Source organism: Chrysemys picta, chromosome 1 (assembly GCF_011386835.1).
Source record: "Chrysemys picta bellii isolate R12L10 chromosome 1, ASM1138683v2, whole genome shotgun sequence".
NCBI classification, from domain to species: domain Eukaryota; kingdom Metazoa; phylum Chordata; order Testudines; family Emydidae; genus Chrysemys; species Chrysemys picta.
In genome coordinates, this window is record NC_088791.1 from 232,186,520 (window position 1) to 232,308,415 (window position 121,896).

Genomic DNA, 121,896 nt, shown 5'->3' on the forward strand with positions numbered 1-121,896 from the left:
TGAGATAGATTTAGACACACTCTTCATCTCTATCTTTCGTATTTTAGGAGATATCCTACAGTTTTCACTTAGATTTGAACCCCGCTTTTACCAACAATGTCAGCCTTTTTGTTCTGTCATCTACCATGACTCTTTCCTGTTATTCTTTGTTTTCCATTTGGGTCACTTGTCATTCACCTGATTGCCCAAACACTGAGTTAATGGAGGCATCAAGGACCCAGAATTAACAGTCTTCATAGCTGGAAGGTATGTTACAAATGATCATTTGTGAACTGGATAGGTTGAAACCAAAGTGGGTAATAAAGAAATCCATTAACATACCAATACACAAATCTTCCATCCTTCTCCTCAATGTGCCCAGGAATGGTTACACTGGTCTACAATTTTTGAGACGTCGTCTGCTTCAGAGATAAAATGTGCTATTTATTATGTATTTTGATGTGCTGAATTCAAATGACAATTAAAACAACTGATTGGCTACTGTTTCTAAGATATTTAAGTTTTTACATTTTATGTCTATGTATATTGTGTAGATAGTAGAGTTTTAATCATAAATTGTAAACCTAGGTCTTTTCATGTGTTTATGGTTGCTTTACATGATAATATTTCACCTGTCCTGTTTATGGAACACTTTAAAAATCAGCAAAAGGGTTATATAAATAAAATGTATTATGATACAAAAGGCAAAAAACTATTCTGTACAAAGTTTAGTCCTATTCAGTGTCTACTCGGTGCTTCTTAGCTTGTCTCTTGTATTCATTAAATGGATCATCTCTTGTCACTGTCCAGCAATAGTCTGCGAGCATTGATGGGCTCCATTTGCCCTGATAGCATTTCTCCATTGTTGCAATGTCCTGGTGAAATCGCTCTCCATGCTCGTCGCTCACTGCTCCGCAGTTTGGTGGAAAAAAATCTAGATGAGAGTGCAAAAAATGTATCTTTAGTGACATGTTGCAACCAAGGCTTTTGTATGCCTTGAGGAGGTTTTCCACCAACAACCTGTAGTTGTCTGCCTTCTTGTTTCCGAGAAAATTTATTGCCACTAACTGGAAGGCTTTCCATGCCGTCTTTTCCTTGCCACGCAGTGCATGGTCAAATGCATCATCTCGAAGAAGTTCATGAATCTGAGGACCAACAAAGACACCTTCCTTTATCTTAGCTTCACTTCACCTTGGAAATTTTCCACTGAGGTACTGGAAAGCTGCTTGTGTTTTGTCAATGGCCTTGACAAAGTTCTTCATCAGACCCAGCTTGATGTGTAAGGGTGGTAACAAAATCTTCCTTGATTCAGTAAGTGGTGGATGCTGAACACCTTTCCTCCCAGGCTCCAATGACTGTCGGAGTGGCCAATCTTTCTTGATGTAGTGGGAATCTCTTGCACGACTATCCCATTCGCAGAGAAAACAGCAGTACTTTGTGTATCCAGTCTTCAGACCAAGCAAGAGAGCAACAACCTTCAAATCGCCACAAAGCTGCCACTGATGTTGGTCATAGTTTATGCACCTCAAAAGTTGTTTCATTTTGTCATAGGTTTCCTTCATATGGACTGCATGACCAACTGGAATTGATGGCAAAACATTGCCATTATGCAGTAAAACAGCTTTAAGACTCGTCTTCATGAATTAATGAACAGTCTCCACTCATCTGGATCGTGAATGATGTTGAGGGCTGCCATCACACCATCGATGTTGTTGCAGGCTACAAGATCACCTTCCATGAAGAAGAATGGGACAAGATCCTTTTGACGGTCACGGAACATGGAAACCCTAACATCACCTGTCAGGAGATTCCACTGCTGTAGTCTGGAGCCCAACAGCTCTGCCTTACTCTTGGGTAGTTCCAAATCCCTGACAAGGTCATTCAGTTCACCTCGTGTTATGAGGTGTGGTTCAGAGGAGGAGGATGGGAAAAAATGTGGGTCCTGTGACATTGATGGTTCAGGACCAGAAGTTTCATCCTCTTCCTCTTCCTCGTCTGACTCAAGTGAGAATGATTCTGGTGCATCAGGAACCGGCAGTCCTTCTCCGTGGGGTACTGGGCATATAGCTGATGGAATGTTTGGATAATGCACAGTCCACTTTTTCTTCTTTGACACACCTTTCCCAACTGGAGGCACCATGCAGAAGTAACAATTGCTGGTATGATCTGTTGGCTGTCTCCAAATCATTGGCACTGCAAAAGGCATAGATTTCCTTTTCCTGTTCAACCACTGGCCAAGATTTGTTGCACAAGTGTTGCAGCATATGTGTGGGGCCCACCTCTTGTCCTGATCTCCAATTTTGCAGCCAAAATAAAGGTGATAGGCTTTCTTAACCATAGTGGTCATACTGCGCTTTTGTGATGCAAAAGTCACTTCACCACAAACATAGCAGAAGTTATCTGCACTGTTCACACAAGTACGAGGCATCTCTGCTCACTTTGGCTAAACAGAAATGTGTCCCTTTGCAAAATCAAACACTGACAAATAAGAGAGCACGACACTGTATGATTTCTAGAGCTGATATAGGGCAATTTGTTCAGCAGAGTGATGTAAGCTTCGTTATGATTGCATCATCCATGACTTCTAGGAATAACATGATGCAATTCATATCATGTATGACGCAATACCAGCTTCAGATTGCATCATTCATTGTTTTGCCTAAAAAGCAAGCACTGTACAAACCCAGTCATAGATTTATTCATAGTCAAAGATGTATTTTAGTCATTTCTGGTTTAAATTGAGATCCCTTCCCTTTATAACTCATTTATCCTCCGCCATTCCCAAGTCAAGGGTCGTATATACTGACCCAATAGCATATCTTGAAAACTAGAGCCAATCAACAATTTTAAGCATCATTTTCGTTCTCAGTGACCCAGAATTAGTAAAGTTTGACTACATTTATTTCAGAAGCATTTTGGCTGTAGAGCAGTGTTATAGGAGGTGCTCTTGGGAAGACGGTAGTTACGCTGACTCTGCCATCCACATAAAAATAAATATTAAATTAACCAGACTAGATTAGACCAGAAAATAATCAGACACATAAAAACACACGTACTTTTACTAACACCACAGCACAGTTCATTGGGGAAAGCACAAGACTGAGAGTCAGGACACCTGGGTTCTATTTCCAGCTCTGCCCCTGACTTACTATGTGACCATTGTCAAATCACTTAACCTTCCTGTGCCACGTTGTGCCCATTTGTGAAAAGGAGGCAGTGATACTTACCCACTCTTGGAAAGTGATTTGATATCCACAGATAGACACTGCTGTATAAGCGTCACATATTTCTATTTATTTTAACTTAAACTCACCTTTAAGCAATGTACCTGAAACACCAGAAAAGCTTAGGAATTAGTGCAAAGGCTCTGGATTTTTATCCTGTTACAGGAAGGGAGATGTCACCATTTCAAAACTAGCTCAGTCTGTCTGGTCACACTTGGGTGCTCACTTCAGTTCTTGTCTCCGAACAGGTCTAAAAGTTAAACTGTAGGATAATCTCTATATAGCCTTTAAAACAAAAATCCAACACACTGGACAGAGAAGATGGGGGAAAACTTAAATTTGCAACAATCCTACTCTCCCTGATGACCCCAGTTGGCAATCGTTATTGTTGATTGATGGTGGCTGCTGTGTCCCTAGGTAAGGTGAGTCCTTTTTAATTTAAACCATAGCTTAAAACTATAAAACCTAAACTTTATAAACAATTCCCTTTCTCTCACTTTCTCTTTTCCTGCTATTCTAACAGCCTCCTAGCACTGGGCCATATGTCAGGGGCCTTACACAGAGCCTGATTGTTCCTCTTCTCCTCCCACACCCTCCCTCATTCACATAGAAGGGGACGTCAGCTATCTCCACAGAACCAGTGTTCCCTTATCGGGGCCTAAGAGTGAGTCCAGGATCCATGTATGTGGAGGGGAAAGAACTGTCCTCTCTTTACTTCAGCTCCAATTGTGAGGCCACTATCTGTAAGATTCCATGTGCCTGATGGAGCCCTGCTGTCTTTCAGACAACCCAGAAGGTGAAACTCCTTCCCAGTTTCTCTTCTGATTATTAAAAAACCTGGACACAGATTTTCCCAAAAGACCATATAAAGCTGGTGAGGACTGGTGCACTGGGCCATTATACTTCAAAAAGACAGAGACTGTGGAACTTGGAACTACAATCCTTCTGATTTCCAAATAATTGCCTTGATTCTGATCTCACAGGTTTTACACTGCTGTAACTCCATTGACTTCAGTGGAGCTACTTCTGATTTTATGCCAATGTAAGTGACATCAGAATCAGCCCTAAACGCCGGGCTAGATAGCACCTCTCACCTAATTAGTTTGACAACTCTTTGAAAGCCATCTCATTTAACCATTCATAAGGCCTCACAATCTTCAATAAGGAAGATGCTTAGGTTTTCCTTAAACAGATGCACCCTCTCTGCCAAACATTTAGTCCAATTAAGTCCCAATTTTATATTATTTTTCAGCCACATGTTACAACAAACAACAGACTAGAAACTCACATATGGTTCTTGATACAAGAATAATGAAACTCAAAGAAAGAAAGAATTGAATTTCCTGTGGCTCTTATAAAAATATAAAATGTGTAATATTTTAATGGGCTAATATCAGTACACATGGCTTATTACGTGGTCCCTGCTGAATACAAGGTTGCACATTAATGGAAAAGTTCTGCTGATGTAAACAAAGCGTTAGAACATTGCTCTAAACAACTGGGAATTTATTACTCAACCAAAGTCATGTAGAGTGGTGATACAAGTCACATGCCTGGATACAAGGAGAAAATGTGTTGGTGTTAATGTGAATAGCCTTGTAATGGCCAGTTTCCAATGGAGTTAAAGGGCCTGATTCTGATCTCAATGGTGTAAATGAGAAGTAATTCCATTGATGGCATTGGGGTTACATTAGTGTAAAACATGTTTAGGTGAGATCCAAATCAGGCCACAGTGTAGCTGCAGCAATCATTACCATGAAATAATGTGCAAACATATATAGTAACTCTGCAATTAAAGGGACACTCTCAAAGGTATTTCACTATTTTTAAATGAAGTATATTTAGCATCCCTGTTCAATTTCTGTCCATACTTTTCCTTTTTTTCTTTTGCTCTAAAATGCATGAATTTGGTAAGTAAGCATCTGGGTGATGGTTTAAAGACCCTTATAAACAAAACCCTGAGAATGTGTGTAACCCACTGGTGAGTGTGTATTATAGGGCCCCTCTGTGTTTGAGCCACAAAGGCTCTGAGTCTGTTATAACATCTGTGGATCTTTAGCTCAAGCTGTAAAGGCTCATGCTTTTAGCTATTGAGATCCTCAGTTCAACCCCCAGTGTCGGCCAAGATGGAAGCTCTCACGCGTGTATCTGGGGCCTGATAGAAAGACTCCCACTGACTCAGGGGGCATCGGATCATGCTCACTGAGCACAGCTTTCAAGCCTGGGCTGCTGCCACCAAGCCATGAAGGACAAAGAAAAGTTCAGGTGTCAAGTACTTCTCTCCTGTGGTAGCAGGGTGAGGGAAGAATAGCTGGGCCAGAATCCTCCCCATATCCTCTACACCATTTTCATAGGTTGGGCAAAAAAGATGCAAAAACTCATGATATACTATCGGACCTTCCACAAAAAATCTTGTGTGTGGGAAGTGTACTACTGCAATTCTCTAGCCCATCCTCTCTCCCCACAGCCAATGCTAGTGCAAATAGTTCCCCAGAAAATGGTGCTGAAGTCAGTGACAGTTTTGCCTAGGTAAAAGACTAAGTTAAGCCATCAGGATTTGGTCCATTGAGGGGAGAAGTCATTCGCAGTGTATGGGATGTAGACGGAAAACTACTGTGGTGGGTGTGAAACTGGATCAGGAAAGATTATAACCTGGGTATCTGGCAACTAGAAGCCACAATGAGTTACAAGGAGGAAGAGATCATTTCAAAATTAATATAAGGTTCTACACTGGAGAATTAATCGGATCTATATTACCAAGTCAGGTAAAATAGTAGTAGTTATACACTAATTAATATGGAATCACAAAGGAAATCCTATTTCGTTAGATAGATGAAGCATTCTTGTATTACACTTTCCATTTTTATTGTTCACTTTATAAAATGACTTGCAGGAGGTCAAATTAAGAGACCAAATGAACATTTTAAAAATTAAAATAAATGCCACACCACAGTGGTTCTAACTACACTATTCTTTATCATCATGGCATCAAGGCTTGTTTTAACTTTGGTGTTAGAAATTAACTACTGTTATTTCCACAGAGGCCCATTTTTCCTGAATGTAGATCATTCAGTAAAGTCAGGCAGAAGAAACAAAAGCATTACTCATTTCTTAAAAAGGTGTAAGCCGAACGGGAAGAAAGCAAGCAGAAAATTCAATGGGTCCATGGTGCTAAATCAGTTCCACTTTCTCCCAGAGTGAGCCATATGAAGGAAGCCTCACAAATCTCAACTTGTGTTTATGACAGAAACCAACAGCGTCTTTGGCTTTCACTGACTCTCCCAAGTCAATAAATCACACTTGAAAACCAGCTATACAATTTTAGAGGCCTCCCTTTAATTACCAATAATTCGGAATGATGCAACATGACCGCCGTCCATGCAAAAACACACACATAGAGTTATACACGATTAAACACATGCACACTTTACCAGAATCAGATCCAAGCCATAATATTTTGTTTTCGTGTTTTTTATACCACAGGCATTGCGTTGCTAATACAGTTTCCATTTGGTTCTTTGCGATTGGTAATTTACATTATCCTCAACTAACATTAAAGTCTAGTGCTCCAGTTATTTTAGATCTATTTTCTGAGGCATTTCTATTTTATTTTTGAAATGGTGTTTACATGTCAAATACGTGTCAAGTCTGAGGGCATTAGGAGTTGAATAGCTTGGAGTAACTAGTGGAGTCACATCTGGAAAACAGCATTTGTTGGAATCGGAATACTAAATTGATATAATCATTATGCCAAACAGGAAAGATTTCTGTGTGGAAATTCATAGCTTTCAAATAATAGTCTTTAGATCTACAGTCTTCAGAAATAGAAGTGCCAGGATGCAGTTGAGCAGTGCTATTTCAATTGCAGTAATATTCAAAAGAAATACAAAACTGCTCTTCTCGTTCTCTTTTTTCATAATAAGCTTTAATTTGAAATGCTTTGATGAACAAATATAATAGATTTTCCACATCAGTCGGAATGGGGGGAGAACATGAGGATAAAACACAAATTCAGATTGACCCTGCCTCCTACAAAGAGCTTAAATGTGAGCCATGTTTCTCGCATCCATTTTGCTCATCCAAGCAACTCACCTGCTCCATACCTTTACTCTGATGGCTACTTTCCTTCTCAGTCCCTTTTACAAACACCCCTTTCCACTGGTGACTGTCTCCTCCTCCAACACTTTCCCCACACATATTTCTCTTGATGAGTGATCCTTCTCTTCCTCCTTCACACTGCTTCTCCTCAAAACCTCCTTTCTTCTACTGGGAAATTACCCTTCCTTTTCCTCATATCCTTTTTGTTCCTTGGAATCTTCCCATACTCTTAACTGAGCTATTGTGAGCTCCACAAAAGGAAGAGGCACACAAGTGAACAACTTTGCAGAGGTTTCTCTTTCCTGCCCCAAATGGACACTCTTCAGTGAAGGGGATTGTTAGGCTGTTGCCTGCCTAGATAAGCTGGTCTGATAACTGGCTACATTAAAGTGCACAATGGGAAGGGGAATGACAGACAGATAATCAGGTTGAGGGATTGTGAAGGAGTAGTCAGCTATTCAGGTTATGTCTACATGGGGAGATTAAAAACAACAGCTTGCCCAGATCAACTGACTGGCTCACAGGGTTTGGGCTTTGGGGCTGAAAAATTGCTGTGTAGATATTCAGGCTTGGGCTTCGATTCAGTACCTATTATTCTTCCTTTTACATTAATATGGAATCAGTGCCTTTCACTTGAGAGGCAAAGCAGGTATCCTAACCATTTTCAGTCATTAGAAATCTCATGGCAACTTTTGCAAGAGTAGAAGTGTTAGCTTTGGTGTTCTGACTGAATTGTGGCAGGGTGTATTCTGACTACTTTTTGCTATTTTGTGTTTACCTCAGAGAAGGGTGTATTTCATTAATTAATGAGCAAAGTAGTCCCGATGTAGATGTTTTGATTAAATTAGTGATTGATCAGTTTATAAACTTGTAAAGATTTTGAGATCTCTGGATGCTTGGTCACAGTTATTATTTAGTGTGAAATGATTTTGTGAGGAAAGAGAAATCTTATTGAGGTAAGTGCAGTGGAGTCATTGAGCAAATATCTAGTCATGGTTCAAAGGCCATGGGGAACATAAATAGCATTTCATGTAGAGATCTGAAAATAGTCACATTATATTTTGTACTAGTCCAGCCGGTCCAATCCAGAGAGTTGCAAAGGAGCAAGAAAGAGAATAAGATTTTGACTCAATACATTTCCAGTTTTGTTTACTACACGTTGTTCAGGATAGAGGAGAATACAATAGTTAGAAAACAAAGAGAAACAACATACTGGGGCCAATAATCATTGGAGACAGACCACATAGGACATATTCTGATGCTATACCATCTCATCAGCCACATTCTAGTTTTGCATAGCACAAATACACAAGACAAGTAGAAAGAAAGAAAACCAAGTATGATTTGGATCCAGGTTCCATTTTATTTGAAACAGCCAAAATTAAGAGTGGGTATTTTCAATGGAAGCTACCCATTTCTTTGGATGGACTGATCCTGCTTCCACTGTAGTCAATGGCAAGTCTCCCATCAAGTTAAAAGGAAGATGAGACCGTATCCTCTGCAGCCTCGAATATTGGGGGCTCTGGCTAGACCAGCAGGGGAAAGAAGGCTGTGGCTTCTTTCAGGATCTCCCACATGTTTCCCCTTTCCCCTCCTTGTGCAATTTTAGCTTCCTTATCAGTTTGGGAAGGAGGAGGCATCATCCTTGTTGATTGGCTAGTCTGAAGGGCACATCGGAAGCCTGTTGGCTCCCATGCACCCAACAGGAAGGCATATATGCCTTTTCTCTGTGGCTGGGGTTCCATCATGGACCAGGTGTGGAGGGATGTATGTAGATCTTATGGAAAGGAGGATGACCTGCACTATACAAGTTATTGCTGGATAGTTCCCAGATGAGTTAATAAAGTTGCAACTTAGTTAAACCATTTCCCTTGCATCTTGTCTTTCCTCCTGTATGTCTGGGAGAAAGCAACATTGTCCTTTGTATAAGGAGAGCCTCTGTGGCACACCAAGCCTAAATTCTGTAGCAACGACTCAGCAAGGCAACAGTGAATTCTGCAGCAATTCTATGTTAGTGTTGATTGATTACAGTTCCTAAACTGCTTAAAATTATGTCATTTGCAGCCAGTCACCACACCAACTGAGTGCCATGCTCTCAGCCCCCTGGCATGCCCTCTCTCAGACACACCTACATTTTTAACAGTAATTAATTGTTGGAACAATGTATCAAGGGTCATAGGAGATTCTCCATTTTTAAATCAAGATGGGATGTTTTTCTAGAAGACATGCTCTAGGAATTATTTTGGGGAAGTTCTATGTCAGTTTTGCAAGAGCCAAGGATTTTCCTGCTTTCCAGCTGCTTTGCACTGCTGAGATTCTGCTACTATTCTCTAAGCACTACAACACCCCCTAGTGCACAGTAACTCAGACATTCCCCATTCAAGCCACACTCTCAGAAAAACCACAGTAAATAGGCCTCATTCTTTTTTCTTTTTTTCACAAGACCATGTGCTGCCCAGTTGTTAAGCAAATATTTGTAATGTTCTCTATTGTTAATTTTTTTGGACAAGCCTCTTGATTCACTGGCTGACTCACTCACTGCACTCTGTGGCGTCCTGTGATACAAAAGTTCGTCAAAATCTCCAGGAACCTCAGTGGAGAATACCATTGGGTGTTGAGGAACAAGAGAGATTACCCTGATCAGCTAGTCACTCAGCAGCTCAGTAATGCAGACTTGGGCTGCAGACTTGCAGCTAGGGGGAGGGATAGCTCAGTGGTTTGAGCATTAGCCTGCTAAGCCCAGGATTGTGAGCTCAGTCCTTGAGGGGGCCACATAGGGATCTGGGGCAAAATCCAGTACTTGGTCCTGCCTAGTAGAGGCAGGGGGCTGGACTCAATGACCTTTCAAGGTCCCTTCCAGTTCTATGAGATAGGTTTATCTCTATATATCTGTGTTTTGAATGTTACTACATATTCAGAGCTGGTTAAGACTCTTAGAAATATTTTTTTCAAAAAGCATGTGTTTTGAAGTAGAATCAGTGACTAAGTTGTGCAAATAACTTGTACCAAACCCCAAACCATGCAAAAGCCTCATGGATTTGATAAAAAAAAACACAACCCTTTAAAATTCATGCAAAGCCCTATGCTGATTATGCTGCATCTCCATCCTCTGCAAAACATTCCTTTCCCTTACCAAGCTCCTGTTACCTTCATCTTCAGGTGAGAGTCAGCAGCCTACAATACCCAAGGATGAAGAACTAGGCCCTTTCACACACACCTCAGAATCATAACGGACATCTGACTGACGGTTGCAACCTATCCAGGTTTTTCCCATGATCATCCTTTTTTTAAGGTAGCTGTCCCAGGAAATCTGTAAGGGATCTTAGTGCACACTGCCAGCTGTTCATTTTCATGGGCTCTAATTCATCCTGGCTGTCCTGGTTTTTTGTACCTCAGAGGTGGCAACCCTACATGACTTCTTTGCAGAGCCATAGAGCTCTCTGGGAGCCCAGCAAGGAAGCCAGTTGCCCCTTTAATTACATGGAAAGGTAGTCCTTTGGGGCTGGGTGCCAATCTACTCTTCAGTTTAGCAGTATCAGGGCAGCAAAGACCACAGCTTCCCACTGAACCCAGGCATAGGAAAAGTCAGAGAAACAGGCTCTCTTCCTGGGGCACTTTTTCTGAGCAATGAAACTCGACATCTGCACACAGAGAAAATCTGCAGAGCCCATGGGATTAAGGTCCTCCTGCTGATTTTGCTGTCTTTTCCAAAATCTTTGTTTTCATTTTAAAAACAATAACGTTTATAGCTTCTTTTAATGCCTTCACTCTGTCAACCAGCTGAGTCTGTGGCCAAACAGACTGAAATAATAGTTCTATTCATTTAAAAGGATGTTAGCTTTGAAGTTTAATTATCAGGGATAGTGACTCTCCACATTCATAGAAATGCAGACTGAAGTGTGGAATCCAATTGGCTGAATGTCATTTTTAGTCCATGTCAGTGCAATAAGGAATTTATGTTGTGTGCCTGGAGACTCTGCTTGTTCCCTCATAGAATCCCAACACCCAGTCTGGTCCCTATAGCCATTGTTAATTCCACGGCACTTTCCCCAACTGTGGTCTTTGGGAAAGAAGAACAAGATTTTTTTTTCAACCTTATTGCTGGCTGTGCCACCGCTTGTAGCATCTGTGTATTTAGATGTTCAGCTATTGCAGCTTTTGCACTGACATCCGCTGCCATGCCAAAAATCCTGAGATTGTGTAAGCAATCATGAGAGTCCTAGAAAACTCCCAAAAGACTGATGGGCCATTATCAACTGCTCTGCACCTTGTGCAGTCATTTAGACCTGTGAAAAAATGGATGGAGAACACTGTCCTTCTGATTTAGTAACATTTTACCCTCACTTTGTATTTATGTAAAGACTATCCATGGGATAGGACAACAGTGAAACAGTCCATGTTTTCAAGCCAAAAATCTGAAGTGAGTGAGGTTTGCTTAGGATCAGTCCTGGTTTTCAGGATTTGGGGCTTAATGAATATTTGTAAATGTAATTTTAAAATGTTACTGCACTTGCTCACATTTTCAAATTCTCTAAATTTTGTGAAATTCAAACCAATCTTTTTGAACTAGGCAAAGACCCTAGTCCTAACTGATGACTATGCCAGTGCCCAGGTTAAAGTTTCAAACGTTATCCATATTTGTTACCACATGATTCTCAAAATTTGTTTAGATTTTTTTGGTTTGTTTTGTAGAAAAAAGTGATTTTTTCCCAGTCCTGCATAATTCAAAAAAGACAAGGAATTTTGCTCTAATTTTCCAAAAACAAGAAATCATCCATCAAACACATACAAGTCACTAGACTTGCCAATAAAATCAACTGGCAAAAAAAACACCACCCCACAATTTAAAAAAAAGATATAAGCAGAAGATTTGTAAAAGCCAGTTTTACATAACTGAACAATCCACTTCATCAAATGTATAAAAAATAAATTTATATTTTTACAGAATTGTTTTTAATTGGCCTTGAATTTTATGTACCATAAGTATCATTCTCATGACACAGTTTGAGGAATACAGTAGATAGACAAACAGATGGTGGAGAGAGAGAAATTTAGGACAAATGTGTTTGATAGCTGCACAGTGAGTATTGCTGGGCATTATGGTACACTGATTTCCCCACTGATAGAACAATAAGATCATATACAATAAACTGCACACATGTCATTCTAATAAATAATTTCCCAGCTCTTCCCCACCCACCCATATTAAAAAGCCAGGTACAAAAATAAACATTTCCTATCAGAAAGTCTCACTTTTGACAGATAAATCCCCTTAAGCTTATAAAAAAAAGTTAGAATGTAATAATTAGGGTGAGTTATCCAATATGCAAAGCAGATCCCATGGATTGCTCTGGAGTTGCTGAAGGTTTATTCAGCAGGTTCATCCAACAGCAGTGGATTTCCTAATGAAAACAAAACAAAAAAAAACCCGTGGAGAGGGGGGTGTAACAAATAGAAAGAATAGATTCTGCCCTTTCAGTGAACATCTAGCTGACATGTAGCTTGCTAAAAAAAAATGTAAATAACTTTAAAAAAGGCTAAGCAGAAACGTACATCAAGTGCCGTTATTTTATCACCATCTTTAATCACACACTGCTGCTCAGAATGGCTTGGTATGTTTGTTGTTAGAGAAGAGATTCCTATACCATTATTAGTACCTCTGAACAAATGTGGTGAGAAAAAAAGAGAGAGACAGAGAAATGTAGCAGTGGTTAAAGCATAGTTTAATAACTCCAATCTCAGTCACTTTTTCATATGTATTGTATGTGCAAGTCCATAGTACAGCATAATGTGTCATAATTTGGCCTCCAATTCTGACAGCACTGCTTGACTTGGGCATTAAATCATTGCCCCGAGGAATTCACATTCTGGCAATTCCTGATGGTAGGACTGTCATCTCCTCCCACACATTACCTATCACTTTTGACATGATTGAATCAAAATTAGTCAGTACATTTAGATGTAAATTAGAGACATCCAAGAATAATAATGAGCACAAAAATATAGCTCTGTGTAATTGACACGGCAACAGCTTAGTACAGTCTTCCACAGTGTCCTGGAAATTATTAATATCATGATAACAAAAGTATTGTATCAAAAAAGTGAAAAAGTTTTTTTTTTTTGAGGGGCATATTTAACTAAGCCTTAAATCCCAAAGAAGCCTATAAATGTTAGCTCATCCTACACTTATATTAACCAAATGGTCCCAAACAGAAAGAGACATAACTGGCCATTTGTAAAGTACGCAACAGTGCGAGCATCTTGCCTTTCTTCGTAAATCATAGTTCTAGCTTTTCCATTTTTTTATTCGATTCATTTATACACAGGATTCCCCAACAAGCAACAGGGAAGCACTGCCCTGTTGCCAGTCCCAGGAAGTCACTGCCAGATCATTTCTGATATAGCAAAGATCATTTTAATAAGGTGTGTTTTCCAAGAAGGGGGAGAGTTCCTGATGTATATGGGTTTCACAGCACAGTGTCCAAGAGTGACACGAGAAGTTGGGTTCTAACGTTATTTCCATTACAAGTCTCTCTTTGTGAAAGGTCTATATTTAAGGCTGGATTATTTATTTTCACACAAGCCAGGGATTTCAAAGGCTTTGTGAAACTGCATATCTGCCACCAAGAACAAGAAATCTCAGTGAGAAGCATGAAATTCACATTTTCCACCAGTTTTTCTACCAGTCACCCATGCTCAGAAGCCTAAGAAATGGGATATAAGTGTAAAATAGTAACATTGGGGAAAGCAGAAGGCAAATGGGGGTGGGAGGGTTGGCTGAAGCACAATGGCCTGTTCTTACACTCTAGCAGATCAAGCTTGCAGCCCCAGTCTCTCAGGGCTTGTCTATGTGGTGCTTTAGTCCGTACCAGAGGGGTGTAAATTTTAGTCTGCATTAGTATGTTGCACACTAGCTGGCTTGTGTGGACCCTGCTCGTGTGCACTAAAAATTCCCTCGTGCACATTTTGTGACGTTGCAGTCTATATAATTTTATAAAAATATGCTAATGAATGACTATAATGTAACTGGAATATGCTTCATGCAAAAGGTCTCTTGTAAGGTACCATTACAAAGCTTATAATCTACTGAGTGTGATCTTCCTATTTGTATAAATGTACCACTCTTGTATCTGAAACTAGAAATATGAAATATAACTCTGAGGGCCTATTGTAATTATGCAAAGTGTGGGCCATCAATGGTGGTTTGGAATCTTGATGACTCCCATTAACCAGGACAATTGTCTGCAGATGGGTGTGTTTTACCTGTAAGTCTTCCTGTATACGTGTGTGGTGGCAAGTGGGCAATGAAGTCTTGCAGTGACATGTGATCGTGTCACCTGAACTGGAATCCATCTTTAACCTGGTGTCTTTCCATTGAGAAGGAGGAGGTGGGAACCCGCCTTCTGCAAAAGATATATAAAGGGGTGGAACAGAACAAAGGGAGGAGAGGAGCCATCATGAGGAATCCCCTAGCTACCACCTGAGCTGGAACAAGAGCTGTACTAGGGGAAAGAATTGTGCCCAGGCCTGGAAGGTTTCCAGTCTTAGGAAAAAACTTACTGAAGCATCTCTGCGGGTGAAATTTTCTGTATTCAGTTTGATTAGACATAGATTTGCGCGTCTTATTTTATTTTGCTTGGTGACTTACTTTGTTATATCTGTTATTACTTGGAACCACTTAAATCCTACTTTCTGTATTTAATAAAATCACTTTTTACTTATTAATTGACCCAGAGTATGTATTAATACCTGGGGGAGCAAACAGCCGCACATATCTCTCTATCAGTGTTATAGAGGGCGAACAATTTATGAGTTTACCCTGCATAAGCTTTATACGGGGTAAAATGGATTTATTTGGACCCCACTGGGAGTTGGGCATCTGAGTGTTAAAGGAACACTTCTGTTAGCTGCTTTCAGGTAAACCTGCAGCTTTGGGGCAAGTAATTCAGACCCTGGGTCTTTGTTGGAGCAGACGGGAGTGTCTGGCTAAGCAAGACAGGGTGCTGGAGTCCTGAGCTGGCAGGGAAAGCAGGGGTAGAAGTAGTCTTGGCACGTTGGGTGGCAGCTCCCAAGGGGGTTTCTGTGATCCAACCTGTCACACATTTATGTAATCCTGTTTCAAACAGTACTATGTTAACATGCACAAGGAAACTTTTAGTGTACACCAGCAGGGTCCACATAGGCAAGTTAGCATGTGCAACGCTGGTGCAGACTAATGCATTGTGTAGACAATCCCTACAAGCAGAAAAGAAAATACTGGAGCAGAAGAGGAAGAAGACCTCATGTGCTCCTGAAGAAATAATGCTGAGAAGGACCAAGTTCCCTTTATAATGAGCATCTGTGTTTTCCCTCCTCCCCAGGTAGTTTCAATAGTCTAGTCTGTGAGACAGGCTCCTGCATCAACTTCTTGAAAGGAATTCTACAGAAATGGGGGGAAAGAATAAATACCCAGTATATGGAAAACTGTATTTAAATTGTAGAGCTATCACTTTAAATGCTATGGTTTTCCAGTCCTGCTTGCAGGTTAGGCGGCTCTGTAGGAAAGCATGCAAGTGTGTCAGACATACAGCCTACAGTACGGTGGGGCAAGCTGTGTCTTTCACTTTTAGGGAGAAGCCTGTTTTGTCTCTCTGTCTTTCTCTCTTTGGTTTCTTGTGTGTTATCAATCTGAATTCTAAGAAATAAAGTAGTGTTATACTACAACCTTATAGCAAGGTTATATTTATGGTTTTGGTTTATGGTTTTGGACCTAACTTCACACTGTGTGTGCTGAAAAACATAACACCCAAGAATTTAGGGGAAAGAAGACCCTGATGCTAGACAAAACAGTCATATTAATCAATTTTAGCATTTTCTCGGGTGGGGAAGGAGGAGAGAAGTTCTTGATTTCTTTTTCATTTCCACCATTTCTGAATGGTTTAGGCCCCATTCAGGGTAATAGAGTTGCTACCTGGTCAGTTTTCACCTGGCTTGGCCAGTTTTTATACTACCTTGTCAGTTGAAAGATTTAATGTGCCGGGAGGGGGAGCACTTTGGACACATTGGAGTGCTCTACAGTCCCCCCCACCCCCACCCCATCTGGACTGTAGCACCATTTTAGAATAAGGTAGGAAAATAATAAAATAACTTAAAATACACATATTGTAGGTTGTTTTGATTGATGTGTGTGTGTAAAATGGTTCTCCTTTTTATATAATTTCATAAGTTCTCTATATTTTAGTAATAATTAGCTTTAGTTGGCACTGGGGCTCTTTTTAATGATGCGGGAGTGGACAGTGTCTGGATTTTCTGCATCTCAGAGGTGGCGACCCTACAGGGCAAGCAGGCTCTGTCTTCTTTGCCCTAGAAAATGACTGACTTTAAAGCCAGAGTTATTGTACATGCAGTATTGAGTGAAACAAATGCAAATCCTACATGAGGAAACATTTGTGCCAAATTTCAGGCTTTTATTTCAGCAATAAAAAATAACAACACTCTATATTTCTGGTGGTGTTATAGTCTGCACCGTGTGCAATATTTCAGTTACCATAGAAGAAATGCTATATGTGATCACCACCTAGAAGCTCTGACACATATTGAGAGAAAGGGAAAGCTTGAGTTTGCTGTAACCTGCTCTGCAGAAAAACAGGTGACTGAAAAGAATTGTTTAGGACAAAAACAATTCAACAAGAAAAGTAGCTCCTTTTGCTATGGTGGGAGCATCTGTATCTGATAACGTGGCACTCAGTGATCTGGATAACCCAACTCTGTATTACTACCTTGAAGCAAACCTAAAATCTCCTGAGGTCATGCCAACATCTCAATGGTTGCATACTGAGTATCTCCCTAAAGTCTTTGATTACCATGTTGCCGGGGGGGAAAAAAGAAATTAGCTGGAACAATTTCTGTGTCAGTTGTCTGGGAAGAAAGAGCCAGTGCCCAAGATTGCTATGTCCTCAATGTACTTGCCATACCTTTGCTCAACAAAGATGTTAATATGCTGAACAACCAAGTGAAGTAACTGTCAAGGCTATTTTATTGGAATGTTTTCTGGAAGCCACAAATTATAAAACCATTTCTGAAGCAATATTGAAAACACTACAAAAGTTTGATGTTCCCTGTATAAAGTGTTAGTGGCCAGCAATATTGTGTATATGCGTAAGAGCCGGTAAAAATGCCTCAAATGCATGCAGTTTGACTTTCAAAGGTGGTAAGTATCTGAAGCTCCTATTGAACACAATGTGATCTTCAAGTGCTCGGCACCTCAGAAAAATCAGATTAATATTGTTTAAAGGAGTGTATGTAATTTGTAAAGCTTACCTACTAAGCTTGTTGGGTGAAGAACTTTAGTAGTGTACATGACCTTGGTGTAGCTGTTAAAAAAACAAATTTATTCACAACTATTCCTGAAAGTAAAGCCAGATACAAGCAATGCTTGCATGCTCAAGGCCAATCCTCAGCACTGCTGCCTTTATCAGAAGGTGAAACAATTGATTCCTTTGTTGAAAAATGAAACATTTGATTTTTTTTTATGTTTTCTGCCATGGAAAATACTGGGATAGCTACTCCCCTTTGAGATTGCCTCAGCACCTGAGGTGTACCAAAGCCTCTTGTCCCAGATCTTTGACAAACCGGACAGGATGGGAGTAATTTTTGATGATCTGCTCTTTTGAGGATGAAAATGGTGTAAAACACAATGAGAGAGAAAGACAAGGGATAGAATCTTAAATTAACCACTAACTTGTGACAAATTCAGATGGAAAAGATTAATTATGCATAGGCTTGGAAGGATTAGATTTTTATCAGTAAATGTTGGTAAACATTAATTTCAACATGCATATACAAACCTTTGAAAAATGATTTCCATCCATAATAATAATAAAAAATGTACAGATAGGGAACATAAGAATAATACTGCTTAAGAACTCAATAGAGTTCCATTTAAGGATATTTACTTTTTATATTTTTACATGTGATGTTGAATATTTGTGTTTTAATGGTTATAAAGCTTTAACTTTTTGAATCTCAATATCTACTGTCATTAAATAATTATTGTCTGACATCCTATTGTCTGACACACACCATATAATTTCCTATAACTGTAGAAAATTTTAATCAATGAAAATAAAAAAGTGTATAAAAATAAACCTTGATATTATTTGTCAAATTTTTTTTAAAAAAATGAATTTTGCCATGCCTAGTTATGCAGGACCCATATTTAATCACAAAGGAGTCCAAATGGACCCAAGCAATGTGGCAGGAGTTATACAAATGGAAAGACTAGAAAACCAGGGTCCTGACAAAGATTCATGACCTTGTTAACATATATATAGGAATTCATCCTTAATTTGTCCAAATTAAGTGCACCATCCAGAATGATATTATAGTCCAGTACAGAAAGACACTGGGATGATTGGCACTAGGGAGTTTAAAAAATTATCATCAATACAGAGGTATTTTGAAATGAACAGAAGAGAAAGCCTGGGCTTTCTAATAATCATTTGCCCCTATGAAAAATGGCTGTAAAGTTGGCCACTGTGGTAGGGACACTGTGGAGGAAAGCAGAGAAAAAATGAGGTAACAGGGACATAGGGCGCCTGGGAGACTGCAGGGGTGGAAAAGGAAGAGGAACATGGATAGCAAGCTGACTCCTGGAACTGAGGAGACAGGCAAGTAATATAGAGGACAGGAGACAGAGGAAGTAGTAAGGGAGATGGGGGAAGGAGAAGGTGGAAAACTGGGATGGGCTCAAAAGACTTAGGGAAGTGACTTGGAGAATGGGGAGGGTGGCTGGCGGCAATGGATTGAGCACAGAAACATCCCCAGTTAGATACTAGGAGAACATACATGGAATTCTACTCTAAACCATCCAGGGCAAGGGTGGGGGGAGAGAGTCTGCATTTTTGTGTGTATATCAAAGATTGAAAGCTGAAATCACCACACACAAAAGTAGGGATGGAGTGTCCCCCAAAGTTTAAAATAATTAGGACAAAGACCTGAAATACAAATACAGTTTTATTTTTATATCTATGCCATTTATTTCTTAATGCCTGAACAGTTCCAAGGAAATGAAATGTGAAAAGACAAAACAAAGGTACTAAATACTGCATCATAAGAGATAGTGTAAAGAACCTTGATAGAGCTGACAAGCTAGTCTTGTGGGGAAACAGAACAAATAATAATTCTCCTACAAACTTTTACCCATGATCTGTTGAAATCCCACTTCAGTTCAATATGCAACAGTAATAAAGGGCAAGCATGATATACAAAATCTCTGACTGATTAACAGACATACCAGGCTACATTAAATTAGGTAATTAACACTTATTTAACTTGTCAGACATGTTTAGGGTAGCAACCTGATACATGAATGTGTAATTAAACACACACAATCTGCTGTTTCTTTATTATGTAAAGAACGCCAGTGTATGGTATATAAAGTATTTGGTTTCTAAAATACATTTTGAAGAATAGGGTAAAGGCAAACTATGCAGCTGTAGTGAATATGATTGCTGGTACACTGTATCAATGACTGGTCTAACTAGGACAAGGTGAAAACCCGCCTCCAGCTCTGTACAGGCAGGAAGGCAAAGTGTATGTTTATTGTTATTCTCGTGAACAGCAATTCACAAGCAAAATACGCATACATTGTTCTAAATAGGGCAATTCAAAAATCCATCTGCAATGAGAAATATTCTATATCTTCCCAGACTGCTTTGAAAAATAAACTGGGACCAAATGAAATTAAATTATGTGGTGTTTCAAATCTTTACTTTTATTTAGCAACTGCAGATTCTTATTCCTATATATTCCCACTCCAGCAGATAGGAAACATTTCTAACAATCTGAAATATTTGCATGTAATGGGCTTCATCCAACAGGAAAAGAATGTAACATGACAATAAACTGCAAAGATAACTTGAAAACTGAATTAATCCTAGGATTAGGTTCTGGCTGTCCTAAATAATCAGGCTTGTTGGGTGGGAAGAAGTATTCTGCAGAGAATATTTTCATCTATCTTCTAAAAATTCTTCCTCCCCCAGTTTCCATTTGAAATTGCTGGCACTTCCTGGTTCACTGAAGGGATCCCAGAATGCATCATTCTATGACATGAGAAGTCCTTTGCCAAATACCCCTGGTATTTGTGATGGCACAGAAAGAGGCATTTGAGGCTACCTTTAGCAAATTAGAAAATGCCAGGAGGGTTTCACAGAGGGAAAAGATATTTTAAGAATTTAATTATAATGTATTCTGTGTTGAATGCCCCCAACAACCTGGTTAGTGGAGACATTCAACACGTAATTTTAAGATTAAATCAATGTTCATGTTAGCTTTGCACTTCATATTTAAATTAGTAGATAAAAAAGTGAATATTGTTTTCATATGACAAGACATATCTAATTGTTGCTATACAAAAGGTGCACATAGGCGCCTAACTGCCGCGTTAGGTGCCTAAATCCTTACTGGCCTTCACAAAACACCTGCTCAGCTACCGCTGAGGTGCCTCATTTTCTGCTGCTATGCATGCACCAAGCCATTACAGTCCTGACCCCACCAAGCATCTCAGTGCCTAACTCATGCCTAAGCCCTGGTGGGATTCATAAACCAAGTGGGGGGAGCACCTAGTCTCCCCTGTGGGGCCTGATACAGTATCCATGCTCAGAGGCTGCCTAAAAGCACCCCATCCCAGTACAGGGACTCGGACCTGGGTCTACCAGGAGAGTGCACTAACCAGTAGACTATAGAGTCATTTTCTGTCTCTGGCCCAGCTGACTAGTTAAGTATTTCATACAAAGTGGAACTTCAACAGGAGAGATTAAGAAAAACACACCATAGACTATTCTATAGCTGAGTGGTTAGGGCCCTCACCTGGGAGGTGGAAGAGCTGGGTTGAAGTCCCTGCTCCAGAAAGACCAAGTAGGGACTTTAAACCAGCTCTTCCACATCCTGGGTGAGTGCTCTAACCACTGGGCAATTTGATTTTTCTTGAGAAAGCACTGACCCGGCTTAGGCACCTAACTCCAGGAGAGGGTTAATAGCTGTGAATCCTCTGCCTCCCTCCAGCCCAGAGTTAGGTGCCTAACTTTTTTTGAAGGGCAGGATTTAGGCCACACCCCTTTCCTCAGTATTTCCTTGTAGCTAATTTAGATGGCTCCCTGCTCAGTGTGCTGCTTCTATGAAGCCTTTTTTTTAGGTGCCTGCCGCTCCCCAGGCACTGTATAGGGAGCCTGGGAGCCTAATTCAGGATTGTGAATTCCACTAGACAGCAGGGCACCTAAAAGTTAAGCAATGCTACACCTAAGTCTTGTGAATCGAGCCCACAAAGGTCTATTTCACCTTTATTCATTCCAGATGTACCAGTAGCGCATTGCAATGCACTGACACCAATCTATTTCTCCTAGGCTGAAGATTTTTTGGTAGCACACATGAATCCTTTTTAATAAAAGCAAATGGTCACAAGGAATGCTGTGTTTTAAAAAAACGATGTTGTATAATTAAGATTTGAAAGGTAAAGTAATCAGCAAAGTTGCAGTGTTTGAGATCAAAATATTTTATTTTGGACAACACTAGTTCTTGTACAGATTTTGTAAATTCCCTTGTTTCACTCACAACATTTTCAGTCAGAATCTCAGGATAGGATCAACTCTTAATTCTCTGATGCCAGATCAGAACATGTGCTTTTAATTGCCAGATTCTTAAGAGTTTCCTCTGTTCTCTTTGCAGACATTGTCTGTTTGGGTCTAGAATCTTTTAGTTCCTCAACCCTGCACCTGCTCTTAGCCTCACACCCCAGATGCTTTAGGCAAAAAATGGATACTTAGCTCATGTTTTTGATTGACTGCTGGACAGCTGTCTTTCAAGTCCTTTTTCTTGGTTTATACTGTGTTTATTTGATCTGCAAATTGGATGAAGATACTCTGTAGCTCACTTTTGCTTATTATACACATTTTTTTTTAAATGGAGAGATAAAGAACTTATCTCAGTCCATTTTAGGTGAACATAAACATATCATATACAACTAATTTTATCATATCCTTAAATTATTACAAAATGTTATATTTTCACAAACCTAAAACAAAACTGCTATCTTGTTACATTGAAAGGTGCACAGCAGAACCACGTTCCAGTGTTTAGCACAGTAATTGCTACAATATCACTACATACCGGCTCCACCCTGGGGGGAGAAAGTAATGTCTCCACCCACAAGCCAGGCTCTACCCATTTGAGATAACTGTTCATAGTAGAATATGCAGCTCTTTGTATCATTACTCATCTTCTTTCTGGAGTGACATCTGCTGATCATTTTCCCTCTCATTTCTTGCATATTTTGCTAAGCAGTGAAATAATTAACACATTGATGTTACCATCATTAGGCTTCAGAGTCAACAAATGGTTGCAGTGAATGGGGTAGTTCAGGCCTCTCAGAGCTGTTGTTTTAAGTTGTCTGCAGAAGCTGGTAGATTACATTGCATCAATTTTCTTTCAGTTCACATCAGGAAGGTTACCTTTTTAATCACGTGCTAGAGGCTTTTTTTTTAAAATGAAGAATTAAATTTTGTACCACCATACGACAGCCTCCAAAAACGAAGAGGCTAGCTGATCTGCCATGAAACAGCCCAGTTCAATCTTTGATGATGACCCCACTCCATCTGAGTACTTGTTGACTTCAATGGGACTATTGACATGTTTAAACTTCAGCACATGCTTAAGAGTTCTGTTGGATGAGGGCCTTAATATACCTCATATTGCAGGTTCTTGTTACAAAGACATTATGCAGTAATGTACTAAGATGACATTTCTTTCAAAAACTGCATTATTAAAAAAAAACAGCCCAAAAACATAAAAATGGGATCAGGAACCTCTCACTTGAACTAGAATGTAGTTCAAAATACGTAGATTACTGACCCTCTGTACTGAATCCAACATTGGTGTTATTTACAGCTAAGCAATATAGTGCACTCCCTCTGTAATTCTTTATTTTAGAAGGTATCCTGTTTTCTAAGGACTCTGTACTTTGGCTTCCAAAGCCACTAAGTCCTTTACTATACAATTAATTTCCCCCATTAGAACATACTGAAAAGAACAGTCTTATTGAGTGAGTGAGCTGGATTCATAGCTGCCAAGCTTAGTGGAGTAACAAAATTAAAATAGGCTTAAATTGTCATTTTTGGAACTGAAATGTTTTCCTTAGTGTTTTGGCTCATCACAACACAAACTGTTGACATGCCCAAAAATGTAATGCAACGTGGTAAATCAAATTATTTGGCTAGTGTCACTCTGCAGAAGTCTGTCACTGTGTTAATACCCAGATTTGATAGATTTTGGAAAGATGTCATTGTATGTCCAGTTTTCAAGCTCCTTATGCAGGGACTGTAATGAAAATTAACTATTTGAGCATAAAATTCTACATAGAAGTACCCTGAAGTTATAAGGTCAATACTTACCAGGCAATTACAGAATATGACATAGAAATGTCGGTAGATAAATTCAAATATGCAAACTACAGTGTTCACTGCAGCTCAGTATGAGCTCCCAGTGTGATGCTTTGGCAAAAAGGGCTAATGGGATCCTTGGATGTATAAACAGGGAAGTACTGAGTAGGAGTAAGGAGGTGATTTTACCTCTGTGTATGGCACTGGTGAGATTGATATGGTAACGCTGCACTCAGTTCCAGCGTCCCCATTTTCATAAGGCTGTAATGAAATTGGAAAGGGTGCAGAAAAGAGCCACAAAATGTTTTTAGCACTGGAGAAAATGCTTTATAATGAGAGAGACACAAAGAGCGCAATCTGTTTAGTTTAGCAAACAGAAGATTGAGAGGTGACTTGAATACAGTGTCTAAGTACCTTAACAGGGAAAAATTACTAGGTTTGAAAGGGTTCTTCAATCTAGCAGAGAAGGCATAACAAGAACCAATGGCTGGAATCTGAAGCCAGATTAGAAATAATGCACAATTTTTTACCAGTGAGGGTCATCAACCACTGGAACAAAATTCCAAGGGTAGTGATGAATTCTCCATCTCTTGATGTCTTCAAATCAAGACTGGTTGCCTTTCGGGAAGATATACATTAGCCAAACACAAGCTATTGGTCTGAATGCAGGGGTAACGGGGTGAAAATTAATGGCCTCTGTGACTCTATGACAATGAGCAGATGCAGTATGCCCCCAAAAGATTTTCTCTCATCACTAAACAATTCAAAATTCCCTCAGCCCCACTCTTCAAACATAGCCCCACCTTTGTATAGTCTAACCTCACCCATTTCCTGGAGTTTGGCTTTATTCACAAAGAATACCACAGCCACTTGAGGATGTGATCACATTACATCTGCTAAGCAACCTTGGACCTGTTTAGTACTTGGGCTAGAGACTTTCGAAGAAAACCCAGCTGGTAGAGGGAATGCTGCTGGTGGTTCAGTAGATGGCACTCTTCCCCCTGAGTCACTATGGGACAGAGCCAATACCCCCAGGGTGGCATTGGGGACCCTGTGCTGTCGGAGGTGCTGTCTACGGGAAGCTACTAAAACTGAGCCCTTGCTATAGATGTTAGCTAGTGGCCTGATCACCACTATCCAAGGAATTACTCACAGAAAGCAACTCTAGGGGAAACTCTTCCAAAATCCCCTCACAGAATTTTCTTTGGCTCAATCCCCCCTGTGGAATAAGCAGCGGTTCTGCCCACAGATCTCTTGAAATCTGTGCTGAGGCCAAGGCAGCCCTGTGCCTTTGTTCCAGCTCTAGAGCACCCTGTCCCTCTTATAGATAGCTCCCTGGGAATCATCCCACCAGGGACTCCCGAGCCAGCAAAATTCTCCCCAGAAGCCCACTGACAGTGGAGTTCCCAGGTGAGGAAGGGGAGAGAGACTGGGAAAGTTAATGCAGCCTGAGTTTGCCCTAATTTCTCCAGCCTAACCCCTCTTCCTAGCCGCAAATCTCTGACCATACAGACGGCTCTCTCTGAGATGGCGGGGAGTGGGGAGCACCTGGCTGTACAGAGGAAGTTGATTATCTCCTCTCCACACTGAAGAGAACCACACACAGGGCCCCACCACATTGTAATATGGGAGAAACAATCAGGGCCTAGAGCTGTGGGAAACCTGCCTGTTTGAGTTCACTTGGTCCTGGTAAATCCCAAATCAACAGATTCATTACCGGAGTTCACACACCTCAGGTTAATTTGGACGTTCATATGAACCTGAAAACGCCAACAAAGCTCACCATTTTCATAAGCTTCTGAGTTTAGCCAGTCATTTCCTGCGTGCAGCTCCCCTCTTCTGATGCTTCTCCTTCCTTACTGTATGTATGCTGTCTTCTGATTGAGAAGGTAGCAGTATCTCTTCCTTTCTCAGTGTCATGACAGTGCGGACAAGTTGGGTATCTGTTTCTCTAAGATATTTAGAGGGCAGCTGGCTGGCCTACTTCAGTCATTCTAAATCTTCAAAGGGCCAGTAATGGAAATGTGCTTCCCTCCCACATGGACAAGAAATTTTTTCATGTGATTGGGTGGCTTGTCTTCTCCGTCTCCCAATCCCATTCAGCAGCAGTTGCGCCACGAAAGGGTTCCCTGGTCCCTCTGTTCATACTTAAATCTCCTTCATCTTTTTACAGACCCTATGTTCCTCAGAATGCCACACACTAATAGGGAATTCCCACTCTGGTGACTGACATGACCAGAACGCAAGGCAAAATCCTAGGTGTGGCCTTGCAAAGGCACAGAATGGAACTATTACCCACCTTATCCATGATATAGTCTCTGCATATGCAGCCCAAGAATCATAAGATCTTCCAGTGAAGAGCTTTTCTTTCCTTAATTCATTGGTTAAGCAGTTGCTGGATACAGAGGGTGACCATACATCCTGTTTTGGCCAGGACAGTCCTCTTTTCAAGCCCTGTCCCAGACGTCCTAACATTTTTGGCAAAAATGTGCATTTCTCCCATTTGCTTTTGCCAACTAATCATCAGTTGGCAAGAGCAAATGCTCAGTTTCACCAAAAAAGTGGGGTGCTCCCCCCTATGGGGGTGCAGAGGAACATTTGGGGGGGAGTGGCAATGTGAGGCACCACATGGCAGAGCTCAGGCTGTCAGTACTAGGTGGCATGGCACTCGGGCAATCAGCCCCAGCTCCAGCTCTGGGCAGCACTGAGCTTGGGCAGTCAGAATCAGACTCAGCCCCGGGCGGTGCAGGGCTCAGGCGAGTGGTGGCGTCAGGTGGCTCAGGCCAGCCCCGTGTGGTCCCCGCCCCTCCCCGGAGCACTGCTTTACAGCGTTATATCCGAATTCGTGTTATATCACATCACGTTATATCGGGGTAGAGATGTAACTGGGCCAAATTCTACTTTTAGAGACACCATTATCATCAGTCAAGAAAAACTCAACTAAATTCAATTGAGTTACTTTGGATTTATGCTAGTATAACTGAGAGCAGAATTTGGACTACTCTTCTTAACAGCTAAAACAATTTAAAAAAAAACAAAACACATAATGACAACACATATGCATTTTTTCAATCATTTGGATCTTTAAAAAAGTGTAAACAGCTTTGTATTAGTCATAAGAGACCTTTTGCAATGGATTGGTTGCACTAAACTGTCTCAAGGAAAACATAAAATGGTGAATGAAATACCAATGTAATTTTCCCTTTATTTATTGTGCACTATAGGACACCTTCTGGGTGAAATACAACCTTCTACCCAAGTGAGACATGCAAATGGTTGACAAGCATCACAATAAGGAAAATGAACTGCAGTGGGGAAAGCTCTGAATATAGTTTAAAAATATATCAGTTTAGAACAATTTTAAATGAAAAGTTAGTGCCATGGAATTTTATTAAAAGTGAGTTTTAAAATATTTAAATACATTCTAAATTTCCAGAGAAGCACCATTTTAGGAAGTGGCAGAATTCTGGAGTGATATTGTAGTATCTTTAACCCTTGCAACCTTGGACTCTGATCCTCCATTGCAAACATTAACGGGCAGAGTTTGAGGCCCTTTGTGTGAAGATAGGGTCACATGGACAATACCAAGCTGAGAGGGGTTACAAGCTCTTGGGAGGACAGGCTTAGAATTCAAAATGATCTTGACAAACTGGAGAAATGTTCTGAAATAACTAGGATGAAATTCAATAAGGACAAATGCCAAATATTATACTTAGAATGGAATAATCAATTGCACAAATATCAAATGCCTAGGATGGAATACTGCAGAAAAGTATCTGGGGTTATAGTTGATCACAGACTAAATGTGAATCAAAAATGTAATACAATTGCAAAGATAGTGATCATATTGGGATATATTAAGCGGGAGTGTTATCAGAAAGACTCAATAAATAATTCTTCCACTCCACTCAGCGCTGATAAGGTCTCAGCTGGAATTCTGTGTCCAGTTCTGGGCACCACACTTTGGAAAAGGTGTAAACAAATTGGAGAAAGTCCAGAGGAGAGGAACAAAAATGATAAAAGGTTTAGAAAACATTACCTACAAAGAAAGATTGAAAAAAATCTATTTGTGTAGTCTGGAGAAGAGAAAAATGAGGGAGGACATGATAATAGTCTTCAATTCCTTAAAAGTTGCTGTAAAGAGGAGGGTGATAAATTGTTCCCCTTATCCACTGAGGATAAGCCAAGAAGTAATGGTCTTAAATTGCACCAAGGGAAGTTTAGGTTAGACGTTAGGAAAAACTTCCTAAGTGTCAGGGTAGTTAAGCACTGGAACAAATTACCTAGGTAGGTTGTGATAACTCTGTCATTGGAGGTTTTTAAGAACATATTAGACAAACACCAGTCATAGATGGTCTAGATAATACCCAGTCCTGCCTTAGTGCAGGGAACTGGGCTATTGAGGTCCCTTCCAGTTCTACATTTCTATGATTCTGTTGGAAGCAGCATTCACATGGGGACAGCAGAAAAATCAAGATCAACATGATGGTCAAATCACCTTAATTTTATGTGACTGGTCCAACTTCACTGGGATTACCCATGTGACTCACTCAAACAAGATTTGACTCAGCTAAAACCTGTGTAACAAATACTAAGCTCCATAATTATTACTCACTACCTGACTGTATTTTTGTTATTAAATAATGTAATTGGGGTTATGGCAAACTAACCATCACTTTGAGCTATGGACTCACTGCTTCTCTGTGCCACAAAATTTCCCATAAATGTGTTTCATGGCCTGGAAGTTTGTCAGTACATTTTTTGTGATTAATTTTTTCTTGATTGTCATAAAGAAACACACAATGAAAAGTTAAAAAAAAAAAAAAAAAAAAAAAAGGAAAGCACACAAATGTAAATGACTTACAGCTTCTATATATTTCCAAATAGTGTATGCTTCACAGGGTCTCCAGTAGAATTATGCAATTACATATCAAAGCTGCAAGACCAGATAATACAAAACCAGACAGTATTACATAAACATAACAAGTTAGACTGGTGTAACACTAATAAAATAGGACAAGACTTACATAAATAGGGAGAAGAGAGAAAGGTGGGGATAGGTGGAAAAGAGGTCTGGCATTCTATGAGCAGTCTCAACATTTTTATCCTATTGTATCTAGAAATGGGGGTCCACATTTCTTTAAATTCATATAATTGCTAAGACCACAGCTCTATTCTGAGCATAAGCCTACTCTTCCGTTTTTGTAAAATTCCATGCTTGGTCATCATTGCTAGCCTCAAGAATCATCTTTGTGGGGTGTTAAATCCAGTTGAGCAGCTACATAATTTAGGATTTGCAGAATCTTTGTATTATGGTTCTTGTGTTATGTGAAGAGGTAAATAACACTTCCTTATTCACTTTCTCCACACCAGTCATGATTTTATAGACCTCTATAATATCTCCCCTTAGTTGTCTCTTTTCCAAGCTGAATAGTCCCATAATTTTTAATCTCTCCTCATATTGAACCTGTTCTCTTTCTCTGTTCCATTTCCATTTCTAATATAACTTTTTTGAGATGGGGTGACCAGAACTGCACGCAGTATTCACGGTGTGGGCGTAACATGAATCTATATAGTGGCATTATGGTATTTTCTGTCTTATTATCTATCCCTTTCCAGATGGTTCCTAACACTCTGTTCGCTTTTTTGACTGCTGCTGCACACTGAGCAGATGTTTTCAGAGAACTATCCACAATGACTCCAAGATCTTTCTTGAGTGGTAACAGCTAATTTAATCTCCATCTTTTTGTATGTATAGTTGGGATTATGTTTTCCAATGTGCATTACTTTGCATTTATCAACACTGAATTAATATACAAATTAATAAAATACCTGAAGAATGCCGATTTCATCATGACACAGGAATACAAAGCCCTACCTCTTACTATTACCTTCTGGTTGTATGGCTAAGGAGGTAATTAAATAAAGAGGACTGACTGACGAGACGTCAAACCCTGCTTACCTTACATGGAGACCCATTGATGCAAATGAAACTATTCATGTGAGTAGGGTCAGCAGTATTTATCCCAATATATAATAGGCAAATTGAGATTATTATTGCATTACTTAGCCCGGTTCACTTTAGTTTTGATGCTCATTTCATAATCAAATACCCCTGAGCTAAACTAAACTATGAAACATCATAAAATAAATAAAGCAAATATAGTGTTGTATCATGTAGGGCAAAGATTTTCCAAAGTGACTAGTGATTTGAGGTGCCTCCATTTTGGGGTGTCCAACTGGAGACACCTTACAGGGGCCTCATTTTCAGAGGGTGGGTGCTCCTCACTTTCTAAAAGTCAGGTCCCCTTTGAAGTGTCTCAAGTTGGGCAGCCAAACGCTAAAGCACCTAAAATAACCAATCACTTTTGAGAATCACAGACTAAAATATATATCAGAATGCAAGAGACTGATTTGGTTGTTTGAAATGGAAATCTAATAGCTGCCCTTATTAGGCCGAAAAGCATGGCTTCCTTTCTCTGGTGAAGTGTTCTCCAAAAGGAGCTCCTTGCACTTGATGGAATATTAAAACGGGGTAAAGAGGATTGCAACAGACTATGACCTTTCTCCTACATTAATATTTCATCAGGCACTTGACCTCACTGGATTACAAATTAACAGTAATTGGGACCCAACAGGATTCTTCTTCTTAACAGTTTTTTTTCCCGCTAAAACATGTTATCAAATTGATTTAACTATTTTTTAAATAAAAGGGAATTTGTGATTTAAAAAAAAATATTGAGGTGCCTTAGGAAGCCTAGTGTAAGCCTATTGTCCCTGCTTTTACTGGGGGGGTTTCTTTGTCACTGCTTTCTCCTTCCTCCTCCAAAGTAAACTCCACTTAGCCGCAGCCACCTCTGGAGTGGCCATAGGAATTCAGCACTACTCTGTGCATCTTGAACCCAGGTGCCTAAAGCAGTAGCTGGGAAGTTCAGCCTGGTGACCTCCCCAGCTGCCCCTTCTGACTCACAGACATACACAATAGAAAACACACTTCCCAAGGAAACTTCCTCCCCAGCTGCAAAGAACTATAAGAGTTGCAAAAATGTGTATCTGGATCCAAGCTGGGATCTGAAATTCCTCAAGATGTGGGGTGTTTATGTCTGGGGGATTTGGTTTGTGACCGTCTCCAGTAAATAATGAACACATGGCATAGACATGCGATTAACAGCCCCCTCCACACACAAAGCTAAGGGGCAGTATTGAACCCAGGGTCTATATTCAGACAACACTCCCACGGGAGCCTTCAGTGGGAGTCTGACCTGAAAAAGGACTTCAAGATTTGGCTCCATGCTTCTCTCCCACGACATGAGTCCTTCCTCCTGCTCTTCTCCCCAACCCCAATTCACTATTATAGCAGTTTCTGCTACTTATGTTACATTTTTATAGCATTACAGTTGTAAACCCATTTTTCAAAGTTTTATAAATCATATGGGAAAAATATTGATCTGAGAGGAAACAGCATGCAGGTTTTCAATCTGGGAGTGGATTTTCTTTAAAGTTGTGAAATAATTTTGTTCAGCTGTCTGTAAGTTAAGAAGGTAAAAAATTCCACAAATACAGCAATTTTGTGGGATCCAGCCATAACTCTAAACCATCTTTGAACTAAAACTTGGAATCAGGTCAAAGACTTGCTATTATTTGTTAAGTCCCAACAGTGTGATTAGCACTATAGAAAAGAGGGGAAAACTCTGACCCACAGAGAGAGGTCTCTGCTCCAGGGAGCTTACAATCTAATTAAGGCCTGACCCTGAGAGGTGCTGACAATCTACAACTCCCATCCATTTTCAATGGAAATTGTAGGTGCTCAGCTCCTCTCAGGATGAGGCCCTTAAAGAACTGACAAAACATTACAGATACAAACTGCCTTGGATGACCAGAGCTTGAGCTTGATGTGGAAAGTGAAAGGAAGCCAGTGGTTGGACTCAGAGTGGAGTGACACTAGTACAAGCAATGGCTACAGGAGATAGTTTTAGCTGTGGCACTGAAGATGGACTGGAGGGGAGTGAGGTGGAATGTTATAGTAGTGGAGGTAAAAGTCAGTCCTGGCATGGATAAAAAGTTTAATCCACAGAGATGCAAGGTAGGAAATGGGCCTTTAGGGCCAATTTATCTCTTCTCCTAGCCTGAGCTCTGCATAAGGATTGACAGGGCTTTGCACCTTCGCTATCCAGAGGTCAATTCTTCCCTTACTGCAGGTTAGAGCAGCCTCTGGACTACCCCAATTTGTGTCCTGTTTCCAGTGGCTGCTATAGGCAATTCTGGCAGCTGGGAATAGCTGAAGTAGAAACATCCAGGCCATGCCTATTCCCTCATCCAACATACCTCTAACACACCTCCTGCACCAGGGGCTGCTGCAAGTAGGGTGACCAAATGTCCCAATTTTATAGGGACAGTCCCAATTTTGGGGTCTTTTTCTTATATAGGCTCCTATTACCCCCCACCCCCTGTCCCGATTTTTCACACTTGCTGTCTGGTCACCCTACCTGCAGGGATTGGCACAGGACCAGCAACATAAGAGGCATTCCCCAGGTCTGCAGCAGGGTGACCTGGTGAGCCCTTTATGCCAGCAAAGCAAGCTTAAAGGGACCACAATGCACCAGCAAATCTGGCCCTTAATCCCTCCTATGAGTTTGCAGCCATGAATATTTCCAACAACAAAAAAACACATGCAAAGTGGCTCAAGGATTGACATGGAGGTGCAAAGCTGGAGTTGCCCCTCTGCTATCCTAAGGCTAGCCCAAGGCTAGCTGAAAGTTTCTGTGCACGCACAATAACAGCTGGATCAGTTATGAACAGAATTCCTTTGTGAACTGTTTTCACTTTCTGTAATCTCTGAATTGGAACGAGGTGACATTTCTTTAATTTTGTTTGGCAGCAGCCATCTTGCAAATTCCAACAAAGGCTTTGTTTTTCAATTGTGGCAAAAATCTTGACTGTTATAGCTTTATATCTGTTTTGACTGGTCTAGTCTCTTTGCCAAGATCAGAGTTATTGGTCATCCATGGGTTAAATCTGATATCTGGTAACTGAGTATGTATACAGAGGTTCTGATGGTGATTTTCCACCTTGCACTGTAGCAGAATAGTGCTATATATGGATCTTCTCATGCATCAATTGGAGCAAGTTCTTCCCTGGGCAGATTGCACATTCTGCTGATCTGCTTATGGATATCTATGGAGTTGTCCACATGGAGACTAAGTGCATGGCAAACCTGGGTGTGGATGTACAGAGCACCTGCCTGCTGCGCATGAGTCACCATATGGACCCTGCACTTAGTCGTAGTTCACTACAGAACTTTTAGTGCACAATAGCAGGGTTCACATGGCAATTTAGTCACAGCAAAGTAGGGCACTGTAAATTTATACCCCAGCTTGCCACACACTAAATCTCTGACTGGACATGACCTAAGACTTGATGCCTCATGCTGAATTGTGTACATCTGAGCAAAGTCTAGGAATCCAGAATGACTGAACAGTGGAACATTGTCTATCATTAGAATACCAGAAATTCTATGTTATACAAACATGGATTTAACATGCCTGATCCCAACTGAGCCTGTGGTATCTTCAGTTGTCTTTATTTCTTGAAAGGTACTAAACTAGTCCATTATGATCTGGTGGTCATGTTTTTCCAGCCCAAAAAAATCAGTTCTGACTTTGTGTCATGGAACTCCACCCGGGTCCTTGTTATATCATAGACTCTTTCCATTGTGCGTCTCTGTACATCAGCAGACTTTATACCTGGTCACCATTTCATCAACAGCTCTGTTCATCTGTGACTAAAATATAATTTCTCCAGTGCTTTTTTCAGCGTAGTCATTCCAAGGTACCTGTCACAGGATGGCACTGGCCCTTGAAGAGGAAAAAGACCAGTGGATCTCTGGTCAGCTGAGCCCCAGTTGGGTTTAAAAGATGGCACCTGGGCCATAAAGGGAGGAGTTTGGCAGGTGAGAACTGCCTGAGGCCCAGAGAATCAGAGCCTGTGAGGAGTCAGAGACAGGATGCAGCAGGAGAGAGCTGACAGGAGTTGCTTAGGAGAGAGCTGAATTTGGAAGGACAACAGTAATTGTGACCTGCTGGTGAAGAGTTTGGAGGAAAATTGTTGGTGAGAACTGACCAAAACTGGGGACCTCTGAAGAGTGGAAGGCTTGGGCGGTGACCGCTAAGAAAAGAGGAAGCTTGGTCAGGGAAAGTTGAGGCCAGAAGCAAGAGTGTTCTTATGGGATGATGGATCCCATTGAGCAGGGGGCCTGGAGGACTGGAACACTTCGGAGGGGAAGCTCTTGGGGCAAATACCTGAGTAAAATGATGTGGGAAGATTGGTCACTCTCAAGAAGGGAAGCCAGGAGAGTGGGGCCTTAGGTCGGAGGCAAAAGGAACAGGGAACAGTACTGCTATTGAATCTTAGGTGGGCAAGTTGGAGGTGATGTCCCTGAAAAGCAAAATGGGAAAAATGCCACTGTACCTTTATATGTTTATTGTGAGAAATGGTTTTCTTACAAGGCCAGCGGAGTCACTGCATTGGTGTATGTGAATAAATTATACCGTTAGGTGGGCTTTGTATCAGACACTGAGATTATGTGCTTTCATAGACAAACAAAAAGGGAAACTGAGGCAGGTGCTGTGACCTAACACAAGAGGCGCCCCAGGCAGGGGCCACACTATTATGTACCCTTGATGAATTCTTTACACCAGTTTCTTTCTCATCACTGTGATAATTTCTATTGTACTTTTTGTGAGTACTCCTCAGATCACGAAAGCTCCTTTTTATATTAGGAATATGCATGTGAGAAGTGTTGGGGTTGTCCCCTTTCATTGTTTATAGCTTAGATGACTGCTTGCAGTGGTTCATCCTTAGTTCTTTATCCAGATCATCCCACAGCCATGGTGAATACAGCTCTTGATGCTTTTATAACGTTCACATGTTCTGTTACTGCTCATTCCAAATCACTTAGTCGTATGTCATCAAGTAGAGCATATGCTTCTGACAGCATGTCTGCAATTACTAGGTAATGTCCTGGCTGGAACTCCAGAGTCATTGCATTCTTTTCGTTATTTCAGAAGGAATTTCTGTATCCGTGATGATGTGTCTCCAAGTCCTCTATTGTGTTTTTCAATCAGTGATTTATAGTTAGTTTCAGCTTTGAAGTTATGACTCCAGAGAAAACATGAAATTTTGTGCAGCCGCATGCAAGGCCTATTTAGTATCTCTTTTTCGATGTTGCACTTATATGTTCTCTGGCACTGTCACAGTTATCGAAGCATATGTTAAAGGCAACATTTCCAACCCACCAATACTGCTCTCAGACTGCCTTTTGAAGTCGCAATGGAGACTTTGATTTCTTCCAATGGGTCAAGGAATCGCAACACTGGTGCTAATGTCAGTACATCCTTCAAATCCTTGAACTTTCTATCAGGCTCTGGCATCCCATTGCCCATTCTGTGTCTTCGTGCAGGGTTGGGTTTGAATTTGCTGACATCGTTCAACATGCCTTGCAGTCTCTGAAATCCCTTTAGGTCTCTGCACGTATCACCTGAATCTTAGAATCACCCAGCATTTTTCTTTTTGTGGTCAATTTCTCTCGTAAGCTGGTAGGTGATTTCAGTTGCTTGAGATTGACATTTGGCCTTGTTCAATTTAAAACTGTTTCTTCGTGCCGTTTTCAGTATTCTCCACAATCATTCCTGATGTTCAATAGTGGTGCTGCCCCATTCTATTACTTTCATTCCTGTGAGATCTTCTAGTGCTTGGGTCATTGTGCTGTGAATATTTTTTGCTGCCGAACAGATTCTAAAAGGCAATCTCAGAAAGCAGTATCTGGCAAATGGTGATTTGAAAATGCAAATCCTGAAGTATTCTGTGTCCGGGGGAATCTGCTAAAATGCAGTCTTTGCATCTGATCGGCTGAAGAATTTGGCTCCTGCCATCTTGGCAAACATTTCATTCCTTGAGAGCAAATGGAAATGTTTGGGTTTTTTAATGCTCTTATCCAGCTCCTGGTGGCCAATGCAAAGTCTGAGACCACTCCTTTTTTTCTCTACAGTTACTAAGGAGTTAGTCTAGTCTATTGGCTCAGCTCTTCTATGAATGAAGATGTCTGCTGTCGTGGTTTGCAGCTCTTTTGTTAGTGTCACATATAACAGGTCCCGCACCCTTCCATAACTGTATCTTGAATGTCACCAAGTGACACCTCTTGCCTGCGAGCACATCTCCATATCATGCGATGAGCACACCCATGTCTAGTTCGAGGTTGATGCCAGAGTTGTTAATCTGGTTTACCCCATGGCATACACCTAGTCACTAGGCTAGTGTAAACTAGCCTAGTGTAAGCTCTAGACTAGTGACTATCCTTAGAGTATTATCACAAATTCTTTACTATTTTTGCCTTTGAACATCAGTGAGAGTTCACACTGTCCAGTGCTGGGAATTGTCCCCCACTAGGATTTCAGTCTCACCTTAAACATTTCAAGCAATAAATGTTCTTTGAACCATTCTATTTCAGTTTCTGTAATTCCATTTGCTTGTGCTCCTGAGTCTAATTTGCAAGTCACATGGAAATCATTTGTGCATATTTTTATCAGCCTTTCTTTTGAATTTGTAGCATCTTTCTGTCTTGTGTTTGTGAAGAGCTCTTCCCCTGCACATGAGGAATCTTTACATTCTAGCTTTACCCCATGAGATTTCCTGCTTAGTCTGAACATTTTTTGCAAAGTGCTTGGGCTTATTCCAGTTTCTCCACGTTTGCCCAAATGCTGGATATTTTCTATAGTCACAGCAGCTGCCACACCCTTTTCTAGCATTTTTTAAAAAGCTTTTTAGATTTCTATAACTCATTTAACTGGTGTCTACAGTCGTGTGCTCTGAGCCTTGATGTAGGGGCTTCTATTTGCATTTTTGTTTGTTCTGCTTCTTGCGATATCAGTATTGCCTTTTCAAGTGTCATCTCCCTATGTGGCCTTTTATTGATGCACCACGAAACTACATGATCTTTAATAAGGAGGCTTCAGGTGCCCCAAATTCACAAAGACTGGTTTCTTAATGACAAAAATCCTTTATTGTTTCCTCCTCTTTTTCTGGGTCTTTACCTGAAAAATACATCTTTCATGGGTAGCACTTTTCCTAGGGGACACCATGATCCTCAAACCTTTTTAAATTATCCTTCAAAGTTTTTTTTTTCTTTCTTCCTTCTCAGTGTGAAGTGCACCCTACTTATGCAATGCTTTTGCACCAGGCCCCATAAAAACAGTGATACTTTTTTGCTCCTATTCCATTTTACTAGTCCCTGTGGCTTTCATATAGAGTTCAAATTTGTGTTTGAGTCTTCTCCAGGGTCTCCTCAGCATTCACCATAATTTTTAAGGCTAGTGGGGGATTTATGCATTGTAGGCTCAGATTCTGCTACATTTTAAAAAATAAACTTCTGCTTCTGTGCCCAAGAAACAGCCTCAGTTAGGCTCTACTTGCATTTTCCTGGCCAGTGAAATAGATCCCATTGGTGGCCCAGTGATGAAATCTAGAAGCCAGTCTAATCTTGTGTCTTTGTATATGAAAGCTGCATCTCCCATGCATATCTCAGTGGCAGCTCTAGGAGCCATTCTTTGAGTGATTACTGCATTTCCAACCCGTACAATTCTTCAGGCAATCACAGAAGATTTGCAGACCTGCCAGCTCTGCATCAGTTTGCGATAGTCCTATTGAGGGCAGGAAAATGTCATACCAGATTACTCTTGCCCATACTTTTCTCTCTTCTGCCTGCCACTTATTCTGAGGGCTTGGCTACACTTCCAGCTAAATCGGCACTGCTGCAATCAATTTAGCAGGTCTAGTGAAGACAAGCTAAGTCGATGGCAGAGTACTCTCCCATTGATGGCTATACTCCACCTCCCCAAGAAGCAGAAGCTAAATTGACAGGAGAGCGGCTCCCGTCAACGTAGCACGGTGTAGACACCGCTGTAAGTCGACCTAAGTTACGTCGATTTCAGTTACATAGCAACTGAAGTAGCATAACTTAGGTCGACTTACAGCTTTAGTGCAGACCAGCCCTGAGTTGTGGACTTCTAATGCATGGTTTGCAATACATTGCTCAGGCAAACTTTCAGATTGGTGCACAGGCAAGGAGGGCAACTAAATTTGGAACCGTTGAAGGTATAAAGATGTTAGGTAACAGGCGCAGTGTGCAATGCTGAATCTTTAGTAATGTATTTTCAGGGAAATTTGTTGGGTCACTTTATGAATTTAACAAAAACAACCATTAAGAACTATGAAGCTGCGTGACAGAAGATTTAAAAGAGAGGATGGCAGTTCAGGATCAATTTGGAAAATAACTTTGCCCAGTCTAATGTCTTGTTCTTTCACTGAAGCTACTTTTCTGACCTAGCCTTCCTGGTTTCTTTGGGGGTACCTTTTTCCAGCAACAAGCCTTGCTCTTTTCTCAAAAGTAAGAACAATTGCACATGTCTCTACTTGTCCCCTCATTGAATTGTTTCTGGGTCTCACTGAACCATTTGGGAATCTTCTCTTAATCACTCTGATAGGCTTCACTATTTTTACCTAACTTCCCTTGTCCACATGTATTTGTTTGTTTACTACTGAATATCATTGATCTTACTCTTTGAAAGTCATAATGTAAACATTAACTAGAAGTGTTCTGAGGGTTTTTTATACCGTAAGAAGTTATGATGATGTAATAGATATTGAATTCTTCATCAGTTTGGTGTAAGCTATGTGTAGTTGTGGGCCAGATCCATAGCCCCACTGAAGTCAATGAAGCTGCACAGGTTCACACCAGCTAAGAATCTGCCCATGTAGCTTTATTATAATTGCCATTCGATTATTAAATAATGTAACTATAGAATGGAGTTAAAATTGTGAACTGAAATGTTCTCTGTGGTGTGCACTGAGGGTGCTAGTATAGTAGAACCTCGATTTTTATGAGCATCAATCTTATGAATGACCAGTTACACAAACAATTTTTCCCCATAGGGAAAAAAAATCACACAACAAAAGTGATGTTGAAGGATAGGTCGACATTCCCTCACGTTCCAATGCCTTCAGTGCATTGGAAATCGCTTTGCGGTGATTTGAAGGACAAGAAGAAACCAACGCAATGCACCACGCTGCAGCTTATGCATCTGGCCTACTATAATTTTGAGATGTTCAATTTAATAACATGTTGTTTTTATGAACTCTCCAGCCCCCAATTAGTTCATAAAATAAGGGTTCTAGTTTATTTTTTAAATGAAAGTGAGTGTGTTGGAGAAGTTATTAGTGTGTTTGAGTTTCATGATGGTAATGAGCTAATGTTTGGACATTGATATTGTGTTGAGGGAGAAAGTTTTGATTTGGGATTTTCTTGCTTTTTAGCGTGTGTATTGTTGTGAAGAAATACATTTCCGCATTCTTAACTTTATCCATTTTTTCCATTAGTATCCAATACTACAATATTCTTACAATAATGTTTCACAAAACTAAGTATTCTGGAGTATTATAATTCTCAGCGAGTTGCTTGTTCACTAGTTTATTTTTAAAAGAAAGAAACAAAATTCCAACTACTGTGTGGCTGGCAGACTATTCTCTTTAAGCTTTTATTCTGTAATCATCAGTGCAAGGCCTCCAGTCTGCCCCGAGGAGTCAAAAACCCCAGGAAAAGTATTGTTCGCAAACCAGACAAATTGCACAGCTGGATTGTAAGCCATTGCATACTATTTTCTAAAGTGCCAAAGTGAGTTAGGAGCCTACGTCTCTTTTGAAAATGGGACTTAGGGGGGTAAAGCTTTTCAAAAATACCTGTCTAATAGGAGGCCTCAAATTAGGTTTTGTAAGAAAATTATTTTATGAAATCTAATTTTAATTTAAATGTTTTGAAAAATCTTTTTTCAGCATGTCAGTGAAAAAATAGTTTTGGTTGGATTTATACTTCTACTTGCAGTCCTTGTTATCCAGACATTGCTGTGTAAAAACCACGCAGTGAGTGACAAGAAACTGATTGATGAGACCAGCTAGTCTATATGCCTTGTCCAATGCAGATGAAATGCTAAGCATAAACTAAAAATAGCATAAATAGTGAAAAGTATTATTTTTTCATTCTTTGAGTTTTTAGTACTATTAGTAACGCGGAAAAAAATAATTTAAAAAATGTTGTATATGATTTTTATCTCTGACAATATCCTTCTAATAAACTTTAATTTTTATTGTATTGGTGGACAAGGCCCTTAACACTGAAAAAAGATGTTTGTTTCCATGTGCTTCTCTTCATTTAAAGTAGAAATATATTATTGACATATAACCAAGCCTATCCCTGTGTGCATGTCACTTGTGCATTGAGCGTTCACTGTAAATAAGAAGAAAAATCCACAATCTCTTAGCATACAAACCAGTGTGTATCTTTTTAAGTATAAAACCAGGCTAAGGCCCAGAGTAGGCAGATTTTAAACATAATTGGTAAATATATGCCTAAGGAGAGTATTATGATAATTATATGTACTGTATTCTCCACAGTCCATTGGGTTAAAAGCAAAACAAGCATGGCATAAAAGTGTCATTAAGCTATTTGGGAAAAGAAAAAACCCCGTGTCTCTGAAAATGTAATAACAATTGACTTTTTTATTTCTTATTGAGTATCCAGGACAAACTTTTATTTGACAACCATTTGTCCTTTAAAAGAGATCCATAACTCTTCAAATAACCTAGATTGTGTTCTCTCGTGCTCTTTCTCCCTCAATCTCTCTCTGTCTCCCATTTTAATGTCCACATCTCCACTATCAGGAACAAATATGATTTCTGATTGAACATCACTTTATTTGCCAGTTCTGTGGTCTTTTCTTATCTTGTTCCACACTTCTCAGGCTTTGTGGTTAAATTATGTATTAAGGTCAATGTCAAAACACGGAAGATCTGTAATCTACAGGGAGCTCCCTTTTATTCGTTATTACAGTGAAGGCTGAGCGCAACTGTCAGGGAGCTTGGGATGTGCTCAGCATGGAGGCTTGCTACACAGCAGGGCTCTACAAAGCCTCTCTCCTTGTTCTCCCAGGACGAACCCTTGATAGATTTACCCAGATAACCCATCTCACTTTAAAGCTCTCTTGTCTCTGCTTCAATCTGAAAGCTGTCAAGTGCACCTATATAGTAATGTCATAAATCAAACGTAAAATGTGTACACTGGAGACACTGCGAGTGTCATGTATTCACTTGTACTTTGAGATCTTCTAAAGTAAAACGGTGTCAGAATAAGGAAGGCTGGGAGGAATGCTTTTTTCCTTAAAAAAGACAGAATATTTGAAAAGGTTGGCTGTAAACTTCTTTTTTAAAATGTGTGTTGTTATAAACCAAATTCTGGTTTATCCTAAATTAATCAGGGACAGCTATTTAGTAAACAAAAAAAGAGGCTGCAAGATATCTATCTGTAAACAATGTGATTTAATGCAAGACTGTGTATTGATTTTGTTTCTTTGGTTTTCTTCTTGACAAGCATTTGTCAACATGGATTTGTATTAGTTCCCAGGTTTGTTTATTAAAGACGCATCATTCTTTCCCTGAACTAGAAACAATTCTCTTGCAACAGGAGTACAACATCAAAGAGGGATCTTAAAACAAGATGCCAAGCATGACAAGAAAGACAAGCAGCTCTCTTTGTGGAATGTACCATCACAGAACTTTTTTTTTTCTTACCCCCAAATAAAGAGAACTTTCACTTGTTATTGTGATAAAAGTTATTATTTCTTCATTAGGTGAGGTTAGATTTTTTTAATGTTGCATTTATAATATCTAATTTGCCTCACAATTAAATACCACTCAGCAAGAGATTGCAGTTCAAACTCTCTTGACTTTAAAAGTTCTAGCTTGCAGCACACTTACTTTGAGGGCAGTATGTACATTATGTTTAATGATGGGTAGCTGTCAGCTATACCACAAATGCAGGTTACCACTATATGTATTCCACATTCATCTCCAAACAAGTCTGAGAACTCATAGCATTAATCCATAAAGGTCACTGAAACAGGTTGAAAAAAGTTCACCATTAAGGTCAGTAAGATACTACCACGTCCCATTTTAAAGTTATTTGGAATCTAACATTTTATATCCATATCTCCTCATTTGTTATATGCAACGTGCTCTCTCTCTCTGGTGGTTTTAACTATGAAATTGTTATGCTTTTGTATTCTATTTAGTTCAGCTTAACATTTCTAAGGACTCTACTTTCTGAAGAGACAGGCAGCAATTTTGTGTTAACTGTATGCTCTCATTGGAGACACATACACTCTGTGATCTCTCTTGGATTACTTTTGTTCTTTCTTGCTTTGTTTCTCTCTCTCTTTCTCTCTCTCTCTCTCTCTTTGTTCTCTTAATCTAAAATAAAGGTCATCCTGCCTGAAAGGATCTGTTTGTTCTTTAAGTATGGAAAAGCACATCATGCTCCCTATGCTGGAAGATCCCAATATAAGTTGTACGCTGCTCAGTGGAAGGGATTGGGAGGGAGGAGCAGTCTGTCTAAATATTACCTATGTTCGTGTGCGTGGGTGGTATTCAATGTTATTTTAAAAACTACAGGGAGAAATAAATTACACTAGTGAAGAAACGTTACTTACTGTTGCACAAATGAGTAATTACTACTCATGCAAGTAGCCAAATTGAAGTCAATGGGGCTTACTCACAAGGAAGGAATACTCACGTGAGTAAAGGACGGCTCAAACACCTGGATTCTCAACCGCACTGGGATTAAATACTGTATTGGGTTATATGCTGGCTGGGTTTGTGGGTGTTTTTCTTAGTCAGCTAGGGTTGTGCAGGAGTTTGACCTGTCACAGTAAGTCTTGGCACTATGGACTACTGTTCCTAAATATAAAAGGATTACTACTGTTATTTGGATATCTGCTATTCTGAATATCTCTTGGTGATGAGATCCATTCCTATAGCTGCATAAGGCCCAGAAATTAGAGTTGTGCAATGTAAGCAAATGTGTCTCAGCCTAGGCCAAAAGGCATTCTGCATTATTACCCCCCAGTGCAGAGAATTGTGCTATGTAGCACACTGCAGCTGCCTTCTGAAGTGGGGCACCAGGGAATAAGTGGGTAGGAAATATGTAAATATTGGTGTTGGCCCAACACTGCTGGGAGAGTGGGTTTGACATATGTTGCGCTATCCCTGCTGGTTAGGCCTGCTGTGAAAACAGGTTTACACAGCCATTCCTGCCCCTCCACTCCACTGCAGCAAGGACAGTACTTATGATGCTGATGTCTGTCAATAAGGGTTCGACTCGCTGTTAGCAAGGGATGGTTCTCATTACAAACCACTACAGTTGATCGGAATATTTTCATCTGAACATTTTTGATGACTAGGCTGTGCAGAGCTCCCTCCTGGTCAGCAAGAGAATAGACTTAGTGAGAGAAGGATGGGTCTGGGAGTTTCTCCATGGAGGCCTAGGGAATTAGCATAGGACAGCTACCCAGACTAGTGGCTTGGCCTGGAGAAGGCCAGCATTGGACAGAGGGATGCAGGTGGGTGGCAACTGACAGAGAGCCCTTCAGGAGCAAGGAGAGAGATGAACAATGGGCCCCCAGCTGAGAGGAAATGAGGAAGGAGCCTAGATGGTGCTTGAGAGAAGACTGTTTATTTGAAAAGGCGAGGGAGAGGGACTGCATGCTCCAAGTAGGAAGTGGCCCTGGGGAATAATGGAGCAGGGCAGTCCTGGGCTGGGGGCAGAAACCTGTGCACAATTTAAGATTCCAGAGGTGGACTTTGTGATAGAGGGAGGACACAGATTCCACAGAGCGCACCGTATAGAGAAGTGATATGACAACCCCCGCATCAAGAGGGCTGAATGGACTGTTGATCCTGGGGAGGGAAAGGGGTAACATTTTCTAAAGTGCCTAAGTGACTTAGGAACCCAAGTCGCATTTTTCTAAAGTGACGTAGGCATTTAATAACCTACGCCTCACCATAAATCAATGGCACTTGGGAACTTTTGAAAATTGTACCCAAGGTCTGATATTTATCCCTGCAGACAAGGGGCGGGAATAAGAGCTGGAAAACACCTGCCATCAAGGGGGGAGCTGTTTGTACCCAAGCTGGGGTGGAAGGACTTGTCTGTTATCATTTGGACTCTTCTGTTTATCCCCTGAAGGGAAAGATTTTCTGTGTAGCTGGATTCCTTAAATTGTATCTGTATTTAAATATACAGCCTTTCATATGCCTGAATTATGCAGGACTTCAGACTTGATGATCATACTGGTCTCTTCTGGCTATACAATTTACTTTGTTAACTTGTTCTCTAGTTTCCTTTTAAACATGGGCAATTGTTGAAAATGGGGAAACTCTAAACTCTCGGGTCAAGAGAGAAAGAGAGAACCACATAAACTTGGCACACAACATAACATGCCTCACATTTGGGTTCTCACAGCCTAACAAAATCATTCTAATAGCAGAAACTACCTTCCCATAGCTGGAGAGCTCAGACACTCCCATCTCATTGTGAAGGAAAGCGAGGGGGAACAGTGGAATTAACTATTTTAGCAGCAGGAGTAAACAAGGGGAAAACTTGAACAAAAGACTTTTCAACCCAGGGTCCCTCTTCTACCAAACAATTCACAAACTGCTCCATTCAAGAGGCAGATTTTATATTAGTAAAGCCAACAACCTTACCTACACTCAGCAACAAATCCTCCACAGTGCAGGAGACAGCAGGCACACACCAAACCCCATGCATGTGGGTCAAACTGCTAAACCCATCTGAAGTGGACCCTATGGAGAAAATCCGCTGCCCCCAGGAAAAAAGGGGGGAGCCAACAATACCCCTAAAACAAAGAAACAGCAAGTAACAGAACAAAAACAGACTATCAGAAACACAGCTAGTGCACACAGTACAAACCAAACATACCCTCACTCTCAGAACCTCCCGCAATCCCAAAAAAGAGAGAGAGAGAGCACCGCCCCCAAAACGGCCATTAGCTCAGTGCCTAGGGCACTCACCTGAGACCCAGGTTCAAGTCTTTGCTCTGCCTGATTTAGACCAGGAACTTGAACCTTGTTCACACACCTCACGTGCGAGTACCATAGCCAATGGGCTAGGTCTCTCTTGGGGGGGGCGGAGTCACAAAAATATTTTAAAAGGTCTCAATTTTCACTCTGCATTGGAATGAAAACAAACTTCAAATTTAAAAACCTTGGCCCTAGTCAGAAATCATACCTATGCCACAGGATCAAATGCAGTAGGGAAGGTGATAGGCTCTGAGAATGAAAATATCTCAGATAAGGCTTGAATTTACAACCCCCCTACACAAGTAGTTCTGATTCACCTGAGTAAATCCCATTTCAGTCAGTTCCTATTACAAGCAGGTGAGAGTTTGTATGTTCAGGATCATGATTTCCAAAAGAGTCAAGGGAAATAATGAAGCACATAAAAGGCAAATATCGCTGTATATTTAAACAAAGAAACAGTTTAAAGTTTTCCCCAGGAAATGTGTTTTTAGGTAGAGCTGATCATTTGTATGGGAAAGGCTTCTCTTTTTTTTTAAGTAGCACCCAGAAAAACATTGTCTTTATTCAGTCCTTCACAAGGAAGTTTCTGCAACTTCTCAAAAGTACGTCTGGGCTCCAACTATATCTTGAACATGTCTCTTTAGTAAAGTAGTACAACAGGATTTTTTTTTTTTTGTAAGAGACTAGTAGATTTGTTGTTCCATTTCTTTGATTTTCTTTCTTTTTCTAACAATCGGAAGGGTATACCTTTAAAAGCTCTTGGTCACATTTTTTATCAGCAACAGCTCATCTGGGGAGAAATGAATGTTAAGAAATTCAAGTCACATTGTCATCCATCAGCCATGCTTTGCACCTTAAGATGCCTCTGAATATCAACATTCTTAAGTGGCAGCAACAGTGAAGAAAAGCCCCTGAAACCACTGCGGATTTTCAAACAGATCATTCCAGACAGTGAATTTAGGGTTTTCTTTAGGTGCACATTTTTATATTCTCGAGATGACGGGGTGTCAGGCTCACCACTACTCCACTTGCATATATGCTTTCCACTTCAGAGGCAAAAGCCATGGCGTATCCAAAGCAAACTCCATTTGAAGAGCCACAAAAATAACTTCTGACTACCCGGCCTAATTAATGCCTCCACACTGACCTCTACATCCAGCCCCATATCAAAAATGTTACAGCTGAGCTGATTCAACATGAACTCAAGATCAGGCAAGACCTGGTACTAATGAATACTAATGAACAGTAATTACTGGAGCTCTGCCACTGAAACCCACTGCAGAGACATATGCTAATAGGATTTACACAATCACGCACAGAGCTTCAGACCCACTAAAAACTTCTGCTAGACTCTGAATAGAAAGAACTGCAACTCATGTACAAAGCAGCTTGCATTCACTTCCTGTCTGCTGACTCCCAGCTGACTCAAAGTGACTGGATTCTGAAATCTTGCTCCAAGTACTGCTGGCCTCCTCACTATCACTGGGGCTTCAGTGGCCTCATCCTGGGGTGTGGTTTCACATCTACTCTCGATGCTCCCTGATGGCACACAGACAAAACATTAACTTTCAGTTGAAAATGGTTTGAGTAGGACTGGCCTTTGCCTTCAGGGAAGAACAGGAAGAACATTTGTCCATTTAGTGGAGAGTACAAAGTCACACGATCAATCACTGGGATGAAGGGAGGGGACCTTGGAGCATGGAATCTGGGCCTTTTCTGCTGTGATTCATAGAAAAATCACCATCCTTCAGGAACTTGTGGACCAGCTAGTAGACATTTTAAGGCATACCTTTTGGCCACTTTAGCAACCTTCCCCCTCATGTGATGCTCATGATGGCCATTGAATGGGTGTCATTGCATTTGAATTGAAGCCGCCAAAGAAACTGGGCTTAATTTGTCTCACCAGTTTTACAGCACTGGCAGGGTCCACTAATCTCAGTGTAATTGCTTCTGTTTTATACTGTGTGAGGAGATCAGACCCCCGTGTCTTTTTTGCTCTTTTTAAAACCTGAGGATCCAGTTCCCATCCCTTAGTCCATTTGCCTTGTCTATTTTGATGATAAACTCTTATTGTGTTGGACCCTGTTCTTCACTGGGGCCTATTGGCACTACTTAATACAAACATAATAAAATATGATAATGACAATAATTAAGAATTATTAGATGCCAGGACATCTGAAGTTCCACTGTGTTTGGTATTAGGGATTTTTTGTTGTTGTTGTTTCAGGAAGCCCTTTAATAGTGAGGGGTCAGCTCTGTAGTTCAAATGACTGACACTTCGTTGGCTATAAGATGGCTAAAGATGTGTCCTAGTGAAGGAGGATGTCCCTCATTTAGAAGGCATGTGACATTTAGCAGAATGCTGGTTGTATCATCTGATATGACAAACATCGTAAGTTTGGAGCATTATTATTCTATGTTGTGGTTTGCTTGTCTCCTCTAGAGGGCATCACTGCTACTGTTTCTTCATTAGTCAGATTCTAAGTAAAAAAGAAACGTTCCTTTTTGTTTTTCAGTATCTAACATCCTTTTCACCCCTCTTGGGTGTGGACAGAAGCTTACCAACCTTACCTAAGTGGATGCTAAAGGCTTAGGAAACAGAAGGCAAATAAAATAACCCAAAATATCTTCTTCTTTTTTTTAAACTCTCATGATATTCAAGCCAATCTCATGGTTTTCAGGGTCCTGACTCATCACATTTGAATGCTTACAGTTGGCAATACTGTCAAAGATGTGTGCAAGGCTGCCCATGGATGGAGCTATAACCACAACTTCCTCCCTGCAGCCTTTTGGGTGATGTGCACTCACCTGAGCACAGGGATAGTGACTGTGCATGACTGACCCTTGTGCCTGGTGCACCAAGTGAAGGGGCATTTCCTAGCATCCTCCTCACATCCTGTCTGCATCAGCCCTAGACCAGACACAACCTGACTCTTAGTGTGAGTACTTTAAGTTAGTGTCAGACACATTCTGGAGGACTCTGAATTCCATTTTCAATTCATTTTCAAGAGCTGTGGGCCGGGGTATAAATTTCGGAATACTACACTACCAACAACCTACAGTGGATCTACCAGTGATGTCAATGAAAGGTTTGCACAAGAGGTGGATATAGCCTTTATGCAGTAAATGGTTATTATAATTGTAATAGGGCACTCAGTCCCATTAAGGGCCGGTCCAGATCCATCCAGCCCTGTTTCAAGACTTGTCCCCTTTAAGGACAGGCATTCTAGAATTTGGGAATAGGACTATATAAGGCAAGTTCTGTGGCTGGTCTGGGAGACACTAGGAGCTTCCCACATGGGCCCAGGGAAGAGCAACACTTTGGCAGAGAACTGTGTGAAAGAAGTTGGGTGATGGCCCAGGACCAGGCAATGTAGGAAGTCACCCTGAGAAGAGGGAAGCAAGGTTGGGAGTTTGAGTGCACACAGCTGCTCATGATATAGAATCCCAGACCAGGGCCTAGACCTGAGGGATGATATGGACTTCCCTGTGGTGCCAACTGGTATGGTAACTCATGCAAAAGAAAAGGAAGGAGTGGGAAGGAAGCTGTGCCCCAGAGAAAATGAACTGCTTTTTGCCCCTGGAGGAGGACAGGAAAATTGAGCCCCCAAGATAAAGGGAATACTAAGGCATGCATGAGCTGATGTTGGACCAGGTAAGTTGTGGTTCCATCTTAGTTATTTGTTTGTCGTCTTATTGTCACACTAAGCATCACTTGGCAAGAAAATATGCTCAGTTTTAGGAGCAACACTACTTCTGCCCTTTGTTGGCTTTCTTTCCTATCCGCCTATCTCTGCTGTTCTTTTTCTTCTTTGTCTCTGTTCCTCCCTCTGCATTTTCTCCCAGTACTATTTCTCCACTTCAGACCCACCCCCTCACTCATCCCATCTGCTAAGTTGATAAGCAATTCAATAGCTAATGCTTGCATTAAGAATACCCTAACTAGGCTTTAAAGCAGTGGTTCTCAATCTTTTTGGGCTCAGGACCCATTTGTAAATGTTTATGACCTGTTGTGACCCACTAAATAGTATGGGAGGCAGTGCCCTTGGGGTGGTTTTGGTCAGGTCCTGCCCTCCTGTGGGGGGTTGGGTGCTGCCCAGCATTCACCCCACAGTGGCAGCTCCTGCAGCTCCCATGCTGTGAGGCTGGCTGGGCTTGGCTCTCTGCTCCCAGCATTGCAGCGCTGCTCAGGTTTTCCCCCCCGCCCCCCCTGACTGGACCAAATTTGTGTGAGTAGGGTTGTGACCTGGCTCATGGGGTTGCAGTGCCACTTACTCAAATTTGTCCTACCCTGGCTCCCATCATCATGACAGCTGGGCCAAACCTGAGTGGCACTGGGACCCCAGAGGTTGCAGTGCCTGGAGCAGGGAGATGAGCCCAGCCAGCCCTGTGGGACAGGAGCCGCCACATGCCCTTTTGAAACATTCTGGTGAACTTTAGAATTTAATATCCCAATGAGACAAATGCGGGACAGAGGAGCTGACATCAGTCTGGGTAATTATTTCAGGCTGCGAGCAGACTCAGAAAGAGAACACTGCGTAAGTTTACATTTGTAACTTTCTAGCCCTCATGGTTGTAAAAGAAATATTCCTTTTAAAAAAATGAAAGCTTAGATTCTGCAGAGTCTGAACATACCATGTGGTCCACAGAAATACATCAAACAGGATGGATGCACCCCATGGGCTAAGCATTTGACACGCCTGCTTTGGATGCTTTTCAATATCACATTCCTCCTATGCTTTCCCTTCTTCTCTCCATTGCCTTCACTCCCTCATCCCTATTGTAATTGCGTCTTATTAACTGAATTTAAACCAACAGGATGCACCAGTCTCAATCAGCAGGACAAGAGGAGCATTTTCCAGCTGGTAACTGGTTATAAAATACAACTGCCAGCTGAAAAACCTCAACAGACTAGACTTTCAGTTCTACACCAGCTGGCAAAAGGTTGTTTTTGCTAGTACCCAAATGGTACTTGAAAATTCATATCCCTTCACCTTTAGGAAAACACCTGATGGAAAAGCTAGGAAAACTTTTCTGTAAGTTAAGGGGTACCACTCTTCCCTTACTGCTCGATTCTCTTGCCCAGCATTTGTCTGCCTAACCCAATGAGATTATTCTTCCTCAGTCACGCTCTTACGGAAATTCCACTGTCTGCAGGGTTCACAGAAACAGGTGTTCATTTTTCTTTTGAACAGAACTTTAATCAGGTTTTTTTTCCCTTTTCTGTTGTCCAAAAGTAATTAAGCAATCTATTCAATTACAGGGGCCCAGACCTTACTGAGGCTATTTCTAGAAAACCTCTCCAGTTTCTTTAATCAGCCACTGCACACTGAAAGAAACAAATGTAGTCGTTCTCTCCACTCTGGCCATGCAGTCATTTCTCTTGATTCTTTTGGCAGGACAAAAGCTTTCACTCCAAACAACAATGAAGCTATTAAGTCAGAATAGGGCAATTCAAAATTAGTTTGTCTTGATCAAGCAAGTACTTCTATAACCAGTACACTTTCAGAATTTAATTCACTAGAATCACTGAAGAATAAAGGCTTCTCTTGATCCAAAATGCACACCTTTCCCCATGTTTGAAATAAGGGATTATCACACACCCGCCAAAATCAATGCTAGTTTTATTTTTGGCAGGACTGCATATTTTGTGACATAAATTAGGTACTTGGATCTCAGTGAAACATTTCTATTCAAATCTCTGCCATTAAACCCCATATCCACAGATCAATATTCTTCAGTCAAACTCTTTGACGGTAACTACTACAGAGCTAGTGGGCCAAGTACTGGTCCCACTGAAGTCAATGGTCCTAGTTGCTTCAGAGAGACCAGGATTTGGTTCAGTGACAAAGAGTTCAAGTAAATCATCTGGAAACTGAAGCTGGTGCTCAATGGAGTGACCCACTTGTTGAGCAGAGTAGCTTGCTATGAGCATAACAGGGCTCTGTGATCAGCACTGGCAGCCTCTGGGTTTCCAGGCAGAGTTTAAGGTGTTGGTTTTGAAACTTTTGACCTACAAAATCCTAAATGGCGTAGGGCCTAAACTTTGCAACAGTGACCCGTTTCTTCTAGTGTAGATGCAGTCCATTTGGAAAAGGCTATAGCACCAGCACAAGCAATTCAGATGCCACTTTAAATCCAATCTAGCTATCATAAGATGGTAATTCTTGGCATATTAGAAAAAATTGCCTGCCACTTTGTCACTACGTCTGATTTAGCATCAACAACGGCCTTGACTTGTGCATCCATTATTCCTTCCTCTCTCTTGCAGAAATATTTTGAGACTTTAAAGAATCAGTGCAGTGCTCTTTCAGTTTATGAGGACAGGAATACACAGCTGTTTGGGCATTTTTGACAACATTCTATTATCCTTACTTTTCTTTTTTTTTAATATACTATACAATACAATACGGAAGAGGCACATATAGCAGAGTCAAACACTTTGCATGCACAGATTAGCAACACTGCAGTGGCCGGAAGCAGGAAGAAACAGATTCACATCCCTGAGCAATAAGTTTTGCCAGGAAGATTCCACTGCCATATTGTTTGTTTGTTACCATAATGGGCAGAAAATGTGCCACTTTTCCGATGGCGCGAAGGTTCTTTGTGGAGCAGCATGCTAAATCTGGAAGGAATTTTAAAAGAAAGTCTCTTTGCAAAAGCTCATTTGCTAGTTCAAGAAGGGCACCAGCAAATCCATGGGTAAAGTCTGTGCCATTTCTAAGGTCTTGCTCTTGCATGTGGGAAGACTCTACAAACATTTTTGTGGCAGGATTCTGGATCTCTAGCTCCCTTAAGATAGCTGCTGCCTCATTTGTAACAAAAAGCTTCTCTAAATGATTAACAACCAATTATGTTCATTCCCTTTGGTCCATAAACTGTGTGAGTGGTTTGGGCAAGCTCCTTAGCTGCCTGAATGTTCCAAAATACAGCTTCTTCTAAGCCTGAATAATGCTTAGCTCCAATCGTCAAAATATGGACAAAGCCCACAACTTTGGCAAAGGGAAGTTACTTACCTTGTTGTAACGGGAGTTTTTTGAGATGTGTGGTCCCTATCTTTAGCCCATGATGGTTATGCATGCACTCCATGCACCTGAGACTGGGAGTTTTTGCAAGTAGTGTCCATTGGTGCATGCTTGCATCCCACTTTCCAAATGCTCCGGACCAAGAGCAAAAGGGATGGGACAGGCCAACAGCCTCTCCGGTTCTTTCTCTGGTTCTAGTCATGATCCGAAGCAGAAGGGAAGGAGGGCGGGTAGTGGAATACAGATAGGGATCACACCTCTTAAAGAACTCCAGTTACAACAAGGTAAGTAACTTCCCTTTCTTCTTTGAGAGCTGGTCCCCACGTTATTCCCTGGGAGTGACTGACAAGAAGCACTCAGAAAGGGGGAGGGTACAAGGACACAGGTGGTATGGCTGCTTGCAGAACCGCTGTCCCAAAGGATGTATCAGCAGTGGAGTCCTGGATCAAGATGTAATGTCTCCTGAATGTGTGGATGGAGCTCCATGTAGCTGCCCTGCAAATATTAAGCAGGGGTGCCTCTTGCAGTGATGCTACTGAGACCGCTTGCTTTTGCCCTTGCAAAATGACCCCTTACCCTGTGTGGGGGAAGAAGCTGTGTCACCTGAGTAGAATCAGCTAGAGTTCCACTTAGAGATCCTCTGAGACGATACAGCTTCAAGAACTTGGCTGTTACCAGGAGGGTAAAGATCAATAACTTGTCTGTTGGCAGGTAAGGCTCTAATTGATGCTAATTGAACCCATAGCAAGCTAGGGGAAACTCCTGTCATCTTGAGGGTATGAAGATTGTTAGATTTGTTATGCCTGCAATTAATACTCAGACAGAGAGCTAAGTAACCTGTTTGTTTATTCAGCTGCTGAGTTGTTTCTTGCTCTGCCACACTTTACTGCTCCGCTACTAGGGATCTGGATACATACAGATGCCCTCTAGTGGTTAGGCATGAAACATGCACAATTACATTACATACATTACAGTCTTCCCCTCCAAGTTATTACCCCCCAAACATGCCTAACCTAACATTATAAATTGCAGTTATAACTAAAGAGGTCAGAATAGATTATCTGAGCACTCCAGAGTGAGAGGATTATTCTGCCTCTGTATCACTCGTCAGCCTTAACTATCAACTATTTTGTCTACAGATTTAGTTGCTCAGGTGGTTTCCATGACACACAGGGTAGTGTCTCTCACGTTCTGGAGTAGACACTTGAACAGATGTTTTTCTGACAATTATTCTTGTTCCTTTGTGCTAGGAATCAATGGAACTATAGTGTCCTGAGCTTCAGAATTTGGATCAGCTAGATCAGGTTCAGACAGTGTCGCGACACTTTGTTTTGGGGTTAAATCCCAAATCATCTTACCATGGTGATGCCATATCACATCTGGTGTCACTGCAATGGCATAAGACTAAAGTCCCTTCTGAGCTTGAATAGCGGCAGGAATCTACTTGTGGTCACCTCTGTAATCTCAAGCAAGAACACGTCCCATTTGTAACTCTCTAACCGAAGAGTTCCCAGGGTCCTTTGCTTGATCGGTCTGCTTGTTAACTACCTCCCTTCGCAGATCAGGTTTTAACAAATTCAGGCAAGACTGGAGGTTGTGACTGGCTTGTTGCCACATGCATGGCGTTCTGATATCCCAGCAAGAAGTTTGGCCTCTAATGCATTTGTTTTTCTGCTACAGCTCTCAATGCTTGTTTCATGGTTTGACTAAAGTGTTCTGCTAAGCCATTTGTTGCAGGTTGGTCTGGTGTGGATGTAACATGTTTGATGTCATTATTTTTTAGGAAAGCTTGGAAATCTGCTGTAACAAATTTTGGACCGTTGTCACTTACAACTTGTCTTGGTGATCCTGTGCAAGAAAAAGGCTTCATAGAAATTGCATGGTACATGTAGAAATCATGGATGACATGCAGAAAACTTCCGGCCACTTGGAATATCTGACCAGTACTCTTAGAAAATTGATACCCAAGAATGAGCCTGCAAAATCCAGATGAATTTTCCCTCGGGGAGCAGTTGGCCAGTTCCACGGATGAAGTGGTGCCAAGCCAGTTAGATTTTGCACTCTCTGACAGCCAGAACAGTCCTTAGCTAACTGTTTAGTCTGTTGATCAATATCTGGCTACCAGACATATCCTCTAGCCTAGGGATCGGCAATGTTTGGCACGCAGCCCGCCAGGATAAGCCCCCTGGCAGGCCAGGCTGGTTTATTTACTTGCCGCGTCCGCAGGTTTGGCCAATCGCAGCTCCCATTGGCCGTGGTTCGCCGCTCCAGGCCAATGAGGGCGGTGGGAAGCGGCGGCCAGCACATCCCTCAGCCCACGCCGCTTCCCGCAGCCTCAATTGGCCTGGAGCGGCAAATTGTGGCCAGAGGGAGCCGCGATCGGCCGAACCTGTGGACGCAGCAGGTAAACAAACCAGCCCGGCCCGCCAGGGGGCTCACCCTGGCAGGCTGCGGGCCAAACATTGCCGATCCCTGATCTAGCCAATGTCTTCATCTTTACTACACCAAGGTGCCCTGTATGCAGCTCCTCCAGGACATAGGAATGATGGCACGAATTTCATCAGGCAACCTTGAATAACTATGATTTCATTCCTCTGGGGGAAGAATGGCTTCTAGTTCTCCACTGGTTCTGTTTTCCAGCCTTTTAAGGTAACTTCATATATCTCTGATCAGGTAATGTCTGCTCATTTATTTTTTCAGTAATAGGAAGTATGCCAATTTGTGCCACACTGAACGTTTCAACAGCTGCAAGTTGGTCTTCTTGTTGCATGGAACTTGTATCCAACAGTGGTAGTCATGATAACCTGTCAGCATGACAATGTTCAGCTGTTCCATTAAATTTGACATCACAGTTATGGGCCCCAAGTATAAAGCCCATCCCTGAACATGAGCAGTGGCCACTTCCAGAATGCCCTTTTTGGGGTTAAAAACGGACAGTAAGGGTTTATGATCTGTCATGAGTGTAAACTTCCTATCATACAGGTAATGTCCAAATTTCTTAATTCCCCAGATCAGACTTGAGGCTTCACAGTCTATCTGGACATAGTTGCATTCTGATGGACTTAGGGATCTGGAAGCAAAAGCAATAGGTTATTCCTAACCATCCGGCATCACATGGGAGATCCCAGTTCCACAGGGTGATATATCACATGCCAAGGATATTGATGGTTTCGGGTTGTAGTGAGTTAACGCTTGCTCAGACGTAACTAACTGCTTGGCCTTTGTGTTGCTTCCTCCATTTCCAGCATTTCCCTTTCTGAAGCAACTAATTCAGTGGATACAACATTGTTGCCAGGTTAGGCAAGAATGTCTCATAATAGTTAACAAACCCAATGAATGAACAACTCTGTGACACTTTTTCAGAGTGAGGTGCCCTCATTACAGCTTCACCTTTCTCCGGTGACTCATGCAGTCCTTTAGCATCTGTGATGTGTGTTAACAATAATGACTGCTTCCTTGAAGAACTCACATGTATCACACTTTACCCGTAATCCATGTTCTTCCAACCATTAGAAAACTTGTGCCAGATTCTTCAAATGATTGTCATAATTGAATCAGCTTGGTATTCCTTGGAGTGTCTTGTCCATTGCCATCTGCCAGACTACAGGGGTTGATGCCACTCCAAAGACCAGCTGGTTGTACTGGAACAAGTCTTTTTCAGTGTTGATGGTGAGAAATACCCTCAACCCTTCCTCCATTTCCATTTGCAGGTAAGCCTGAGCTAAGCCCAGTTTGCTGAATTTCTTTCCTCTAGCCAATGAGAAGAAAATATCCTCCATGTTAGATAAGGGCTATTGCTCTGTGTGGAGCACAGGATTAACGGTTACCTTAAAGTCACCACAAACCCTTAGTGCACCGTTTTTCTTCATGACAGAAACAATGGGAGTCACCCATTCATTCCAGTCAACTCTGGTTAGTATTCCCACACCTTCCGGACATTCCAGCTCCTTGTCAATGGCATCTCTGACAGCAAGTGATACTTGCCAAGCCTTGAAGAACTGAGAGTTTCCCCTTCTGTCAGAATGACATTGGCTTTAATGCCTTTCTAGTGCCCAATGTTGTTGAAACACCGGCGCAGCTCTAGATAAAATTTCTTCCAGTTGCTGTTGTGAGCTAACGCTCTGATGGACTTGAAGAGCCTTGATGAATTGCCAATCCAAGCACATGCTCTTCAGCCAACTTCATCCAAACAATGCTGGTCCTCCTGTTTTTACGATGTAGCAGTCCAACTCAGACCACTGTATTGTACATTTACTATGTGCTCCTAACAGGATGATTTTTTCTCATGTGTAAGTCTTCAAAATAATGTTGGTCCTTTCCAACTTGCTGTTGTTGAAGGTTTCCAGGAATGCATTGTGTCGAATCAGAGAAAGAGCTGAACCTGTGTCCAGCTACATCTTAAGGGGTTTCCCATATACCACAGGTGTTACCCAGATGGCTTACTTGCCTTTGTCTTCCATGCAAGCCACTTCCAGGGACTCTGATAGATCTAGTTATGCACCGCACTGGAACATCAATTCAGATATGCCTTACCCTTCTGAGCCATATGGCATCATGTTCTTACATGACACCATTCACAGACTACACCTTCATGGCCTTCAAGCTTGGCTCTGAACAGCATATATACCAAGCAAGCACAGCATGAATACCATAGTGGGCGTTTGTATCTCCCTGATAAGGATCAGTCCTGATAACAAGAGAGTCTCTGGGAGGATGAAGATATCCAGAGTGGTATAAATCACTGCAACTTTGCAGGTTGCCTCTTGTCACTCCATCAAACCAGAGTAGGTGTAGAGGGCAGTTCCTTATGGGGCTGTGATGGTATTACCAGTGAATGAATCTCTGCCCTCACAGTTTGGGACAGTAACAGCGATTCCCAGTCCTTCATACCCCAGTATTTCATTTTAGGTGGCACCACCATTGGTGTCAATGTGGAGGCTGCTACCAAAGAAGCCTTGCTCCCATGAGTCTTTTGAACATGTCCATGTGGCATAGGGGGGCCTAGGTCCTTATGGCCTGGTTGTGAAGGCTCACCTGACTTGGACAGGGTCAGGGAGGGATGTCTCCTCTTAGAGGGTCTAGAAGGGGATCTGCTTTTATGTTTGTGAGAGTGCCACTTACTCTCACGAGAGGGCCAAGCCAAAGGTTCCTTCCCTGTACACTTCTTCACTCCGGAGTCAGACTAGTACTAGGGGGTGACCTCCTTGCCAACTCTGTCCAATATACAAAAGGGGTCTCCCCAGCCTGGGACTGAATGGGGCCTCATTGCCTGCTCCATAATGTACTTCCGAAGCCAAAGTCCTCACACCTGCTGCATTCGATTGGGAAAAGAGTGATAGATACTGCACTTAGTGGAGATATGAACTTCCCTGAGGCAGCACTGGTGGTCATCAGTGACTGAAAAGGAGCGGGGGCATGACACGCAGTTTTTAAAGTCTGGTATTCTGGACATAATCTAAGTCCTGTGCCAGGAGACCAGGAGGGTTCCCCCGAGTGGGGATTCTAACAGTAACTAACTGGGGAACTATAAAACACTAACAATAAAAAACTGAGAATAATATCACTTGAATATTTACAGGAGAAGAGAAGGGTCAGCTTTGAACACTGGAGGATTCCTTCTCAGGTCATGTAGCAGTAAGAAGGAACTGGAGAGGCAGTCAATCCACTCAGCCCCCTATGCTCTTGGTGCAGAACACTAGGAGAGCAGGTGTGCAGGCACGGACCAACAGACACTGCTTGCAAGAATGCTCTAGCCTCAGGTATTTGGAGTGCCTGGGTACTCCCATAGTGGAATACACATAGGGACCAGAGCTCAAGAAAGAATGTGCGGTGCTATCTCCACTCTGACCCTGAGCATCTAAGCACTTTGCATTCTTCAAAGAGATGTATAACTATTAACTAATTCTTACAAGCCCCCACAATGGTAAGAAGCACTCTACCCATTTTACAGATGGTGAAACTCGCAGAGGTTAAGCCACAAAATAAGTCAGTACCAGGGCCCGGATTAGAATTTGGGAGTTCCTGGCTCCTAGTTCCAAAGTCAGTCCAATAGACCACAGACAACCTGTAATATACAATAAGCATAAATACATGTAGAATTTTTGTTTCCAGTGGAACAGGTGTTGGAGGCAGCTTAGATCCCCATTAAGGTGGATTTTGCACAAAGTGTTAATCAGGAAGTGTTTTTGCAATTTGGACTTTTAACAAGGGATCACTAAAAGCTACCCGACAACATCATGTGCTTGAATATTGCTAAAAAGGTCCTGGTCCGATTTTATCAAAGGCAGACCAAGCTAAAGTGGAAAACTACGGCATTATAGGGAAAGTCACAGAGTTGTGTGTATCTGCAGTACAAGTTCCAAAGGAGTACAGAATTTTAAGTAAGCAATACATTTTTATTTTTAAAAGCTAAGCAAAACAATGATACTGCAAATCTTTAGGTGAAATCAATCCAAAACTAGTAGGATCCAAAGAGGTTTCTACACTTCCCATTACTAGTTGGTTATGGAAGTGTTAAGCTTCCAACAGTCATTGCATCATCAAAAAAAATGTTGCTTTAATATACTTTCAGAATTACATATGCCCCCAAAATATTGCAAAGAGAAATGACAGAACCATTCTGAGCTGCAGAGTTGTAAGATACATATCTGAGTGGAATTCTAGTATTGCCTCATTCATGGAAGGGCAAGATAGGGTCTTAAATATTGTACTGAAATCACTGAACCCTCTGGGCTGGAGCTGAAGCAAAAGAAGTGACAAGTGAGTCATGCAAATGAATCGCGTGCATCTTTTCAGGTCATGTTGTAGATAACAATGTGGAAGACCCAGTCTTGATCATCAAAATTTAAAATGTTCCATGTTTCACTTAGTGAATGATATGGATGGTTGCTCACCTTGATGACTACCTGAAGGGTATCATTACCAACAAACCACGTCCTAAATGAGTCTTTCCATTGACTTCAGTGGGCCTGAATCAGGCCCTGAGGTACTAAAGTCTAATTTAATTCAAGACAGATATGTGAGTCCTTGAGTAAAGCTTTAAAGAAATGCTCTCCGAGATTTAACTCCCCCATCTCTTTTTATTCAATCACAACAACGTTTGGTAGTATCGTGTCACATTATTTTTGACAGTAAAATGCTTTGGGGAAGGGCTGCTCCAGAAACAGCCCCCAAACCCATGTACGGTTAGGATTCATAATCTATTGAAAAATTCATCTTTCTCTTTGTCTCTCTTAATCTCTCATCCTTCAACTCATTTCACTCTGAAACTGCTGCAATTTAAGCTCACCTTGAGAGACCAGTTTATAGTATTTGCACTCCTCGCGTATGTTTTACCTCCTGGATAGGGTTTTTTGATACCAGAGCATATTTTCTTAAGGCTGTTATCTCTGCTGACATTCTCTCATTGTTGGAGCATTCTCTCAGCAGCTCGTACTCAGTGAAAGTGACCCCCTTTGCCAGATTTAAGAGATAATAGCCGTGCAACCAGGTATATTCTCTGTCAGTGGCCTGGAAGGGCAGACGGAGATTGCCAGAAAACCCTGGAATTCCAAGCCTTTCTCCCCTCCTCCCCCCGCAGATGGGGAGGAAACCAGCAGGGCCAGGAAACAACTGAAGCTCTTTAGAAGCCCCACACAGAACCCTGCCCAGGTTTTTGACATGGTCGCTGTCCTACCCCTCTCAGCACCTTGATGGATAGTACTTGCCATGGCAAGCAGAACATGAACAGTCTCCAAGGGAAGCTCATCCTCTTATCAAAAGATTCTCTCCTGGATGAGACCATGTTCATTGTTGAAAACTAATAGTCATTTTCTTGCTCGACCTTGCCCTAACCAGGACAGCATTGTTAATGTTGACAATATCCCAGTTCTGTGCTCATTTACATACATACACTGAAATGAATGGGGAGGGGAGTCCAGAGTTAGAGCAGAATTTGATTCAAGCTGTGAACAGTATATAAGCTAACATGGCATGTGCGGAATAAAATGGTGTGTGTGTTCATAATGATGTGTGTGGGTAGTTGTAATTTTTAAAATGTTGTTACTTTTGGTTGTAATTGACATCGTCCTGCTGTGGCACTACTTTTCATTCCTCAGTCTCTCCATCTTCAGGAGGAATTATAATTAACATGTGGGCAGTCCACATCTTCTAGCAAATCAAAGTGCCCTCCCTTTGCCTCTTCTGTCCCTATGGGAGTATTGGTGAGGTGAATGATCTCAGAGTAGTGAGTGACTGCTGCAACCAAGTATCAGGGGGTAGCCGTGTTAGTCTGTATCTACAAAAACAACAAGGAGTCTGGTGGCACCTTAAAGACTAACAGATTTATTTGGGCATAAGCTTTCGTGAGTAAAAACCTCACTTCTTCGGATGCATAGAGATGCATCCGAAGAAGTGAGGTTTTTACTCACGAAAGCTTATGCCCAAATAAATCTGTTAGTCTTTAAGGTGCCACCAGACTCCTTGTTGTTTTTGCTGCAACCAAGCACTTTGCCTGCTGATGTGAGGGAGAGAGATACCTGTTTAAAATTTGTGATCCTTTCCGTTACAAATATGAAGACCGAGAATACTGTTTACAAGTGTCTTCTCTTTCCCGTTGGCATTTAAGATATTGCACAGTTCTTAAAACAGGTGTTTTCCTAATGACTCCTCCTGTGTTCCCCACCAAACTGCCCCCTTAACCTAGGGAGAATGAGCACAGATCAATGTTCTAATTGTGGTAATTAAGGGAGAGAGGGCTTGCGTGACTTGCCAGAAGGTACACAGGAAGTTTGTGCCCAAGCCAGGACTTGTCTGGATATCCAAAGTGATGGATTTATTTGATATCTATAGACTAGTACTGCTCAAGCTTTAGGTGGGTGAGAAAGGGGCACCAGATGGTTTGCACTGCACCATCTATGAAGATAAAATTTGGCAGAATCCCGTGGTTGCCAGGACCCAAAGATCAGCAGGGAAAGAACAAATTGCTCCCTCCACATTTGTCCACTGCTCCCTCATCCCTGCTCCACCCTCTCCTACCCCAAAATTCACACTGATTATATAAATGTCAATAGTTGTGATATGCTGCAGTGAAATATATATGATCCTGCTTGGACATTTGTCTTTCTAAATGCACCTTTGTCACCATTTTTGATGATCCTCTGAGCAGGTGCAGTTCCACCTTAGCAGGGAGGTATTTCCATGCTTTTGATAACCTAGAGAAGCGAAATGTGCATTAAAGGGAAGGCTTCCCAAAGTGTCCAAAGGATTTAGGAGAACAACTTGCTTTGTTCTGGGACTTTTTCTTTCACACAACTGAAAATACATGATTTCCCTAGTGCCCTTTGAGATCTGATTGTGGCTATTCTGCCACAGAGGTGTTTAGTGAATAACTGGAAGCCCTCTTCTCTTTAGGCCATAGTCTTCAACAAAACAACAGATTTTTCCAGTTTTTCTTTGTCAACTTCTTTTTAAAACCTTTAATTAAGGTGTCTTTGTTTCTCTGCTCCTTTTCTGAGCTAAAGTATCCAAACCAATTAAACTGTGTTCCATATCTGGCATTTAGCTATAAGAATCTTGCTGGTTGGAACATGTACTATCTCATTTCTTCTGTCCCATACCTAGTGTCTTCTCACCTGGTTGAGAAGGAGATATATTTGATCAACAATTCAGGCAACAGATATTTCTTGTGGCTTCAAAGGACTCTATATTTGTCACCTGTTTAACCTATCAGGACATGGGACCCTGATCCAACACCCACTGAAGTCAAAGGAAAGACTCCCTTTGACTTTAATAGATCAGGCCTCAGATGAAGACCTAAAGCAGGTGAAGAAGACCAAGTTCCAGGGGGAGTTGTTATTCTGATTAATGAAGGACTTCAGTCTTCAGGGCTGTCAATTTAGTGCCTCTCATATGTATAAAATTCATTTTTAATTAAAAAAGTTTGAGAATGAGCTCAATTATGTGACACAACATGGCTTTTCACAGTAATAAATCAGAGGGTTCTTAATGTGGATCACTGGATATTGTCTCATGCTACCTGCAAGAAATAATATAATTCAGATACCCTATTTTGCAACCAGCATCTCTCTAGTGGCTTAGTAGCTTTCTAATGAATATCAGCTTAAAATAAGCTGTTCCCCTTAGAGATCTGCCTCTGCAAAGGCAATAGTCTCAAAGCGAACCAGTTACTGGTAAGTAACTATTGTGTAATATTTATATGACAATAGTCTCTTTGCCTAAGAAATAGCCAAATTTTATATAATTCTTAGTAAAAAAGCCCACACTTTTTTCTGGTAGCTTTTATAGAAATATCTCTTGATTTTTGAAATGTAGAACTGATACTCATTCCTGATTGATTAAGTAAATGGCATAAGAAAAGACAGTGAAAGTGACATCCTTTAGGACAGAATTCTAAGAAAAGTAGAAAGAAGAGAGAGAGATACTTAAACTAATATTCGTGAAAAATCATAATGGCAACTTTAAAAAAATCTATTGAAATGATACAAAGCTTTCAAAATGTGTGTTTAAATGAGTGAATTGTGTGTGTGTGTGTGTATTTTTGGTATATGAGCATTATGTACTATATTAGAGAATCATGTTAGTTTTAAGATCCATTTTTATTACATCCAGTGGGAACTGATAAAAACTTTCTTGCTATTACTTGATACAGTAACTGATGCTAAATCAAGCAAATGAAATGAAAATCTATTATTCTACTACACCTTCCTGACAGCTATGCTCCAGTAATGGGAAACTTTTCCGACAACCTGCCTATATCTAGTATAATTACAATTTTTAAGCTTTAGTTTTGACATATTTGTTACTTACCTCATTATCCCCCATAAACCTAGATCATTGCATTTAATGGTATTTTAAATATCCCCCATCTGTGTTGAACAGTTTCAAACAACACATTTTCTCATGCTCTTTCAGTATCTCTGGATTCTGTTGTTTGATTAGTGGATGCCCTCTCCTCGTTTAAATATGCTAAAATACTCACCTCTTCTGATTAGCACAGTCTGCCATGCAAAACCTTTGTGTTGTACTTTCTACTGATTTGTACTGTATTACACTTAGATCCAAGTATATGTCTGCTCTTTTCTATTGAACTCATTTATCTTTGTCGGTCAGCTTCACATGTACAGTCAGTGTCAAGTGCTGGAGAAAGAAGCAGCCACAGAAATGCCTCTTCTCCTTACTCTTAATTTTTGCACTGAAGAGATTGTGGATTCAATGCCTGACAATTGCCTTTCAAGTCAGGAGCAGAACCATAGATAATTAGCAGAGTTTGGATTTGAAAACACTGTGCCAGACAAAAGAGTTCTTGACAAGGCAGACTCTGGAGAACAAGAAAACCTAGAAGGAACAAAAGTAGCATGGCCTTGCACAATGAGCTACCATTGTACACAACCAGCTCCTGGGTCAACTTCCCACAATAACATCAAAGTATCACTGTCACCCAGTGGGTGTCCAGACCAGGGGGAGTACTGAGTGGGTACTCACTGGCTTGCTCTACCAGCACATCTAGGGTGGGACAGCCGGTTCTACAAAATTTGAGTTTCCAAAAAGTTAAGGATCTGATTCTCCTTATTTATATGTGTAACTATCAACTTCAACCGAGTTTCTCAGGTAAGTGAAAGACACAGGCTCTAGTCACCAGATACTGGTCCCCACTCCAGCTGGGCAAAGCAGCCTAAACTTGGCTTAACGAGCTGAGAATGATTCCCTGGCAAGGTGGAATCCTCCAGTGGCTTAGCACTGATGTAGCACTTCCAGCGAGGGGCTGTTCCCTGTGGACAGGGATACAGAGTGTCTCTATGCCCTGGCAGTGCTTTGTTGATAAAATAACCCTTTGAACTACAGACAGCAGGTGTAAAGTGGCAGCTCTACACTGTCCCAGGAACCCAATCACAGAAGTGTGAAGATGATAAAAACGTTTTGTCGAGCAATGCTGGGCCCAGAAAGGCCAGATCCAAGATTCTGAGCTCACATCTGTAGCCCTTTTGGGTGTGATGAAAATCCTCTGAATGTGACCTAAACTGTCAGCAGGTGAGCTGAAACAATAGGTCAGAAGACAGTCAAAATCACTGAGGTGTTGTCTCTGATATGTTAAAGACAATTTAAATATCAACACTGTTAACTGTTTAGATGGAGATCATTTTTGCAAAACCAACCAGTTACTCTGAGTTGGTGGGCGGAATTTAAGCATAATACTGCCACTTTTTCCCCTAGCAATCTGGCTTTGGCTTGGATGGGCACCAACCAGAAAGGGCCCAAACAGGGTAGATCATCTTCTAATAGGCACATGGGTTGTATCTAGTTCTGAGCTCCCTTTCACTGATATAAATCAGAAGCCACACTGTTGAATTCAGAGGAGTTACACTAGTGCAAGTGAGAGCAGAACTGGGCATACAGGCTGAAAAAGCTGTTTTAAAGTGCACCCATATTCTGGATATAAATGACCCCATGCAAGTGTGTGTGTGTGTTTGGGGGCTTGCAATGCTTGAATCAGAGTTCATATCCATTAAAATATGGCTCAATCTCCTCAATCCCCAGGCCTCACCTCAGAAGTTCCTATGGTGGAAGGCCAAGAAACAGTGTCTCTGTGGGCTTAATGGGGAATCTAGGCTGCGTGTGCCTCCTCCCAGAATTTGGCTCAAAACTTTTCAAAATTAGCATGTCCCAATATTTCTGATCTCTTTCTGTTTCTTAATTTCTTCAGCCTTTCTAAAGGTCTTGGGCCACATCCTCTAGTCCATAAAGGGTAGGTCTATACTTACCTCCGGGTCCGGCGGTAAGCAATCGATCTTCTGGGATCAATCCCGGAAGTTCTCGCCGTCAACGCCAGTACTCCTGCTTTGCGAGAGGAGTACATGGAGTCGACGGGGGAGCCTGCCTGCCGCGTCTGGACTCGCTGTAAGTTCGAACTAAGGTACTTCGACTTCAGCTACGTTATTCATGTAGCTGAAGTTGTGTATCTTAGTTCGAAGTGGGGGGTTAGTGTAAGACTGTCTTGCATAGCCCCAAAGCTAGCTTATCCCACCACTTGGGTTTCCCCTTGCATAGGGGAATCTTCCAGTGGTTTAAAGCCTCTTTAAAAGACCCTATCACACACCTACTCTCAGGTTCCAATATAGGAGGTGTGGCCAGTGCATGGCCAGGGCATCCTTATACCTCAGAAAACTCCAGCTGCCTCTAGGGGCAGGTCTTCACTACAGGGGGGGTCAATTTAAGATACACAAATTCAGCTATCCGAATAGCGTAGCTGAATTCGACCTATTGGAGCCGACTTACCCCGCTGTGAGGACGGCGGCAAAATCGACCTCCGCGGCTCCCCGTCGATGGCGCTTACTCCCACCTCCGCTGGTGGAGTAAGAGCGTCGATTCGGGGATCGATTGTCGCGTCCCGACGAGAGGCGATAATTCGATCCCCGAGAGATCGATTTCTACCCGCTGATTCAGGCAGGTAGTATAGACCTAACCTAGGGCCATGGGCAGACAGCATGAATTATAGCAGCCCTGACTCTGCTCTAAGGTATGACAGCTGGATGGCCTCAGGATCCAGGGGATGCAAAGATGGTTTAAAGCCACATTTACACACTCCTCCTGAGCTGCAGCCATGCACAGGATCTTGGCTCTCAGGCCATCTTTCAAAGAGTTTATTTTTGTTTCATTCTTTCTGTCTCTTCCTCCCTTTTTTTAAATAAAAGCAGGTAATAGTCTTAATAGGTAGTCTTCTAAAGGGAATTACCAAGAATAAAATAGTACATTCTGTTCATTCCTCTAACTAACTTATAATCTATCACAAATGTTCTGTGTACTGGGGAATTTCTCTCTGACGATAACACTGAGTTCTCTTGGGGATGAAAGGTGGCCTTTTAGGTGAGAAAATGTTGGCAACCCTAGCAACCCAGGTGCTTCCCTCTTTGATGAAGGTTGCCTTTCTGATGTACCAAAGCATCATATTTCAATGTGCAAAAACAATGAAAAAAATAGAAGTAGAAAAGGAAACACTTTTCTCCCATTAAGAAAGTCTGATAAAAACTGCTCTTTCATCTGGCATTTGATACTCATATGCACTTTCACATTCACAGTTGGATGGAGATTTTTTTCAAGTTCCGCCCTAATTTATTTATCTTAAAATAGGCGATGTACTGTAATTTTACAATAAAGGACTCCGAATCAAAGCTTACCTTATCCAGAGGTAATTAATACAAAGATTGTTGAATTAAAGATGTGAGTCTTGACACTTTGGCAGGGGGTAAGGGACATGGTCTCAAAGGCCCAAATTATGCCTGAAACAGACCAATTAACACCATGTATCTTCTTTTATGTTAACTTCAATTAAGGTTTCTTAAAATTTTTAAAGTTATTTTCTTCTTTACAATCTCAGAATGTCAGAAATGTACATCAAAGAAAAACGATTCAGTGCGAACACCATAGGTAACGCTCATTTGCACAAAAATCTGCATATTGCAAAGGAGTTCAGAGCCCATTTTGCATGAATTATTGCAGGATGTGAGTCAATGAATAAAAAGCTTAACAATAATAACCATCCAAATGATGATAAGCTGCACCTACTTGTGTTGACATAATGAATTTCCAAAAAACGAGTCAGATATTGACTTCTGTGATAGAGAGAAGTAAGGAAATGATCTAAAATGGAAGGCTATGCAGCTCTGTGTGTTTTAAACCACTTTTCAAATTTACTTTGCTCATTATTAGAGAGCACGATTCAGCACTCCCATAGTGGAAGAGGATATTCTTTTCTACTTGAAGAAACAGCAATGGATGGATTTTCACACTCTTTTCTCCTTTGATTTTGACAGTAAATCCATTCACTCCTTTTTCAGAATTGCATACAATATATTACCGGAGTAGCTTTCATTCTGCAATCATTTGTATATATCATCAGTTTGTCCTTATACAATTCCTTTTGCGAGGTATCATTCCTCAGTTTGCCACTGATTTGTTTAGCCCCGATAGCTATTTTCCTCAATCTAGGGCAAGAAATATGTTCTTCAAAATGCCAATGCCAAGAGGAGTTTGGCAGTAAATCACCACGCTGACTAGCCTTAATTTTTACTGAGAGTTTATAAGCAGCACCAAATAAAGAGCACATATCCAAAGACTTTCAGTGCAAAGCCATCTTATTCAGGACCAAATTCTGCCTTGGGATATCTGCATGTGGCTCTTGCTGACTTCAAGTCACTCCAAGTAAGACCTAGTCAAATTATTTATTGTATACAATATATTCCTCTACTGTGCCCCACTCCAGCTTTTCTCTCCCTTTGCAAATTGTCCACAAACAGAGCAAAATTTTCCAGAATTTGTACATTATTTGTTGTTCAGATAATAGTTTTTATGAATATATTTGGGCCTGTGGCTTTTCTACAAATCATCAGAGTCAGTGGCCCTCAGTGTATTCGCTAGTTAGAATTCAGTATCCTCCAGGCTGTGTAATTGGGCACTTCTTTCACATTGTAAGCAGAGTCTGAATGAGCTCTCCCCTGACATCTAGTGGTGAACTGTGGAAAAAGATTTCAAGAGCTGATCTCATTTGCATGGACAAACCCACCCTGCCTAGGTGCTCAGCATGATGGGATTGCTTCCCAAATGATCACTTGTGGCTGGTTTTGGATCCCCAATCTCCTTGTTATTGGGGCAGGAATAATAAAGGGTTGTTATCCTTGTTGTGTGAACTGAGGGCAGCAGAACTGTACCTGGCATACCCCAATGGAGGGACTCACCCTGTTTAAGGGTCCTAGACACCATTTGACCCTTCCTTTCTCCATGGTATAATAAAAGAGCTAATTTAGATTCAATGGAGAGTCTTGTTACACACAGCAGAGATGAAATCACTGATACCTAGGTCTAAGTATTAGACTTACTTTGGGATAGTGTCTCTATTGCAAGGGACTGCCCAGTGTGCACCAGCAGTGAGGCTCCCCCACTAACATCTTAAATCACTGAGATTTGCTTAGCCCCGATAGCTATTTTCCTCAATCTAGGGCAAGAAATATGTTCTTCAAATGACTAATGCCGCTTTCTGATAGCCCACCATGTCCTCCTGACAACAATGGTGTAGAACTGGTGGCCCACGACCAGTCAGCAGCTCTTCAATGTCACGTCATTGGCAACTATTTGGCCACAGGACCATATGTCCCTGTATGGATGTGGTTCAATAGAGCGGCTGCACTAAGTGCCAATCCCTACATTTCAGTATCTGGCCCTTTTGCAGACATCTTGCCGGGGTGGATGCAGCCTCTTGATTCAATGGGTGCACTATACTTGATTGCTGAGGAGGCTCCAAACATTCACAGCAGAACCCTCCACCCCTGCACCATAACCCTAATCCCAAACTGGTGAGGAGAGACCCGGGGGGGGGGGGGGCGGGGGAGGGAGAGGAGTAAGCTAGAGAGTGAGCTTCCCCCATGCTCTTCCTGCAGAAGCAATTGTTGTCCCACAGACCTGGGCCCAACTCCCCTGTGAGCATTGTGGCCTCGTGCACGGGATCACAGCATCGTTCAACTTTGGCCTGGCACTTTGCTCCATGTTCTGGAGCTGGAACCTAGGAAAAGTGTCTCTGGGCAGGAAATATTTCTGCTCTTCAAGTTTTCCCGCATACTATGCCTTCTTTCCTCCCTCGCTTCTTCTGCTCATGTTGAGAGATCACTTGTATTCTCTTCCTGCCTCCTAACTCCCGCTCATGCATGGCGAGTTAATGTAGGATGATGAGCCCTTTTGACATGAATGTGCTGTTTTCCCCTAAATACTCATATCTGCATTCATGAAAGAGTCTCTCCAACTATTCCTGTGGGGGGGAAGAAACAATTACCCAAATGTTAATGAAAAAATAAATGTGTAACATGGACTGATTGAGCCATGAGTCAGATGCACCCAGTATGTTCACGCGTACATTTTCCCACTTTTCACCCAGCTCCATTAGTAGTTGGAGCAGCTACTACAATATTTCAAGACAGCAGCAACCAAACATGCATATCCAAGAAGTATTTGGATATTAATAATTTGGATTTGAAAACTGACGTGGGCAACAAAGCTACTATTTTTGGTTGTACTTTTCTACAATTTATAACATTTATTATAGTAATTATAGTTGCTTCTCCTTTACAGAGCTCCAGGAGAGGTAGAGCATGACCCTGGCTTTCACTGCATTAAAAATGGCTTAATCATTCTCAACAACTACTGGTACATGTTACATGTAAGGTCACACTCAGGTTTTATATGTAACTCATTCTCTAAAAAATACCAGGAGTTTGCAAGTTCTAGTAACTTTTACACCTCTATTACCCCCCAACTTCCTAGTATGTCACAAAAATCACTGAACACACAATCTAGGGCAAAAAATAAAAAAAGGAAGAAAAAAAAACAAGTCAGCTAAAACTGCCAGGGCTCAAATTCCATCTGTTTTAGCTCATTTTTTGAGATGTCAGTCCTTTTCTGAAAGACCAACTGTGATAAAACTGATCTTTGATCAACAATTCTGAAAACATTGGACTTTAGCCAGAACTCATCTGTTTCTCAGTTTGGGCTTTATTCAGAGGTCTATACTGCCATGAAACTTCTAAAGAACTGCAAATGCCAGGGGAAGGATACTAGTCCCATCAGTGTTGCAGGGCAAACCTTATTATTCGTCCAGCTGAGCTAAGCAAAGGTCTAAAATCACCACATGGGCCTTATCCCTCTAAAAAAGACATCACTGGCATCATAAGTCTCACACATTTGGACATTAGAATCTATTTCACTGAGAATATTTTTAGCAGCACAAAGAAGATACCCTTTAACAGAACCTAGACAGCCATGAGCAACAGGCAAAAGAGGGTCTCAGTTTAACACCTCATCTGAAGGATCTCATGTTACCCTGCCTCTAGTTTTTCATTGCAATGACAACACTGGGCATGAGTCTACATCTGGCTATGGAACCCATAATCTTTTGACATAAAGGTGAGCCTTACCAATATACTGACATCTTGATGAGCAACAGAGCCATATAAAAGGAGGAAATGTTATGTACCACTCACACACTATAGCTCTGATGGTGGGGTAACTAGTAAGTAGGAATCATACTCTCGGAGTCACCTGGAAGGAGGATAAGCGGAAGGAAGCCACGGGGCCTCCTGAAGCCACAAGAGGCAAGCAGGGGAGTCACAAGGCATGCTGGATTAGGGGAGGGACCTGCTAGTGGGTAATAGTGGATGTACTGAGACATTTGAAGCAGTAAATTCAAACCTCAGAACACAGTGAAGGCTTTGCTTTGCCACCAATCCCTTGCAAACAGAATTGCAGAGTTCAGTCCGTGAACACCATCATGAACCAAACCTGCAGAGTTCACACACTGCTAGTAATTAGTAATTAAGTAATAGTCTCTAAGGGAAAGTGGCGGAAGCACCATTTCTTGAGTTATTTAAACCACATTGGGCGATGTAATATAGAAGGGGAAAACCCCTCTATATTAACTTTGTTTATTTATTTGTTTGTTTGTTTGAAGTCTGTAAGTAGTTACAAATGAATTTAGTACAACATTGTTATAATGTTAGTTTTCCTTTTAAAAAAACCTGAATCTGGGGAAATTCAGTTTCCACAGCAACCTTCACTATCCCCAGTCATTCCCATTACATATGTCAATTACAACATAATGGATCTTTCATTCTGTGATGCTATAATCTGCACCTTTCCTCCCATCCTATATAAAATATAGGGAGATGTCAATAGTCACCGGTCTATAAAAAGTAGTTAAGATTTCAGTCTGCAAGCAGCTGTATAGATTTTTCTCCTATATAGTGGTGATCTGTGGCACATATTTTGTTTGAGTTAGGGGAGCAGGGATACCAGCAGGGACATTTTGCTATTGAATGGAAAATGAAAATAAAGGACCTGATTCTCCACTGCCTGGTACTTTATGTAGACGCTTGCATCTAACTGAGTTCAGAATGGGTATAAAAATGATACCGATTCAGAAAGGTTTGTTTTTCACGTGCTCTGCACAAGCATAAATGACTGCACAACATTCAAGGATGTGGAGAATCAGGCCCAGCATCTCCTACATTTTCAAGAAATCCTACAAGTGGATAAGATGCCCTGTGTTGGATAGAGTTCCCAATTTTGGTTGGACGTGTCCCTGGAGGTTTCATTACATGACAGAATCTTTTATTAAAGTTTAATCTTTAATTCCTGGAGACTCCAGGGCAATCCTGTAGGGTTGGCAACCCTAGTGTTGGAGAACTTGTGAATTTGCTTTTTAAAGGTATTTACTTTTTTTAAGGCCACATCTGTACCTTTTCAATTCAATCAGAATGTAGCTTCTACAAGGCACTTCATCCTTTGCTGGAATTCTAATTCTGACCTGTAGCATAGTTGCAGGCACCAACATACAGTATACTGTTTGTCATTAAAACAGATTTTTTTCTTGTCCATGATGCTTTCTTCAAATGGGGTTTATGTCCCTGTCAACATCTGCGAGAGCAGTGTGTGTGCACCTCTGAGATCTGCAAGTTTCATTCTAAATTCATCGAGAAAATGGGACATGACACCCAGCACTATGGGATATTCAATCATTTCTGACCCACTTGCACACCTGGCTTGTCAAGACCATGTGACTGTGGTCTCAACCAGCTTTTCGCATACTGCAAACAATACTTGGAATGAGAGTTTTTTTCCATAGACTTTAGAGTGTAGGTTTAAAAAAAAAAACAGATGGGCCCATGCATAGGATTGGGCAAACAGGTTGAGATAAAAATAAGAACATTGTCATGCTCTGTTTCTCTCTCACAAACACACACAAACAAATATTCTGAGTACAATTGATAGAAGGCTTAACTTCCATCCTCTCCCTTCCATCTTTCTAGGGATGTCCTTTTCCCCCTCGCATTTCTCTGAGGGGTTAGCTAGTCAGTGCCTCAAGCAGGTATCTCCTATAGTTGTAAGATACCGAGCACTCCAGTGTTCGTATGACAATAAATAAGAATAGAAGAGTTGCTTTTGCCAGGAATATTCAAGGAGACATCTTCATTGGAAAGCGCTTACTGACTCTCTTCCCCATTCTTCTACCTTAGATCCTAGTTGCTTCCCACTGAACTCTGGCTCTTTAACCGTTAAAAAGCTTTGGACAGGCAACAGCTCGGAATGCAGCAGGCCAATCTGAAATTTCACTTTTCATGCAGTTTTTTTCCCCCTTCTGTATGAGCCATGATATTTTATTGCAGCTATTTGTAGCCACACACAGGTGGTTAGTTGTGATTAGTTTCAAGCAGACGTTCAGAGAGCTGGGCCCACTCCCTTCCTGCTGTTGCTGTGTGTGGACTTCAAGCTTAAAAACGCTTCCCTTTTGTGATCTTCATTATTCCTGCTAAGCTGGAAACTGCCGTTTGCACCAAAGCTTTGCACACGATGCTCTAAATGGAAATGGCCTCTGCCCCATTGCAAAAGCTTGCCGGAAATTGCAAGCAGAACTGCTGATGACATGTCAGCAGCAGGCCAATTACACCCACCTACGAAAAGGAAATAAAGGAGTCACCTGCTGGAGAAGAAATATGGCGCTTTCTTTTCCTTTTTCCAAGGTGAAAAAAACTTTTGAAAGGCAAAGACTGTATTTTACTTCCTCTCAGCCTCACATATTGGCAGAGTGCTCTCAGGAACTGTAACCAGAATTTAAGCTTAAGAATGCACAGAACTCGCTTTCCCTTTGGAGTGCATGCACATACACCACAAGACATTTTCCAAATCACTGCTGCTGAACCTGGTTTAAAATCAATATCGAGACAAACAGCAGAACACAGGCCACCGCCACCATCTGCATTAACAGTTTCCCTCTTCAAGCAGAATTCGCAAGAAGGCAACTTGCAAATCAAGAGGGGATGAAGAATTGCTTAGACAAATTCTGAAATGTCGTTGCATGTCTGCTCTGACCACTTCTATTTCAAATCACTTATTTAAAAAAACCCTAAGATCAGCTCAATAAAATCAACCCTACGTGAAGACTACGCACTTCACTAGAGCAGAATCTGGTCCTATCCACTTATTTGTCTGTTCACTCAATCATATGGGCCTTTACTGAGTATTTTATATAATTCTGTCTGCATAGGTTCATAAGTCTGACATTGTCAGTGCTGGAGACACAAGGTGGGTGAGGTAATATGTTTTATTGGACCAACTTCTGTTGGTGAGAGAGTTGGTCCAATAAAAGATATTACCTCACTCACCTTGTCTCTCTACTATCCTGGGACAGACACAGCTACAACTACCTTGTTAGGACTCTAATTTTTTTTCCAGGGCAATATTTTAGAAGGGAAAAAAAGCATAGGACTTCAATGGTAAAAATATCATGAATTGCAAGCATCATTTTGTACTCAAAGGAATGGTTATTTTTCAATCGTTAGTGATTGTGCTGGGCTGGGAGTTTTCAACAGAGGATTTGCTATACAGGGGATGACCTTTGTAAACTGAATGTGACTCAGAAAATTAAAACTTTAGCCTGGGGAAAGCAGGGTTAGGCTCCATACGGACAACTTTAGGAAACAAAAGCTTTGATTGAAAGTTGACTGGTGTGGTCCTTTGTGTAGCTATCTATCATCCCCCTTCAGAGGACCATGTAGCTCAGGCTTTAACTGAGCACCTCTCAAGTTTGTTCCATTATTTACCACAATGCATCCACGCACTCACTCAAACCTGAAATTATAAAATGGCAGAAGTCTTGGTTTTGTGTGTTTGTTTGTTTGTTTGTTTGTTTTTAGATAAAATGAAAAACATGGTGGCGGGTATTCCTGTGACAAAAGTATAGCCTTACATTTTGTAAAGTCCAGTTGGGCTGCATCATTTCCCAGCGGTGAAAGCCCTAGCCAGAAATTGTGGCTACAAACAGAGATTCGTTTATTAAGGAGTGTTAATCATGTAAGAGCCATTTGCCTTTGAAAATGATGAGCACATTTTTTGGAGAGGTATAGGACTATTAGACATATATCTATCTTTGCCAAACTAACCTAGAGTTGACTATCCCAGCTGGAGGTGGTTAGCAGTCTGCTTAAGGAGGTTATCGATATCACACTTCTGTTGTATATAGTGTGGTATACATGGCTCTTCCACTGCATTCCATTCATTACAATAAGTCTCAGCAGGATGTGCATTAACCAAGATAATACATTTCTAAAGCTGGAATTAAAAAAGAGACATTAAAGTAAACTTTGTAAACAGTGCAAGAAGTCCTCTATAAGTCCGCTCTTATGTTACAGTTAATTTCTACGTATGTCATTAGGGAAAAGAGGAGCCAGGTCAGTTAATATAAAGAACAGCATTACTTTTGTTTGCCAAAAAAATCTACAAATTCAGACTCAAGATTTTTTTTTTTCAAATCTAGTAGTGAAAATACCAAAAGGCACAAGAGCATAATCAACAATTGAATTAGCTGGCCTATTGTGTAAGAAATATAGGGATAAATCCAATGGTCACTTACTCTGGGATGCTGACAGTTTTATTTCTAACCAATTTAAAGAAATTGGCCCGATTTGCCACGCTTTTGCATCTTGTGCAGTTATTTACACCTCGGTGTAAAATCACCACGGAGTCTGAAGGCAGCATTTTATGACCACTCTGCACAGGTGTAAATGACTACCTGAGCTGCAAGGCAGTGGGCAATTAGGGCCTGTAGAGAGATTCTGATATCAGCTACCCCAGTTTACATTAGAGTCTCTACCTTCTGGAATCTCCTCTGTCTGACACTACTACAGAACTAGCTAGCAATATTTTCATCCTCACAGGTAATTCATGACTAGAACTTTGGGTTATTTTTTCCCACTGAAGTACAGTGGCCTCGGATTAAATGATGCTTACCAACTACTACTGCAGGGAATAATATGGTATTTTAATATATTGAAATGCTGACTTTGGTACTGTAGCAGTAGATTATACTGTCATCTAGTGGTAGCTAAATAAACTTGCATCCAAAAGTACTTGAGGCTTATCTAAAGCACTTAATACTGGCATCTACATGAGATTTTCTGCTGGGAGACCATCTAAAACAACTGAATAATCAAGAACACAAAGTATATAATGAGTATATTTCACTAGTGGAAAACATATATGTGCCTGATGAATCCCACTGACCTGAAAATTTGGAAATAAAATGTTCTCCAATATCCCCAAAACTACAGAATAGCTGCAGGATCCTGACTTGGAGGATGCATAACCCTGCCAAGTTTGTCCTACTTGCTGAATAATGAAAATGTAAAACCTGTGGGCCTAAATTCACAGAAAACCCAGACCCCTTGATTACAGGAGCAGTGAAGATAGAGGAAGCATATTGCATAATCTTTAGAATGGGCCATGATGATGATATTTTTCCCAGCTTGATGGGGAGGGGGATGTGCATCTTATTAGCAGTTGGTTGACTGGAGGATCCATACAGCCCAAGATCAAGTTGGATGTAGTATAAGTGAGGAGGTAATAGGGATCTACTTCCGAATGCACTTTTCTAAAATACTGATCAATCAGCTTTGGGGAACATTGAACTAAAACATCAAAACATGAACTTCTTTTGTATTTTTTCCCTATGTTCCTATGGCCAAATTCTGCCCTCAGCATTGTGTAACTGTAGTTCACGTAGAAAACATCTGAATAAGACGCACTGGGAATGAAAAAAAATTATTTCTCTCTAACCTGATGCAAATTGGAGGTCTCTCAAAAAAGTTGCTATTAGTTTTTGAAAAGGCAGATGGCTATGTTGTTTTGTTATGTTCTTTTCTATTCTGTTCCTCATGCAGCTTAATATTTTGTTTTCCTTTCTTGGACTGCTCTTGTGCAAAAATTACTTATATGCATAAGTTAGCAAAAAAAAGGCCTTTAGGTTAGATTGGTGCTAGTGTCCTAGATGTGAAAACCTGTATATCCAATTATCCATCCCCTGAGCCATCCTGTCCCAGCGTCCTCCTCCGGTGAATTGTTCTTTTTATGGCTGTGACAAATTTATTTTCTGCCTTTCACTACTCATGAGTAGAGACAGCTTTTCCTAATTTATTTATACTTATATTTTTGTAATTTGCGCAAATGAAATTATCTCCATACAGGAAGGAATTCTCAGTAGTATAAATACGTATTATCTCAAAGAATGCATTTGTAAATGCATTAAAGAAACTTCAAAACTAAAAAGCATTTTGATTGCAGCAGGCCATTTAATATGCATACTCTTTGCTAAAATTAAGCTATATTAGCTAATCATTGAAGAAATAAGAGAAACAATATCTTGGTGTGAATTAACATCGCTGGCTGTGGAAGATTGTTAATTTAGATCTGACACAGAGAGAATTACAAGCAAGAAACAACAAAATTAGGAATTAGCATGTTCTGAAGTTTTATTGTAGTTCTTTTTACATAAATTGTTTTTCTATTGGTTAGAAAGATGGCATAGAAAAATAAAACATAGAGGAATTAAATATGATTCATCTCCCTGCAGTTATGCCTCAACTGTAGTTGAGTATATAAATAAATAAGGGAGAGTAAGAAAGAGATGAGGGAGCAATTATTTTAACTCATTGCTTCTAAAGCTGTATTCCATCTTAAGACCACTTACTAATTTTTTCATTATTCTATCCTTTCAAAGAAACTTGCATGTGAGAATCCCAAAGCTCATTATAAATTGTGTGAGTATATTGCCCCCATTTTACAGACAGGGCAACAGAGATTTCAGCCAACATTCTCCAAAAGTGATCATCAGTTCTAGGTGCCTAACTTGAGACAACTAGCCTCTGATTTTCAGTGGTGAAGCTCTCATTGAAGATAATGATGCACAGGACCTCTGAAAATCAGGGCCCAGACACCTCAAAATGAGCACCCAAAACAGAGGCCTTCACAATTAGCAGTCACTTTTATAAATTTAGGCCACTGTTCCTTGTCCAAGATCACACATCAATTCAATGGCAGAGTAGAGAATAAAATTCAAATCTCCGGATTCCCAATCCCTTACTTTAGCCAGTAGGCCATGTTAGCTTCACGGCCGTGCCACAATCCATCAGACTGTCAATGCATTATGTCTAAACACATTGCTAAATAGATTCTAATTTCAAATACATCAAAGGAATAATTATTATATTTCCTTAGCTGTAGTCTGTTGTTCCTGCTATCCAGTCTAATAACTAGTATTGCATTCTTTGGTTATCTTTTCGATTCAGTTCTATATGTTTACATTTGTAACAAGGTCTGGAGCTATTCTAATAAAAAATTCCAGGAGAACTACAGTTTGCTTGAGTCTTTAGCTGTAGCAAAAGAAAGAGTTGAAGCCTGCCCGTGGTCTGTTATGACGATCCAGTCTTCCAGGATATAGAGGCTCTCAAATTGTAATTAATGAAGGTAGAAAACATAGGGTTGGTACCTAATACTTTTCAGACCCTTGAGCAGACCACAGATCTCTCTCCACCACTAGGAGGTGGAAGCTAATGGAAAGCAGTTGCTGCACTTCACATGCATGCTCTACTTCGTTCCAAATGCTCTTGCTGATTGGAATTTGTCTCAGTTCAGCAGCCTAGTAAAGCAGCCATTTCTGGCTCCCTTTTACAAAACCAAGATGTATTTTAATCCCTCAGAATTCACAAAGAAAAGCTGTAGTTCTCCCATTGTTAGCAGCCATCAATAGATCACTACATCAATAATCTACTGTCAACGGATGAGCTGAGTGTTTTCAAGTGCGAGATAAATTAGAAAGAGAAGTTATTCAGATGTACCTGTCCGGGGTGCTGATTATACCAAAATAATCTGTACAGGACCTCATCTTCTGCTGATTTCTCTTCTTTCCCAAGGTGAACTATGGCTCTGGCCCCTTTTCTGATGCTCTAACACCTTCCCTGAGTTCCTCTGCTGCAGTTTGTGCCAGCACCTTCTCTCTGCTGCTTTGTGCAAAAGACATTTGCTTAGTCCTTATTCTTTATATAAAATTCTTAATTACAAATATTACATTTTGTATTAGCACAGTAGTGCCCATAGGCCTGAGCCAAGGGCTGGGTGCTGTGTATACATATAGTAAGGGAGCGTCCCTGCTCGACAGAGCTTACAGTCTAAATAGATGAAGGGGAACCAGAGGCCCAGAGAGTTGCCCAAGCTCACACAACATGTGAGTGGCAGAGCCAGGGTTAGACCTCAGCTCTCCTGAGTCCAAGTTAAGTGACCTATGCATTAGACAACAGCACCACACACTTTTGGTTGAAAAGTCAGAGCGCTGCTGTGAATGCCACTGAAGCCCCATAGCAGTTGTACTCCTTCCGTTCTGACAGCAAATATCAGTCACTCTTACCTGCCAGTGCGGTCAGTTTTAGCTTTTAAAAGAAATAAGCTGTAGAGATTTTTAACAGCTCCCCTGTGACACTCCTTAAACATTTAAAGAAAACAAGTTTGCAGATTTCACATTATTAATAGAAAAAGATCCCCCAAGGACCGACAAGTGCTCGTATTCTCAGGGGGCTGCCAAGAGTCAGGTTAGTGAGGGAGAATTTAGACCTAGATCCCTCTGGCTCCCCTACTGCACAATGAGACTTTATTGTTATTTGGAAATAATTTGTGAAGAAAGATTTTGCTTATTTAACCAGACATGTAGCTGAGGAACAATATCGTCAGAATTCCAGCTTTATTTCTTTGCACAGTGGTGGAGATTTTGAAAGGAACACTGGGAATTTTGTCTGCTACTGCAATTATTTTTTATTTTTTACTATGGCAGTACTGAAGGACCCAAACAGGATTGTGACCCCATCGCGCTTGGTGCTGTACAAAGCACACAGTAACAGATAGTCCCAGTCCCAAAGACCTTAGAATCCAAATAGACAAGCCAGACAAAAAATTATTATCCCTGCTTTACAGATGGGGAACTGACACACAAAGAAATTAAGTGACTTGCTCAAACTTACACTGGAAGTCTGTGGCAGAGCCAGGAATTCGATCCAGATCTCCTGAGTCCCAGTCCAGTGTCTTAACCACAAATCCTCTCTGTCTCCTCCTTTCTCTCTTTCTGTCTACATTATGGTGATTAACTAGATTTCTCTAAATGGTAGAGTTCCATTCTAAGTGGCAATGTAAAAAAATGGATACACAAGATTGATTTTTCTCTTTGTTACACTAATATAAATCAGGAGTAACTCCAATGAAGTCAGTGGAGTCACAGTGGCATAAAACTGGTGTGCTTGAGAATGTGCTTTGGTAAATACAGAACAATCTGCAATTATACAATTTCTCTAACAAAAAACAAATTACTCTGTACAAAACTGGAACACTTTTGTTATATGGAAATCACTAATAGCACAGATAAAATAGACCCACAGATAATGACACTGATCAGAAGATCCCAGCAGACTGGATTAAAAAGAAATTAATTATGTTATGTAATTCCATAATGTATATAGTGAGTCTCAAAATGAAGTGTCTTGACTTCATCAAGAAGAGCAAAACTTGTCTTGAGCACTATTTTAGATAATGCAGGAATAAAGACCAGCTCACCCCAAGGAATGCTGGTCATCAAATGATGATGTGTAGCTTGGCTTCTTCTGGTCATTTAATCTGTGTCTACACTAGCATTAGTCTAAATTTTCCAATGTTGCATTTTTAAACTGTAAGCGCTTTGGGGCAGACACTATTGTATATTCCATTTTTGTACATTGCTTTACACAATGGAGCCCTGATCCCTCATAGGGGTCACTAGGTACTACAGGTGCATAAATGTAAATTAATATTACCAGTCATGTCATCAAGGCTCAGGCGTAGACAACATGGTGGTTAAAATGCCAGCTGCTGATCTACATTAGCATGCCCACCAGCTCTTACACAGATGGAGCTGGCTTTAAAAGGAACATGCAGCAATTGTCTAGGGCAGTGCTCTTCACTATTTTTGAAGTGGGGGCCTCTTCGGCAAGAAACCTTCAATGTGAGAGCCACATCAACTACTAAATTAACAAATTGCTTACTACTCCTTAATGATGTAATGTTACAGAGCCTACAAAGTCTACTTGTACAATAAAACGATACTCCTTTTATAAAATAATAACCCAGAAAATATATGAAATTAAACAAAAAAGGCTTCATGCATGTTTCATTAAGCACAAAGAAAAACTCATCAGTCTATTTTTCTTGAAACTTTCGGTTTTCATCTTCCAAAACACGTACCTTTCTCTCTTTTTTTGGCTGGCTCTGGGAGGGAGCTCAAGGCTGGGGCAGGGGCAGGGGCTTGGGGTGTTGGGGAGGAAGCATGGAGGGCTGGCCCCAGGAAGCTGCAGGTTGGGGGGTGGAAGAGAAATGCTGGTCCAGCATAGCTAAGCCTGCTGTACTTATGCTACTCCTGGCCTTAATGCTGCAGAGCCATTCAGAACTTGGCCACTGAAGGGAGCAGCACTTACTTTGGGCGGCCCCAGCCCCATGCCACTCGCGGAAGAGGCCAGCGCACCCCTGCAGCCTCTGGGGGGGCACGTGGCTCAGTGCGCTGCCCCTCTCTGCGGGCACCACCCCCGCAACTCCCATTAGACACAGTTCCCCATTCCCGGCCAATGGGAGCTACAGGGGCAGTGCTTGAAGGCAAGAGCACTGCACAGAGACCTCTGCTCTCCCCCGGGGCCACGGGGGCATGCTGTCTGCTTCCGGGAGTGTTGTGGGGCCGGGGCAGGCAGGGAGCCTTAGCGGCAGCCCCGTTGCACCGCTGGAGATAGCCAGAGATTGCGATTGACAGGGAGCCGCGCTTAGGGTTGATGGGAGCCGCCACTGGCTCGCGGGCCTTGCAATGAAGAACACTGGTCTAGGGCCCGAGAACATCCCTTCTATTTGTGAATGCAATTTGAATGTTGAAGTAGTTTCATTTAAAAAAAACACCACCACCAGTATACGTCACTATTTATTTGCTCCATGAATCTCTTGGAAATAAAAGTATTGGTTATGCTGGAGAACTGGAAAGTGCAGAATTTACAGAAGATCATATCCTCTCCAGCAATGCCCCAACCCGATGGGTAGACAAATTCCTATATGCCCAAATTGTTTATATGATCACTTTGTATTCTACAACAGGAATGCTATAGTGTGCCCAAATCATTTACAAATATGAAAAAAGACCTATCTATGGTACTTATATGGCCCCCATCACTGTACTATCTGACATTTACTGTGATGTGAGATGAGGAATTGGTACTATCCCCATTTTATTGTTTAGGATCTGGGCCTAAATGACTTGCTGAATGTCACACAGGAAGTCTGTGGCAGAGCAGGAAATCAAATCCAGGTCTCCCAAATCCCAGGATTATGGCCTAAGCACTAGGCCTTCCTTTCTCTCTTATGCAGCATCAAGGTGTTAATGAAGGATATACTGACAGTTTATATATGCTGTGATATTCTTGTGTGCAGATGTACCATCGGTATACTGTAGTTTGCAGTTACATTGATATGGCCCTGTACCGCAGTTATATCATAGAGTCTTGTCATACTACTTCAATTTTTCAGAAATGAGAACTCTCCTACTGTACAAGGGAGCTATTGATCTTAAAAGCAAATGCATTTAATGATTGTCTCGATGCCAACTCTGCCGACATATCTACACCAGCGACACCATCACAGGACCTAACCAGATCAGCCACACCATCACCGGTTCATTCACCTGCATGTCCACCAATGTAATATACGCCATCATATGCCAGCAATGCTCCTCTGCTATGTACATCGGCCAAACTGGACAGTCCCTACGTAAAAGGATAAATGGACACAAATCAGATATTAGGAATGGCAATATACAAAAACCTGTAGGAGAACACTTCAACCTACCTGGACATACAATAGCAGATTTAAAGGTAGCCATCCTGCAGCAAAAAAACTTCAGGACCAGACTCCAAAGAGAAACTGCTGAGCTTCAGTTCATCTGCAAATTTGACACCATCAGCTCAGGATTAAACAAAGACTGTGAATGGCTATCCAACTACAGAAACAGTTTCTCCTCCCTTGGTGTTCACACCTCAACTGCTAGAAGAGGGCCTCATCCTCTTTGATTGAACTAACCTCGTTATCTCTAGCCTGACTCACTCTTGCTTGCATATTTATACCTGCCTCTGGAAATTTCCACTACGTGCATCCAAAGAAGTGGGTTTTCACACACAAAAGCTCATGCTCCAATATGTCTGTTAGTCTATAAGGTGCCACAGGACTCTTTGCTGCTTTTACAGATCCAGACTAACACGGCTACCCCTTTGATACTTGCATTTAATGAGTAGATCATGACATCTGAAGGGTAGTACTCTACTGAAACTCAACTTTTTTCTCTAGTGGACAGATCCCCTGCAGAGAGAGTGACTTCTTCACTAGGTTTTTGTTCTAAGAAGTTTCCAGACTTTAGCTGACCTTGTATGAAGGCTGCTTCTCAGCAAGTTGGAAACTCCGAACTAAGGATGGGTCTGAGCTGTGAAGATCAGGATCTGAATTTTTCCCAGGTTTTGGAGTGTTCACATTTGCATTTGTAGTTCAGGGCCCAAACTGCTGAGTTTGGATCTGAACTTTCCTAATGTTGGGGAGGTTCAAGTTCAGGTCTACTTTAAGCAAAAAGCACCTTTCCCAGCTACACAGTCAGGGCTGGCTCCAGCTTTTATGCCGCCCGAAGCGGCGAAGAAAAAAAAAAAAGAAAAACCCGATTGAGCTGCCGCCGAAGAAGAAGGTTAGTCAAGGACCCGCAGCCAAATTGCCGCCAAAAACCCGGACGTGCCACCCCAATCACGGACGGGAGCCGCCCCTTTCTATTGGCCGCCCCAGGCACCTGCTTCCTTCGCTGGTGCCTGGAGCCGGCCCTGTACACAGTTCCCAACTACACAGTTCCCATTCATAGGAGAGAGGGTCTTTCCTGCAGAATAGCTCATCAGATTAGGCATTACAAATACATTTTCTGATAAACGGAGCCTCTCTCCTGGTTCATGACCCGATCCTGAGTTCTTCTAATTTCTTTGTTATTCATAACTATTCTCCAAATAGTTTGGACAAATAATGTTCAGCCTGTGGGTTTCTCATGGTTGGTTCTCTTTGAATACTTGTTACTTCTTATTTAGGATGTGTGATTGCTCACTTACATGAAATTGTATTGTTTCCTCTCCTTGAGTGGATAACTAAAACTATATATAGAGGGATAAAAAATACAAACAGCAAATAATCAATTACACACACTCTGTTTTGCATTAATCACCTGTTCATTTGTATATATGAAGCATTTCCCAAACATGCATGTTAACATAAACCTGGGAGGTTGAGAAATAACAAACAATAAATGCAAAGGGACACAAACATGGTCAAACCAAACAGCAGTTCTGAAGACTACTGAATATTTGCAGTATTCAAGCAGCAAGGTATTTATCTCGTACTTTAGGTAGAGGCCACAATACAGGAAAGCATCCTTATTCAAGAACAGTGCTTCAGCACCTGTTTAAGTGCTTTCCTGAATCAGGGGCAAAGACTGCAGAGTTTAGCATTCAAGAATAAGGAAATGCAAAAGATAAGGTATCATGCACTGGAGGGGAGGGGGATAGGCACTACCAGAATACAAATAATGAACAATAGTATTATGAGTGGGGTTAAATCTTGTTATAGGTTGAGTTAAAATCTCATTGAAATTGGTGGATGTGAACATACCCTTCAATTAATGTACACCTCTACCTTGATATAACGCTGTCCTCAGGAGCCAAAAAATCTTACTGCGTTATAGGTGAAACCACCGGAGTGCGCAGCCCCCCCCCCCTCGCCCCCCGGAGCACTGCTTTACCGCGTTATATCCAAATTTGTGTTATATCGGGTCACATTATATCAAGGTAGCGGTGTACCTGTAGGATTAAGTTAATCACAAACCCACACCTAAGACAAACGGGTTATATGAACCCACCCAGGAATTTTGAACTGTATGGTCAGAGGGGTTTTTGCTGATATTGTTTTGGGTAAGGGGGTGTCTGCACATTTATGTGTGTGTGTGAGAGAGAGGGAAAGCAGAACTCAGAACCAAAGAGAGAAAGAGGCTGCAAGAAAACCAAGCAGCAGCAGCCTGTAAGCACAGTGTGATTTAGGGAGAAGCCTACAGGAAGGTTCTGGGTCCGAGTACTGGCCCAAAATAGAGAACAATGCACTATGCCAAAGTTATGAAAGGATCGGTGAAGTACTTATATTCAGACTAACTGGTCTCTGTGGCTTGAATAATAATTTATATGTACTGAAGAGACACAAAGATGGGTTATGTAACACATGTAAGATGAAAGAAACCGTTGATCACCTGACATGGGAATGCAGAGTGTGTTCCCAGGAAAGGCAGGTTCTTTATGAAGAATTTAGATGCTTTAAAGTGACAGAATATACTGTGAGGGGTTTTGTGAGAGTATCGGGAAAGGGGGGTAACATTAAAAAAGCTCTACCGTGTTTCTTAAGGATATAGAGCAGGTTAAGAGAGTACAGTGGCATGAATGTATGAGGAATATAGTAGGTGGCGGCCATCGATTCAGTAGGTGAGTCTGCTTCCCTGTAAAGAAGCAGAAAAAGAAGACCCAGAGAGTCAGCGCACACTGGTTCCGTCAGAGTCAGAAGGGGGAGAGCAGGAGATGAGAGTTGCCAGAGACAGAAGGTGGTTCCTGGGAGAAGGCTGAAAGCAGAAGAGTAGCAAGAGGGGTTTGCTGGTTGACATTCCCAAATCAGAGCCAGAGGTCTGGAGAGAGCTGAAGGCAAGAGGAGCAGCAGAGGGAGATGCCTTCTGGCTCTCAGCCAGAGAGCCAGTGTCTAGGGTCAGAGAGGCCTGAAGGAAGAGGAGCAGTGGAGGAGCTTACCTGCTGATGTCTCCTTGCTGGAGAGCTGGACCCAGAGGAAAGGGCCGGGGGGAGTGAGAGATACCCTCCAAGCAAGGATACTCCCAGTAGAGAGGCTGTGAGAGTTCTTGTCATAACTATAAAGGGAAGGGTAACAGCCCTCCTGTGTACAATACTATAAAATCCCTCCTAGCCAGAGATTCCAAAATCCTTTTACCTGTAAAGGGTTAAGAAGCTCAGGTAACCTGGCTGACACCTGACCCAAAGGACCAATAAGGGGACAAGATACTTTCAAATCTTGGTGGGGGGAAGGCTTTTGTTTGTGCTCTTTGTTTTGGTGGGAGTTCGCTCTTGGGACTAAGAGGGACCAGACATCAATCCAGGCTCTCCAAATCTTTCTGAACAAGTCTCTCATATTTCAAACTTGTAAGTACAGCCAGGCAAGGCATGTTAGTTTTATCTTTGTTTTCTCAACTTGTAAATGAACCTTTTGCTAGGGTGTTTACCTCTGTTTTCTGTAACTTTGAACCTAAGGCTAGAGGGGGGTCCTCTGGGCTCTTTAAGTTTGATTACCCTGTAAAGTTATTTTCCATCCTGATTTTACAGAGATGATGTTGACCTTTTTCTTTAATTAAAAGCCTTTTTTAATAACCTGATTGATTTTTCCTTGTTTTTAGATCCAAGGGGATTGGGTCTGGATCCACCAGGAGTTGGTGGGAGAAAGGAAGGGGGATGGTTAATTTCTCCTTGTTTTAAGATCCAAGGGGTTGGATCTGTGTTCACCAGGGAGTTGGTGGAAGAGTCTCTCAAGGCTACCCAGGGAAGGGAGTTAGCCCATTGGGAGTGGTGGCAGCGGACCAGATCTAAGCTGGTAGTTAAGCTTAGAAGTTTTCATGCAGGCCCCCACATCTTGACAGTTCTCATTGAGCAAAGTGGGATTGCACCCCAGAAAGAAGGGCCAGGGTGGCTGTTCTGGCAGAGGGATAGAAGAGGATGGAGAAGGAGCCTAGCTGCAAGGGAAGACACTGGGGTATGGTGAGAACAAGGACTACTTGCACTGGGCTGATATGGATTATGCTTTGGGACTTTTGCACTATATTTTGTTAATAAACTATGTGTATGGACTAGAGGATACGCTTCCATGGAGTTAACGGGGACCCAAGAGAGAAACTGAGGTGAGGAGCCACTTGCAGGGCTGCCCTGAGGCTATGAGGGGGTGCCTGGGAGGAAGCTACTTGTTTACATTCACAAAGGTGGTTTAGTGGTTTGAGCTGATGGTTGAAACTGCTTGAGTTCTAGTCCCAGCTTTGACAAGATTTCCTCTGTGACCTTGGGCAAGTCACTCAACCTGTCTGTGCTTCAGCTTCCCCACCCACAGAACTGATTCAATAATACCTCCTTGGATTTTACTAAGACTATGTGAACATTGTCTTGTGATAAGAACAGTTATTCACCAGTATGGATTGTCCTCCACCAAAGAGTTTATTTGTGACAGGGCTGTCCTGTAATGTCACTGTCATCTTATTACCAGGGAAAGTAGGGCTTTACATCTATTTTTTTAACCTCTCGTGGCCTACAGGAGTTTGCTTAGTGTGGAATGTATTTCTATATTACAGGTGTTCTTCAAGTGTGTTCACTACAACATACATGTTTCTGAAGTGTTCCAGTTCTTTCAAAAGGAATTTTACTGAACTTTTGAATATGCTAAAGAAATGTCCTTATCTTCCTGGTGGAACACATGATTTCCTTTCTAAGCAGGTAATTATGCCTTATTATAAGACAACTATGTCTTCTTTTTCTTTCCCCAAGTAATGATATGGGATGTATTCCACAGCCAGGTCAGCACCTGCATCTTGAGTACAACCACACAATTCATGGTCAGCAACACAATGACTCACACAGGACATTTCCTCTATTGCATGGATGGACCTCTTGTGTCTGTGATCTAATTTGTGCTTCTGGGCTTTGTAGGAGTATTGCGATATCAATTAACCAATCCAAACTGCCAGAGATATTTATTCACACAGCATCCTTCTTAGCCTGGTCTCCATGCACTTTTTCTCCCCAAGTCCACTAGGTGGCACCTATTACCAGATGCAGGATTAGCTGACATGACATTCCCTTTATTTAGGACAAACAAGTCTCCTCTGTCAAACATGTTCACTAGAATGTAGTGTTCTGGGTGCTCAGGATTATTTGTATGGATTGTCACTGTAACCTAATAGGAAAGTAATAGCACAGTTAAGCAACAGAGATGCTGACTAAACTACCCAGACTTTCAGCCAGGGGTAGGGATTAGAGCTGGTCAGAAAATTTCAAACTCTGAAATCTTTTGGCAAAAAAAGGGACAAATTTTCCCTCAAAATGTTTACTAAACACGTTCCTCTTTATCAACCAGCTCCAGTGGGGATTATTCTTCCACACTGCAAATTACTTGAAGCCATATTGCTCCCTACTCTAAGGGAATGGAAGCTCCTCAGTGTTGTATATGCAGTGCACAGTCTCCATCATATCATCTATTAGAAGGTGGGGCTTGCCTATAGGCCTGCAAGTGATTGGCCCCAAACCCCAGTGAGATCCATGCTTTTAGTGGACCTGCTGGAGCCAGTGCCATGCATATAGCCACCCTGTGTTTCCTCACTGCCTATGGCCACTGCCTGACCTACCCCACAGGCATTCAAATATCTCAGGTCAGACTCCTCTCTCATTTAGACAGCCTGCCTTGCAAATCCAGAACCCCGTGAGCATCTGCAGATGAAAGACTTCCATGGAGCTAGGGAAAGGAAGAAAGATACGTGATAGAAGATACAGCAGACACTCCTACCTTCCATGGCCTCTACCTCAATCCATCAGCTTTTATATATCACATAATACTAGAGGAGGACAAATCAGTCTCTGAGAAACCAAAACAGACTTAAACCATCACCATAGATTGACCCAAGCCATGATTTTAAATAGCCTTTTCATTATCTAATTCATTATCCATCTATACATCTAGCTCAATACTCCTATGAGCTCTAATGATCCCTTCCGGCTTTAACATCTATGAATCATAGGCACATACACTCCAAACACAATGGTATCTATGCGCCTAACAAACATTAGTAAATTTATCCTTGCAAGGCTCTGTGAGGAAGGGAAATACTATTCCCATTTCACAGAGCTGAGACACAGAGAGATCAAGTGACTTGTCCAAGGTCACTCAGGGAGCCTGTGACAGCAAGGCACTGAACCCACATCTCTGCAATACCAGCCCAGTGCCTTTAACTACAAAACTATCCATTAAAGACATCAGAGTTTCAATATTTTTCCTATAATTTCCCTTGGAAAGAGAAAAGGTTGCAATACAATTTAATACTGAAAGCATTAGGGCGCAGATCTTCAGCTGCTTTGAAGTCAGTGAAGCTTTGACAATTAACACCAGCTGAGGATCTGCCTGCAGGGGTGTAACAAAAAAAAGGAAAAATTCAGGTTATCTATGGAATCCACCTTCTGTTTGAAAAGAGTGCAGTGACTCCTGTGGGATAAGGTTTTACTAGCTGATTTTAGAGTTCAAGGATAGTTGTATTTACCATTCTCCATATCCTGATTGTGTGCCGCAAACAAAGATCACATCTTCCAAATGAAAGTATTCTGAAATGTAAAGATGCATCCCTAGTGTCTGTCAGGATATTATTTTTTAGATAATGCACACACATACATACACCTATTTTTTTTCTCAACAACACAGTAAGAATGACAGCAATGCCAGAGATCTGAATTCTCTCAACAGCAACTATAGCATTCAGCTGTTAGAGGCCTGTATATTCTTTCCAGAAAACAAGTTGTTGATTTTTGGTATTTGGAAATGTACAGTTTCTGTTACAAATTTTCTGAAGTTTGCCTGAGAACAGAGTAGCCTCTATTCTCACATCATTTAAATTTTGTTTCACATCTCCAAGCCCTGATTCGGCAAAACACTTAAGCATATGCTTAATTTTTATGGGTCTTCACCATGTGCTTCAAAGCTTTGCTGAATAGGGGTAGACTTAAGCACATGCCTAAAGCTAAGCAGATGCATAGTTCCTTACATTCTTCCAGGGAAGGAGGGAAGGACAAGCATACACGGCCTGTTCACCCCCAAGTTGCATATCTTTCGTATTCCTTCTGCTATTAATACTAGCTCCCAATCTCTTACTGAAACAATCGGGGCCATTTTCTGCCATCCTGTCTTTTTTACAAGAATAAAATACTTTTTAGCCCATAAAAATATAATATTTAATAGTAACACCCAGAAGTTCAGTCAGTTTTGCTTCATATATACCCTGGGGCCTGACCTTTCTTTCACTGCAGGAACCCATCACATGTATTATTCTGGGAGCATGTCTAGGTTCTCAAGGATATCTGTACATCTTTTCAGCAGTGTGTTATTTTTTATTAATGCTTTGTTTTGTGAAGTGATACCCCTAATGCAGTCATTAAGGCTTAGCCTTAAGGCTGAGGATCCAGATCTCACTGAAATCAATGGCAAAACTCCCATTGGCTGGTGCATGATCAGGACCCAAATCCTGTACCTGAAGTCAGTGTGGTTAGCTTTCTGTTCGGGTATTTAATCCTGTGTTTCTCTCTTCCACTTTTTATTTCCGAGGATTTTATGGCAGATTGAATCTATCTTGTCACAATCTTTTGCAATATCCCTCTAGTCATACACTGGTAGTCTGACTTTCAGCTTCTCAGATCCAGAACCTAACAGAGTTATATGTATAATTCCTGGCTATTGTGTATTACTGTGATTTACCTTGTGGGTTTTTTTAACATCATAAGGACTCTTAATTATACCGAGAGATTGCCACAAAGTGTTTAGACTGATGCAATAATTTGTACTATAGCCTCCATGACGTATATAGTTAGAGGATTTGTTAATTTGGAATATGGATCAGCCCTGACCTTCAGATATGCCACTTCTTGTCAGGCTCCATCCCCCAGAACAAAACCTTTCCTGATTGGTTGGTTAAAATTTTTCATTATTATTTTCCTCATGCCCCTGAACATTCAGGTTCTGGCTGGTTCAGAAGCAGACCTGGCAAAATAGAAGCTGAGTTAGAAATCAGGACAAGACTGTGAGATGACTGGAAATAAGAAAATGCCTCTGTACAGCTAGCTTCTTTCCTGGCCAACCATTATTACTTTAGGTGATAATTTTCCATCTTCACATTGCCTCTTATTTTCTGAAGGAACTTTTCTAGAACAATACAGTTATATATAAAGATGCGAATTAGAGCTGATTGAAAATTGCTGATATTTTTTGTTAGGAAATTTCAAAAAAGTTCTTTATTGAGGGATATCGGGGCCTTAGTCAAAATACGTAACAACCAAGTTGGGGACTTTCCCCCCTTGTCTTTCAGGAAAGAGTGATAGATTTTTTTGACTGATTAGGGGCTTCACACCAGCTTCTGACACAATGTAGTAGCATTGCAATGAACAGATTAATAAGTCAGGTTGTTGGCTTTGCGTGTATTTTATCAGGCAACAGGTCTGTTGATTTTATTTTCTCTGTTCACTTATTAGAGACTTTATAGAAGTAGATCTAACTTCTAATTATCATAAAGATTATGGGATACACATTGGCTTGATTTTGGCTTTTTAAAAATCACTCTCATTTTCCTTCCTTTAATTCCCTATTGTTCAACTTCTTACTTTTTGGGGGGCGGGGGGAGGGGGAGGGTTCTTTGTACTTCCGCTTCTCCCTTCATTTGGTCTGTTCTAGGACTCACTGAGTTAATGGGAATTTAGCTAATGTCTTCACTGGCTCTAGAATTTGTCCTCATGTCATTCGATAGCATGAATGACTGAACAAACCAGTTACACCTCATCAAGCCAACAAGCATAGGTGTCCCAGGGAAGAAGAATTTAACAAAGATCTCTGACTAACAATGACAGTAAACCAACATGAAAGTAGGCACTGCAATCGCAGTGTACTAGAGGTGCACTCCCACGTGGGAGGAGCTCTCATTTTGAGGTTTTATTTCCAGGGGGATTTTCTGTGCATTATGGTCAGTTTCTCAAGATGGACTCATGGCTTTGTTTAGCTTAGGTTAGCCAGGTGGCGCCAGGTGGGAGAATCACATATGTGAGTGTCTCCATTGGTGAGGATCAAATTGGCCACTCTGCTAGTGGTGGTTAATAAAACATGGGAGTCTGTTTTTTAAATGACCACTATTATGGCACTTCATATGCAAGAAAGGGACATGCACTAAGAGAAAAGATGGTCTCAAACGCCCTTTCATTTGCAGTTCTTTGACATGATATATTCATTTTCTTATTGTCTTTGAGAAAGCATTATATAGTTAGCAAGTAATAGTGACACGCAGGTATTTAAAATGCCAACATATCTTTTCCATTATACCAAGATGAATCATTTACTTAAAAACGTATCCATACAGAACACAGAATTCAATTCTGGAACCCCATTCACATACTGGGACTACTTGTGTGAAGAAGGGTTTGCAAGATTTGACCATTTGCTATATATTTAGGGCCTGATCCTGTTCCCATTGAAGTCAATGGCAAAACTCCCATTGACTTCAGCAGTGCAGCATGAGGCCCTTGCAGAAGGAACAGGACACAATTTTATTTCCCACTGAATGCAAAAAAGAAAAAGCTAACTAAGTACTAAAGTCTTAGATGAAAAAGAAAATGAACACCTTTTGCAGGCTTTTTAATAACTTTTTTTCCCAATAAAAAGAGCAAGGTTTGTCTGAAATTATTACCTGTTTGAACAGAAAGCACATTTTGTCCCAGGCAAGGCAATTATATCATTGTCTATGAACACAACAATGTAATATAAAGTAATAAAAAGAAAATGCAATATACAATAAGATTCAGACATTAAATTGTTTAATGAAAACACAAAAGAAAAAGAGGACAGGAAATGTGATTTGCTTTATTGAGAAAAATTCCTTTTCAAATGTTTAATCAATAATAAAGTTCATATTTCCTGACTTATGACTTGATTAAAACATTCTTCCCTTCTTGAAATAATTTGTATGTGTTTTTGAGAAAATAATTAAATAGCTGTAATGAATACAGATGGTGTGGACTGACAGCATCCTGGACAGACTGTTCTGTGTTCAACCCATTCCCCCTTTGCAATTGACTGCTTAGATAGGTGCACTTTGTCATTTTGTTTCAGGATCATTCTTTTCACTGGATTGTATAAATGTAAAACAAATATTTGCAAATGCATTTGGGAAAAGGAATTCCTGCAGGATCACAAAGCTGGTAATATGGAGATGTATCACAGTTGCATCTTGCATGGTACACACGTTGCCCTTGTTAACAAATTCTTTTATATTCCTGAACTACCTGAAAAGTAACAGGCAAAAAAGTACAACAAAATTCAAGCTCCATAATTTGAGCAATGGAGACTCTAGGCCAAAGATTCCCAGACCATGTTCCTAATTCATCATCCAAAGACTGTTAAATATCCAGATTCTGTAATTTGACAACAAACCCATATTATTATTATTGCAGAGACAGAACTTACTGCGGTAGTACATATGAGCCTGTCCTTATATGTTAGCTGTCACACCAACTGTAGAGAATTTTTCTGTTTTATGATTTTTCTTTCAGTTAGCCATTTTGAATTTATGGAGTTGTTGCTTTTCCTCCATATTGGGTGTCCTTCTTGTTGCCCAATTTGGTGCCCTTTCTGGCAAAGGTGGGAAAGGTAAGCGTCATCTGACCCTCTAATCCGCCTGGCAACAAGAAAATATTTAAGGCTGAGCAGCACGCCCCTGAGGTGCTGTCTGTCTCAGAGGCAGCCAGTGTCCATCATTGTTCCATCTGCTATCGCATTGCTCCCGCTTACCTGACAGAACATCTAGTCAGACCAGCGTCCGCATACACCCACACAGGACGACGCAAAGCATCGGAACACCTGGTGGAAGAAGATCAGCCTACCTAAATGTCTACCTACCTGTTCAACCTAAAGACCCATCCTGTTGTATCCTGTGTTCTTGTCGGTCCCAGCTGTCATGGTCTCCTGTTCCAGCTCTGTTCCTGTGTCCGTGTGATCCTCATCTGAGAACATGGTGATGTAGTTAATCTTTTGTTATACCTTTTATCCCACTGTGTGCACCTTTTTGGGTTCCTAGCTTAAGGCCTTTGTTAGTTCAATGACCAAGTGGTTTTGTTTATTTGTTTAATAGTTTGGGGGTCCTTCTTTTAATAAATTGTTTGTGTTTGCACCTTACCTATGTGTCAGTTTTCTGTCAAACCACAATGACAGATGCGGGAGGGGGTTCAAACTTGTAGTTTCTCGGGGATTTCTATGCCATCTAGCCTAGCTTAAGAAAAAACCTGTAACACAATGACTAAGACAACTGAGCACACTCAAAGGAGGTGATAAGTCTAATCACACTATCCTTATTCCTTCACTTGTACACAGGAACATAGGAATTGTCAGACTGGATCAGACCCAATATCCATCTAGTCCAGTATCCTGTCTCCAATAGTGGCCAGCACCCTCTAGAGAACAAAAACAGAAAAAATATATGAATAATGCTATATTCTAGTGAAACAAACTGAATTAAGATGGGAAGGATCACAGTGCAGGGGTATGGCCAATCCAATGCCTATGCTTACATGTGCTTGTTCTATCCTCTTGTTTAACAAATGTGGTCCTAGGTCTGGAGCTTGTTTAATTATATACTTCTGGCCATGGTTACATTTGACCCTGGCTTCATAGGAAACTAGAAATTGCCATAAAAAGCAGACCAGTTGTTTTCTGGTGTGCTGTCTCCAATGTTGGTTAGTATCAGAAGCCGCTGAGGAAGATGCAAAAATCCCACAGTACATAGTTACAGAATAACTGTTCCACAGGGAACATTTCTTCAAAGCTCCCATCAATTACAGATTGGCAGATGTCCTGAAGCATGAGGGGTTTTATCTCTTATAAAAAGTATTTCCTACTTTTGAGTATCAGATCTGGTCGACTCCCAAGGCAGGAGTCATGCTATTGCTTTTGTTTTGTTTTGGAAAAATATTATCCCCAACTCACTGATAGGGAACTGAGATATGGGGTAGAATAAGTAACTATATCAAAGTCACATTTGAAGCCTGTGACTGAGCCAGGAATGAGCCGGGTCTTCCCAACTCCCAGTCCAATCCCCTACCCACTAGATCATCTTTCCTCCATTCATTCTGTGATAAGACACCAGGTAGCATGTTATATTTTTTATCTGTTTACCAAGGTAATTGGTCCCAATAGAATGAAGTCTTCTATATTGGCTGATCTTCGTACAGGCAAAGAGCAAGGTTTTATTTCTCCTTAGGTCCCTGCCCCTTGCATATCGGTCATATAAGCACACTACTCTCTGCCCTTGAACAATATCCCAGCCACTGTATAAATGCTCCTTCAGAGATATCTTAGAAGTAAAGAGATAACAGATTTGTGCAAAAGTAAAATTTACTTATAATTTCATTAATTTCATTTTCTAAGAGAGCAGTAAGAATGCATTTTCAGTATGAAGCCCACTGTCCAGAGACTGCTGTGAACTGACCTGGGTGCCAAGTAGGACCATAGACAGCCCAAGAATTTGGGTAGAGCAAAAGTGGCTTAGAGTCACCCACACACCTCTCAAATGCTGTGCCAAACAAATCATGGGTACACCCATGAATTGAGCCCAATATGGTTGGCGATACTTTGGATGGTCTCTTTAGGAAGAAAGTTAAGTAATGATGGACAGAAGAACAGAGAGTAAGCAAGAGATGATAGATTACGCAGAGTCAATCAAATACACATAGTCTACCAAGGACCGTTGAGCCAGCCAGAGTGATGTCAGTTGATAATGTCACACCAGGCATTGTGTGGTGAAATTCCCAGATCTGGCTCAATCCCGCAAATCCATGAATCTCTGGGGTGGCCCCCTAGGTGGCACCAGGTAGGGTCAGGGCGTGCACCCCTTTGCTTATCAATGGAAAGTTTGAGAACACGGTGTGGTAAAGTATTTTTGTCCATCCTGGTGACAAGGCCGAAGTGCATGGAACACCACTTTTGAATATAATGAGTGATTGAGGAAAGGCCAGATCTTTGCAAGATTGTGACGTTCTGCCCAAAGTCAAACCACTTTAGATCAGGATGTGATGCTGACAGCACATATAGAATACCTTTAGCCACTCCAAGTCTGCCTATCAGCAGTTCCAGGCTTCTGACCCATATAGCAATACAGGTGGTACACAGGCTTGATAAATCCTGAACTTTGTCCCAGTGCAAATATGTCTTTGCATCCATAATTATCTTGAGTGGTTACCTTTAAAAACTTACCAGTTGCCTTAAATAATATTACCTCCATGTAGGGTATACTTTATAAGATTGAAATACTCGTATTGATTTATGTATGGCAAGTTTGTAAGGGCATTCATTGTAGATGGATAGACAGACACATATGGCATTAAAAATGGAAAATGAGAAAATGTTCCTGGTTCCATTCTGCTCACTACCCTGAAAGGAATGTTATCTTTATCTTGTGCTTAAATTAGATCCACAAAAATCCAGCTGTTAAACATACTCATGACATCAAGGCACAAGTGATTTCAGCACATGTATGCACATGTCATTTGAAACACTATACCCCACTAGAGCATCAGGATGGATTATAAACAAAAGCACAGTCAGGCAGGAAAATAGCCTGTCACATAACAAAATGCTGACAGCTCTAAATAACACCTTTTTTGGAAGATTTCTAAACTCACTAAAAATACAGCACTGGTTTTCCCCAAAAAAGTAGGATTATTTTATTATTATTTTAAATTTTAATTCCCCCAACATGGGGTCTGAATAGTTTAGTATTAGCACAGGTTCCTTTAAACAGAGTGTCATGACAACCACAGTTCCGTCTGGTATCTGCATAGCCACTCTGCTTATTACCTGTGGAAAAATGTAAATACCAAATGCTCAAACTGTTTTTTAAACAGATTAAATATAAATAACTAATCTGACTTGACCTAGATAACTGAATGTAATGTATCACAAGATGTGAACATAAAAAATTAAATGTAAATACAGTGATGTATTTTACTGGAGGGGAAGAAAGCTGCTAAAAATAGTGGGGGTTAAATGTGTGCGTGTGTGGGGGGGTGTTTATTACTTTGTTTTTGATTGGTTTTTGTTTGAGAACAACCATTTTAAAAAGAAATGCTTTCAAAGCTGAAAAGTATGGATCGCCTATGCAAGACTTCAGGTATTCCTAGCACTTATAAAATATTATTTTCCATGAACAGCACAGGTAAAGCATGTAAAGTGTATGTATTTTTATAAATCTGACATGTATCTATTCTACTGATTTATTTTTCCAGTAATGCATAATTTATTTTAGATTGTCCTTTTATAACACTCAGGCTTTGAATCTGATTGAATCCTAGACTTGATGCATATAATTTATATCTTTATAGAGCCATAGTTATTATGTAATTGTATATAACAGGGTCATTGTTATACACACCCATGCATAAGGAAATGAGGTGAAGCCAAATGGATTTCTGAGTAACTAGCTGTCAATGACACAAATTCTAATTTATGTACAGACTATCAGATTCCTAGAGCAGTCACAACCTGCCAATCTTGCTTTGCTCTATCCTGTTGGAACTGACTGATACAAACTAAAAATTTCACATAGCACTGATGTCCAATTTGCACTTGATCTACAAATACCAACAATATATCCAGCTTTACATTTTATCCTTAAAACTATGCCATACATTTCACACAATCTGAGTTTCCTAATAATTTCCCCAAGGAACACTGTATTTTTGGCAGCTAGTTTTCACAAGAGAAAATAGGATTTGAGTTTGAAAAATGATAAAGGAATGTTACTCCAAGGTTACGCTGACTCAGGTTTTATTTTATATAGGACATCTATATATCAGACCAATTTTAAATGCATATGTAACTTTATTGCTGTAGTACAGACAATAAAATAAGGCCCAGCATTTGGGCCCTATGACCTTTATTAAGAGATTGCTTTAAGGATGAAATATTGGATTCTCTGATTCATTTCAACATTATTCCCTGATTCATTTCAACTTGATTCAGTCTAATTCACCTCATCCTGTAATCTGTCTTATTTCAGTTCCCCCACATCATTCCAATATCTCTGCAGCTTCCTCCACACAGGACCTCTCCAAGGTTTCACTCCCCACAGTACTGAATTCCTAAATATATCATTAGTCATTAGTTTTTCTCCCTTTTCCTCCTTAAATTGCCTCTCCAGTCTGTCTTTCCAGTTTTCCCAATAACATCTAGAGATGTACAAAACTTGATGGTTTTGTTTCCCAGGTTCCCATCTGTGCATGCAATCATTCTCTTTGATTTAAATCTGGGCAGGGTCACTCCAGGAGTCTTCTTTTGAAATTTGGGTTTAACTGTGCCCCAGTCAATAGAACAAAATGAAATCAAAGAGTTTATCCTGATGAGTCAGCAAACCACAGCTTTTGATGCAAAACCACAAAGTGGGCTATGTTCATTTGAAAGGACCCTACTATTTTGGTGAACACGGTCTAAGTTTTGAATCTGTCACGAAAACCAAAACCAAATGAATTTACTTGGTTTGAGGTTTCATTGTCAGCCTTTCAGACAGCTCTAATCACGTTAGTATCATCAATACTTTGCACCAGATTAACTACATTTTTGGAGGGGAATCTGATATGGAATCTGTTTCTTCCTAATATGGGGCCAAATTCTGCCATTCTCTAGTTAGACCATTATTGACTTCAGTGAGATTGCACAGGTGTAATTGATGTCACGATTTGGCCCATAAAAGCCATTGCAGTCACTGTTTTGCTGCTTGGGGAAATGAGACAGATTCATGCCTGCAGAAATACAGCAATAAAAAGGATTATAGGAAGATATAACAAAAATTGTTGTATTTTTTCCTCCATGGAATGTTGCATATAGTCTATTGAACATTTTCTCCTGTATTTCATGATAGCACAATTAAAAAAGGAAAAGACAGGTAGTGACGTAGCACATGAGGGTACCTGCCAAGGTCACTCCAATAATTTACTATTGTGTGGCATGGGGTTTGGTCTGCAGCTGTTGCAAGGGAATTCTTCTCTCTGGAGTATCTCATGACTTCAGTTTCCAACAGAAAATCCATTAACTGGAATAGAATATCAGGACTACCAGGTATGCACAGCTTCACTAGAGAAATATGTGTTTCCTGGTCATTTCTGGTATGTCATTCAATCTTTTAAAAATGTTAATGGAGTTTTTAAAGTGAGTGAGTGTGTGTGTGTGTGTGAGACAGAGAAAAAACTATCTACAAATTCAAGGGCCAAATAATCTCCTTTAGAGGATTTAAAAAGAGTGTATAAGAATAAAAAAGAGCCTCCAAAAATCCTTAAAAACAGGAAAGAGCAAATGGCACCCAAACATCCCCTGAAATCCATGCAAACATGCAACAGATGTGATCTGTGTGAGGGTGGATGTAGCATATATAGAAGAATCAAGGTTTGGCTAAATGCTGCAAAAGCACTTCTCATCTCCTGGAAGGTACTTGACTCATTCAGAAACAAATCTGTAATGTAGACAGTGACCCACAGTCAGATACGCATACCGGAACACTGAATGACCCAACTCCCAGTTCATACAGTTTTCTCTGTGAGTATAACCTCAGTTGTGACATCATTATAACAAAGGAGGCTTATATTACATTAATAACGGCTAGTGTGTCCTCCAGGCATCCAAAATCTCCCAACATCCCCGAGTTGGACCAATATCTGCTTCAGTCTCCTATGCAGAATGGCAAAGATGCAAGTTAAAGTTACTTTAACTTGTTCCCTTTACTATTTTTGTTTTAATACTGAGTTACATTTGGCTCTGATGGCACTTGGTCTTTGCTAGGTCAAGTCCACGTAGAGTATATTCTACAGTTTGCTTGAGAAGTGAGCAGGCCATGCACACTACATTATGCCCTCCTGTGCTCCCCAGGTTATTAAGGCAGAATCTTAGTCTTCTTTTTAAATAATTATATATAACTTACCCCCCACACACACCCCCGCTCCTTCCATGTCATCTACCAGGTGGGATCTGGTGGGCTCCTGATCATTTTACATTTCCCAGATGGTGAGCCATTAGAGTTATTCCGGTTAACACATGTCATTTTAAAGAAGAGAGCTAGTTGTGCAGCACACACAGTTGCAGAAACCTTCTGAATATAACCAGATTAGATGGTCCTCAGGTTCGCTCAGTTCACATTCGACTTTACTGGGGTCTCTAATATATTTGCACACATTGAATAGCACCTTTCTTCACAAATAGTCCCACTGGAAAAAAATAGCACTACTCATGGAGTAAAAGAGCTCATCAAAGTGAATAGAGACATCAGAATCTTGCTCTCAGTGGCATGACAACTGATGCCAATGACAGCCAACACTTAAAAATTTCCAATTCAGTATACTCAGCATGAAAGCCTGCAGTACTATCATCGTAACATGTTTGTGTTCTGGACGTTGATGCTAGGTATCATACTCCCTACTTCAGAGAACACTGCAAAGTCAATTAGAAACTATGACATAAAAAGACCTATTTTCCTGTGTCCCTGCAAAACAATTCCAGGCTTTTTCTGTTTGTTCCCTTCAGCAGAGCTTTTGATGTGCTACAGAAACAATTTAACCAGACTTACTTGTTTGGAGTTCACCGGAGGAGAAAAGGAATCTTGGTGATATATTCTCTTGATATAATGTTTGTTTGAGAAAGAGAAAAACATAACACATAGTGTTTGACTTTTCTTTCTTCCTCTCTTATATCCTGTCCTGTACAGTTTTTGAACTTGCATTTATGATCCTGTTCACACAGGTTTCAGTGAACTATTCTTCTGTCCTTCTCATAATCAGTGAGCCAGTAAATAACAATAATACTATTACATATAATGAGGTGATATTCTTGCAAAAAGTTGCAGAGATAAAAATATGTGATATATTAATTTATCGTGTACCTCTGACTGCCTCTCCTGCCCTCTGCCCTTCTGATCCATCTCTTTGGATTTATTCTAAGATTCCAAGCCGCTGAGCATCTTTTTAAATAGCACCCATTTCTTTTTAGATCAGCTGGTCAGATGTTTCCTCCTTTTCCCCAAATATGGACTTTCTTCCCAAATTACACCTGCACAAGGCCCAGAACAGGCTAGATTTAGTACTTGGTGACTGACAGGTTTCTAAACAGCACTTCAACGTTCATCATCTTGAAATGTTGTGGAACCTGAAATGAGAGTTTTCCAAGATTGGAAAGGGGGCATTCCTAGCTTCCCAATCGGATACACAATAGTTGCTCCTAGCAGTGGAAGGGCTCAAGATACTGGACTTTAAAGGCATGATATTTGTAAGTACTGAAAGGCAACTCTGGGTTACCTTTAGATACTTTTATGTCTGCCTTTGAGCCCTGTACAGTTAGACTCCTGGGGAGGGATCGCCCCCTTCTCTAATAAAACACATGCAAAGGGATTGAAGATGAGGAAAAATCGAAGAGGTCCCTTAGTGGAGTTTCACACACATTATTCCATCAGTACAGGCTACTAATAATAACAACAAAGCTTGCCATGCACAAACTCTCTGTGTCAACAAGCCCATGGTCTTGTCCACTCTATAGACTCTATTGTATGACCTATTCTCAAAGATAGTTTTACTGCTGTTAGACAAAATTAACTACATGAAACTAATTAACAAAATTGGAATGGACTATTTATTTGAACCCACCAGTTTCCTCTCTTCATATTTCACAAATATTTGTTAACTCCCTGATAGGTAACGGTAATGTCATTTGTAAATTTCCTATTTAATAAAGCATTGGTTCTCTTTTCCATATAATATTCCTTCCAAAATATCTTCATTTACCAAGAAAATACAGATATTTTCTATTATTTCCTCATGAAGGGCTTTATCCTGTTCCCACTGAAGTCAATGGCAAAACTCACAGTGATTCCAAGGGAACAGGACGAGAAACTACTTTTAGATTAACTTGTAAGGACACTCGGGGAAAACAGTAAAGAGTCATACAGCAGACCCTTAAGCTTGCACCAGCAACAAAAAGATGTACAGATTGACAAAGTTTATCACAAATGCATCTTAGTTTAATTTTGCACTGAAATCTATTTAGAGGTTTTGTGTTTTGCAGTAGTGGACTATACTTAATATTATGAGAGAGAGTCATATTGCAGGAATTTTGTAAAGTTCCCTTGTATAGTTGAGTTATGAAACAGTACAAAATGAAAAGAAAAAAATGTTTCAGTGGAGACCCTATATCAGTGTTGCATTTCAGAAGACAAAAAATAGCACAGACCTCTATTTGAGTGCATCCTGTTCAAAGATCTTTTCTCTGTATAATTCTGTTTTTCATTTTAGACATTCAGAACAAACCATACACCACTGTATGAGACATAGATGCCATTTTTCCAGTAGAAAAGGCTTTTATGAGTGCTTACACAAGACGGCTTTATATGCGTCTGACACATCAGCTTGCTGATTTACCATAAATGCATGATTATGCAGCCACCTCCAAAATAGCACTAAAATTCAAGAACATGGTAAATCATAGAATTACACATAGGCCTGGACTCCAAGCCGGCTGAAGCCCATTTATGTCTGAAGAAACAAAGAGAGTAATGGACTGAAATGGCAAATTATATCTGAACCCAACTCACCCCAAACTATACAAAAGTCCATCATCTTTCTGAAATCAGGGTTCAGAAAACAAACAGCATTGCATTTCAGATTTTTAAGCCAATAAAGAAAACAATAAGACATACATAAGTACCTGCAAGACAAAGTAGCATAGGCCTCTTTATGTTCTGGGGATAGGAGTGTTATTTGTTTTATTTCATTTTGTGGGGAGAGCTATTGAATTCCTTTCTGTATTGAATGTATAACATATTGATCTACACATATATTTTATTGCATCTCAGAGGGGTAAAACTGCTCACAAGTTTCTAACTATACTCACTTACCTTTGTTCTTTTTGTATTCGATGTCACTTACAAACTTCTGTACAGAAAGAGCAGGTCTAGTCTACAGCCAAATGGCCAGAGATTTTAAGTGCTGAAGATGTGATTTATTATTCTAAACATACCACACAGCCATTTCAGTTCCATAACTCACACAATTGCATGTGGGATATACAGGCCATGTCCTAGGCAGGTACACAAGGGTTAGAGAAGGGACAGGGATCTTCCCCTCTCCCTCATTTTTTGTATTTCAGGTTGTTTCTAGTTCTCAAAAAACTAGTGGACACGAGACAAACCTAGAGTTCTTGCAAGTTCAAAATGTAAACCCCAAATGTGACATTTTCTGCAATCTTTCCTGGTGACTTCATGGCATCAATCAACATGCAAAATGCAAATCTACACATCCAAATTGCTGCCACTCTATGGAATGTCCTTTGCTTTAGTGGCAGATCAGAAACACTTCTAGCACATGATCTTTCCCCTCAAGCTGGCTATGGCCTGGAAGACCCTTGAGGAAACCCTGGTCTTTGTTCCATCAGCTCTGCAGAAGGAGGTTATCTGTATAATAAATTATTTAGACAAGCAGCTTATATTTCAGCAAATCTCCCTTGCAATTGACAAGGTCAGGAGCCTGTGTAAGGGGCTGAGCCTGGTAACAGACAGATCAGAGTTCTCTTGTTCCCTCTCAAAAGATAACTAATTTGGGAGGCTCTTAGGGTATATCTACACAGAGCTTTGGAGCCCATGAGAGCAAGACTCCCAGCCTGGGTTAACAGACTTGGGTTACCAGGACCCACAATAGCATTCTGAAAATAGCTATAAAGAAAGTGTTTTGAAGTTGCAGCTCGAGTTGGAGTCTGGCTCTGAATCTAGGGAGGAGGTGAGCTTCAGAGCCCAAGTTCCAGCCTGAGTCACAACTCCAAAGTGCTGTCTATACAGCTATATTTAGAGCTCTAGCATGAACAAGCCTGTCTATCCAGGCTGGGAGGTTCATTCTTGCAGCCTCCAAAATGCCATACCCTTTGAGATTCAGAATGAGAACTAGTGTTTCCATCCATGCACAGAAACTGCAAGATGGAGCTACTCATTGAGCAGATCCAGTAGTGTTCCACTTTGGTAAGCCTTCTAAAGCCAATGGTGTACTGCACTGTACCTAAGGTAGAAAGGGGAATTGGTACCATTGTGACATGCATGTAGCCTTGAAGGCCTTCTTATTTAGAACAACCAAATTTAGAAAATCCTCATTCATTCCCCGAGAGTAAGAAGCAAGGGGCTGAAGCTTCAAGGCCTGTGTTAGTTAAATGAATAAAACTGGATCAGATGCATACAAGCTGGCGGACCTTTCATGCCCTGTTCATAGAAAAGCTCATTCAATTAGATCCATTTCAGCCTTTTGGGATGAAATACGGAGAGATTTCAGCTGAGAAACTGCAAAGCTGGCACTTAGCTGCCCCTGGACATGTCCTCGAAGTACTATCAACTCAATGTCCTTTCTTCAACAGATAAAGCCAATGGACAGTGTGGCCCCCAGGCAGCAAGGAAGAGAGTTCTCCAGAGCTTCTTACTAGGCCTTCCTCTCTCCCCCACTTTCCACTATAGTCAAGAATTTGTCAGGGCCACTGTTTTTATTTGCTGGGGGACCTTGTAGTATGAATGCGGTCTGGTTAGCTTGGTCCTTTTGCTTTTTTACACCCTCTGTATATTTTATTTTATCTCTGGGAGATGCTACACAGATCCTATTGTCTTGTTCTCATGTCAGCTAGATTTCACATTTTCTTTTCATGCTCCAGTTCCGCCAATACAGGAATTGACCCCCAGCCCTCACTCAGGCAAAAATTGCACCTTTGTGGTTATGCACGTTGTATGTAATGTTGTTACAAATGCAAGGTAGAGTTGCAGCTCTGGAAGTCATCCAGGTTGGAAGAGAAAAGACGGGCATGACCTGAATGGTTAGTGGGATCCACAACAGGAGATTCTTATTAGTTGTTGATCTGCCTGTCAAGTAGAGAGAGAAGAAGGAGATACCCATTTCTTCTGGGTTGATAGACCAGGGCACAAAAATAAATTATCCTTTATTTTAGTGAATTTTTTTTCCTAATATTTTTTGTGACAGCTCATTCTCAGAAAGATTATAACATAAACCTTCCAGTAGTTACGTAACTGTGTTCATCTTTTAAAATTTCATTTTGCATTGTTTTTCACATTGTATGATTTAACGTGTGTCCTATGCTATATGCAAATAAATCCTCTAGACCAAACCCAGAAGACCTTCCTCAGCTTTCACTTAGCCCTCTTGCTTGAGTAAAGACATCAGAATTTGCCCAATTACTTGCTGATCCCTAATTCCTCCATACCCCTGGCTGTCCAGGCCTCCTTCTTCCATATGTTTTTGTTTTTTTGTTTTGAGGAGCAGGAAAAAAGTCTAGGGGAGAGACACATGCAGCCTAGATACTCCTCCACCATGAACTCCGTGGCTTCTTTCCATGATTTAGTTCCCATCTGCACTGGGCAGTGCAGGAAAACGTAGAGGCCATAGTTTTCACAAACCAGTGTGAGAGTCACATCAACACAGTTACTGATGGCTGTAAAAGCTAAGGGCCCAAATTTTGCCCTTATAATTGCAAGCAGAGCACCCATTGACATCAATGTGCACATCAGACCACAGAATTTAGCCCCTGACACAGGTCCATCTACATATGAAAGGCAATTGTGGATGGGACACAGAGGAAAAGATAAAGTTGGGAGCAAAGTGTGCACAGGAACTTAAATTTGACTGCTTTTGGAGGGGCACGTTCTGTGCCCCCACCATGGCCCCGGGACCGGAGGAGCTCACTCTGCCTGCTGCGGCCCTGGGGCTAGAGGAGTTCTGTGTCCCTGCCGATTATTTGAGGGGCTCGTGCCCCTGCTTGCCCCCCATTATGCACGCCCTTAGTTGGGAGGGTACTTATAAGAGCAATGAAGCGCATTTTGTTCAAAATGGTAGTTCCCATGGCTTAAAATTAGCAGATAGATGCAACTTTTCTTACCCATCACATATCCAGAACTAAATTATCTGCATATATCATACATATATACACACACGGCTATTTAATAAGTTGATAACAAAAAAAACCAATAAACCTTACTCTTTTAATTAGAAGTGTTTGAAAAGCACAAAAGTTGGCTTTTCCCCATTTTGCTCTCATCCAATAACCTCAATGTAACTTATTCTTTATTCAGTGACATTTCTGACTGTTTAGTTTTAAGTTTAAATCAGTTTAAAATTGATTGCTCGTTTTTTGTTTACCTCTGCAATCATGGCTTTGAAGCTGTGAAAAAGAGAACTGGCTCACCATTATAAATAAGAAATAACAAAGTCAAATATATGTTAAGATATTTTCCACATAGTTTATTTGTCCTAAAGCTAATAATTTTGGAGCTACAAAAACTAAAGAGAAGGAATTTGTTATCTTTTGCCATTCTGCAGTTTTTTTGCATCAAATGTCAACACTGTTGCACAGTTCCAGTGGTTTTCCCCCATTCTGTTCCCTTTTATTTCTTTTGCATATTACTGAACAAAACTGTCTACAAAGTGTGCATCCCTCTATTCAGTCATAGTAGGCATGGGCGGCACATGCACTGCTGGCTGCGGGAGGCTAGTCCTCAGCCCTGCGCCTTCCACCCACAGCCCTGCCCCTTCTGCTCCCTCCCCCACACTGGAGCCCAGAGCCCCCCCACTGTGGCCACAAGAAGGCAGACTTTAGCATACTCAGAGAATTAGTAGGTAAGATCTCATGGGAAGCAAGTCTAAGGGGAAAAGAGTTCAGGAGAGTTGGCAGTTTTTAAAGGGACATTAAGGACAAACTATTCCAATGCATAGGAAAGATAGGAAGTATGGTATGAGACCACCCTGGCTTAACCAGGAGATCTTCAACAACCTATAACTCAAAAAAGTCATACAAAACGTGGAAACTAAGTCAAACTACAAAGGATTAATATAAAAAAAAACCAATCATATAAGGACAAAATGAGAAAGGCCAAGGCACAAAATGAGATTAAACTGGCTAGGGACATAAGGGCTAACAAGAAAACATTTTACAAATACATTAGAAGCAAGAGGAAAATCATGGACAGAGTAGGCTCATTATTCACTGAGGATGGAAAGACTATAACCAAAATGCATCAATGGCCAAAGTATTAAATGCCTTTTTTGTTTCATTTTCCACCAAAAAGATTAGCAACTCTTAGATGACTAACATAATGAACATCAGTGTAAATGTGGTAGGATATAAGGCTAAAATAAGGAAAGAACAAGTTAAGAATTACTTAGACAAGTTAGACATCGTTGAGTCAGCAGGGCTTGACGGAATACATACTAGAATACTTAAGGAACTGGTTGAAGAGATCACTGAGCCATTAGCAATTATCTTTGAGAACTCGCAGAGGATGGGAGAGATCCCAGAAGACTGGAAAAGGGCAAATATGGTACCTACCTATAAAAAGGGGAATAAGGACAACCAAGGGAATTATAGACCAGTCAGCTTAACTTCAGTACCAAAAAGATTTGTAAGCACCAATTTGTAAGCACCTAGAAGATAATAAGGTGATGATCAGTAATAGTCAATATGGATTTGTCAAGAACAAATCATGTCAAACCAACCTAATACCGTCTTTGACAGGGTAACAAGCCTTGTAGATGGGGGAAGCAGTAGATATGATATATCTCGACTTTAGTAAAGCTTTTGATACTGTCTCACATGATGGCTCATAAGCAAACTAGGGAAGGATAGCCTAGTCAAGCCAACTACAAGATGGGTGCACAACTGATTGGAAAACGGTACTCAGAGAGTAGTAATGGTTCACAGTCAAGCTGAAAGAGCCTATAGAGTGGGATCCTGCAGGGATCTGTCCTGGGTTCTGTTCTATTCAATATCTTCATAAATGATTTGGATAATGGCATAGAGAGTTAATTTATAAAGTTTGTGGACAATACCAAGCTGAGAGGGGTTGCAAGTACTTTGGAACACAGGATTATAATTCAAAATGATCTTGAAAACTGGAGAAATGGTCTGAAACAAACAGAATGAAATTCAATAAGGACAAATGCAAAGTACTATACTTAGGAAGGAATAACCAATTCCACAGATACAAAATGGGAAATGACTACCCAGGAAGGAGTACTGCAGAAAAGGAGCTGGGGGTCATAGTGGATTGGGTATTCACTCCCATATATCTGTTAGTCTATAAGGTGCCATAGGACTCTTTGCTGCTCAAACTAAATATGAGTCAGCAATGTAATACTGTTGCAAAAAAAGAGAACATCATTCTGGGATGTATTAGCAGCAGTGTTGTAAGCAAGAAATGAGAAGTAATTCTTTCACTTTACTCAGCACTGATAAGCCCTCAGCTAGAATACTGTGTCCAGTTCTGAGCACTGCACTTCAGGAAAAATGTAGACAAATTGGAGAAAGTCCAGAGGAGAACAACAAAACTGGTTAAAAGTCTAGAAAACATGACCTATGAGGAAAGATTGAAAAAATTGGGTTTGTTTAGCCTAGAGAAGACTGAGGAGGACTTGATAACAGTCTTTAATAAAGAGGAGGGAGATAAATAGGTCTCCTTAGCCACTGAGGCTAGAACAAGAAGTAATGGTTTTTGATTGTAGCAAGGGAGATTTAGGTTAGGCATTAGGAAAAATTTCCTAAATAAAAGGGTAGTTAAGCACTGGAACAAATTACCTAGGGAGGTTGTGAAATCTGCATCATTAGAGGTTTTTAAGAGCTGGGTTAGATAAACACCTGTCAGAGATGGTCTACATAATACTTAGTCCTGCCTCAGTGCAGGGGACTGTACTACATGAACTGTTGCGGTCCCTTCCAGTCCTACATTTCTATAATTCTATGATTTGCACACTGCATTATTTGAATATTGTGTAGTGAGCATGTGGAGCAGGAAATTTCCTGACATGTACAGGTGCACACCTAAACATAGCTGAACTATTTATAAGCACACAGATACTTAAGGGCCAAATCCATTAAAACCAGTAAGAAGATTTCTATTGCCTTCAATGGGGGATGAAGTGAATCCTGAAGCCAGCACTTGAAAATGAAGATCCTACCTTCTGTCCTCAATTCCCATTGACTTCAATGAGATCTGAGGATGCTCAGGAACTTGTAGGTGTAGGCCCTTCGAGAACAAATCTTTCTTAAAGCATGGAGACCATTTTGTATATTACACTATTATCCTATTATGCTACTATACACCTTACCTATTTCCCACTTCTTGTTTGTTACCAACAGTTTCTGTCCCCTTTGTTTATAAACTGACTGAGACAGCTCAAAAGGTGAAAAAGTATCCTGTTATACTTTTTCACCTTTACAGAACCTCTGTAGTTGATATCTACCTTCTCCCCTGCTTTGCCATTTCTGCACTGCACTATTGCCTACTCTATTATATTCTGTGATTTGTTTATCCAGCAATATGTTCCATACATTCCTTTATACAACACTTTGGTCTTTGAGTCAGAGCAGAAACGAAAGTTCCTTCTCTACAGAGTTTAGTTGTTTATTTCTTTTTATTCCTTTCCTCAAGCCTTAGGATTTAGTAGTCAAATTTATAGAGAAGCTCTGCCCCATAGAATTTTGTTTCCAAACACTGTGGCTTAGTTTGCTTTAGAAGGTGAAATACATTTATTTTGATATTATTTTGGCAGTATTTCTTTTAGGTTTAATCGCTTGGTGTTATTTTTCTGAACTGTATATATTTTGTTTGTTCCCATCAGAGAAGCAGTTGTTTAATGCTTAGCTGTACATTTGCATCTGTTTGATCTCAGGTGTCTTGCTGCCAAAAGAATTAATGGTGCTTTTGATAATATGTACTCAAAGGTATATTAATTTGAGGAACTCTTTTGACCTACTTGTTTCGATAATGTTTGAGGTTTCTATCAGTATTGCTTCCCTTTATCATTTTTCTTTCCTTCCCTTTACCAGAGGCCAATTTTCTTCTAACAACCTGTTTCATTTCTGTTCAGTAAAATTCTCTTTATTTTTTAATTTCCGTAGGTTATTGAAGTCCCCCGCTTTCGAATAACATTAATTTTACATTTTGTCAAATAAAAGAAAGTTCAGTAGACCAGACCAGACTGAATAACCCTATCTATGTAATGTATAGCATTTTCCTTTGTGTTGAAAAATTCAATAAACATGGATGAAATGTTCCTATGGTAGGTGGAAAACAAAAATGAGTATTATTTCATTAGATCTGGAATATAAATCTCACTGTCATTTTTAAAAACATTTATTCAAACATATATAAGGAGTAACATACTGATTCCTGCTCCATTTAGCAGGAGCTTCCATTTTAAAAAGACCCCAATTATGCAATCTGATCCACAAATGGACTTACAACTCAACAAAATCCCACTGAAGTAACTTTGGGCCAAATTTTCAAAAGTATTTAGTTGCCTAAAGATTCAGATAGGTGCCCAGTGGGAAAATCAAAAGATTTGTCCATATAAATCCCATTGATTTTGGCTCTTGGGCTCTGCACAAGCACAGGGATCTGTCCATGTAGATCGGGATTGCAGGATCAGGGCCAAAAACTAACATAGACCCTTGTTCCCCTGCAACATCCCACTGAATCCTGTTCATGATCAATGCCAATTTTTTTAAAGTCTTGCTTTTACTTCTCAGTATAGCTGATGAACAAAATTTTGAATGAAGTTTTCCATTGGAAAATGCTGATTTGATTAAATCAAAATGTTTTGCAGGAACATATCCATTTCACATAAATTTTCAACAGGAAATTATTTAACTGTTTTATTTCTATCAGGTTAAAAATCATTTCTACTTCAGTGTTTTTATATACTGTCAATAAGGTCAAAGGGAAACATTGATAAGGTCAAAACAAAATATTTCAGACTTTTTCACTTGACAAAAAACTCTGAGATTTTGATTTTTCATCCTAATTCAGGATGAAACTAAATTTTGAAATTTTGGACTTCCCACACGACAGAAATTCCATTTTTCAAACAGGTCTAATATAGATCTAATTTTTGAATAGATATCTGATTGCAATTCCCTTCACCTCAAAAGTTTCCTAAATAAGATGAACATTGAACATTTTGAGGTTGGTTTGGAGGAGAGACAAAGATACTCAGTACCGAAAGTCTTGTTCTGTGTTTTATTAAAAACAGTCCACATCTAGCATCTGAACTCTCCTCTCCCAGCACATTCACAAATGTGGTGACTGGCAATTCCCACCCCCATCCCCCACCTAAAATACAGAGATTGTGGACTCTCAAAATGGGAAAGGGCCAAAATTTCACATTTAGGGATCACACTGAAGCTTCTTTGTTCAAAGAAAACAGATTCAATTGTCCATTCCATTTTTGTAGGACAAGAATGTTTTTGTTGAAAGGGAGGATTATTTCAGACTGCACATAAGACACTTTTCATGGTGATACGGTATTACAAATATACTGAAAAGCAATAATCAGATCCAGATTATTATGCTGAATTAAAGGCTGAAGGTTTGTTTTCCAGGCTGTGTAAAAGCTTGGACTGAATTTGGCTTCAACAGCACCAACACATTGCAAATTACTTTTAGTGTCATATGGGGGAAATTTCACTAGATCTCAACTGGGTTTGGAACCCACACAAATCCAAAACTCATATGTGAAATCTGAATCTTGACTCAAAATTTTAAAAGATGCTGATTTGCAATCCTAGTTTTGTATAATTCTGTCTCTATCATATACTCTCTTGGATGAATAGATATATGGAGTTACAGTATTAACGTTAAACACCAATGTTCACACAAGAATAAATGGATATAAACTGGCCATCAACAAGTTTAGACTTGAAATTAGATGAAGGTTTCTAACTATCAGAGGAGTGAAGTTCTGGAATACCTTCCAAAGGGAGCGGGGGTGGGGCAAAAAACCTAACTGGCTTCAAGACTGAGCTTAATAAATTTATGGAGGGGATGGCATGATGGGACTGCCTACAATGACATGTAGCCCATCCATGACTGCTAGTAGCAAATACCCCCCAATGGACAGAGATGAGATGGGATCTGAGTTACTACAGAGAATTCTTTCCGAGGTGTCTAGCTGGTGGATCTTGCTGACATGCTCAGGGTCCAACTGATGGCCATATTTGGGGTCAGGAAGGAATTTTCCCCTGAGTCAGACTGGCAGAGACCCTGGGTTTTTTTTTACCTTCCCCTGCAGCGTGGGGCATTGGCACATTTAAACTAGAGTAAATGTAAGGCCCTACAGCTCTAGAACCCAGGCCTGCAGAGCTACCAGGTTGCTGACAGCTCCAGGCTGCCACCCAGTTTTTGTCTATGGATATAGACCATGGGAAGTTCCGCCTCAAAGGTTTAACAGAAGCAGCCTCATGGCTCCTGGTTGGCTCCCTACCCTATTTAAACCCATGGGGCATTCCAGGAAGTGTCTTGTCAACAGTGTGGCTCTCCTATGGCTATCATGACTGTTCCTGCTCCTGAATTCCTGGCTTTGACCTCAGCTTGATCTGGTCTTCGCCTCCTGACTCGGACCCTGAAATCTGATTCGGACTCTGACCCTTAATATTGACCTTGGCCTGGAAATCGATTATGAACTCCTCTACTGCTCCCAGCCTCAGGTTTGCACCTGCGCTGCCCCTGGGCCTTGACTGCTTTTGTTGGGATCCTGACAGTAAATGGTGGATTCTCTCTAACTTGAAGTCTTTAAATCATGATTAGAGAACTTCAGTAATTCAGCCAAAGGTTATGGGTCTATTATGGGAGTGGGAGGGTGAGTTTCCATGGCCTGCAATGTGTAGGAGGTCAGACTAGATGATCATGATGGTCCCTTCTGACTTTAACGTCTATGAGTCTCGGAGCAGCCTGTGCACATGCATTAGTGCACGTGTGTGTGTGTGCACGTACATGCACACAGAGAGAGCTCACCATAAAAAGCGAAGCATGGGTGGTATCTGAGAATGCCACAAGAATTTCCTTTTAGAAAGAAGAAATGTTTAGGGATAAAATATTAATAGAAAGCAAATGTATAGAAAGGTATTTGAGATACATTGGTATTTAAGGTACATTGATAGCAATAAGACTACTCATTTGATTAAAGTTAAGCAATACCTTGCTGAAGCAGGGCCATTGTTTGTAAATGAACATTTTTAATGGTGACTTCTGCAGAAAGGCTCTGTCTTGTTTTATAGATTTGCTGGCCTAGATTAAAATGAATAAAGAGGAAATCATTAACTTCTTTTTGCACAATGCAAAAGTACTTGCGCAATTATTTATCATGTTAGCTCACTAAGACCTGGTCTACACTAGGAACTTAGATCAGTATAGCAACGTCTCCACACCACTGAGAGACATGATTATACTGACCTAACCTCCGGTATAAACAGTGCTATGTCAACAGAAGAATTTGTGCATTGATAACTGCCTCTCAGGGAGGTGGATCACCTACCCAGTTGGGAGAACCCTTCCCATTAGCATAGGTAGTATCTACACTGAAGTGCTTCAGCCGCGCAGCTGCAGCTGTGCCACTGTAGTGTTTTAAGTATAGACATACCCTCAGACTTTGAAAGATCGTCTGCTAATATTGGCATTTTAAACTATCCTTGAAGAGCAATAAATTATAAAATTAGAATTTGTTCTTACTTAACTATTTAGCTTTATACAAGCAAATTGTCAGGCTTTTGCTAATTATCTTGCCTGTGTTGATGATTAACAACCTAATGATGAAGTGGTAAAGTTTATGTAGACTCAGAAGCTCTATTTTCACATGGACTTTTACCATCTCTTTATAACTGATTGAGAATGTTTTCTGATTTATATTTTTAAAAGTTTAAACCACTTGACAAATATTTCATAGCACTCATATGGCTCACTGCTGCCACTTGTTTGGGAAAATGAAAGGTAAGTTGAAAAATGCACCTTTTCCATTTTCATCTCTAATTGAATTCTCTCTTGACCCCCTTATTCCCTGTGGCTGTATTTCAGGTTTTGATGATAAGAAAAAGAATTTTGTATTTGGATAATACAATTTTCTCACTTGCCTTCGGCGACCTTCAGCTCAATTTCCTCTCCCTAGAGACACTGTATATTATAGAATTGAATCAAATTCCTTATTCATAGAAAAAAAGTTCCAATTTAATCTGAATATTCAGCATTTTACACTGGTCAGGGTGATGGATGGCATATTGAAACGCTTTTGGTTCAGGTAATCAAATGGTAGAATTCAGACTTGTATTGAAAAAAATAATGAAGTCTATTCAATATTCTTATAAGGTACAAAAATGAACATTACATGGTAGAACTGGGGCCTTTTCTTATTACCTTACCAATAACGTCTCCGTTGCAAAAAGTATAGTCAAAAATTAAGAATTTATGTAGGTTAGAACATGTGAAAAGCAGCAGCTGTTGAGAGGAAAAGGAGGTAGGTACTTGAGACTGCTCAAATGAACAAGTACTAAAACTGGGGAAAAAACAGATCTGTTAGTAATATACATCTGAAATGTTAAATATTGGTCAACTATGGTGTTTAACATTTCCTTAAAAGGCATTTTAAGAAGTAAACAATAGAAAGGGTTTTTTTAGAACATTTCAAGTAATCCAATGTTGTAAATTATTTTGATATTTTATTACCATGCCAAAGAGTGTTATAAACTAACAAATTCACAAAAACAATTACTTAGAGCAGTGGTTCTCAAACTTTTGAACTGGTGACCTCTTTCACATAGCAAGCCTCTGAGTGCGACCCCCCCCCCTTATAAATTAAAAACACTTTTTAATATATTTAACACCATTATAAATGCCGGAGGCAAAGTGGGATTTAGGGTGGAGGCTGATAGCTCAAGACCCCCCCCATTCAGGAGCGGCTCCAGGCACCAGCGCAGCAAGTGTGTGCCTGGGGCACCAAACTCCGCCGGTCGCTGTGAGGGCGGCAGTCAGGCGGCCTTCCGCAGCGTGCCTGCGGAAGGTCCGCCGGTCCAGTGGCAATTCAGCAGCGGGTACGCCGAAGCTGCGGGACCGGCAGATCAGCTGCAGAAATGCCGCCGAATCCGCGTGATCACGGACCGCCCGCAGGCGTGCCGCCAAAGGACACCTGACTGCCGTGCTCGGGGTGGCAAAAAACATAGAGCCGCCCCTGCCCCCATGTAATAACCTCGCAACCCCCTGAGGGTTCCCGACCCCCAGTTTGAGAACCCCTGACTTAGAGCAACCTAAGGCTGGCTGCAGCTTATTGAGGTATGGTACTTGGACAAAATATTACCAGTGGAGCAAAAGCTAATGGTTTTGCATCCATATGATTGTTTTATATATAGATAATGTGGAAGTTCCCTGTACCCCTGTTGAAAATCTGGGGATAACCCTGTTTTGTTTTTAAGGTCTTCTAGACACCTTTGACAATTGGTTAAAAGCACTAAGACAAATATACACATCAAGGCACTGTATTCAATAATCTAATACTGGGTAGTTTGTTACAATAATTTTACTATGCAATGTGCAACGGGGAAGACTAACCTTTCTCCATGTTTACAGTCTCTTATGTTCAAGGCTCTATACCAAAGTCTTTATCCTTCAGGCTGAGGCAGATGAGATGGTCTCCATCAGAGCCCACCAGTACAACTCCCTAGCTGACTGATGGGAGGCAATAATCACATCCTGGAGTTTGGCATCCTCCCTCCACACCATTAACAGCCCAGAGGGCAAGTTATCAAACTAAGGTCTCCAGCACGGAAATGGAGAGCTTTAACACTATGCTGTGGATGCTTGATTTGTATCTTGACTTCTATGAATAATCCTTACATATGATTTTTACCTTTACAGGCTGTATACAGCTTTAGGGTGGTATTTTCAAAAGCAGTTAAGGGAGCTAGGCATCCACTGAGCCTGAATGGGAGTTGGATACCTAGCTGCCATTTGAAAATCCCACCTCCAGTCTTGTGCACTAACAAGTATAACACAAATGTGTAGAATTAAAATAGCCCTTCAGGATAATAGTCCTTCAGAATCTTTATAATATTGGATATCCTTAAAATTAAAGTAACCCTTCAGAATTAAAACAATATTGTTAGAAAACGGAAATTGCTACAAACAGCTGTAGTTTGTGATTTCACCAGCATATTAACTCTACTTTTGGAATAAGAGCATCATCCAGACTGATATAACTACATCAGCTTCACCCAGAGGAAGATGAGCATCCCCGCTTCCCCCCTCCAAACTGCTAACGCTGGAAATTCATCCTAGGAATTGAAAATCACATGCCATTGTTACTAGTAATGCAAGTTCTACAATTGGACGTTAGTTACCAATTCTGTTGATGAATGAGCTAGCCAGAGCAGAATCCATCTCCCAGAGCTGTGTTACCTCTGCAGGAATAGCACGTAAAAATGTATTATTTTAGAAACTAAAGTGAGCAGATATAACCAAGTACCTACAGACAGTTGATCAGCTGAGTAAGAGTGTCTTTTTTTTTAGTTAGTTAGTTAGTTAGTTAGTTAGTTAGTTAGTTAGTTAGTTAGTTAGTTAGTTAGTTTTTTGACAATGGCCCTGATTAAGGAAAGCATCCTTATTCAGGATAGGGCTTAAGCATGTGACTTCAATGAGATTTAAGCATGTGCTTAAATGCTATCTTGAATAGGGATGGACTTAAACACATACTTTAGTGATATCCTGAATCAAGAGCTATAACTGCCAGAGGAACAACTCACTAAAGTCCTGATCCTACAGACACTGTGCATGCATTTAGCTTCATGCATGTGAGTAATCCCATTAATGTCAATGGGACTGATCATGGTCACACTTTTCAAATGTCCCTCATTCTGAGGCGATTCACTTATTTTAGTCCCTCAGTTCCCTACATTCCACACAAATCTTATTGTTGAAATGTATTTATGAGTGCTTTTGAAAATTCTGTCCTATGTACAGATATAAATAATGTATATATGTGGAAGTTACACTATAGTACAATAGGGAATTAGAAATATTTTACAGTTCCATAGAAAAAGTACTTCAAGACTTGACCCTGCAAGCTGCTGAGCGTGCTCCTCACCTTGCAGCATTGCTCAGTGCCCTCCTAGAATGAGCCCTAAGAGAACGTGAAGGTTATATGGGGAGCATCTAAAAGTCAGGAAATGCCAAAGTTAAGATTACACAAACAGTATAAAATGTGTCCTCTACTATATACCCATTATGAGATATATATACACACAGCACTGGAATAAATTGCCTAAGGAGATTGTGGAATCTCCATAACTGGAGATTTTAAAGAGCAGGTTAGACAAACACCTGCCAGGGATGGTCTAGATAATACTCAGTCCTGTCATGAGTGCAGGGGACTGGACTAGATGACCTCTCAACGTCCCTTCCAGTCCTAGGATTCTATGATACAGTCTTTAATTATATGATCAAATATTAATCTTCAACCTACAAAATGTATTGTATATTTTCTCCAGCCCTATATGCACACATTGAGCATTTTGTAATTTTTTATTCTTTTTACTTGCACTGTTTTCATTTCCATAATAGTCAAATATTCCTCTAATGATTTAGACATTATTATTATACAGATTAGAATCATGTTGCCATTTGCAGTCTGCAGTCACAACTGCTGGTCTCATGAGTCTCAAGTCCTTTCACATAATAATATTAGAGGATTAATACTAATTACAGGGAATATTTCTCTAAACTTCTCTCTGGAACAGAAGATTCAGTTACCAACAATGGACTAAGCTTTAGCTACTCCCCACAGCACACATTTGTTCTGACAACAGCCTGTACAACTTGCTTTTTTCTTAAAGCCACAGTGCTTGATTCCTGAGTTCTATACAATACAGATCACAAGGAAAAAGAAGGGGGGGGGGGAAGGCATCTATTAAAGGGAATGGCTCAGCTCAAGGTACCAGTCTGCTAATGTGTCCCAAATGCCTGTTTCAAAGAGAATCACAAAGTACTTTGTTGAACTATACAAGATACTGTGACAAGAAATTCAAGGCTGTTTGGTTCTTTCTATGCATGCTTAACTCTGATTAATGTAAATGGGAGTTTCATGAGCATAGGGAAAGAAGTTGTACAGGCTCTCATATTAGCTGGCACACCATGAATTAGTTGCTAATGTGCTGTGTCGTGTTCACTCTGGATATAAGCTAGCATGGGTAGCAATTTAATTGAGCTGCTGAAGTTAAAGCCATTTTTTGGCACCACATAACAGAGTTTGTTGTGGGGTCACATATATGCATCTAAGAGGTCATGTACTAGCAAATTTCAGGAAATTGTAGACGTGCACATTATTAGACTGAATTGCTGTCTGGCTCCAATATCTGAAATATGTAACCAACTCTTAACCCTACGCTTCAGCCCACTCTGATGCATTTAAATCACAAAAACACACAATTCTTTGTGTCTTTAACTAAGTTACTGTGGTAAAAAATAGAATATTAAGAATGCATGACAAAGTCCTGTACAGAAATAGATCTGGATAGATCTGTAATACCGATTTTACTGACATAGAATTGCAAATCCCAAGCATTCAGAAATCATGAATCAGGCCCCCCAAAAATTATGAGATTGACTTAAAAATCTTGATTTTAAAAAGTTATAAATTTGGGTTTCTTTTTATTTGCCTTCTGGTTTTGGGGGGTTCACGTTTAAACTTTTTTCTGCAACCAGGTGGGCTAGAAACGTACTTGTTGTTGTTATATTTTCATAATCACAGGACTCCAGGCGCTGAGGTCTTTAAGAAAAACACAAAATATTATGAGTCTCATGATAAATGTGTGAGTGTTGGCAACACTGCAAGACATACACTTAAGAGTTGTATGGTCTTTTACTCCTTTCTAAAAGTAATTTTTACAACTAAAAAGATGTTAATGAAAGGAAAGGAACATGGTTCTCTATGCCCAGAATCTTTTCGAAATTTTAACTTTTCCCTAATAAGAATGGAAACAAATGTACTTATTCCTGAAGGCTTTTATGGATACTAGAACTGAATTGGTATTTTCTAATGATGAAGACATGAGTGAGCTCCTTACAAAAATCAAAAAAAGCAGTAAATATGGTGTGCATTACTGTTCTAATTAGCCCACAGATTTAAAAATAATTAACCTTTTAGTTACTGGATTAAAATATAGTGAGAAGCCCAGATCTAGCAACCTAAAACTGGAATAATACAGTAGTGAATTAGGTCCCACTGTGCATAAGGACCTGATCCTGCACCATTGTAGTGACTGGAAATTCTGCTACTGATAAGAGCAGAAGTGAGTCCTAACTGAAGTTCTAAAATATTATTCAATAGATTACAAACAAATCAAAGTAAAGTGCAGGGATATATGTGAATTGTTAAATATGTGTTTTGCACAACATCTTAATTCAACAACTAATTTAGTTAATTATTGTTAAATGTATGGGTTAATTAGAACACCACTAGCCAAGATAATACGGAGTTTTACTTCACAGTTGTCACTTGGTACACTTATAATACATTACAGTAGACTCCACAAACAAAAGAAATTATTTCAGAACCAGTTAAAGCTGCTAACAAAAATATACTTGCCTGTCACGTCATTTGCAAAACCCAAGCACTGAAATTCAAGAAAATTAGTAAAGACATTATAATTACACTTCTCACGTAATAAATATATTATTCTTATCAAGTGCAAAGAAATGCATGTTCTGTCACAACAACACAACTCCAACTCCAGCTTCCTCTGCTGGGTCCTGGCCATATACATGGAGCTGCTGGGGTCCTGGCCCTGGAGTGGCTCATGTGTGTTTCGGGGCAGATGAAGTGGTTGGCAGACCTAGCCACTGCTGGCTGCTGCTGAATGCTGTACGTTAGCTTTTCCTCTCATGTATAATGGTCCCATCAGTGTGAGAGGAGAATTTGGCTCAATGACACTCAACCTGGGGAATGAATAGATTTCCACTCCCATGTCCCATAAGTGTCCTCACACACATCTTGCTAAACACGACCCCCGAGATTGTGTTTTGAGCAGTTTTCCATATGCTTCATATGGCCTGGATACACTGTTAGATAAAACCTTTATATATAGCATTAGAACTCTGTAAACCCAAAATCAAAAGATCAGGGTGACTTAATGGGGAACCAGCCTTTCATACTTGGATTGCTGTAAACATGGTCCAAGCCAAGGCCCTAAGGGAAACAATCCTCTAAATATTAATTCAGCAAAATGTACAATTGCTCAAATTTTCTTGCTCCAGAGTGATATAAAAATTAAATTAATCTAAAACTGTAATGGCAAACAACTGCTCAACTGCTTTTCCTGTTTGGTGAATAGTGCACCTGCTCTTACAGTAACTACATTTTATATTACTTTTTCTTTTCCCGTTCTGAAATGTAAATACTCCCATACAGCAACAACCACTAATGTAAAGAGACAGCCTGTGATGATGTCTCAGTCAATAAACACACAATGTGATATTCATGGACAAAAAATATTTTAAAATAATGTCTAAATCCATGACACAAGTTGACAGGCAGCAAAGCAACTCATAATTAAACCCAGCACTACACCCTCCCTGGTGTTGCAAGAATTGCTGATCTGCAAGTGATTATCCAGACTCTATTTTCTGCAATATCTAGTCACAAAGTGAAGACATAAACACAAATGTTGAGCCTTAACTCTGAATTTCATGCTTTCTCTAGTTTGTAGCTGCCTGCAGAATGTGTACACTAAGTCAGCATTGTTGAAATTTTTTGTCTGCATATGATGCTACTTTTGGAGGTCATCTGATATCTAGCTCATCATTCTAGCTCTATTTTTGGTAGGCAGCTGCAAGAAAGGCTGAAGTGTCATGGTTGGGTGGTGTGGGTCCGTAGTGTAAGGGAGTCCCAGCCTATTAACATTTTCTTAGCCTTTCCCCTCACCCTAGCATACAAGAGGATGCATGAAGCCCCAGCAGTCAGTGCTCTAGATCCACACATAAGATTACAGTACTTGATGGCTTTCAGCACTCACACTTCTTTTTTGTATAGCAGAAAGTTGGATTTTCTCCCATTGATCAGACAGAAATCTCTACATTTTACTGTATTATCATAGAATCGTAGAACTGGAAGGGACCTTGAGAGGTCATCTAGTCCAGTCCTCTGCACTCATGGCAGGACTAAGTATTATCTAGACTATCCCTGGCAGGTGTTTCTCTAACCCGCTCTTAAAAATCTCCAATGACAGAGATTCCATAACCTTCCTAGGCAATTTATTCCAGTGCTTAACCACACTGACAGTTAGGACATTTTTCCTAATGTCCAACCTAAACCCGCCCTTGCTGCAATTTAAGCCCATTGATTCTTGTCCTATCCTCAAAGGTTAAGGGGAACAATTTTTCTCCCTGCTCTTTGTAACAATCTCTTATGTACTTGAAAACAGTTATGTCCCCTCTCAGTCTTCTCTTCTCCAGACTAAACAAACCCAGTTTTTTTCCCAATCTTCCCTCATAGGTCATGTTTTCTAGACTTTTAACCATTTTTGTTGCTCTTCTCTGGACTTCCTCCAATCTGTCCACATCTTTCCTAAAATGTGGCACCCAAAACTGAGCACAATATTCTAGTTGAGGCCTAATCAGCTCAGAGTACAGCGTATGAATTACTTCTCATGTCTTGCTTACAGCACTCCTGCTAATACATCCCAGAATAATTTTTGATTTTTTTTTCTGCAAGAGTGTTACACTGTTGACTCATGTTGAGCTTATGATCCACTATGACCCCCCGATCCCTTTCTGCAGATTCCTTTCCACAATGCTTTGACCAAGTCATAAAAGCAACAGCAAGTTTTGAGACACAAGCCAGATTAGTAGCTACGGCCAAAATTGTTGAATGTAAGCACTTAAACAAAAGTGATCTGATTGTTAGAGATGCTGAAAACACCTACCTCCAACTGAACTAAGTAGGAGCTGCAAGTCATCAGCAACTTTTAAAATCAGGCCACTATTTATTTCTTAGGTGCTGAAATATAGGTTTTACACATAACTTTAGGTACATAAATTTGAAAATTGTGGTCAGCAACAGCCATATTAGAAGCCTGACCCAAAAGTAGCTCTTCTCTTTTAAAACTACATCCTAATACAGTTTTACAGTTTTCCTCCACATATGTGCAGTTTTAAAGTTCCAGTATAAGGATTCATAAAGATTCTTCACAGGGAGTTGTGTCTGGATCTAAAAAGTAGGTATTTCACCTCACCATACATGCAATCTATGGCAAAATGGCAGCTCTACATTCAGGAAAGAAAGGTGGAAAAGTAAGTGTGAAAAGCTGTTTTGGAAGTGGTACTACTATAATCTATAGGCTAACTATGAAATACTTAGAATTTACTGAGACAAAACTACCACTTAAGTTAATGGGAGTTTTGCCTGAGTACTCAAGACTGCATGATTTAGGGCTTATACAATACACTGGAAGTTTATAGGTCCATATCCACTGGAAACATCCCATTACCTACTATTGGCATTTAGGACCCACTGTGTTTATGGCAATAATCTTCCCTTCAGGGCCGGCTCTGGGTTTTTTGCTGCCCCAGGCAAAAAAGCCCCCCACCTCCCGACCCCCGGCGGGGAGCGCGGCAGGGGAGAGCACCGAGCCTGGCCGCGGCCCCGCTCTCCCCGGGAAGGGCGCCGAGCCTGGCCATGGCCCCGCTCTCCCCGACTGGCCGGAGTGCCGGGAGGAGGGCGGTGAGCCCAGCCGCGGCCCTGCTCTCCCCGGCTGGCCGGAGCACCAGGGGGAGGATGGCGAGCCCGGCCACGGCCCCACTCTCCCCGAGTGCCGCCCCCCTCCAAGTGCTGCCCCAAACACATGCTTGGTAGGCTGGTGCCTGGAGCCGGCCCTACTTCCCTTGCTGTTCACAGATATTTACTATGCTGACATACATGCATAAAGAAATCAGAAATGAAAAAAGTCAGCACTCATCAGTTCTAACAATTGATTGAGGACACTGACTTTATAGTGTAGATGGAGTTCTGGAAAGTGATAGAAAAAGCTGAAGGCATTTTAGGATGAAAGTGGTATTTGGAGCTACTTTACATATACCATATGTTCTATATACCTACTCTGAAAATGATGTTACCAAGCAATATTGGTAAACTATACTCTTTATGGTTTTAAAGAGCAAAAATGAAATGCTAGCCACTTTATTTTGTTTTAATGCAGCTTCTTATTGTTAGATTTAGTATTGGAGCCAAAGATTTCGCAAAATTGCCCTTCTAAAATATTATATTTGAAGTAGGGCAGGGGTTCTTAAACTGGGGGTTGGGACCCCTCAGGGGGTCGCGAGGTATTACATGGGGGACATGAGGTGACAGCCTCCACCCCAAACCCCGCTTTGCCTCCAGCATTTATAATAGTGTTAAATATATAAAAAAGTGTTTTTAATTTGGGGGGGGGGTCGCACTCAGAAGCTTGCTACATGAAAGGGGTCAGTAGTATAAAAGTTTGAGAACCACTGAATGG

The 121,896-nt window shown here is 40.8% G+C and overlaps 2 long non-coding RNA genes across 2 annotated transcripts in view; one reads left to right on the forward strand and one right to left on the reverse strand.

The window, feature by feature from the left end:
• Window positions 1-3,619, forward strand: part of LOC122172224 (uncharacterized) — a 14,417-nt gene extending 10,798 nt beyond the window's left edge. Inside the window, exon 4 of the long non-coding RNA XR_010597669.1 lies at window positions 3,452-3,619. This is a non-coding gene — a long non-coding RNA (uncharacterized LOC122172224). The remainder of the gene's footprint in view (window positions 1-3,451) is intronic.
• Window positions 3,620-73,696: 70,077 nt separating this feature from the next.
• On the reverse strand, window positions 73,697-99,485 carry LOC122172223 (uncharacterized). Its single transcript, XR_006172315.2, has 3 exons — window positions 99,446-99,485; window positions 77,421-77,582; window positions 73,697-73,860 (listed from the first exon to the last, which is right to left on the reverse strand). It is a non-coding gene; the product is annotated as an uncharacterized LOC122172223 (long non-coding RNA).
• Window positions 99,486-121,896: the final 22,411 nt, after the last annotated feature.